The following is a 144,179-nucleotide window of genomic DNA, read 5'->3' on the forward strand; positions in this document are numbered from 1 at the left end:
TGATACCTTAGTCTGCGTAGGCCCATTAGCAACCGAGGTGCTCATATGGGGGCCACTTGAGGAACCATTAAGCCATATCTGGACTTCAGATCAACATGAAGAAGACTGTTCATCAAATTGTGCTATAAGGAGCAGACATTCCCTTCAACTGCTTGGGGATCCCTCTTCGTGATTATCTTATTCTCTGAATGATAAATAGCCTCTTGGGCTGAACATATAGATGCTTGGCAATCAGATTATTATTGGTGCAAAGCATTAGTCAAATGATTGAATTGTAATTAGAGCATCAATTGGTAGGGCCGGCCCCGGGTATCAATCTCCCACGAGAATGGAAAAGATTTCATATTGGTGAACTGAAGATAGAGAAGAAAAAAGCTTCTTTTGGTGAAGCGTAAAAAAGTCTGCTGGCCAAAGAAATCTAGGGTTTGAGATTTTGATTGATGTGATAAAAGAGGTACCTTGCACCTCATTTAAATCTACAAGTAAACTGATTACTAACATGAGAATCTTGGTAATCTCACCCCACCTACGATCTCTGACTAATTGCTACTCAATTTTTAACTTAGCTCATGACTAGTGAGTAGTGAGTCGCTAACATTATCTTGGACTGGCTATTACTATGGTTGATCATTTATATTCTATCTCTAGTTTTTCAATCGCCCCATTGTTCAGTACACATTCTAGTAATGGATTTCCTCACACATGAGAAGTTCAGAACTACAGTGTTGTTCCACCATTTAACTATGTCACTAACTGGCAAACCAGGCTTCTTGATTTTCTGAAGCCTTAAAAATGACCTTTTCAAATCGGGGTCATTCTGGAAATTTCAACATCTGATCATTGAAGAAAGAGGAAGATTATTGCATCTGTAAATCAGAAAATAAAAAAAGGGTGGGTGTTCAGAAGTCAAGGAGCTTCTTGAAATATATACAAAAGATAAATCCAGTGCTACATGAAAGGAGGCATAGTGGCTTAACAACAACAGATCATTCTCAGTAAATTTGATTGAAACCCTTATCAATAAGTTGTGAAACCAGAGTTCGAGGAATCGGGATCAGATCACAATCGTCCAATTCTGGCCGATCCAGCAGTATTTGTAAGGCTTTTTGGCCAATTCAAACCAATTCGGATCGGAATCGGTCGCAGTCACTGATTCTGATTGCTTGAATCTTGTGTGAAACTAGTGCCTGCATGGGTTCTTTTCACTTCTTTGGGGATTTGAAAGTGGCACCACACCTAATGATGAAGACTGCTTCAAGTTGAAATATCTCATGGTAGCTTATAAGTGCCAGTTACTTGTACCTTGATGAAATCTGTAAGTTGTTGAAAGTGATATCTATTGAAAAAACATGAAAACAGTATTGCTTCTGTGATAATTTAATTCCTAGTTATGGGGTTTATGAGTACAAGAGAACAATTAAGTAGTCTCTAAGCTTCTAAATCTCTTAATATAATATACACATGGGAATGGATGTTCTACGCCATAACTTCATTGTCTTTCAAAACTTGTGGAACTGATTGCAGCTATTATAAAGTAAAGAAGCCTTCAGCATCTCCTCTGCCAGTTATAGATGAGAATCCTTAACCACGTAAATGCATTAAGAGTTTTTTATGTTGCTAAGTTCTGTTGAGCCAAGGCAATGTTGTTATCAGATATTGATAGGAGACCTGAAGGGTGGTAAAAACTGGGCCCAAATTGTCTCCATCTCTTGATCTTTCTCTATTGTGAGAATATATGCAACTGAGGCAGGTTCCACTGACTTGAGAGCACAACCTGAGTGTCCCAATGTAGCGAGCGTGACCGATATCGGTAAGTTAATCCTTGGATTCATCTGGTTGGAATGGCAGATCAAGCTGCTCCCACGCTCAATGAAATCAACAAATTTCTGTGGTTACACTTAAAGTGTTGAAGTTGGAATCTTTCTTTTTCACTCATTCTTGACTCTTTTCTCAATACTCAAAAATCCAATTTGGCCACTGCCGGTGCTCACAGCTCTTTTAACAACAGAGCAGAAAGGATGACAATGTGACAAAGATGGAGATGGTCACACAGGTCACAGGCGTGGCTTCTCTTCCTCTTCTCTCTTAATGTTTGAGAGAGAAGATGGCGACGATGATGTTGATGTTGATGGAGACCTAAATGGCTGGTAGTGTGGAATCTATTTCCTTAATACTTTCAACCGTTCAAAATTATCTGATTAAATCCATAATACCCTTGTGTGGTTGTGATACTTGGGTAGATGGTAGATACCTAAATTGCTTCTTACCCTCTTTTGGTTTTTTGTTTCTTTCATATGTCCCCTTTAAATGACAAGTAGTTAGATATTTCAAGAGGTTTCAACCATTTTTTTTTTTGTCACCAAGAGTAAGAGAACTCTAAGGCTGGCTTAACAACCTGAAGAGGCCAGCATGGGCGTGTTCAGATTTTAAGTGTCTTTCCTCACCCAACACCTGTTGTCGGTATCTGCTTTATGTGCTCAACTGATCTGGGTTTTACCCTTCAGTGGAAGTGTGGAACTAAATATGAACAAGTGTTTGACAGTTCATATGAACTGATAGTCTACTCCTGCTTCGTACCATCTGGGTTTGTTGCAGTCACCAGTTTCTCTGTTCCAATCTGGGTTTGTTTCAGTGACCAGTTTCTCTGTTCCCTCAATTAGTAGTTGAGCAATTAAACTTGGAACAGCTCAATATACTATAGAAACTACAAATTTCAGTGATGTTCATTGGACCCTTTTGTTGCCCCCACCCCACAAACACCTCAAGTAGTTTGGACTGAAACTTGCTGAGATTTTTGAGTTGCATTGGGCCCCTTTATTCTCATCCAATTCCAAGTATCTCTCAGTCCCTTCTCTCCATCACATATGAAGTCTTAAATTGTCAAACAGAACAAAACCTTAGGGCCATAGCCATTAGTACTTCCAAATGATTCACAACCGCCTCCAACTTGAAGGACTTTTGGAACCATCTCTCCTCTTATTTATGACATTATTTGTAGGATTCCTCAATTTGTTTATAATGGCAGTTGGTCCCCTCACCCACCCATTTCCATCCATATCCAAGCAACACAAGCTAAAGGCTTACATTTTGCCACGCGTACTCCAACATTCTCAAAAGAAGTCTACTTTTGAAAAATTGTCCCACCCACATACGCACGAGAGAGGCTCAAGAGGAAAACACACCTTTGTTGTCTATGACTATATCCTCATAACAAAGACATTTATTCAAACAGATGGAAGGCACACCGATGGTAAAGAGAACGAAGGCAATATATAGCCATTGAAGTATATATCAAATAGAAAATGAATACCAATATATACCCATTCAAGTATATATCAAATAGAAACTGAATACTAATATATACCCCTATGAAGTCAATGTAACGTAAACACCCCTCAATAAATCTCTCCCCTCTATTCCCAGAAACTGGCCCAACTACATGAAATTGACAAGAGGAAACTGTAACTAAATAGACCTGCCCATATGAATCTAAAAACATATAGAGAAATTACATCCCAATTCAAGTCTTCTTCTTCTAGAGGGTGGTTCTGCCCTCAGCCCTGCTTGCTCTGCTCCGGTGGTGCCGCTTCCCACGGTGATGCCGGTGTCCAAATGTAACCGGGTCAAACCCACGGAGCCGCTCTGCCTCATGTGGGTTGATAACACACTCCAACGGCAGAGTCGGGTATCGGACCCGGTCATAGCAGTATGAGTATTGCAATTGCTTCTTCCTGAAATTAAGCATTTTGGATCTTTCCTCCAATACGATACCAGTTTTGACATTGAAAGCATTAAGAGAATCACCGGCGTCACACTTCTTCGATGAGAATTCGATCGGGTCGACGGCACATCCATGGAGCACCAGATCGGAGAATTCAGCAATGTAAGGGGCATACTTGTAATTCACTTTGAACTTGCCACCATTAGTAGCCCATGTTGAACCATCCCATATGGTAGCATATAAGGACATTGGCTTGGAAGGGAAGTCTCCACCCATTGATTCAGTCCTCTTAATCTCTCTTATTGGAACATCATCCACATAAAATCTGATCCAATTAATAAAAGGAAGATTGAAATAAGCCCAAGAAAAATTGCAATACTACAGTTACCACAAACAGATAAACCAAATATGAAATTACCCAATAATGCAAAAGCATCATTATTAATTTGAACTTCACTGGAGAAAATCAAGCACAAGCAAAACCCCTCAAGAACTGCGGATTAAACAATTCATTCTGATTTTTAATTTGAACTTCACTGGAGAAATTAGTATGTGAACTGTGAAGATTGAGTTCTAAACAAGGAAGAACAGACCCTTAATTTAACTAAATTGTTTATTAGGGAAAAACAAGTAACCCCCCCCCCCCCCCAAGAACTACGGATTAAACAATTCGTTCTAATTTTTAATTTGAACTTCACTGGAGAAATTACAGTGTGTGAACTGTGAAGATTGAGTTCTAAACAAGGGAAAAAGCACAAGTAAAAGAGCTTTTTTTTTTCCCTAATAATTGAGATTAATTTTGAATTTTTACGGAGATACTTTGGAGATTGCAAGCTAAAACAAAGGAAAAATAGACCCATAATTTAACTAAATTCCTTATTAGGGAATAACTAACAAACTTAATTAACGTAGGATACGAATTAAAGGACCCTTTTTCCCAAAAAAAAAAAAGAGAACTTTCTGTAAAAAAATTCCAGAAAGAGAGAATTTTCCCACATAAAAACTCAAAACAGCAAGAGAATCGATACTGATGCATGTTGATTAGAAACAAAATTGATTTGATTTGGAAAAGAAAATATGTTTAAACCAAGAAAGCTGAAATAGCAGAAGAGGAATATCTGGAAATAGAAATTCTAAAGACAATCCAAGAGGAGACTGGAGAGGTTTCAGTATTTTAAATGCTTACATGATGAGATTCTCAGTCCAGAGAATGCTGTACTGATGAAAATCTTCGGAAGGATCGAACCGGAAACCGTATCTCTCTTCCCTTCCGATGTTCGTGCTTCCGTTTCCGTAAATATTCGTTTGAATCCGCCATTCCTTTCCTCGAATATTCCCCAAGAACTCGAAATCCAATTCGTCATGGTTCGTCTCGAACATATCTCCATTTGACATCTAAATCAAACCCACCATTAAAATCAGAAAATTTTAACAAAAAAAACCCGAAAGAAGGACGAATTTATCCGACTAAACACTCACGTAAAACGCGACGACAACGCCGGCTGTGTAATCTGCCGGTAGCTTAATCGAAGCACTGAAGAACCCATGCAAGTAAAGGTCCTGAGAGACAAACCCAGCACCTGTTTTTCCCAGAGAAAATCAGGAAGAAAAAAAACGCTAAAATATGAGGAGTGAGGGGAAAAAAATAGTGAAGAAACAGAGGAACAGAGCAGAACTGTGTCGCAACAAAGAAAGAGAAGAGACCTGATCTTTCATTTAGTGAGATATGAACCGTTTTTCCATCTTTTAATATCATGAGATTATTAACCCCAAACAAATGAGAATACCCTTCGTCGAATGACAAGATGGGTAGATTCTGATTCTTAGTAGTTGCAGAAGCCAAAACCATCACAGACAAAACCATAAAAAATCCCAAACGAAAACCCATCCTTTTTTTTTCCTTTCCTCTTCACTGTTCCATCTTTCTACTCTCTGTTTTCGTATATTATTAACCTCTCCCTCTAACTTTCGTCTTTTTTTCTTTCCTTCTTTTCTTCTTCAGAAGGAGCTCGACCTCTACAGTAATGGCAATCAACCTAGAAATGTCCCCCTGATGAAGAAAGAAAGAGTGTGACACCGTGAGAGACAGAGAAGGTGGGAGAAGTGGTAATTGAAGAAAGGAAAATGGGTTCCTTTTATTGGGGAAAGGAAATGAGGTGTCGGGTTGCGGATTTGAGGAAGAAAGATTATAAAAGGGAGTAACAATAAATTAAGTGGTAATTCCATTGTGTTTAATAAATTAATAGTAATTAATTAATCATGATTATTAATTTAAAAAACGGAACACCAGTGGGTTTATAACTTTATACTTTGTTCTTTTATTGTCTTTTCTCTCTCTTTTATAAGGAATGTTTTAATTATTTTTTAATAAATTTTTTTTTTTTTTTGCTTTTTAATATGAAGAGCGGTAGATTAAGAAAAGGTTTTACTTAATAATTACAAGTGGTACTCTCGTTAATAAGTTGAAAAGGCAGGGGTGGCATTTGAATTCGTCTATGTAATTTTTTTTTTTCTTTTAAAATTCGTGGCGGTGAAGTGACAGCATGTTCCCTCCACGTAAGCAATCAACTAGCCGTTGCCCCCGTTTTCCCAAGAGTGGGTCCCACATAACGTTTTCTTTTCAAGACATGAATCTGTGAGAAAGGAAGAGTTTGGTTTTCACTGCAAGTGGTACACTGTGGCAGTGTCATAGTATCTCGCTTCTCTCTCGGCTCTCGCTCTTCACTTTATTACAAGCGTAATAGCGTCTTTACAGCTAAGTTAACAGCCGTTAATGTCAAATAACGTCAGAAGTTGCAATAAAGCCAAAGGATAACTGTCACCTTACTTCCGTGAAATGTTTCGCCAATAAGTAGGTCCCACTTATAATCTCTATACACTTGTAGGTCATTTCACGCGCAAAAATGTAGAATTTTTTTTTTTTTTTGGGATTAATCTGTGACTTTGTCTTAGCATTTCTTTGGGAATTGCGCTCTGTCTGAAGGCTTGGGGAAACCGGAAACCACTCCCATTAACATGTTACTGTTCTTCCCCCGGCGTAAATTACTGTAAACTAGCTGCATTGGCTAATCTGCACACCAATCCACCAATCTGTGTTCAATACCTTTTAGGGTTTTCACTTTTTTATTTTGTGTTTTTTAACTGTTTTATCTTTTTAAGGACCGTAATAATTAAGAAGTTAATTAATCCCAAGGCATGAAAGCGTCCTCCAACTAATAATGCCCCCACTGCCACCTGAAAAGTGCAAAACCCAAAGTGGAATTGTCCCAGGGATGATGGTATGGCAATACTTATGAACTGGGTAGGTAAAACCGTAAAAGGTAAATTGTTGAAAGGCAAATCCCTTTCTCTTCTCAATTCCAAAATTTGTATTGCGTTCCCTATACGGCTATACCCTCATCTCACAAGGGACTGTGAAATGACTACCCCACCCCTCCCCTTGGATGGATGCCCGTACATTCACTCTGATTGGCCCTGTGTTAGGGCAGGGGCACATGTAGAACCTTATTACAAAATTTAGTTTAAAAAATTGAAAAAGAATTCGATTCCTACATGCTCATGGGAGTACTTTTCTATACACCTAGTACACCATATTTTATCCACCCAATCCTAGGGTGATACCTGAAAGCTTGAAGCCCAAGAAGCACGTTCCATCCAAGATTCACATATCGCGTCCAAGGCGGTTAAACCGGCACGACCACGTCAGCATAGACGGTTAAGGAAAGTCCTAAAGGCATTATGAATGGTAACCGTAATCCACATATGGAAAGATCCCTAACCGAGAACGACTCAATCTCTGGATGAGGAAGGAAACCAACTGGGAAGATCTTTGTAAAGGGGATTGGAGTGAAACTTGTATATATAGAGGCCATTGAGCCCCAATGAGGAGAGATCAATCAATTAAGAAATCAAGACTATTTCAAGAGAGTTCTTCGTTTCCCTTATTAATTTCAGTGTTGCAGAGAGGGAAACCTCATAGCGAAGGCAAGCATCTTTCTTTGCGCAACATTTTTGGTGCCGTCTGTGGGAACGAAGAGCCAGAAATCTGTGGAGATCCCAAGATGACCAACACTCGCAAACCAGTCAAAGATTTCGAAGGCCGCGCTCGCGGCTCATGCCGCTGCTCAAGAAGGGGCACCAAAGGGCCCTCTGGCCCTCATGCCGGATGGAACGATGTGATCATAGAAGAGGATGATTCCCAGAAGGAAGATTCTCAACCAAGACTCCCTGGAGATCCACTGCGGTTTGTGACGGTGGAACAATTCGAAGCGATGCAAAATCAATTGCAGGACCAGATGAACCAGATGATGGAAATGCAGCGTAACATCCTACAAGTAACTCCATCAGCACCCTCGCATCCCTCTCAGGCGAAGGAAAGAACCCATTCCCCAGAACACAGTGAAAATCGCAGCGATGCAAATAATTTTCAGGGAAAGGGTAAAGAAGCTCTGGGAGACAACAGAAGACAAGAATCTCATATGACCAAGGCAGAACAAGCCTTGAATGACAAAGTGATGGAGCTGCAAGAGTAGATCCAAGAAGTTCTGAAGGGAAAGAATCACGCTCCAAGCCACGACTTCCAATTCACCATCGATCTCGCCTTCACAGACAAAATCAAAGCGGAGCGCCTACCTAAGGGTTTCAAGATGCCAACCATTGAGCAGTATGGTGGCACGACGGATCCGGAGGACCATCTTAAAAGCTTCAAATCTTTGGTGTTCTTTCAAGGGAATCAGACGCTATTATGTGCCGAGCATTCCCCTCTACCTTGAAGGGTTCGGCGAGACAGTGGTTCGCTCGCCTGAAGCCACGATCACTCTCTAGCTTCGTGGAGCTCGGATGGGCCTTTCTTGCAAATTTCATGAGTAGGAAAGTCCACAAGAAGACAGCAGCCAATCTTTTGGCCATCAAGCAACGTTCTGGTGAAACGATCAGAGACTTTCTCACAAGGTTTAACAACGAGGCGCTGGAAATACAAAATTTGGACCTAATTATTAAGTTCCAAGCTATGAGCAGCGGCATCAGAGATGTTGAACTGAAGAAGTCTCTGATCATGGACGAGCCAGTTGATATGTACGAACTTTCTCACGTTGCGAAAAGCATATCAATCTTGTGGAAGTTCTTACAGCCAAATAAGAGAAAGAGACAAAGGTCAAGAAGAAAGGTATGGAAAAGAAAGATTCCCAACCTGGAGGAAATGGCTGGAAGGATGGTAAAGACCAGAAAGACGGGAAGAGGAAGAGAGTTGATCGAGCGTAGGTTCCTAGAAGCGATTCGAAGCCAAAGCCCACGTACACTATCCTCGCGCACAATCAGGCATACATCCTTAATGAGATTGAAGACCAGGTAACCCTGCGCTGGCCAACAAAGATGATAAAGCCTGCACATGAGTGCAATAAGAACAAATATTGCAGATTCCACCAGGATCATGGCCATGACACGGAGGAGTGTAGGCAACTGAAGGATGAAATTGAAGCCCTCATCCGGAGGGGCCGCCTGAGCAGATTTATAAAAAAAGAAGGCAGTGGCAGAAGACAGGGGAATCGAACCCGAGAACCTGAGGAGAGAGCAAAGTCCCCTGCTCGGTTGGGCAGCAATGAAGACAGGGTAGATTCGAGCGGGGCATAGGTGTCATACCGAAAATGCGCCCCTCAGAGAGATAGCTGCAATCTTTGGGGGCCCAGGCTTAGGGGGAGAGTCCTCGAATTCCAGAAAACATCATGCTCGGTGCGTGTTCCAGGCTAAAATGCGAAACAAGAAAAGAAGAACTGAGTAGAAAATAACCTTCTCGGATAAAAACCTCTCTGATATCCAATCACCCCATGATGACGCTGTGGTGATCAAGATGACCATCACCAATTGCACGATGGCCAGGATACTTGTTGATAACGGCAGCTCGGTGAATGTACTCTATTACAATGCATTTGAGAAAATGCAACTAAAACCCGAGATGCTGAAAAGGGTAGACTCCCCACTCCACGGATTTAATGGAGCCCTTGTGCATGTAGAGGGCTCTATTGAGCTACTGGTGACTGTAGGGACTGAGCCATTGTTGTCCACAATGATGATGAACTTCCTAGTGGTGAAGGTTAACTCCATCTTCAATAGAATACTCGGCCGACCAGGCATCAATGCTTTGTATGCCGTAGTCTCCACTCCCCACCTCGTAATGAAATTCCCTACTAAGGGAGGAGTAGGGGAGTCTTGTGGAAGCCAAATAACCTTAAGAAAGTGTTATGAGGGCTATCTGAGAGGAAAAGTGAAGGAGCCACAGATGCTCCAAGTTACACTTGAAGATGCTGGTGATGATACCGAGCACGAAAGAACAGAGCCAGCCGAGGACCTGGTTTCGGTGGAGATTGTTGAGGGAGATGATCACCGCATCATGAAAGTAGGCGCAGGTCTGACGGGAGAACGAAAGAAGTGTATGGTGGAGTTCTTGAGGGTCAATGAAGATGTCTTCGCATGGTCAGCCACTGATATGCCTGGGATTAACCGAGAATTAGCCGAGCACAGGCTGAACGTTCATCCAGTGTCGCAGCCAGTCTCCCAAAAGAAGAGGATCTTTGCACCCGAGCGCCAAGGAAAAGTGGTGGAAGAAGTTGTCAAGTTACTGGAAGCAGGATTTATTAAGGAGGCTATTTATCCTGAATGGCTCTCTAATGTAGTCATGGTGCCCAAGCCTAATGGCAAGTGGCGTATGTGTATTGATTTCACTGATTTGAATAAAGCATGCCCTAAAGACTACTACCCTTTGCCTCGTATTGATTTATTGATAGATGCCACGGCAGGCCATGAATTGCTAAGTTTCATGGATGCCTATTTTGGATATAATCAAATCAAAAAGTATGAACCAGACATACTAATAACCTCCTTCATAGCGGGCAGAGACACGTACTGTTGCAAAGTGATGCCTTTTGGGCTAAAAAATGCAGGCGCCACCTATCAGCTGTTGGTAAATAAGATTTTTAAAAAACAGATAGGGCGCAACCTAGAAGTTTATGTGGACGACATGCTCGTGAAGAGTCTGAAGGCATCCGACCGCATAACCGACATCGAAGAAACATTCCAAATTTTGAGAAAAAGCAAAATGAAGCTCAATCCTGCCAAATGTGCTTTCGGGGTAACTTTTGGTAAATTCTTTGGCTTCATGGTGTCACAAAGAGGGATAGAAGCAAATCCAACCAAGATCAAGGCCATCTTAGATATGGTGCCACCTGTACGAATCAAAGAAGTGCAAGAGTTAACAGGAAGAGTAGTTGCGTTAGGAAGATTCATTTCGGCTTCTGGTGATCGATGTCTCCCGTTCTTCAAAGCACTTAAAAACTGAGCAGCTGAAAAAATAGACCAAAGGGGTAGCTAATGTTTGAATGGACGAAGGAATGTCAAAAGGCATTCATAAATCTAAAGAAATACTTAGCCAACCCACCACTGCTGACAAAGACCCTGGGGATGTGCTCCAGCTCTACCTAGCAGTCACCATGGTAGCTGTAAGTGCAGTACTGGTAAAAGGTGATGCACGAGTGCAAAAGCTAATCTACTATGTTAGCAAGGTGCTCCTCGATGCAGAAACAAGATATAGCAACATAAAAAAGCACGCTTATGCTCTGATAATAGCTGCACAAAAGTTAAGGCCCTACTTTCAAGCTTACTCAATAGTGGTGGTGACCAATCAACCGCTAAAGATGATTTTCTCAAAACCCGATCACTCGGGGCATCTGGTGGTGTGGTCGGTTGAGCTTGGAGAATTCAATGTGCAATACAAATCACGCATCGCCATAAAGGTGCAAGCATTGGTAGATTTCATCTTCGAATGCACCCTGCCAGATGAAAAGATAGTAGCAGATTTCGATCATGAAGAACAACTAGAGCCTTGGACGTTATATGTGGACGGATCCTCCAGTAACACTAGATGAGGGGTTGGATTGGTTTTGACCAGCCCAGGGGGATTTGAGGTACAGTATGCGCTACGATTCAAGTTCCAACCTACAAATAATGGAGCCGAGTATGAAGCATTGGTAGTTGGTTTGGGTCTTGCAAAGAGCCTAATGGTAAAAAGTCTCACTGTGCACTGTGATTCTCAACTGGTGGTTAATCAAGTGAACGAAGAGTATGAAGCAAAGGAATAACGCATGGCACAATATTTAGAGAAGGTATGCAAACTAATGGCTGAATTTGATTACCTTCAAATATTACAAGTACCCTGTGCAAAGAACGCATCTGTAGATGCACTATCCAGGTTAGTAACGTTAGATTTTCAAGACCTTGGCCGAACAGTATACATTGATGTCCTCGGAGCACTAACCATTGAAGAAATTGAAAACGTGATGCCAGTTGAGGAAGAACCATGCTGGATGGATCCACTCATCACATATCTCTAGGGGGGTCATACTCCCGACCAACACAGAAGAAGCTAAGAAGATAAGGATGAGAGTAACACGGTTCATCAAGATCGGAATACTCTACAAGAAGGCAAACGCAATGCCATATTTAAAATGCCTCAGACCATCAGAAGCTGATTACGTCCTCAGAGAGATTCACACAGGCATTTGCGCATAACACTTGGGGGGGGCATAGCGTTAGCTCACAAGGTGATCAGACAAGGATATTTTTTGCCATACCTGCGTAAAGATGCAATTAGTTTTGTATGCAAATGCGTTAAGTGCCAAACCTTTGCAACAATCACCCACCAACCAGCAACCGAGCTCACAATCATCTCAAGCCCATTAGCATTTGTACAATGGGGGATGGATATTCTAGGACAGTTCCCAAAGACAATTGGGGGAAGATAGTTCGTGGTGGTAGTAGTAGATTATTTCACCAAGTGGGTGGAAGCAGAAGCATTAGCAACTATCTCTACAGCCAATGTATGGGAGTTTTTCCTTTAGTCTGTCATCTACAGATATGGGATTCTGAAAACCCTAATCACAGATAATGGGAAACAATTTGAATAGAAATTCAAAGAATTCAGTGATCCATATGAAATCCAACTGTGCAAGACTTTAGTAGCACATCTACAATCCAATGGCCTCGCTAAAGCCATGAACAAAATCTTTTTAGATGGATCAAAAAGAAGCTGGAGACAGCTAAGGGATTGTGGGCAGAGGAGCTACCGAACATTTTGTGGGCTTACCGGACAACCATAAGACTTGCAACAGGAGAAACCCCACTCATGTTAACGTAGGTAACTGAAGCAGTGATCCCTGTGGAGATTGGAGAAACTTCACTGAGAGTACAACTTTATAACCCAGAGACCAATGGGGTAGAATTAAGAACAAATTTGGACCTGTTAGAAGAGGTCAGAGAGACAGCGCAGGTGAAAAATGCCGCATATCAACCAAGATCCATGGGAAAGCTAGCACCCAATTGGGAAGGACCATACAGAATCTCCAAATAAGTGGCTTCAGGAGCTTACCATTTGGAGACTTTGGAGGAGGTACCTATACCACGATCATAGAACTCAGAAAACTTGAGGAAATTCTATCAGTAGAGGTCAGTCCCCATGTATTTTAAAATCATTTGTGGTTATTCCAAATATTTTGACTTCTACATTGGATAAAGGCATTTTTATGGAACAATTTCAATATACAAAATAGTTAAGTTATGGTCAACCAACCATAATGGTGATATACACCATAGTGGTGAGTTACACCACAATGAAAGTAATAGTCTACCAACCATAATGGTGATATGCCCCATAGTGGTGAGTTGCACCACAATGAAAGTAATGGTCTACTGACCATAATGGTGATTTGCACCATAGTGGTGAGTTGCACCACAATGAAAGTAATGGTCAACCGACCATAATGGTGATTTGCACCATAGTGGTGAGTTGCACCATAATGAAAGTAATGGTCTATCGACTATAATGGTGATTTGCTTCATAATGGTGAATTGTACCACAATAAAGGTAATGGTCTATTGACCATAATGGTGATTTGCACCATAGTGGTGAGTTGCACTACAAGAAAAATAATGGTTTACCGACCATAATGGTGATTTACACCATAGTGGTGAGTTGTACCACAATTAAAGTAAAGGTACGCAACCAGAAGGGGGATGAATGAAGTTGACAGCAAGAGACGAACAAAAAGAAAAATCATCTACAAATATATGAAAGGGTGAAAATCTTATTATTAAATGTACAATAGTCTACATTGCCAAGATATACAAGAAAATGGTTACAGATGCATAAGTCTTGGATGCCGAGGATTGGAAGGTAGTGGACTTGGAAGGTTCTCGGGAGGAGGAAAGAAGGGCAAAGAAATGGATGAAGGTTCCAATTTTACATATTCTATTGGGATTTTGGGATTGAAACCCAAATCAATATTCCCCCTCTTGAAATAGGGGCAACCTTCTTCACCTTGTTGCACAACCGCTGAGCACCTTCCATGGCCTTGTCTCCACAAAAGCGTTGGAAAACCACCGACTCTAGGAGATGGTCAATAGCTAGATTTGCCACAGAGTATCTCTTAACTCATAGATAGTCAACGATGTCGTCAATAATATCTCCGGCAAAATCAAGTCTCTGCAACAGATCCTCCTCCCACCTCTCGAGTGACTTGTAGTAGTCCAGCTTCTCTTTAAGACGCATTTTTAATTTCCTCAACATAGTGTTAGAGGATTCATATGCCCTTAGCTGAGTATGAAGTTCTTCTCGATTCGTTGCATCAGATTGTACACCGGGCATCGTAAGATAACCTTATATATAGAGTTAAAAGACTATGCTCGGAATTTGCAAATACAAAGAAAAGCACAAAAATCGAGTTCAGTTAAAAGCCAGAAAACTTTTTTATTAAGGTAACTTCTCTTGTCTACAAGGAAAACCATGGCAGCTAAGCCTGACTACAAACATCAAACAAAAATAAAAAGACATGGAACGAGGCTAAACTAGAGCTTGGCCGTTGGTACTCGAATTAGCAGCTTCGGGGGTGGAAGACTTCTCTAGATTTTGAGGTAGAGTAGAGGGTGAAGACTCAATAGGAACTTGCTTGTCTTTTACTACCACATACTTGACACGCTCAGCTTCCTGTGCGGCAGTTTATTTAGCTTCAATTGCAGCAACCTGCTCGTCAGCACCCGAGGACACAACAGCACTTCTAGAGATCATCGGTATCAGAATCCTCACTTCTCCCTTGGAAGGTATGGGAACGTAAGAGTCGTCCTCCAGCTTGGAGAGCATCCTCTCTACTTCCCTTATACCCTTAAAGTTGAAGTCGGGCTGTCTCTCCTTCACTTGCCTCCAGAAGGCTATGCGCACTGTAGAAGAACCTTGGAGGAAGTCTTCAGGTGGTCCCATCTATTCTCCTCCAAGGTAATATAGGTAGCCACAACTTGCTTCCCGGCTTCCTTCGTAGAGCTCTCTACCCTCTCCAATTTGATCTTCAAGTTGGAGATCTCCATCTTCTGAGCCTCCACCAGTTGGACCTTCTTCCTTGTCTCCTCCTCGGCCACCTTCTGTGATCGAGCAAAAATCACCGACACGCTTCTCGACTGCATCCCAGGCTTGCTCGGTAGCCATCCAAGCAGCCTCAGTAGCCATCTTAGCTGACGTCAGTGCCCGAACTTCTTGGCCGAGCATATGGATCTGCTGATCGTGATCCTCGCAGACCTGCTGCAACTCCTTGTACTCCAGGTCCTGCTTACCATACAGGAAAGCATACTCCCTCTTCCACTGGATGACCTTAGAGACATAAGCCAGTGCTTGGGAATTTAAACACGTCAGAGATAATGACGATACTTAAAAAAAGGAGGACACTGGAAGGAAAATTACCTCATAAGCCCAGGCATAGGCATTTCTCTCCAGAGCATCATTAGCCAACCTAGAAAGAGCCTCCCGATCAGCGGGAGGGAAGCAATTCAACGCCATCTACTTGGTGGCAATGGCATCATCCAAAACTTTTTGGTCGCAATGGCATCTTCTTGGTTGAAAACATATGCAAGATACTCTCACAGTCTCACCCTTCTCCAGGCAAGACATGTCTAAGGCATCGATGTCATCTTGCTCCACGGGACTCTTAGAGTCTATTATCAACTGGAGGGTCTCTAGGTCCTCATCACTGAGGACTGGAATCTTGTTTAGAGAAGAAGTGTTGGGTAAACCCCACTTGCTAGGAAATTTGTGCCCCGAGCATTTAACCCAAAAGAATCGTTGTTTCCAAACATGGCTAGAGGAAGTGATTTTACCCATAACCTGGACACTGGATTCTCACTGACAGAAGAAGTACCAGCCAGGGTGAGAGCTGAGTGAATTGAGTAGGAAGCACCTGCTGAACAGTGCAGGGGAAGGATGTCGATTTAACCGAGTACATCTGAGGACGAAGGTGCCCACGCACCTCCAGGAGTTTGGAAGTAACTGGCTGGGAGCAACGCCGTAGTGTCTAAGGAGGCATGAAATGAACTGAGGTATGGAGAGGTAGAAATCGGCCTCGAACGATTCAGAAATAAGGCTGACCTCACCAGGATGCTCGGTATTCAACCTATCCTCAGGGCTAGCAGCCCTAAGATCAACGGACTCCGGAATAGAGTAGATTTCTCAGATTTCCATGACATCCGACACATCTAGTACTGAAGGGATCTCATCTACCCTCTTTCCTATAGTGGGATCGACTTGGGGCTGGCGAGTGTGTTGGGCCTTCCTGCGAGGGGCGACGGATGATTTCTTCGGAGGCTTACTGGAAGAGGTGTCGGCAGAAGCACCAGAGCAAGTGCGATGAACCACAGCAGACTCCCTAGGGGGGACCACGGTGGCATCTCTGACCACTGAACCATGGAACAATCAATTTGATTCCTCAAATAAGGAATCTGTCTCTCTCACAGTCTTAGAGGTTTGGGAATTCTTAGAACTCGACATTTCTAGATAAAAGAAAAGGGAATCAAAGGCAGAAAGGAGAAGAGAAGAAGAACTTACTCGAGTAAGAAGAGTCTGGCTGAAGGAAAAAACACAGAGCGAGAAGACTTCTAAGACTTCAAGGTTTGAAACGAAAGCAGAGAATCAGAGCTCTTGAGCTTAAGAACTTGGAAACGATGAAGAAGAAAGACCCCAGGAGGATAGAACCTTATATACCCTGGGGAAAAAGGTTGGATGCCTCGGATTAATCCAACATGCGCATTTGGACAATCAGGATGCAACCAAAAATTTGAAGTGGGTACATGGTGAACACGTATTAGACCTTCAGAAGACGTTTTGTCAACAAGAAACGTCGGGAGCTTAAAGGTTTCAAATTTAGACTTTATGGCATCCTTTCAAGTCCCCTCAAAAGACTTGAAATCCAGAAGATATTTCAGACCCATGTGCTAGAGACGGTGAATGACGACACGCTTTTCGAAACCCAGGTTTCAACTTTCCATCCAAGGGTATATTCGTCAACAGCCAAGACACATTTCAAAAGTGAAATTTCCTTACCAAGGCGATGCTCGTCCTCTGCTGTAGTCCATTTGAAGCTCCCTCGCTTCATGCAATCTTTGATACAAATTGCCTTCGAATCCGTAGAAATCATCGATAGAAAATAGATGGACCATGAAAAGTATGAACTTCACCAATGGTCTTGGCTCTAGGCCACTCGACTATAGCCTGAACCATGAAAACTGGCCATTAACGAAAGTCTACAACGAAGATAACTGATAACCGAGCATGATGATCGGTACAATGAAGCATGGTGATTGGTACAATGATACTCGAAAGAAATGTGAAGTCCTCCCTATGCCTTATCCAAGACAAAGGGAGTACGGGGAAAATGATACACCATATTTATCCACCCAATCCCAGGGTGACACCTGAAAGCTTGAAGCCTAAGAAGCACGTTTCATCCAAGATTCGTGATGAGCACATTTATGTGTGAAATCTTAGGGCATAAATCATACATTTTACCACATTGGACAGAGTTACTCGGTGCTTTCTTGTGCTTTTCAGGTTTTAGGTGAATTCTTGAGAAAATGGAAGAGATGATGCTAAAGAAATGTTTTTAAGATGTTTAAAGGTGTTAATGGCTTGGATGTGTAGCCCATCGAGTCAGCTTCGTAACGGTTCAAACGGTACTTGATTCCGAGTTGAAACGAAGAAGTTACGGCCGTTTCCGTAACGAAGCGCGAAAATGGTCTGTAGGGGTTTATTTGCAATTATTGATAGTTGGCTGGAGACAAAGTGAAGCGAAAGTTCGGATTCTAGGGGCCTTAACGTAATAACCAGAAATTATATTTCCTGTACCCGAAAGATTCCATTTGGAGGGCTCTGGACAGTCCAACTTCAACTTGAGATATCTTGGGCTCCCGAACTCCAAATTGGACGAAATTTAGGTCTATTTTGGGTGATTTTTCGTAAGGAACACAATGGTGAGGCCTATATAAGCACCCCATGCTCCACGTTTTCTGAAGGACAGAATGAGTATTTTATTTATTCTTGAAGGAATCCTAGTCATCACCCTTACTCTCTCTCTCCTCCAACTTCTCAAGGGCACTTCTGGAATTCTATTTGGGATAGATTTATTTTGAAAGATATTCTCTCACCTATGGAAAGTTGAAAAATCAAAGATGCTTTGATTTTATTGCTTGGAGAAGATATCTACAAAGAAAAGGAAGCCACTTGTTCGAATTGGAAGTTTACTTTTCAGAAATGAAGGTCATGTAAACAATCTTCTCTTCTTCTTTTTCTATTTTTTCTTTTTCTTAGGATTCAAGGCATTGTAAAAGAGGAAGGAGAAGAGAATATTCTCTTTTCTTAGGGAATATTTCTCCTACACTTCCCTCTTCTCTCTTCTCCTCTCTTCCTCTTATAAATACCCCTTACCCTCTGGATTGTGAGGAGTAAGTAGTTTTTTAGTTCAGTTTTTAGTTAGTTTCTAGTTCAATTTTAATTCAGTTTTTTAGTGTAATTTTTATTTCATTCACTTAGTGAAATTTTCTCTTCTTTTCCTATTTTTGGCTTAAGTTCTTAGTTTTGATTTCAAGTTCTTAGTTTTGATTTCATAAGTCTAGTTTAATGGTTGTAATAGTTTTAGTTTAAAGCTTCCTAGTCTAAGTTCCTATGTTGATGACAAGACATGGAGATTTAGAAGAGGAAGCCATGGTGAGTTTATTCAAGCACATCAAGGTATCTCATTCTCTAAACCCTTAATCTCATTCTCCTTCTCCTATATCTCTCTCTATCTTCTTCTTCTTCTCCCTCTCTTTCTTTTATTTTTTTTTATATGGTTGTGGTTAGTGGATGCACTTTTATTCCCTTATTCCTTTTTATGTGGTTATTATGCGTGACTGCATTATTATTCCTTGTAATTTGCGTTAGTCTGATAGGTTAGATGCTCATGTGTTAGGACGCCAATTTAATCCCTTAATTTTGTTAGATGCTTATGAGTTAGGATGCATTAATTTTCATTAATTTAATTAGTTTAATTTAACACTTTAATTTGGTTCACTTTGCATTACTTTTAAGTTGGTTAAATAGAGTGGCGTATATCTCCTCGTGTTCGACCCGTAGCTACGATTGATCCGTACGCTTGCGGTATTATTTTAACTCAAACAATTTGCATATCGCGTCCAGGGCTGTTAAACCGACACGGCCACATCAGCATAGATGATTAAGGAAAGTCCTAAAAGCATTTTGAATGGTAACCATATTCCACGAATGGAAAGATTCTTAACTGAGAACAACTCAATCTCTGGACAAGGAAGGAAACCAACTGGGAAGATCTTTGTAAAGGGGATTGGGGTGAAACTTGTATAAATAGAGGCCATTGAGCCCTAATTAGGAGAGATCAATCAATTAAGAAATCAAGACTGTTTCAAGAGAGTTCTTCATTTCCCTTATTAATTTTAGTGTTGTAGAGAGGGAAACCTCACAGCGAAGGCATCTTTCTTTGTGCAACAACACCCATTTTAGGATTAAGTTTTCTACCAAAAAAAGCTTAGGATTAAGATTGTGTTTGATATGCATTCTTGGAATGAATTCTAGGTCGATTTCGAATTCTCGGATAATAAAAATAACTTATTCTATCATCTAAGAATGCAAAATTGACTTGGAATACATTCCAAGAATGCATACCAAACACTACCTAAGTTTTCCTTCATCCAGTGTGAATAAAGAATCTCTTCACCAATAATGATGTGAATCTCTTCACCATGGTTGGAGAGAAACTAGATCCCCATGAAATGGGGATGTTATCAAGTGCCAAGTTTTAACCCAAAAGAAGTTTGCTACTCGAAAAACCAAAATTTTTAAAATCTAAAACTATGAACCATATACAATAATGGTTGGGATGCAGGTATTAGGAATCGGTATCATATCAATTGTATTAGTATTGATATCGGTCAACACCGATATCGATACTTGGCCAATACTAGATCGATGATACGATACAAGTAGAGGGTAAAATGGTCAAAATCCATGTTAGTGATATATTAGTGGTAAAAACGTCCAATATAGCCAATACGGATCGATACGTATTAATATCAATACGGGTGAGTCAATTCCTTAGTCCGTTGGGTTATAATGCTCTAAAAGTAGGGAAAGGAACTATGAACAGAGGCACGTTGGTGGTTCCGTTCATTAGTCCATTCGTAGCAGAACACGAGTTTTAACCCAAAACTCCTCCAAACTGATTTCCAAGGCCATTAATGGCTTCAAGGGCTTGTAGGGATGGTTCCTAAAGTTCATTAGGGTCCTAATAACCCTAATGGCACAATGAATCAAGGCATCTATGGTCCATACCCAATTACTCAACCCAAACTTGGGTTTTTGGGTGAAAACCCTAGGTTTTCATGGCTTGGGTTGTATAGTACATCATTAGGAGGATTAAGGGTGTGCAATGGCACCCAAAGGGACTAAGACCTTGCCCCAACACAAGAGCATTGAGTCCCAAGTGGAACCTAAGCAATTCCCAATCCCAAAAACCAAAACCCTAAACTACCAAATAGAGAAATGGAGGGAGAAAATTCAGAAGATTACTTACCACCATTGGAGGCAGTAAGAACAAGGCTAGGTGAGCCTTCTTTACTCTTTCCTTCTCCTCCTTCCCTTCCTTCTTTTCCTTCCTTTTCTTCTTCTCCTTCTTCCTTCTTTCCTTCCTTTTCTTCTTTCCTTGTCTGGACAGCAAGAGGGGAGAGAGAGTGTGTGGGTGAGTGAGTTGTTTTTCCCTTCCCCCTCTCTCTTTCTTATCCTCTTCCTCCTCCTTCTTCTTCTTCTTCTTCCTTCCCCTCCTCACAATTTGACTTTTGGAGAAAGGAGGAAGGGCTTAAGAGCTCCCTCCTTTTATAATTAAAATGGACCTTCAGGTCCGTTTGCCTAAGTCCTTAAATCCCAAAATCCATTTTAAATCAAGTTGGGCCTTAGGGCCTGTTTGGCTAAGGTTATTCCCAAATGTCCAAAATGCTTAAAACTTTAATTTAAACATGGTTTGGGCCTTGGTTCATTTAAAGATCAGGCGGGCCTTGTGGGCTATGGCCTTTAAGTCATAAAACACATTTTAACTAGTTAAGCTTTGTGGATCCATTAACATGGCCCACATCATACAAGGAGGTTAGGGGTGAGGGCCACCATGTCCGAGGACATAGCCATGGTGTCCGAAACCCGGTTATGTGGGTCCCACGCAAGAAAACATACAAAAGGCATAAAACAGCACTAAAGGATTATCGAACGGATTCACCAATAGTGGATTAGTTCGTGAATCCGTTCCGGTTGAACTGGCTGAAAACAGCAACAAAGGTTGTCGGGCTTTGGTTCGCACTTCAAGGACTTTGAGGAGGGTATGTATATCTAACATCTAGGGTTAAAAGCTTACCCATTGTATGGTCCAATCTTCCATCAAGGTGTGAACCCCATCCTAGTGTTCGAGCTTTCCCTTTGATTGTTACAGTTCAAGGTCATAGGTGTTGACCGTTGGCAGCGTTGCGATACTCGTCAGTAAAAATTTCAATTTGACCTAGGAAATTAGGGTGTATTTTGGGCGCGAATGTAACAGCTTGGGCAGGTAGTATTTCCTTAACCATATAAGGGCCGCTCCAATCGTTCCTCCTGAAGCACCAGATCACCAACGGATAGTTGGCGTGGTACCACCTTCTTGTTAATTGCTTGTATCATCATTTGTTGGTACTTCCTCATGTTGTCGATGGCACGCATCCTTGGCTGCCGTTAGTTTGGCATAAGACTATGCTTCCACCCATTTGGTGAAGTAATTGATGGCTACCAGAATTTACTCATGACCATTACAGGATTTAGGGACCACTTGGCCAATGACGTCAATGCCCCCAGTGATGAATGGCCAGGGAGAACTCAGCGTGTGCAACTCTGAGGGCAGTGTATGTATGAGGTTGCCGAATATATGACACTTGTGACACTTCTTCATGTATTATGCGCAGTCAGCTTCCATGGTGTTCCAACAATACCCTAGTCTAAGGATCTTCTTGGCCATCATCCTTGCATTCATGTGAGGCCCACATATGTCTTGATGAATTCAATCCATGACTAGTCTTGATTGTTTTTCATCAATACATAATAGTTATACCCTATCATACGACCTCTTGTTAAGAATGTCTTCAAGTAGAATGAACTATGTACCATATCTTCTCAAGAAACACTTTCTTTGGTCATAGCATCCTTAGGGTATCGTCCTTCCCAGATGAAACCCACTATCTTTGCATGTCTTCCATGGGACGACCCGGCCCGACTCCGACTTCTTTGGGTATCCTTGCCTCTGGGGGTTCTTTCTGTCTCCCGAACTCGAGCCGGTAGACTTGGAGGCGAAGGTGGAAGGGTAGGAGTAAGAGCAACGGCTAGCATGAGGTTGAGTGCTCTTCTAGCCTGCATTTCTCTAATCACGTCCCTAAAAAGGGCATTCTGCTGGAACACCTATTGCTGTAGGTCGTTGATTTGACTGACAATGAGGTGCGTTTAGGTCTAAGTCCGCCGAGGACTCCTCTGGAAGAGGTGGCGGTGGGGGGAGGGATCCTTTGTTGATTTGATTCTCTCCCTGGGTTACGTGCGGTAGCCACGGTGGTTGGTAGTGCCCCTATTGTGATGGCCGCTGCTTGCCATTCTATCAACCGTACTCCCTACGCTCTGCCACGAGCGTTCTTTGCCACTCATCGGGTTGCTTGGTTCCCCTCCTGCTGGGATACATCAGGGTTAGCAGGGACGACTTCTCGATTATCAGCCATGAGAGCTTTCGTAGGTATGCAAGTGTCATTCCCACAGATGGCGCCAATCTATTGGGTCAAGAATTGGGGTGGATCGTGCCGTTCCTGCAAAGAAGCAAACAATAATAGAGGACCAGGCCGAGTCGGTTTAGTCACTCCGATGCCTAAGTTAGAACTCTTTAGCAACAGATAATTGTCATGGATTTAGATGATCATAGAAGGAGATTACCCAGTTATTTATAGGCGCTTGGGGGAGTACTGCAGGTAATGGCGTGACTTATTAGGAAAGGAAGTTCCCTCGGCGTGAGTTTATGTGATTAGGAGTCCTTTTAGCATTGGGGATAAGTCCCCCAATCCATTACGCTTCGTCAGGCTAGATTGGCGCATTAATTTAGGACCGTTAGGACCACTTTGCTTCATTTTCGGGATGTGACTCTGCCGCCTTGTCAGGATTAGTCATTGTGACATGGTCGGGCCGCTGCTTAGATCGGGTCGTTGTCTATTCTAGATCGGTCCTTCTCCAACCTCGTCCCTTGGGGGGAGTTTTGGTTGACCGCTCGTACCTTGTTCTCTTCGTCCTCTCCTCGAGGGGAAACACATGTCTCCTTTCTATTGGGTGCCAATTTTATGATGTATTAGGGTGGAAAGTGATAATTAGGATGTCATTTCAGCTCTCCAGAATCTAGCAGAGGCTTAATTGTAGAAGACATATTGTACCTCATTTCTTATCTGGATGATTCTCAATTTGAGTATGTTTCAAGGATTACAAATATTGTTACAGATATCCTTGCTAGGGGGGGCCGATTGTTTGGCCTAATTCCAATCCCTCCAGAGTTGCTCCTTCGGTGGCTAATGGTAGGAGTGTAATCCGTATTACTCTATAGCCTTTCTTTCAACCAAAAAAATAAAGTTGAGACTGTTCAGTTTCGTGTTTTTTTTTCCGTCCGGAACTCCGATTCCGACAGAGCGCATTGTTTCTGTTTTTTAGTGAAGGATGGCCGCCGACGCTGAACATCCTCGCCTTATTCTCCATAATTTCCTCTCTCTCGACCTTTGCAGGGTTAGTTTCCTAATTCTTATTATTTGTAATTCTTTCCTTTATTTTTCTTCTTAAAACGCATAATACTGGAATCAAGTATCTTTTTAACTTTTTTACTTTCATCTCTGTTCTAGCAGGAGCTGGGGTTCATACACAAGAGCTGCTGCACCGTCGGCTACAGACCAAACGTCTTCTCCACCACACTCTCTCATCTCATCGCTACTAACTCTGCTCACCTCATCCTCCCTTTCATCTCTATCAGAGGTAGGTAATCCACGTTCTCTTTTACCTTTCTTTCATTTTTACTTCAATTTATTTTAGTTTGTTAGCCCTCTTACTTGATGTGAGGATCGATCGCTCTATTTCAGAGAGTCTGAAAGAGAAGGCAGAGGAATTCTTTGGCTGCGAATACCAGCTCTTTATTGAGTTCACTGGTTTGATCAGGTTGGCTTCTTTTTCTTCTTCACCTCATCTTATTATGCCTTCACACTGTTTTCTCTTGCTTTTGTTTCATTCCTAACTACAAAACCCTGACTAACAGCCCTAGATTATTAGGGCTTCCAGACAAACACCAGAATCACAACTTGGTAATTTCATAATGCAGAGGACTGGTTGTTATTACTACTTATTAATTAGGAACAGTGGAAACCAAACCACAAAATCTGGAAACATTTGTTAATGATATGAATCTCAAAGAGTTGAACCCTCAACCCAGACCGATAATAATGTAAGACGAGATTACAATTAACCTAACCCCAATATTACCCACAACAGTGCCTAACAATCCTTGCAATAGGACACAACAATCAGTCGCTAAACAGGGCTGCCGCAGGCTCCAGTCATTCAAAAAATTAACAATCTTAGAGTTAATGGATATGACCAATGGATGGGCCTAACCTTGTAAAAGAGAGGTCCAATAGGAAGGATAAATCTCTAAAATTTCTAGACCAAACTAATGGTCGGATGTGGAGATATCAACAGGTCACCAAATTAGAAAGTAAACTCAGAATTAGAAGTTTAGTGGGTAAATACCAAATCAGCCAGCAGTTCCTCAGAATTGGATCTAGGGTCCTCAAGGTGCTGAATTACTCCTCCAAATACTAGCGTCAAGAGAATGGAAGGTTGCTGAGATCTGATGAGACGAAGTTGCAGCAGAGTTATTGGTTGATTAGGACAACCACAGGGCTGACTGGAGATTTCTGAGATCCCAATCAGTAGGCTTCAGATCAGGCCTTCCTTGTGATCGAGTGAAGGACTTGGCCAGGGAAATAGATCCCCAGAATAGCAGCACTATAGGGCCTCAGGTCGTAGAGATCAGCAAGCTTGTTTCAGAAATTCGAAAATAGAAACTAGTCTGCTTGCTGGTGAGACTGATCTCACAAACCAGTAGTCTATCTCCAGCAAGTCTCTAGCTATAAGGAGAGCTTCAAAAGTGGTTAACAAATCCAAGGGGCTCAGATTCTCAGTTGCAGGTTAGGGAATCAAAATAGAAGGTAAGAGAAGAGAGGGTAGATCAAGTGGAAGGAGGAGGGATGGGGATAGATGGTTACCTCAGCCTGGGCATCTCGCCCTTCTCAGCCTCTCTCAGGATAATGGTGTGCAAACAGCATCAATAAGCTTCATTCATAAATCGTGGGGAATGGGGATACCTCTAAGGACTATTACTGTATATATAGACTCAAGGATTGAATCTAAATTAGAAACAATGAAAATAGGAAGTCTCTAGGCGAGTTAAGACTTGTGTTACAAGAAATTAACTTGCTAAGCCTAGAATAAACAAAAAAAAAAACAAAAAGGAATAAGACATTGGAGAAGATTACCGAACTATTATACGCGAACTCGGCAATGTCAGGAACTGAAGCCATGTCTTCTCGTGATCACGAGCAAGACATCGGAGAAGATTACCGAACTATTATACGCGAACTCGGCAATGTCAGGCATTGAAGGCCATGCCTTCTCGTGATCACGAACAAGACATCGGAGAAGATTACCGAGGCTTCGATTCACCATTTTCGTCCGTCCATCTGTTTGAGGATGGAATGCCGTTTAGAATTTTAGCTATGTGTTCATCTTCATCCATAGTGTCTTCCAAAAGTAACTCATGAACTTCAAATCATGTTCGCTACCATTTCATCTAAAAGCTCGAATTGTTAGGGAAGGGCAGTGTCATTGTAATACACCAACACTCCCCCGTGCGTGCAGGCCAAGATCCCATGGTCCTTGCACATGGAAGTCACGCAACACCGAGGGAGAAGAAATATCGGGAAAATTTTTCCGATGCACTTCTCAGGAGTCGAACACTTGACCTTCCTGCTCTTCCTGCTCTAATTCCATGTTCACTATCATTTCACCTAAAAGCTCGAACTGTTAGGGAAGGGTAGCGTCAATGTATACATCAACACTTCATGGTCAGAAACTATGAATTCCGACAATCCATGACTACGCACCACCTCTTTGAAGAGAAGATCTTGGCTACGTGGCTTGGATCAACAGTCTTTCGACATGGTATAAAATGAGCCATCTGCGATAACCTGCCCACCACCACGAATATGGAGTTGTGCTGCTCATGTGTTAGTGGTAAACCGAGGACAAACTAAATGCTAATATGCATCCAAGGTGCATGTGGTACGGGTAGAGGTGTGTAGAGACCCATATTTTGCTTATCTCCTTTGGCAAGTTGGCTAACACGTCATCTTTGAATCACATGCTGAATGTCCTTCTGTAGGCGTGGCCAATAGAGTACAAAACAGCAACAAGAGATTGTATTTTATTTTTGCCAAAGTGTCCTCCCAGTCCACCTCTATGTAGTTCTCGAATGAGGTACTGCCTCAAGGATGTATTTGGAATGCAAAGACACGTTCCTAGGAAAAGATAACCATCATGTAATGAGTATTTGGCATCAGAACCTCCTTCCTGTAAAATTTTAAACACGTTAGAAAAATCAGCATCTAATAAATACTCATCTTTTATGTGTTCAAGGCTGGTGCTGTGAGCGGTGAATGTATTCATCATTAGCACTTTCCGATTTAATGCATCAGCCACTTGATTTTCTTTTTCAGCTTTGTACATGAGAGCAAATATAAAATCTTGGAGGTATGCAATCCATTTGGCATGTCAATTGTTAATAGACCTCTGAGAATGTAAGTACTTGAGGGCTTCATGGTCCAAATAAAGAATAGACTCCTTGCAGATGAGGTAATGCCTCCAATGCTTTAATATTTTTATCATAGCATAGAGTTCCAATCATAGGTGAAATACCTTCTTTTTGCATCATTGAGCTTCTCAATATAGAATGCAATGGGATGTCCCGCTTGCATCAAAACTCCTCCAATACCAACATGGGATGCATCTGTAGCCCCTTTGAACATGAGATCAAAATTGGGGAGACGAAGTACTAGAGCTTCCGTCATCTTTTTCTTGGTCAAAGTGAAGGCTTCAATGGCTGCCGGTGTCCATTGGAGCTGTCCTTTACTTCCCTTCATGCACTCAATAATAGGTGCCTTGATAGTGCTGAAAATCCTAATGAACTGTTGGTAGAACGAGGTTAGACCATGGAAACTTTGAACCTCTGTCCAAGTTTGTGGGCCAATCTACCATGCTCTTAATCTTCTTAGGATCAGCTTTTACTCCTTGTGACAACAATAAACCCAAGGAAGACCACTTTAGGTAACATAAACGAGCTCTTTTTGAGATTGATGTAGAGTCTTTCATCATACAACACTCTCATCACTCGTCTCAATTGATCAAGGTGCTCCTCTTGTGCATTGCTGTATATGAGTATATCGTCGAAGTAGACTACAAGGAACTTCTCGATGAAGGGTGCACTTGAGTCATAACTCTCATAAAGGTGCTTGGGGCATTTGTAAGTTTGAAAGGCATGACTTTCCGCTCGTACAGTTCATCTTTGGTCTTGAAAGATGTCTTCCACTCATCACCGGGAAGGATCCGAATCTGATGATAGCCACTCTTCAAATCAATCTTGGAGAAGATAGTGGCTCCGGTCAACATATCCCATGTCATCAATGCATGGAATTGGAAACCTGTACTTGACCGTAATTTTATTGATAGCTTTGCTGTCAATGCACATCCTCCAAGATCTGTCCTTCTTTGGCATCAATAGTGCTGGTACAGCACATGGGCTCATGTTCTCTACAATAAATCCCTTCCGAAGTAACTCCTCTACTTGTCTCATGAGCTCGGTATGCTCGGTAGGGTTCAGACGGTACACTAGGTCAATGGCGTGCTGAATATCTCTCATCGGAGGTAAACCAGTTTCTTCACTTGTGATTCTGAATTCCCGGTGAGGAAAGATTAAAAGCCTCTTTCCTGAAGGCTGCCCCTTAATTGTGTTTACACCATCTCGACGTGTCTTCACTTGAGGAACCTCCTTTGACTGTGGTTTCTTGACAATAGACTTCAATATTTGTTGTCTTCTTGCTTGGGCGGCTCTGAGCTTCGGTTTCATCAAGGGTACATTGAGTGGGTTCAATATTAGTGGTTTTCCCTTAAAGTTGAAGAAGCATTGGTTCTATCTACCAAGACATTGTTGTTGGACATCCAAGGCCCTCAAAGTAGCACATACGTCAATACCATTGCGATAACGTCACACCACACGTCTTCCTCATAGCCTAAAATTATCAGTGGAACAGAACAACGTTGGTTAACTTGTAAAGTGTCATTATTGAGCAAAGATAGTTATCTGGTTAAGGGTGTGGTTCTAGCTTTAGTTGTCTGTTTATGACGAATGCTTGAGATATCACATTGACACAACTCCCTCTGTCCACTATCATTTGTGCCGTAGATGGACTGCTGGTCATCAAGGTGTAGAAGATACAATGGCGTCACCAATCTCCCCCTTTTTTGCTCAGAAACCAAAATTCTTGGCACAATGTTTACCTCATAGATATTATCATCATACTCATCATCTAGGGTATCGTGGACATCCGCGCCCTCAAGGACAACATTTACAGCCCAATCATCATCAGTTTGGGCCTCACATACAAGCATCTCAGGGTTGGATTCAATGGCTGCAATGACAGAATTAGACTTGCCTTGTTGCAGACAGAGTTTAGCAAAATATCCATACCCATTACAGTGAAAACACTTGGTCTCTCTCCTTTCCCTATTAACCATAGGGGCCTTATCCTTATCCTGTGTAGCTTGTGGAGCTCGGGTAGGGAATCCACTAGGTCTATTAGAGGTAAAGGTCTTCTTACCATCACAGGTTTGAGGATTCAAATGTCGAAGGTCTGCTTTAAGTAAGTCTTTTGAATCAAGAGCCATCTCAAAACAATCATTCAAGCTGTGTATCTCGACCACTCCCATCTTTTCCCCTATATCAGCCCTTAATCCCAGTTTGAAACAAAATAAAAGCTGGTCATCATCGTCGTCGACTCCGGTGTGTGACAATAAGTTGTTGGACTTGTCCATGTACTCTTCAACGGTCATGGAGTTGGAAATAAAGCAAGGATCGATTCAAGAGAAGAAGCAAGAAGGTAAAAGCTGAGAAGAGGAGGAGGAGAAGAGAAGAAGAGAGAAGAAGAAGGAAAGAAGAAGAAAAAGAGAAAGTGCAACCGTATGGGAGAGAGAATCGACTTCTCTCCCCTATATTCTTTACTAATCATAAAGCTGGAATGACACACACTTCCCTAGGGAGGTAAAAGGTAAAAAAGGGAAAAATACAACTTAAGGTGACGATACAATACACCAGTGACCAACGTACTCCTATTATATAAATTCTAACACTCCCCCTCAAGCTGGAGAATAAATGTCATGCATTCCCAGCTTGCACAGAAGGGTACTGAACTGGCGAGGGATGAGTCCTTCGGTGAAGATGTCTGCTAATTGATCACATGTTTTCACAAAGGGAGTACAAATGTATCCGGAGTCAATCTTTTCTTTGATGAGGTGTCGGTCTACTTCAATGTGCTTTGTTCGGTCATGTTGCACAAGAATATGAGCAATACTTATAGCAGCCTTGTTATCACAATAGAGCCGCATAGGTCCCTCAGTGTCAAATCCTAACTCTTGGATCAACCATTTCAATCATATGAGTTCACATACTCCGTGAGCCATTGTTCTAAATTCTGCCTGTGCACTAGACCTAGCCATAATAGGTTGTTTTTGGCTCCTCCATCACCATTTAACCAGGATAACACCTACAAGTGTACAATAACCTGATGTAGACTGCCTGTCAGAAATTGAATCAGCCCAATCGGCATCAGTGTAGTCCTCTATCCTCAAATTGTTGTGCCTGGCATATAAAAGTCCTTTCCTTGGAGAAGACTTCAAGTACTTGATGATGCAATATACAACATCCAAGTGCCCACTCCTGGGGGCATGCATAAACTGGTTTACTACCCCAATTCCATAGGTGATGTTTGGGCGAGTCAAAGAGAGGTAGATCAGCTTCCTCACTAATCTCTGGTACTTTCTTATATCAATAAGGGATGGAACACAATCTTCACCAAGCTTGTGATTTTGATCAATTGGAGAGTTTGTTGGTTTATAACCCAACATCCATGTTTCTTTCAACATGTCCTGTACAAATTTCCTTTGGCGAATATTTATTCCCTCCTTTGATCTTGACACTTCAATCCCCAAGAAGTACTTCAAGGGGCCAAGATCTTTAATCTCAAACTGTTGGGCCAAGTAGGATTTTAGTCTACTCATCTCAACCCTGGCATTCCCAGTCAAAACAATGTCATCAACGTAGACGGTAAGTGCTGTGATAGTACCATTACCTCACCGGGTAAATAAAGTGTGGTCGGCCTGAATCTAGGTATATACATTCCTTAGAATGGCTTGTCTAAACCTCTTAAAGCAAGCCTTAGGAGACTGTTTGAGACCATAAAGAGACTTTTTAAGGAGACATGCTTTCCCTTCATCTGAAGGAAACTTGAAGCTGGGTGGAGGTTGCATGTGTACTTCCTCTTCTAGGTCACCATGGAGAAAAACATTCTTCAAGTTCAACTAATATAATGGACAGTCTCTATTGGCATCCACTAATAAGAGGACTCTTATGGAGTTGTGTTTAGTCACAGGAGAGAATGTATCCTGATATCCCATATACCTGACTGTATCGTTTAGCCACCAACCTTGCCTTATATCTCTCTACAATATTCGATCAGTACTTAATTGTGTAGACCTTATTATGACCAGATAAAGGGGAATATTTGAAAAAAAGAGAAGAACCACCTGTCATATGGTCGGTTGCCCCTAAGTCAAGGTGGAGAATCGGGTATGACTGAGGTGTAGTTCCCACCAAATGAAATACCTGTGGAAGAAGTGGTATTGGGATTGGAAGGCAGAGAAATAGCCGAAGCAGCCATTAAAGGAGATACAGATGTCGAAGAAGATGTGTCCAAGCGAGTCGCCATATCCCGTAGATTTTGTAGTTTAGCCACAACTTGGGAAAGAGATTGGTCAGGCTGCTCTTCAGTAAATGCCTGATTAGCACGGGTGTTACTGGGCTGATTGGAACTACCCTTCCCACGCCCACGAGTATCTGCAGGGCGACCATGGAGCTTCCAACATCGATCCTTGGCGTGCCATTCCTTCCCACAGTGATCACATTTAATAGGGGGCAATCACCAGATGTCCGATCACTAGCATAGTTGTCATGGCGTCGCCATGGCGTCCTGGCGGTGGAGAGGGCTGCATGGCGACCTACGCCATGGCGACCCTCTTTGATTTCTTCTTCCCGACTCTCTTTCCCTCTTCGATTTCTTCTTCCTGTCTTCGATTTCTTCTTCCCTCTTCGATTTCTTCTTTCCCTCTTCAATTTCTTTCGATTTCTTCTTCGATTTCTTCTTCCCGTCTTCTTTCCCTCTTCGATTTCTTCTTCCTGTCTTCTTTCCCTCTTCGATTTCTTTCGATTTCTTCTTTCCCTCTTCGATTTCTTCTTCGATTTCTGAATTTTCTTCTTAAAACTTGAGAAACAATAGAGAAAAAATAAAACATGGCTTGAGTATACATCTATTAACACATTAAAAATAGAGAAAATAAAAAATAAAACATGGTCGACATGCTTGCCATGGCAACGCCATGGCGGGCGACATGTCGATATATCGACGTGACACCCCTCCACCGACTTGGATCGCCGTGACGCCGTGACAACTATGATCACTAGTAACATTACGGGAAGATTGGGAACCTGAAATAAGGGCCGATCGTTCCTGAGTAACAGGATGAACCATGGCTGTACGCCGACTGTCTTCAGCTGAAAGAATCGCATAGGCCTGCTCAAGAGTTGGTAGAGGGTCCCGATTCAGAATGTTGGCCCGGATCTGATCAAACTCAATATTCAGGCCAGCCAAGAAATCAAAAACACACAAACCATCCTCGCACTTTCGGAAGGTCTTTGCATCAACATCACAGGTTGCAGTGAAGGTGCCCAGAAAATCCAACTGCTGCCAAGTAGTACACATGGTATTGTAATATTGAGAAAGGGACAATTCCAATTGCTTGGTAGAGTGGATCTTGTGATGTAGCTCATAGCACTGGGCGGCATTCCCAACCTCAGAATAAGTGTCCTTTGCTGTCTACCATGTCTTGGCAGCCGTATCAAGGAGAAGGTAACACCCGACAATTTCCTGGTCCATGGAATTAACCAGATAGGACATGACCAAGAAATTAAAATTCATCCATCGATCCAATGCAAAACCAGCCTCGGTAGGCCTGACAGTAGTGTCCGTGATGTAGGAGAGACCACGAGAACCAATGGCGAACAAGCAAGAACGAGACCATATGAGATAGTTGCTGCCATTCAATTTAATAAGGTTCACCGAAAACGGAATAAAGTCACGTTGCGACGAACCATCAAGACCAGAGGAAGCAGAACTGATCTCCAAAGCGTCAGGCATGGTGGCTGGTATATAAAGACAAATCCTCCATAAAAAATCAGATCATAAGGAGGGGAAAAAAAGGCCCTTGGTGGGAGTCAACTCACATCCAAGGGGGGAAAAAATTGATGGAAAAAGAGAGGAGACCGCTAGCGAGAAAGAGAGGAGGCGAGAGGCCATTGGGAAAGGGGGAAGGGGCTGGCGGAGGTGGCGGAAGGGTGGGCAGAAGATCGTGGGAGGTTTGTCGGTGGTGGTGGAGGGCTGGCGGTGGCTGGTGGTGGTGTTCTTAGAGCAGAATCACGAAGGAGAGAAAGAAAGAAAAAAAGGAAAAAAAATTTATATCCCATATTCCCGGAATATTTTTGGCTTTGATGCCATGTTTAATTCCGTGAATACTGGCTTGAGTCAGAGTGACTACAACCATCTTTATTTATAATGTAAAGAAGAACATTCTGGAATTGGTACAACTGTACAAGGACAAAATTACCCTAGGACAATTCTACCCTTGAACCCATATTACAACACAGAAATACTACTAGTTTTTGATCTAGTTTTGGTCGAAACCTATGAAATCTTAGTTTGCAGCCAGGATTGAAACCGGCCTTGAAACCGAGATTTAGAACCTTGCCCTAAAGAACTCATCCCTGTTGCTGTGAAGGCTGAGTTTCTACTTCTCTCCTTGTAGTCTCTTAGACATAGTGAGATCTGGTCAGTATTCTCTATTAAGCCTTTAGTTTCTTGCTTATTTCTGCCTTTCTTTCTTGTCCTTTCTGTAGCTTTTGTTTGTGGTTGTTTTGCTTTGTGTTGGGGCTGGACTGGGATCAGGAACACATCTATTATTACAGAAACTTGACTGAAAATTCACTAGTATAAATGTTCTTGTAACATTATGTACTTCAATAACGTAGTATTAATTAATTTGGTCTCCGTTGCATGATTATGCTTTTCTTAGCACTTTATGATGAAGCCTTTGGAAGTATTGTTACCTTTCTTAGATCGTTTACTAAATGACTAAATGACAGTCTTGTGCTCTACTTTCTTTTGTAAATTAGCTGGAGCAAAGGGGCAAGCATTGGATGGCATAGTGATGATAATAGGCCTTATCTCAAACAACGTGACTTTGCGGTACGTAAGCAACTTGCTGAATATATTTCACTTGCTGGAGTTGCTCTGTATTATATTTTGGAGACATAATTCTGGTGGAAACGAATTACATCTCCATTCCAATATGAGCACATTCTGATGAAATGCCGTTATGATTTGAAATTTTATGTTCGAGAATAAGGATGGTATGGAGTATTAGGGTTTGTATCAAAGGCTAGGAAATCAGTGTTTAGAGACGAAAGGGAATATAATCTTGTCAACATATAGAAATACGTAAATTGAATTTTAATAGTGGTGAATTATGGTGGTTTTTTAAGCTGGTCCATGTTATAGAGCTCTAGTAATCACATCTAAGCGCATAGAGCAAAGAAGAGGGAGAAGGACAAGGTATATGTTGATATGCACTTGATGTAAATAAGTCACTTAGAGGGCTTATTTTATTGAAAATAAGCTTTGGGTTGGGTTATGTAGGTGTTGGGCTTTTGATCCCATGGGTTTATTTTGTAATTGGCCAATTTAATGGGCCTAAAATATGGGTAGAAAATAGGAGAACGGGATTTAATTTCTTAGTTTAGTTAGAGTCCTATTTTGAGTTTGTTTTCTTTATTATTTCACTTTCTTAGTCAATTTAGGTTACCTTATTAATTAAGGATAGGGTTAGGCCTTTCCTTTGTAGTGTCTTAAGTTTATTTTTGAGTTTTCTATATACGTTTGTAAGGGAGGCCAGCATTGAACACGAATTTGATTAATGAAATATCGTCTTTAGCCTTTATTAAAAATCCTGAGATAGGTTGGGTGAGATGCCCAGGGTGAGCTGAGATAGCCATCCCCTTCCCCAACCCCCTCCATCGATCTCCAATCAGGTTCCATTCATGTTTCAATTCTGCCATAGCCGATCTCTTGAAGAAACATGTTCAGTTTCTGGAATTTCTCTGCAAGGTTCAAGATATTTTCAAACAAGAAGTAAGTCTGAAATTGAAATTCTGCAATTATTCTTCTTCCCTTCTAGAAGATCACATGCAAGGTGATTTTCGCTGCCAAGCCAAATCTAGCCCTTAGAATCTGCTGAAATTTTGATTGGATCTTCCTCAAACCCTAAGAGAGACCTTATCCAAATTTCATTACCATCCACCCAGCCGATTGTCTGAAATTACCCTTTTACCCCTTAATCCTATATCTACTAGGATTCCTCAATAATTTCAAATTTAATCATCTGATTTAACTATAACTTTCAGCATCTCTTCTCTCCCATATAATCCGCACTCTCCTAACTTAACCCTAACATCTAATCCTAGGTCCCATCAAACCCTAACCCTAATTTTACAATTTCACATAATTTGACCTAGACGATTTTCCCCAATCCATAGCAGATCCTGGTTATTGGTTCAAGTGGGTCTCCTACCAATTTAGAATTACATTAGCACTTGTCACTGTGAAGAGGGGGTGAATAAGTGTATTTCGAAAAACCAGTTCTCAAAACTCAAATTCTTTGACTTTTGTTACATAGATGGTGATGGTGCAAGCTGAAATTGTTCTTATGCAGGACTAGCTGGGTGGGGCAATCCCTGTTTACTAGTCAACACACAATTCATGTGCTCTCCTCATAGTTGTCAAGGCGTCGCCCAGGCGTCGCTTAGGCGCGTCTAGGCGGATTTTAGTAGTGTTGAATGTCTTGGCCCTTATTTATGCCATAGATCATTTAAGAAAATGATTTACTTAAGATATTATTCATAAATAAGCAAATGCCCCCTATTTGAATCCAATAAAAATAGTTAAAAAATTCCAAAAGGATAAAAAATCGACCCCCTAGTTCAAGAACAAAAATTGGATTGTCGACAGTAGTCGGTAGGTGAAAATTTTAAACTTTCTAATTCTGGGGTTTTTCTCAAATCAAAAAATTCTATAAATCTTAATATGGTAAAACATTGATAAAAACCAAAAAGAGCGGTAAAATATCTATTTGTTTTGATTTCTAAAAATTATTTTCATTCAGGTGTTTTTGACAGCATTCCTGCACACTAAATAAGGTTTGACTGGAACATAACTACTTCAATATAAATGAGATTTAATCAATCTTGGATTTGTTAGAAAGATGGTTTTGTGCTCTACCTAATACAAAAGTCTCATGTAAAGATAAAATCATTTGACCAGTCAAACTTCTTAGAGAACAAAAACATTTCTCTAAAGTGAGAGCAGTTTAATTACTTGTAGGTAAGATCATATTTTTCTAAGAACAGTATAAACCGAATGCAAGACTAGGCATACTAGGACAATGACCAATTCCAAGAGCAATATAAACCAAATGTATGTTTTGATTGTTTCAAACTTCCAATAGCTTGCCTCTTCAGTTCTGCTGTCTTCTAGTTCTTTGTTGATTTTTGATGACTTGATGTGGCTTAATGTTGATTTTTGATGACTAGATGTGGCTTAATGTTGATTTTTGATGATATAAGGTATATATTGTACCATACTAATTAATGTTAGAAAAGAGGGGAAATAAAAAATAACACTTGGTCGCGTAGGCAACGCCTAGGCAGGCGCCTTTTTGCCTAAGCGCTTAGGCACCCCTCCACTTGGGTCGCCTTGCCGCCTTGACAACTATGGCTCACCTACATCGCTACCGCTGTGTGGCCATGCCTACTAGGTGATACACATCCTCTCTGCAGAAGAAGCACTTCAATATGTCTATGCAAACAATAAACAACAACAACAACAACAACAACAAACTCAGCCTTATCCTAACCACACAAACACCAAGATTTTACGTGGTTCAGCAGTGTGCCTACATCCACGGTCATAGCTGTCAAGGCGGTTAGGCAACCCAAGGCGGTAGAGGGTAGGAAAAACCAAACCGACACACACAACCCAAGGGCGGTGGCGGGTAGCTTTGGATTCTCAGGGTTAAGGAACTCTCTGATTTCCTACTTGAGCCAACCACAACACACACAATCTGTGTTTCCAAGAGCCAAAGAAGAACCTAGGGATGAGATGTTTCTTGAGTCATTGCTATGCTAAGAGGGAAGAAAAAAAAATTAGTCAGGTTATCCAAACAATAAGATGCTGATTTGTTTGATTATATTAATTTGTTTACTGTATATTCCATAGGAACCTGGGTGTTGTAAATTTATATATAGAGATACAGAGAGTCTGTGTCATTTGTTCATTTGTTTTGAATAAGAGGATGGAAAAGAAAATTTGGCTTCCAATGGTGAAAGCATTACAAATACACATTGCACACAACAAAAGGGAGTTCAAAACAGAATCTAATCCAGAGCATGTTCTTTTGAAGCTTTGTGGATTTCTACCATTTTTGTTGGAAAATCTGGTAATGGTGGCTATGTGGATTCTAGAATCCAGGTGTTCTTAACAATAGCAATAAAATATTTCATGGTGTAAAAGGTTACTGGGCTACAACCCAACTATGACCTCTATATAATGCACAATACAATATTGATTGCTACAGCTACCCAGGAGCACCCACTAATGTAGTCCTAGATTGGTAGGAGACCGACTAGGAGCCAATCAACCAGGATCTGTTATGAACAAGTGAATCGGCTAGGTCAAAATTAGGGGTTTTTGGTAAAATTAGAGTGAGGGTTTGATGTGTGGATTATGTCAAGTTGAGGTAGGGGAGTCTATCAGTGAAGGTCCTGAGATGTTTTGATGGATGGAGGTGTGTAAACTTGAATAGGCAGCAAGTTAAGGTTAGGGTTTCAGGTTTTGGAAAAGAGAAAAAGATAGATTTCTAGGGTTTGGCTGGACAGAAATTAACCAAACTTGAATGTTTTTCTTAGGAGGGTATGAGGGATAATCGGTCAGATTTGTTGACTGTTCTGAAGGTTGGTTTGGGCTGGGCAGAAATTAGGGTTTTGGGTTTTGATTTGAGAAAGTGGGATGTTAGGGTTTTAATAGGAGATGGTGGCTGGGCTTAGGATTGAGTGGAGCTTGATGGCGGAGGAGTATATGGTCTGAATTTGGGGTTTCGTGGATGAGTAGATAGGTCTGGTTCGATGGTTGGTGTAGTAAAAGTGAAAATTAAAAAGGGGGATAGCTAGGGTTGGGATGTGAGAGGATTAGAAGTATAATAATGGGGATGGGGAATGTTTCAAACTCACTGGAGTTGCAGAATCATCCTGGCAGCAGCTTGTTTGAAGGTAGAACTTGAATAAAAATTGAGTCTTGAACTTGAACTTGAACTTGAAGAAGAACTTCATTAGAAGCACCCGGGCTTCCCACCACAAGGTGTTGATTGGATCAAACAGTAATCCCACCAGCCTTGATCATACACAAGGCAATCTTCAGCAATGAAACAAGTTGCAAAGCAGCAACTCAAAAGAGAGATTTTTCAAAATTCAGAGGTGAGAATAACCCCCCACCAATCTATTTTATTTATAGTGGCCATAGGCCATATTCCTAATCAGTCTAGGAGTGTAAAAGCTCCTAGCCGACTCTAATTACACATCACAACCTCCCTCAAATTCGTGGAGAGGTGTGGGCCCAAGTTATAATGAAAGCAAATAAAAGTAAGGTGACTCAAGTCACTTAAATTGAACCACTGGTTCAAACTCGTTTTGGACCAGCTCAATTTAAAACACTAAAACATGAAAATGTCACTTAAATTGAACCACTGGTTCAAACTAGTTTTGGACCAGTTCAATTTAAAACACTAAAACATGAAAATAAACTAAGTATAGAAGCGTTCACCCAAAAAAAAAAAAAAAAAAAACTAAGTATAGAAGCTAATCCCGTATGCAACCTAATTACCCCTACTTTAGGTCCATAAAAGTGACCTATTACATTGAAAACCCATGGAACCAACGGCCCAACATGTATATAACCTAACCCTAGACTTATTCCCATCAAAATAAGCCTCTTTTGGAGATGTATTTGCAATGCATTAGCAGTTAGTTTTTATAAATGAAGAGATTCAAGCACTAGAACAAGATTCACAGCAAGGAGAAGAAGAAGAAGAGAGAGAAGAGAAGAGAAGAGAAGAGAAGAGAAGAAGAGGGAGAGAGTTTAGGGAGAATCGAATGTGTGTGTTGAGTGATTCTCAACACGCATATTCACTTCATTAATCACTTCTAAGACTTACATAGTCCTCCCTAGGGAGGTAAATAGAAATAAAGAAGAAATGAAAAATACAACTTAGTCATGTCTTATAATAAGACAATGACAGAAGTACCCTTATACAAAATATTCTAATAACACACTCCCCCTCAAGCTGTAGAATAAATGTCATACATTTCCAACTTGCACAATAAGGTACTAAATAGACCAGGAATGAGACCTTTGGTGAAGATATTTGCTACTTCATCACCTGTCTTTTCATAAAGGGAGTACAAATGTAACCAGAATCCAGCTTCTCTTTGATGAAGTGTCGATCAACCTCAATGTGTTTGGTTCGATCATGTTGAACCGGATTATGAGCAATGCTTATAGCAACTTTGTTGTCACCATAAAGTCTCATCGGCCCTTCAATGTCAAAACTCAAGTCTTGAAGTAGTCTCTTCAGCCATATAAGCTCACACACTTCATGAGCCATGGCTCTAAACTCTGTCTCTGCATTGGATCTAGCTGCAACTGGTTGTTTCTTGTTCCTCCAGGTAATTAGATTACCACCCACAAAAGTACAATACCCAGAAGTAGATCTCCTGTCAGAGTCTGAACCAGCCCAATCAGCATCTGTGCAGCCTTCGATCTGCAAATGGTCATGCCTGGCAAATAGAAGACCTTTTCCTGGACAGGATTTCAAGTATCTAATGATGCGATACACTGCATCCAGATATCCACTCTTGGGGGCATGCATGAACTGACTCACCACTCCAACTGCATAAGAGATATCTGGTCGAGTCAAGGAGAGATAGATTAGTTTCCCAACTAATCTTTGATACTTGCTTGCATCTATGAGAGAAGAACCACATTGATCACCAAGCTTATGATTTGGATCAATTGGAGAGGTTGCTGGTTTACACCCCAACATTCCTGTCTCTTTCAGAAGGTCCAAGACAAATTTCCTCTGGCATATGTTGATTCCTTTCCTTGATCTAGATACTTCAATGCCCAAGAAGTATTTCAAGAGTCCAAGGTCTTTGATCTCAAACTGTTTAGCCAGATAAGACTTCAATCTATTTATCTCAGCCACATCATTTCTAGTTACTTCAATGTCATCAACATAGACAATGAGAATTGTGATTGTGCCATTTCCTCTCCTGATAAACAGAGTGTGGTCAGCTTGACTCTGGTAGTACCCATTCTTCAGGATGGCTTGTCTAAATCTCTTAAACCATGTCTTAGGAGACGGCTTGAGGTCATAGAGAGCTTTCTTCAAGAGACATACTTACCCTTCAGCTGAGGGACACTTAAAATCAGGTGGGGGCTACATGTACACTTCTTTTGCTAAATCTCCATGAAGAAATGCATACTTCACATCTAATTGGTACATTGGCCAATCTTTATTGGCTGCTACTGACAGAAGAACCCTGATTGAGTTACGCTTGGCTACAGGGGCAAAGGTCTTTTGGTAGTCAATACCATACACTTAACTGTACCCTTTTGCAACTAGCCGAGCGTTATATCTTTCTACTGTACCATCGGATCTATATTTCATGGTATAAACTCATCTGCATCCAACTGGAATTCTCCCCCTGGGAAGATCAACCAGTGTCCAAGTATTGTTCTTCTCTAGGGCTACCATTTCCTCAAACATTGCTTGCATCCATTTTGGATTGGATAAGGCCTCTATGACATTTTTGGGAATGGAAAAGGACTCCAGGGTAGTGGAGGCAATACCTGTAGGAGATATAGAATCATAGGAGACAAACTGGGCTATGGGATTAGTACGGGATTTCTTCCCCATTCTCATAGCAATGGGAAGATCTAATTCAGGAGGAGAAGTGTTGCTTGACTGGGGAGGATGAGACCGAGGATGTGGATCCAAAGAGGGGTTTTGGCAGGGCTACTTTCCTTGTCCCTTAAAGCATTCACCTCTTTTGAATACAACATCTTTGAATCTTCCCTTGTGTTCTTTTTTCCTACTAGCATTACCACCACTACTAGCATCAATATCAATAACACCATCAGCATCAACATCAACATCATCAACAACATCCACTTCTTTGTATTTTCCAATATCAAATAGGAATGGGGAAGTGGAGGTAGACAAGGAAGATGGAAAAGGAATGACATCAGCATCCTATTCACTTCTAGTGCTACTCTCCCCCTGAAGAGGATGCTGAGGGGAAGAAAATAAGGATTAGACTCAAAGGTGACATCTTTTGAGAGAAGTCGCCTTCAGGAAGGAGCGTGGTAGCACTTATACCCTTTGGTTGAATCAGAGTAGCCTAAGAAGATGCACTTAAGAGCTTTGGGATCAAGCTTGGTACGGGCTGATTTGTTGACATGAACATAACAAACACAACCAATGATTTTTTGAGGCACTGAGAAGACTGAGGATTGAGGAGAAAGAAGAGCCAGGGTAGATTTGGAGCCAAGGAGTAGAGATGGCATCCGGTTAATAAGGAACGCAGCAGCAAGAAGTGCATCAGACCAAAAAGTCTTAGGCACATGCATACCAAAGAGAAGACTCCTGGTGATATCCAACAAGTGACGGTTTTTTTTTTATCTCAACTACCCCATTTTGTTGAGGGGTCTTAACACATGCAAGTTGATGGATAGTTCCATTATCTATAAAGATTTGTTGGAGCCCCCCATACATGTACCCACCCCCCTTATCAAACCTAACAATTTGAAATCTAATACGATATTGAGTACTGATAAATTGATAAAAATTCTTGAAAGCATCACAAACATCACTTTTTTGTTTCAACAAAATAGGCCAAGTGGACCTAAATAGTCATCAACAAACGAAACAAAGTAACGAAATCCAAACAAAGAAGTAGTGGAAGAAGGCCCCCAAACATTAGAATGAACAAGAGAAAAAGGAATAGTGGATCTATTACCATGATAAAGATAAGATGTGCGACAATGTTTAGCAAAAATACATGATTCACATTGAAAAACATAAGAAGAAGGAAAAGAAGTAAACAAATGAGGTAACTGTCTCCTTATAACAACAAAAGAGGGATGATCCAAACGTTGATGCCAAAGCATTACGACTCTAAAGTACTACGGTCACTCCGACCACAAACATAAGCTGCAGCAGTAGATGGATCCGGTAGTCGTGGTTCAAGAAGGTAGAGTCCTCCTTTCTCAGTCCCACTGCCAATAACCCTCTTTGTCTCCAAATCCTGAAAAAGACAATAGGAAGGAAAGAAAGTGACAACAATTTAAGGACTTGGTTAGGTGACTCACTGATAATAGGTTAGTAGCAAAATCAGGGACATGAAGGACAGACTCAAGAGAAATAGAAGGAGTAACTCTCACATTACTCTTACCAGAGATTGAAGAAATGAAACCATCAGCAACCCTTACCTTGTCCCGACTAGAGCAAATGGAATAGGAATCATAATATTGTGACATACCAGTCATGTGGTCAGAGGCTCCAGAGTTAATAATCCAAGTGGGAGCAGTAGAAGGGGTAGATGAGACCTACAGAGCTGAGGCAGAAGTGGCTGACCCTCTAGAGGTAGAACCAGTAGCTGGCCCTCCAAGGTGTGACATCAACCGGCAGAAGGCTATAATATCATCCTGTAAAAGGAAATCAAGAGCAGGTTGGGGTCCAGATGTCTCAGTCTCAGATGTCACAGAGTGAGCCCTAGCTCCCCCTCGCTTGCCACCGCAGGCACTAGATGAACCACCACGCATACCAGGGGGCTGTCCATGAAGATCCCAACATCTGTCCGTAGTGTGTCCCAGTTTTCCATAGTGATCACACTTAAACCTCTCATAGTGATCTCTCCGAGTTGGCCCTTGGCCTTTCTCCCCACTTTTCCAGTCTCTGTGGGAACTAGAAACAAGAACAGATCTCTCCATCGATGGTGCAGTATCCATGGTTGTTCTCCTGGTTTCCTCACTTTGTAAGTAACTACATACTTCATCCAAGGATGGAAAGGGAGACCTCACTAGGATCTGTAGACGAATGGGCTCATACTCTGGATTGAGCCCACCAAGTAGAGAGAAGATCCTTTCAACTTCCTGATTCTTGTAAACCTTGACTTCATCTTCAGAGTTGGACAGTTGAAGATACCTGTAGTGATCATATTCCTGCCCCAGGCTGATAACAGTGTTGTAGTAATCGGAGATGCTTCTATTACCCTGTTTCATAATGATGACCTTTTGGTGGACTTGTTATACCTTTGCATAGTCACCAACTCGATCAAAGGTCCTAGTGATACTATCCCACATCTCCTTTGCAGTCTCCTTGTCCATAAATCTCCTACTAATCTTAGGTTTCATGGAGAAAACCAACCAAGTCATAACTGTGGAGTTCTCAGTCTCCCACTTCAGGTATCTTGGATCAGTAGTGGCAGGCTCCTTAATAGAGCCAGTAATATACCCCAACTTTCCCCTACTTCGTAGGGACATCTTCACCAAACGGGACCAATCCAAGTAGTTGGTAGTGTCCAACTTCACAACAGAGATTTGAGTGTTGGGGTTATCAAAAGAAGCCATAGTAGGTAAACCACCACTTAAACTGCTAGCTGGAGATGGTCCACTGACCTCAGTACTACTCCCAGATATGGTAGACATAGTCCCCAAAACTGAATCAATCAGAATAGAGCCTTGCAACACAGCAGGGATTAAATCCAGCAAACAGAGAGCAAATACTCTGCCCCAAACAGTTGCAGCAACACACAACAGGGATTAAATCCTTGATAAATACCTTGTACACAAATTTAGCCAACAAGAAAGACTTGCACATCAACTCAGCCAACAAAAGAAGCCAAATCGACAAGCAGCAGCCCAGCTAACAAGTAACCCGAGGGCACATCCTTGATGAAAAATTGCAACTAACACTCAACATTAACCTTGATTCCATTCCACAATAACCAAAGCACTCAAATAGTTGATAAAAGAGACTATTCCACTCATTACAGCCAACAAAGCATTCAGAAGAAAGAAGAACCAGAATCTACCGATACCTGGAGTGCACCACTGATTGGGGTTATGCTCCTCGATCAGCTCCTCTTAGGAACTGAGTTGTTGGGGGTCTAAAAAGGGACCCTCAGGCGATTCAAAGGCTTCAGTCCTCATCCCAATAGGTGGAGAGATGAGAGAGAGATGGGCAGAAGACTCTACAGGCTGGCGGTAATGCTCTGTCCAGCTTCTAGGGCTTCAAATGCTCTTCGTAAGCTGAGAATCTTCCTCCATCGCTGTAGGTTTGAAAGAAATAACTCCAAGGAATGAGGTATGTGAGGTATTTCACATAGTACAGCCTCTTATGGAACCCTCTACCTTTCTAGGGTTCCAAGAAGAGGTGAAGAAGACAGCCAAGTCTTAGTCGTCTCTCAAACCAGTGAAAGAACTGCTCTGATACCAAGTTAGTTTTTATAAATGGAGAGATTCAAGCACTAGAACAAGATTCACAGCAAGGAGAAGAAGTAGAGAAGAGAAGAGAAGAAGAAGGAGAGAGTTTAAGGAGAATCAAATGTGTGTGTTGAGTGATTCTCAACACACATATTCACTTCGTTAATCACTTCTAAGAATTACATAGACCTCCCTAGGGAGGTAAATAGAAAAAAAGAAGAAATGAAAAATACAACTTAGTCATGTCTTATAATAAGATAATGACAGAAGTACCCTTATACAAAATATTCTAATAACTCTAACATCACCCACCCCTAATTTATGCAGCTCCAACTGCAAGGGAGCACCTACCCCAACTATCAAGCAACCACTTAACAGTCAATACAATGATAAAACAGTATGCGGGCTTATAACAAATGCCCCAATATAAGCATAAATATGGGAATAGACTTTTTACAGGAATAAAATCAGATTAACAGAAGGTAAGAAACCTTACAAGGTACAACCCTTGTGCAGCCAATCAATTCCTACATCTTCAACTTTCTGCACTTCCTTCTATAGTAGCCAAAGACATCTTCTTCCTTCTACAGTTTTCTGCAGCTCTTTCAAAAGATTTCAGAAGAGTAGATACAGCAGTAGTCAGTATAAAATCTCATTCCATCTTCTCCTTCAAATCATCATCAATGCACAAAGGAATGGCTCAAAGAGAAGACACAGCAGCATATTTTTCTGCACTTCTTTTGTTTTTTTTGCTCACTTAACTTGTCCTCACCATATCTTCAAAAATAAAAATCCCATATATATATATTTTCAGGCTTTCCTTTTGAAATTCAAAATGCTTAAAACTTTGGCAGCAAGACAAACATATTTGGCAGGGAAGTTCACAAGAAGCCATATTTTGGAGGGAAGCTTATGAATTGCTACCCAGAAATTTCCACAAGGTATGGCACTTGGAAGCTGAGATTTCCAACTCTTTGCCACATCACCCTGCTGCCCAAAACTTCAACTTGCTCCACTTGCAAAGCTTCAAAACTTCCACCATCTTGCCAACTCATCAAGGCTGCAGAACCTCCATCTCATTCTTCATTTGAAATTTCTCAATTTCCGACATCTTTTCCGCTGGCCACCTACTGTTTTGCACACATGATAAAATGGACGTATTTTCCTCGTCCAACGTCGGAATGACCTGAAATTGTGCCATCAGAAAGAGGACTCAAAGCTCTAGAAATTTCATGTTTTTAGCTCCTCCAGAATATGCCATTAAGGCACCTCGAAATGCCTTTAAAGAGCGCCATCTGCAAAACAGGAATTCTGAGCATTCGGCACAATGCATGAAGCATATGTCACAGCCTCCTACTCCGATATCAGATTACTCATAGATATACATTTCTCCTGTTTTGAGCTTCCACAGATTCAAACTAAATGATCGCTCAAATCCCTGAAGCTGTTGCTATAACATACACATACAGTCTTCAGCATATAGCAGCAACCTTCACCTTATCACACATGATCTTTGTGAGTGTGTGATGGCTCTCACAAGGACTAGATGTTGCCAACAATGACAACCCTTTAATCATGCCTGATGACACACACTGGCTACTGCTGCTGCCGTCACATTACCTTATAGCCTCTGCATCTGCCACTCAATTGGCTGCCTGCATATGTGCAGATACACTGCCCATGACATTGCATGCTCTACTAGATCAATGTTGACAACAATTACAACAACACTGGCGTGCTCAACAGTATGTTGTACTGGAATCATAACAATAGAGCTGAAATAGTAAGCCAGAAGAGGAGTAAATATATTTTATTAAGTTATGCAACACGAAATCAGTGAATTTAATTTTTTTAACTACGGGGAGAATTTATCTTATTTCCTACTTCAGAGCGAACCTAGGACAACTCAATTCTATAATGAGACAAACGTATGTGACCCAAGACAATAATGAAACTGATGAATGAAAATTGGATGCTGGGCAAATTTTTTGCCAAAAGATTTCATTAACATGTTTTGGACCCTTGTGCCAGTCCTACTTCTACTCAACCCCAACCCAAGATAATGTTTCGGGCCTAGATGCAAGGCGAAACCAACAAGGCGACCAAGGTGTCCAGGCTGTCCTAGGTGCCCCTAAGCGACCAACCCGTCCAAGGTGTTTGGACACCCTAGGCGTTGCCTTGACAACTATGAATGTAGTTAACTATAACTCAGTTGCACCCTTAATTTATTATCTTGTTTACATTGGTGGGGCCATTGGATCCTTGAGGCCCTTTGAGCTCTAGCCAAGTAGTTAACTTGATACAAGGCATAATTCAAGGTTTCACTGAAATTTCTCGAAATATTTAGCTTTCAACAGATGTCGAAACGAAACCTTCAACAATACACAAAGATTGCAGTTTTATGGTTGAAATTTCGATGAAATTTGTTGTTTCGGTATCTTTTCAGTAACAATTCCTTTAGTATAAAATGGAAGGTTTTCAATAAAATGGTTCAAAATTTCAACCCATTTCATTCACTTTGCTGGTTTCGTCTCTAACAACCCCGCAAATCTGTTTTTTGTGATTTTAGCCAAATCACTCCAATACAAGCATGGAACGAGTTGTTGGGAAGTATAATTGAATTATGTGAGAGTACTAATTTTGTGCGGAATAGGCTATTTTAGAGAACGTAAACAGCATATGCTATCAACCTAGGGTCCGAAGTCAAACTACCATTTTGAGTGTGTGTTTTTTTTTATTTTAAAACTAAAGGTTCCACCATGTTTAGAAGGCCTAAAATTAGGTTTCCTAGAAATTTCGGGACCTAATTTGGCCATTTGGGCCTAAAAATCCTCACTCAAAACTAACCAACGTCGTGAACGACCTGGAACTATGCTACAAGGGCATGTTTATTGTAAGTTAGTAATTTTACTAGTTTTAGTAATTATGAACTATTTTAAGTAAGTCAATATATACTTTTTGTAGTAAGATCAAATTTACTACTTAAGTGATCTTTACCATTATTAGTAATTTCTCTTTTTGTATTGGAACTTTAGTAATTGTTAATTTCTTTTTCTGATCATCAGTTCAAGGGTATTTTGTGTAGAGTTGCAACTATCATGCTGGACTGATCTCCAATAGCATGCTATGCTTCTTACACTGAAACAGTTTTCTTGTGTCTGAGGGTAAAGGCAGTCTGCTATTTGAATAGTCATGGGGAGGATTTCAATGGTGGACTATTCTGCTTCCAGGATGGGGAACCTACGACTGTTGTTCCTGTTTCTGGAGTAAGTGCAATTTAGTAAATAATATTTTTTATGACCATTTTTAAGAGGTGAACTATGTTTGAAATTTGAATACATTGGTTAGAACCTGTATGCTATACTACATAGTTATGCCAGTTTATATGTTTATTGCTTCTTTGGGCCAATACTGACCACTATGAATTTACATGGAATAGGTTTATGCTAAGAAATTGATGTAACCAAGGGAAATATGGTTGGTAGTAATCATTATTTTTGTTTTTGGATATCTGATCAGGATGTTATTATGTACACAGCTGACAGTCGGAATATTCATTCTGTTGATGAGGTAGATTTCCCATTTCTTTCCCCATCTCATGCATGTAGAATATGATGCATCTTCTATATTTGGCACATTCTTCTTGCTCCAGTTGCGTCATTGGCATTCTTTCACATGTTGGTAAAACTTTATCACTCTGCAGCTGATGCTAGGTCAGAGCATAAAATTGGTAGTATTCTTGAGTCTTGTGGTAATGGAAATATGGTTTATGCCATACACACTCAAAGCCTGCAGCCTATTAATATTGTCATCGTAGTAGCTGTTGCTGGTATCTGAAACCATGTGACTATTTGTAATCAAAGTTGTCATGCCATCTAGGTGACCCAAGCTGTTGAGTGGGGGGCCTGGACGCAAGGCAACAGCAACAAGGCACATACCTAGCGACCAAGGCGACCTGGATGCCTGCATGCCTATATATATGATCTGATGAAGATTAAAAGTATATTCCCAATGCACAGTGATGCAGGCATATTCCTATGATCTGAGAAAAAGGATTAGGATTGGATCCAAAGGACTGAAGGCTGTGCTAGTTGCTTACGTGCTAGGATACTCGCAATGCACAGTGATGCAGGCTGAGGCTGCAAATTTAATTGATTGGGTTGATCCAGTCTAATTTCAAAGCTCCAATGAATTACATGGGGCATGGGCTAGGTAATTTCATGTTTTCTGTTGTAACGTGCCAATTTTATAAGCCCAAGTATGAATGAAGAGTTTGAGTTTTATATGGAATTAGGTGTTAATTTACTTTCTATTTTTGGGTTTCTAGAAGATTTGGGTCAATATTTAGTTTTTATTTTCCTTCTTAGGATTTAGTCTATAAGTACCTACAAATTCCATTGAAGGTGATGTGTTAGTGTGAATGGTAAGGAGAATGGGTCTCTTGTCTCTAGGGTTTGATGGGCAACCTAGACATTAGTTCATGGGGATCTGATCTACTCCTTTTTTCTTCTTCCATCTTTCAGTTTGAATTTTTTTAGTTGTTGAACTGATACCCAGCTCTGGCATCACTTTGGGTCTGCATGTGAAGAATTTAATCTCCCCTGATTTCATCGGATCAGCTCAAATTTCAAGAGAGTCCCTGTTTTAGAAATGACTCAGCCTGCGAAGTTTGTGGTTGTTTGCTTGCATGGATTGTCAATTCTACAGTAAAGTTCAGATCTGGTCGAGCCATCTGCCAAATAAAGTTTCATTAATTTAATATTATTTCCTCAATTTTCTGGGTTCAAGAGGATAGGGGCTTGTGATTGTTCACCAAAAATCTTAAGTGATATGGATGAGTATAGTAGTAGATGTCACCATCGAGAGGTTGAAGGAGCTATTCTTTTTGTATTTCCAAATAAAGCCAGATTCTTCTGGTAATTGTTTAACGCCCTCCTATTTCTGGGTTTGTATTTCACCTCACTTCTAAGATTTAACTACAGAAAGGTCCGTCTTTGAAGAATTAATTGCCTCTTCATATCAGATTCCACTTTGCCTTTCCAAATGGTCCGGTATTGTTCTAGGTGTTATAAAATTGCCACTATTCTATTTTGTTAACAAAACAGAATTTAGGAAATGGCTAGAATGATCAATGTGATCACTCAGCCTCTTAATTTATAACTTTCAATAAGAGGGCAGAATTAAAATAATTTCCCTGTAGACTATGATAGCTATAGGGAAATAAAAGGAGAAAAATACCAGAAATACCCTTATATTATCGGGTTACATAACTCAACACTCCCCCTCAAGTTGGGGCATAGCTATCCCACATACCTAACTTGACTACTAGGATGAAACAACTTTCCACTTAACCCTTTGGTGAAGACATCAGCAAGTTGATCTCCGGACTTCACCAAAGGTATACAAATCTGCCCACTCTCTAACTTCTCCTTGATCAAGTGTCTGTCAATCTCCACATGCTTGGTACAGGCATGCTGCTCTGGATTGTGGGCGATGCTGATTGCTGCTTTGTTGTCACAGTAAAACATCATTGGACAATGAATAGAATCATTAATATCTTGGAGCAAACTACGAAGCCACAATAACTCACATATGCCCTGGGCCATAGCATAGAATTTGGCTTCAGCACTGGATCTTGCCACAACATTTTGTTGCTTACTCCGTCATGTGACAAGATTTCCTCCAACAAAAGTACAATAGCCTGAAGTGGATTTCCTGTCAGGATTACCACCCCAGTCAGCATCAGTGTAAGCCTCAATGCGAAGATGATCACGCGGAGGTAGAAGGATCCCTTTTCCTGGAGCTGACTTCAAGTAATGGAGAATACAAAGGACAACAGCTATGTGAGTGGAGTAGGGATCATGCATGAATTGGCTGACTAAGCTTACTGCAACAGCAATATCTGGTCTGGTGTGGGAGAGAGAAATCAATTTTTCCACCAATCGTTGATATCTACCCTTATCAACCGGATCACCTTCCTTCTCTTGCAGACGATTAGTAGCTTTCAAAGGAGTGTCACAAGGATGACAACCTAACAAACCAGTCTCTGAAAGTAAGTCTAGAACATACTTCCTTTGGGAGAACAGGCAACTTCAATCCCAAGAAAGTACCTAAGCTGTCCTAGATCTTTTATGTCAAATTCTTGTCCCAAGAAAGTCTTCAAGTGAGAAGCTTCATCTGCATCATTACCAGTCAAAACTATGTCATCAACATAGACTATAAGAAGAGTGACCTTATCTCCATTTCGTTTGATGAACAAGGTGTGATCAACATTATTCTGTTTGTATCCTACAGAGATCATGGCTTTATGAAACTTGCCAAACTAAGCGCAAGGAGATTGCTTCAGCCCATATAATGCCCGCTTCTGCCTGCAAACCTTCCCATGAGTCTTGTCAGAAGAAAAACCTGGAGGAATTTCTATATAAGCCTCCTCTTCTAGCTCTCCATGAAGGAATGCATTTTTTACATCCAATTGCTACAAGTCCCAACCAAGGTTGACAGCACATGACAGTAAAACCCGAACAGTGTTCAACTTTGCAACTGGGGCAAATGTCTCCTGGTAGTTGATCCTATAGGTCTGAGTAAAGCCCTTGGCCACAAGCCTAGCCTTATATCTGTCCACTATTCCATTGGTTTCTGCTTGACAACAAACACCCATTTACACCCAACTGGTTTCTTGCCCGAAGGAAGAACTACCAGCTCCCACGTCTCATTTTTGGATAAGGCCTTCATTTTTTCCATCATGGCTGCTTTCCACTTTGGATCTGCAATCGCCTCCTGCCATTTCTGAGGAATAGAAACAGAGGAAAGAGATGATACAAATTCACGATAGGAAGGAGACAAAGCATCATATGAAACAACATTGGAGATGGGAAGTACAAGACCTAACGCCTTTACAAACAGCAATAGGTAAGTCAATAGAAGTATCCTTACCAGATGATGTAGTAGGGTCTGAATTTGGATCAAGTGCAGACGATTGTAGAGGTGGTAGTAGTCTCAACTTACTCTTTGTGCTTCCGGGTATAGACTTGATCAACAGGAATCTAACTCACAGGTCTACGCTCCCCCTGACTAGGAACCACGGTAGGGACTGAAGTTGGAGGCTCTGGAGCAGAAGGCTCCTCTCGAATAGGAGCCGAAAGGATAGCAGACACATCTTTAAAACTTGGATCATGCTCCCCTTGAAGAGGTGGCAGAGAATAATACGCCAAGTACTCATGGAAGACAATATCCATGGAAACAAAAGTACGCCGAGTGGGGGGATGATAACACATGTATCTTTTCTGGGTCGCAGAGTAGCCCAAAAAAATATACCTAATGTTCCTTGGATGATGGTTGCGAGCATAACAGACACAACCAAAAATTTTTGGGGGAACCACAAAAGAAGAGGAACCCTGGAGGATGTCAATTGGGGCACGACCATCAAGTACACGTGTAGGGACTCGGTTGATGAGATAGGCAGCGGTAAGAATGGCATCACTCCAGTATTGAGAGGGAACCTGCCGTGCAAACATAATGGTCTGGGCTACTTCCAGGAGATGCCAATTTTTTCTTTCAGCCACCCCATTCTGAGCCGGAGTGTCGACACAGCTGGTTTGATGAACAATACCATTTTCAGCCAAATAAGTTTGGAACTGACCCTCCTTTTATTCTCTGCCATTATCACTCTGCAGAATTTTCAAGGTGGCATGGAATTGAGTTTGAACCATACGATGAAAGAGCCGAAAACAGTGGAAAACCTCACTTTTGTGTTGCATCATGTACACCCAGGTAGTACGAGTATAACAATCTATAAAGGAGACAAACCATTTATGACCATAAATAGAAGTACGACAGGCAGGGCCCCACATATCAGAATGAACTAAAGCAAATGGAGAAACACTTCTTTTATTTAATGAAGAATAATTGGAATGAGTCTGTTTGGCCAAAACACAGGCCTCACATAAAAACTCATCCGTTTTACAATCCTTGACCAAGTTGGGAAACAAAAAAGCTAAAGTACTAAGGCAAGGGTGACCAAGCCGACAATGCTAGAGATGGAGATCAAGTGAAGTGGCTGAATGTAATTGATGAACCGAAGAGGAAGCCGAATGCAACTGAGAAGGCTGACCCGTGTCAAGTAAGTAGAGACCACCATGTACCTTACCACCCCCAATCGTGTGCCCTTTCTCCAGATCCTGTATGATACAATGAGAAGGGAAAAAGGTTATTTTGCAGTTCAAATCTTTGGTAAGACTAGTAATAGAAAGAAGGTTAGTAGAAAAGGAGGGAACATGCAAAACAGAATTTAATGTAAGGGTAGGAGAGCAGCGAATGGAACCGTTTCCATTAATAGGAGAAAGGGAGCCATTAGCTACTCGAACACTATCTTTTTCAGAAGAAGGGGAATAATGGTTAAACACATGGGGGGAACCAGTCATGTGGTCAGTAGCACCGGAGTCCATAATCCAAGGACTTGAGACAGCCAATGCACAATGACTACTGACTGGAATACCTGAGGCAAAGTGAGAATCAGGAAGGGCAGCGGGTGCAGCAGAAGAGGACTGTAGCATGCGACGGAAAGCCAAGAGTTCATCATGAGTAAGCCCAATGTCAGATGTAGGGGCAGCAGCAACAGTGGTAGGAGAATCAGTAAGATTGGCCTTGGGTTTAGACTTCCCACGGCCCTTTTTTGCCTCAAAGTCAGCAGGCTTCCCATGGAGCTTCCAGCATTGAGCTTTAGAGTGATAAAGTTTGTGGCAGTGTTTATACTTCACAGGCTCTTTAGAGGCAGCAGTACGACCATCAGTAGTGAAAATAGAAGTAGCGCTGGAAGTAGCTTGTAAGGCGGAGCGATCAACAGTAGAGGAATGTAACACAGCAGCCCGACGAGTCTCCTTTGTATGAACCAAAGCAAAGGACTGCTCTAGTGTGGGAAAGGGAGAGTGGCTAAGCACTTGCACTCGAATAGGGTCATACTCCACATTCAGAGCTGCCAAAAAATCATATGCACGTATTTTGTCGGAGTAATGATCCAATTGCTGCCACAAGCTTTTGAGGGCAGCATAGTATTTAGATACGGACAGCTCCTGTTGAGTGGTTTTATGAGCCTTCTTACGAATCTCATACACCTGTGCATCATTCCCAACGCGTCCATAAGTCTCTTTGGCAGCACTCCATATTTGATGGGCTGTTTCCATAAGTAAAAAATTGTCGGAGAGATCTGGTTGCATAGAATGGATCAAGTAGGACATCACCATAGCATCATTAGACATCCACTTATCTTGTAGAGGACCAGAATCAGCCGGCATTATGTTAGTCCCAAGAATATGGCCAGTAAGTCCACGCCCAGCTATGGTCAAATAGGTAGACCTAGTCCACTTGAGATAGTTTGTACCATCGAGTTTGATAGGAGCAGCAAGGGGAAGAAATTCTGTCCGGGGCTGTCCATCAAGCCCAGATGAAGCTGAAGAAGAATCTGAGCCTGTCATTGGAGCAGTCAATCAAGTTGTTGAAGAAGCAAGTAACAGATGTAACCAGCCAGGAAGAACCAAAAACCCTAAAATCGATATTGGGAGAAATCGATCTCAAGAGAAGGTGGTCTGAATTTTGACAAAAAAACTCAGAGGGGAGGGCTAGTGATGAAGTCGAGTGTCTCCCTTGATGGTAGAAAGGTCTCCAAAAAAGTACAGCAGCAGCAAGCAACCCTAACCCAGAAATCGATGTGTCAGGTTTTTGGAAAACCCTGAGAAGAGAGATCGATTAGGGTTAGGGGTCTTCAAAAGGCTGGAGAAATTGGATAGATGCTGGGAATGGTTGCCGAGGAAGCTCCAACAATGGAAGAACAGCCTACAATTGGTAGAGTGGCCTGATCTTCAAAAAAACTGGAGAACTTCAAATCGCAGAGAAGGTTCCAGCAGCTATTGATCTGAAATTGAGGGCATGAAAAAGTGGTAGGGTGGAGGGCAGCAACTAGATCATTATGATCACCTCATTAGTGCTGCCCTTAGGTGAGGATGAGAACCAAGGAAAAAGAGGAGAAGAAACTCGAGGGAATGAAAGAGGGAAGAAAAATCGATGGGAGGGTGGTGGGTTTTGAAAACCTAGATCAGAGAAGAGTTTGGCTCTGATGCCATGTTAACAAAACAGAATTTAGGGAATGGCTAGAATGATCAATGTGATCACTCAGCCTTTCAATTTATAACTTTCAATAAGAGGGCAGAATTACAATAATATCCCTGTATAGCCAACTATGATAGCTATAGGGAAATAAAAGGAGAAAAATACCAGAAATACCCTTATATTATCAGGTTACATAATTCAACGTATTTGTTTTTATCAGTTGTGGTGGGCCCTATGTGATCTATTAAGGTTTTGATTCTTTTGAAACCGTAGGTTGCACCTACACAACCATATGAGGCATGATGAGAACTTAGTTTGTTAAGTTGCTAGGGTATTCACTTGCATAGGCATCAAATGAACTTACTTTTTTTAATGGTGAATGCTGGAGAACACACCTCCTGGAGATGATCGACTCTAATTATCAGAGAGAGATGATCATGGAGAAAGGCAAGAAGTTGATGAGATGAGATGCCTTAGAATGGGGCTAGGCTCTGCATATAAAATAGTTGAAAAATGGAAAAATACAGTTATTTTCATAGGCTCACTGCATGTAGTCATCATGATTGAGTCAGTAAAGGGAATTGGGAGAACCATAGTTGTCAAGGAGACGCCTTGGCGAAAAGGCAGTTCTGAAACCACAAGGTGACTGGTCGCAAGGCACCCAAACCGTAGTTGTCAAGGCGTCCAGGCGCCTTTGTCGCCTTAGTCACCTAGGCGGACGCCTTGTACACCTACTTGGTGTTGCCTTGATTTTGGAACCTCTCCAACGCCTTTCATCGCCTAGACGCCGTGACAACTATGACCCAAACAGAAAATAGGGGGAAAGAAAGGAAAAAAAATGAAGAAAAGAGGAGAAATGGGGAGAAGAACCGGAGAATGACTGGAAAAATAAGAGGAAAAATGGCGAGAAGAAGCTGCCACTGCTGCCGGAAAGTTTGCTAATGTAGTACTGAATTGGAATAATCAACAAGAAGCAACAACAAACTCAGCCTTATCCTAAGTTAATGGGGTTGGCTACAAAACAGAATCTTTTTTAAGAGAATAAAATTCAGAATAGGGAGAGGATAATGATATGACAAAAACAGGTAGTCAAATTGGATCAGAACTCCGGTTCTAAGGGTAAGGAAACCTTGCTGAAAATTTCAGATCAATCCTATGGGTGGATCTGAAATTGTTCAAGATTGGGAAATTTATGACTTGTGACTAATGTGACACAGGCCCACTTTATTTATAAGGGTGCGTCTGTTTGTAATCAAGCAGGTTACAAACAGATTTGGCAACCGTACTTTTTTGCCCTTAATGCAAGGGTGTGTTAATACAATAAATAGGGCCAATGATGTAATTTTGACCATCTTCACCCCCTTCTCCTAAATCCCCTCTTGTTCGTATTCTCCCCTCCCCTCCGCAGGTGCAACCATTCTGCGATGCCTCCTTCCCCCTCTGCCACTCACGGCTCTGCCCCATTCCTTCCCTCTATAATTTCCCAGCCCCGCCCCTACTCGTGGGGAGCAAGATCCCTCTTCCATTCTCTCACCGACATACCAGAATATGAAGGCAAGCCCCTGTTTACCAATTTGAAAATCCATGTTCAGTCCTAAAAGAAAAATTGGTTGAAGGGATGAAAGTCCTGCCCACTTCATCCCAGATCAGATGCCGTTCCAACTGATGAAAGTCTCACCGTTTTACCTTCACTTGCCCAATTCATGTCTATGTCCATCTCTTCAGACTCTGTTATTTTTATGGAAGTGGGGAGTGGGGACTGATAACTCCTTTAGTGGAAGGAGATAGTATTATTGACCATTGAGAAGCTGTTCATGATGGAACAATTGCGACGATACCCAATCCCTGCGAAAAAACACCGTACCCAGGGAAATCCCCAACGATGTTTCAGACGTGATCCCACCGAAATCCATCAGGATTCGGATGAAATCACCAATTCTTCCCATCAGATCCATTGGTAGAGCAGTTTCACTCTAGTCTCCAATGATGATGGTAGGACTTGAAGGCATTGTTAGAACAGTTTCATCGTCTGGATTGGGGGAACTTGAGCTGCAGGGGGTTGACAAAATAAGTTGCAGCGGCAGGGGCAGCTTGGGGTTTTCACAGGGACAATATCAGTGGTGTACAGTAATTGCAACACGAACCAGTCCCTGATTCGCCAAGGCCTCATTGATACAAGATGGCCTTGTAAATAAAGAAGCCCTCAAGCAATAATCTCAAGCAATAAAAACCTAGACATCGATCTCTGAGATAAAACAACTTTGTTCGTTCCCAACCCAGGATTCAATGATTTAAGAGAAATACAACTACAGTGAAGGAACAAGAGGTAGTTGTGAAATGGGATATTCCGGCATCAAATATGCATGAATTGAAACTGCCGGAGGTGGAGATGGATGTGAAGGTGGAAGAGAGTGGCGGTGGAGTGGAGTCTTAATTCTGAACCAAGCTAACGAAGAGAAGGGATGGGTGGGAACATTGGTATTACTAAAATAACCTCATTTATAAAGGGATAAATGATGTGGCAAGGGATTAAAAGGAGAGGTTACAAAAATAGATGAACCCTGTTTATAATGGAGGAGAATATTCTAGAATGAATACAAGACCAAATTACCCCTATAGGCCCACTTTATTTATAATATGGAGGAGAATATTCTAGAATGAAATACAAGACCAAATTACCCCTATATGATAATAAGACAATTCTACCCTTGTACCCATTTACAACACTCCCCCTCAAGTTGGTGCATAGATATCACACATGCTCAACTTGAAAACAATAGAATGAAAAATCCTACCACCAAGTCCCTTAGTAAATACATTAGCCAACTGATCATGACAATGGACAAAGGGTACACAAACAAGACCAGACTGCAACTTCTCATTGATTAAGTGACGGTCAATCTCCACATGTTTAGTTCTATCATGCTGAACTGGATTATGGGCAATGCTGATAGCGGATTTGCTATCACAATAGAGCATCATAGGAAGAGTAACAGGAACAACCAAATCATGTAGAAGCCCACAGAGCCATAAAGGCTCACAAATGCCATGTGCCATAGCACGAAACTCTACTTCAGCACTAGAACGAGCCACAACAGCCTGCTTCTTACTTCTCCAAGTAACCAGATTAACCACCCACAAAGGTGCCATAGCCTGTGGTAGACCGACGATCATCAGGAGAGCCAGCCCAATCAGCATCAGTAATAGCCTCAACTCGAAGTTGATGATGAGGGGATAAAAGAATCCCATGGCCTGGAGTAGACTTCAGGTAACGGAGAATACGATGAATTGCTTCCATATGTGTGGAATATGAGTCATGCATATATTGACTGACTAAGCTGATCGCATAAGCAATGTTTGGAAAGGTATGAGCAAGATAAATCAACTAGCCAACCAAGCACTTGTATCTTCCCTTATCCACAGGCTCACCTTCTTTACTCGGGAGATGAACATTTGCATCGATAGGAGTATCAGCCGGTTTGCAGCGTACAAGTCCTGTCTCAGATAGGAGATCAAGAGTGTACTTCCTCTGAGACAAGAAGATACCACGGGCAGACCTTGCCCCCTCAATGCCAAGAAAATAATGAAGCTGTCCCAAGTCTTCGATTTCAAATTCAGGACCCAAGTAACTCTTGAGGTGAGCAATCTCATCAACATCATCACTGGTGACAACAATATCATCGACATAAACAATCAAAATAGCAATCTTACCAGCAGATTGCTTGATGAACAGTGTGTGGTCAGCATTACTTTGAGTGTAACCAACAGACACTTAGCCCTATCAAACCTCCCAAACCAGGCCCGAGGTGACTGCTTAAATCCATATAAGGCACGTTTTAGCTTGCACACCTTTCCCTGAGTCTTAGGAGAATCAAAACTTGGGGAGACATCCATATATACGTCTTCTTCAATTTCCCCATGAAGAACAGCTATGGATAGAAGAACATGGATAGTATTAAGCTTAGCCATTGGAGCAAATGTCTCCTGGTAATCTATCCCATATGTCTGTGTGAAGCCCTTGGCAACAAGTTTTGCTTTATACCGGTCAACCATACCATCAACCTTCTACTTCACTGTGAAAACCCACTTACAACCAACAGTCTTCTTATGAGTAGGAAGACTAACAAGATCCCACGTATCATTTTTCTTCAGAGCCTGCATCTCTTCCACCATAGCTGCCTTCCACTGGAATGCCTTAAAAGCATCCTGCCAGTTCTTGGGAATAGAAACAGATGAAAGGGAAGACACAAAAGTGAAGTAGGAAGGAGAAAGGGAATTATAAGCAACAACTTGGGCAATGGGATGAATAGTGCAAGACCGAGTACCTTTGTGGACAGCAATAGGTAAATCAAGTGTCAGATCAACCAAAGAGTCAATAACAGGAGAGGGTGAACAATTACCTTCCAAAGTAAGACTGGGATCAAGATCGAGGGTTGGCAGTTGACTAGGTAAGGTTGGTGCAATGGGCTGTTTCTGCTGCTTTCGAACATAGACACACATCTCTGGTCTAGGCCAAGTAGTGTCTTGAGTAATCTCCCCTTGGGTGGAATGATCTGGAGGATCTGGAACTAACAATGGCAGCAGAGGCGACTCATCTTCCAGAGAAATAGAAGGCTCCCATTGAAGAGGAGTCGCAGAGTAGTAGGCCACGGTCTCATGAAATATCACATCCATGATCATAAATGACGAGTAGGAGAATGGTAACATTTGTAGCCCTTCTGGGTGGCAGAGTACCCCTAAAAAAGGAAGTGGAGACCATGAGGATCAAGTTTCCCATGGGAATGATGATTACGAGGATAGCAGACGCAGCTGAATACCTTAGCAAGTACAAGAAATGCAGAAGACCCTTGTAGGACATCTAGAGGAGAACGAAAATCAATCACACGAGATGGCATGCGATTAATGAGCAAGGCCGCTGTCATTACTGCATCACTCCAAAATTGAGGAGGGACAAGCATTTCGAACATAAGAGAGCGAGCAACCTCTCAAAGATCCCGATTTTTTCTTTCTGCAAGCCCATTCTGAGCAGGAGTGTCAACACAACTGGCTTGATGTAGGATCCCATGGGCAACAAGGTAAGACTGAAAAGAACTCTCCATGTATTCCCGGCCATTGTCACTGCGAAGTATCTTAACTGTGGTAGTGAATGGGTCTGAACCATACGATGGAAGTGTTGGAAGCAGGGAAAAACTTCGCCCCTGGTCCGTATTAAATAAATCCAAGTAGTTCTAGAGTGACAATCAATAAAAGTGACAAACCAATGGAAGCTAGTAATAGGAGTACAATGAGAAATGGCCTCAAATATTAGAGTGTATTGAAGAAAAAGGAGTTGCACTTTTATTCTTTGAACTAGAAAAAATTGATCAAGTTTGTTTGGCCAAAACACAAGCCTCACAGAAAAAATCACTCGATTGACAATGCTTGGAAGAAGGGAAAATACAAGCTAATGTTCCTAAGGGGGGATGACCCAAACGCCTATGCCACTGAAGTAGGTCCGAATGGGCAGGAGACACCGTCTGAAGAGCCTGACCAGAGATGATGCAAAGTCGACCTCGAACCAGGGAAACCAGTGGGAGATCGATTGCAGCAGGATCGATACAATTAAAAGAACAAAAATAAAAACTGCGACTCTTTTTTTTTATTGGTACTTTTTTGTTACATATGAAGAGGAAGAAGAAGAAGATGTAGAGAAGATAGAAGAGAAGGGAGTAGGGGAATGGCTTTCTTAGCCTAGGTCTCTCACCCACAGCTATCCTAGCTGTTGAAACATGGAATTTCTCCCATAACCGATGGCAACATAGCCTGAAAATTCTATTCTCCAAAATCTGATCCTTCCTTACAATAAGGGTGCCTATTAATAGCTTAGGCAAGCTTACAAAATAGAAGGTAGAAAATAGAAACTTCCTATAACCAAAATAGAAGGTAGGAAAATAGCAACTAATGAAAAATAGAAACTATTGAGGCTTTATAGATCCAGCCTTCTAAACAAGAAAGGAAACAAAAATAGAAACAAATTGGAATTAGAAGCTACCTAATATACTTTCTAAAACTGAATAGAAACTGAACTATGGCAGAATTAGGAGAGAATCTTTCTCTACTTGATGGGCCCACAAGATCTTCTAAAAAGCATCCTCACACAAGGGAGATATAGGCTGTGACGTTGTTCACGTGAACAGTGCCATGAATAGTGTTTTGGTGTTTTCACTTCATGCTTTACTTTGGGCTGAGGCTGCCTTAGGTGATGCTCCATCGAACCAAAAAAAACTTGCCACATCATCAGACCAGGCTGCTTCTCACAGTAGTCGAATCCCACAACCTTGCTGGGCTAATATTGGGGCTTGTTCGTGCGGGTACATATGGGCTTGTGATTTACATCAAGAGACCGGAGAAGAGTCTTCATCAAGCAGTTACAGACCATTATTCACCCTACCAGAGCCAATCGTTGCCCCTGTCACCAGATCTTGAAAAACACAATGAGAAGGAAAAAAGGTGAGTTTGCAATTAATGGAAGTAAGACTACTAATGGACAAAAGGTTAGTAGAAAAATTGGGAACATGTAAAACAAAGGAAATAGATAAGGAGGGAGAGCACTTGATGGAACCCTTTCTAGATCAGCCACTCGAACCCTGTCTTTACCAGAACATGGAGAATATTGGAAAAATAGGTTAGGCGAACCAGTCATGGGATGCGCCGAAGTCAATGATCCAAGGAGAGTACAATGGATGTACCAAGACCGGCAAATGAATACCTAAACTGGCACTATGAGATGCAACAAGGGCAGCAATGGAAGCAGATGCTGGCTGATCTATACGAGAGAGAAGACGCCTGAAGGTAGTAAGCTGATCTGGAGACAAAGAGGAACCGGGTGTAGCATGAACAGGTGTGAGGAGAGCAGGTTCGGCTGTCTCGGTATGATTGGCCTGGGTCGGGTTAAAGCGACAACGACCACAACCAGAACCATCTGCAGGCTGACCATGTAATTTCCAGCAATATTCCTTGGTGTGATGCTCCTTGCCACAATATTCACACTTCACAGGGGCCTTCTCAGATGAGGAACCACTAGTCTGTGGGGCTCACCATGGGGCTGATTACTTGAAAAAGAGCTGATTGCTTTGGAGTTACCGATGTAGGCTGTGGAAGCATAACAGAATGGCGACTGTCCTCCAGTTGGATCATAGAATAAGCTTGTTCTACAGTAGGAAAAGGATCACGGCTAAGAACCTATGCATGAAGCTAATCATACTCAATATTAAGACCTGCGAAGAAGTCATAAACTCGAAGTTTATCCTCACATTTCTTGAAATTGGTTGCGTCAACCGTTGTGGTAGCCTGAAGCTCTTCATAAAAATCCAACTCCTGCCACAGGCTTCGTAACTCAGCATAGTACTGTGACAGAGTAAGTTCTTTTTGTTTCAATTCATGGACTTTCTTGCGGAGTTCACAGACCTGGGCATCGTTCTCAACTTGGGAGTCTGTGTCTTGGGCAGCTTTCCAAATCTTGCCAGCAAAATAAGAAGATAGCCAGGGCAATTTGTGGTTGCATGGAGTTGATAAGAAAAGCCATAATAGAGGAATTTTCACATTCCCATTTATCAAGGGTTTCACCAGCAGAAACAGGCTTCGTGGCATCTCCAGTAAAGTACCCATAAAATCCACGAGAGCAAATAGAAATACAGCATGAACGTGACCACATCAAATAATTCGTGCCATTCAATTTAACAGAATACGCTGGGAAGGAAAAATAATTTTCTTGAGGAGAAACGTCCATCCCAGTAGATGCAGAAGAGATCTCAGATGTCCCTGGCATAATAGAGCGTGTGGCTTTTAATCACAAGGGAGACAAAAAAAATTTGTAGGAGTCTCCATAAAAAAATCGAACAAGCAGGGATTGGCCCTAAAAAGTTGATGAAGCTTCGGTGAAGAAAAGCAGGGTTCATCCCTGAGAAATCGCCATAAGAGGATGAAGAATCAATTCACGAACCAATCCCAAGAAGAAGAACCAAAAAATTATCGGAGCAGCTCGTTTAATGCATCGTGGCAGAGCTTATTGAACCAAGGAGGGAATAGAGGAGGGGCCCTTGGTGGTTTAAAAGATAGCCACTGAGGATGGTGGTGATGGCCGCGCTACCTCCCGCCGACTCTCGGTGACACTAGAAGAGGAGAGAGAGCCGCCGGGAGAACTCGAGAGGGAAGGAGGCGGTGATTGGTGGCGGAAAGGCTAGGTGGAGTGGTGCTTGGTGGTGGCGGTAGGAAAAAACGAGAGAGAGAGAGAGAGAGAGAGACTTGTGGATCCCTAGGAAGATCCCACTCTGACACCATGTTCAAGATTAGGAAAATTATGACTTGTGTCTAATGTGACACAAGCCCACTTTATTTATAATATGGAGGAGAATATTCTAGAATGAATACTAGACCAAATTGCCCCTATAAGATAATAAGACAATTCTACCCTTGTACCCATTTACAACAGAAATTATGGATCAATTTTAATTGTACTAGGAGAAGGGTATATCAGCCAATTCACAGTTTGGATTAGAGATCAAACAGCAGAATTATAAATCCAGACAAACACGCTATTATGAATTGACTCTCAGAATTAATGACCTAACAGAATAGGGAAATCGATTCAGCAATTAGACAAATAGGGATTCAAATCTGAACACAAGGGTAGAATGGGAAATATGAAATATCTCCAGATCAGCAGGTCTGATCAATGAGAATTTCTGGTCGAAGATCTTTTCTATGGTGATGAATAACTCTTCAAAATTTGAGAATAATCTGATGGCCAGATTTCCTCAACCCTGTAATTCATGTAAAACAAGACTTGCATATGAATTCTAGACCAGATTATGAATTGCAGAAAAACCAAAAGAAAAACTTACTTGATTAATGGAGGGAGAAGGAGGAAGAAGAATAAGAGTAAGGAAGAAAACAAGGGCTTCTCACCGCAATGTGGTTGGAAGGATCAAACACCAATCGACCTTGATCGCACACAAAGTCCCATGATCAAATACAATGTTCCTCAACAGAAAGAGAGCAGCCTGAGCTTTTCATTAATCAAAATTCGTGTACTATGCTAGGCTCCCTTACAAACTTATATAGATGATTTAGAAACAGACTCTGACACTAAATAGGAAGGCCTAACCCAATCCTTGACTAATAAGGTAACCTAAACTTACTAGGAAACTGAAATAATAAAGGAAATTGACTCAAAACAGGACTAGGCTTATAGAATCCTAACCCAGCCTAATCCAAACACTTAAAAACAATTAAATTAATGAAATAAAGACACTTAACTAACTAATCCGTATACCTAGCCTCTACTTATATTATAGGCCCATTAAAGTGGCCCGTTATTATGAAAACACATTGGATCAATGGTTTAACACATATATAACCTAACCTAAAGCTTATTTGCAATAAAATAAGCCATGTAGGTGTAGAGACAACAGGGGTCTCTCGGGTCCGGGATGGTTGGACCGGGATCGAACCGCATGGTCATACGCGGTGTATAAATGGGATGGCCTAGGTAATGAGTCGTATTGATGCCACAAGAGGACTCATCGAATGAAAAAGGGAAGTCGCCACCTAGGTGAAGGGCCTAGGACCCAAAGTATTTCTCCTCTTTTAGAGGAGAAAATATCTAAACTTCAATCATTGGACAAGGCATCGGACTATTTCCAAAATCTTGAGTGGGTGTCAACTTACAGATCAAGAAGGTGTTAGGCACCTGATCTGCTCAATCAAAGAGATCGGTCTCCCTGTTATACTAAACCCTAAACAACTCTATACAATGGTCACTTTCCTATGCTAGGCATACACTACGGCATGTGTTATCTCAAGCCAGATTTCTATGTTTGCTGTTTTGATGACAATGATGTGTTCAAATAGAATTGAATAGATAAACCAATGAATCATATGATAATAGATAAAAAAAAATCAAAGACACATAATGGGAATAATCAAATAATGGTGAGTAATTAAATATAAAATATACGAGAATATAGGCCAGACATATCGATCGCAAGATCCAATTTAATTGATTCGGAAGGATTGATCGAAGATTGTCCTATGCCTACTATGATTCTCGATATTGGATCATAGATTAATGCTTAGGGTCCCAAGGGAGATGGCCACTTTGATCTTTTGATTTATTTTAGATGCACACTTAAGAAGGATGAATGAGACTAAAGAATAGATATTAGATAAGATAAAATATATTCGAAGATAGAAATCCCAACTTATATTGATAAATTGGGGATGTACGGCCCTAGGGATACCCATATACCGGACTAGCCAATATAAAGTGTTTCGGTGTGCAAGAGAAAATGACTCAATCGTTATATAGCTCGTCACATAGACCACCACCAAATGATATGCTTTAGGGAGGAGGCTTATAAAAAATAAAGACCTAATTGAGTTTGGATTCGAACCCATTTATTTGATAGGCTTTGTTTGAAAGCCAAATGATTGGGTAGGGACTCGGATGATTTAATGACGATGGGTTTTGATTGAAACCCGTATGCATGTCTTAGGGATATGGAATCCCAAGGTCCAACGAGCTTGACTCAAGATGCAGTCGATTAAAAATGATTTCCTAGGGCCGGTTGATGTATGCCAAGTGTGATCATGATTGGATCTAAACCACTCGTCCATGGCAATAGAAAAATCATTTTTTGAAATCGAAAGGAAAAAAATAGTTTTAGAAAATCAAATGTGAAAGAAAAATAAAAGGTAAAAGACAAAACCCACAAGTTTTATTTTTTTTTTAAAGTGGGCCGGACTAGGCCTAGACTAGAATGAGAACGGATCTAGGGAGTGATCCCTAAGTGAATCCAACATGGGCCTAACTGGGCTTTAAGTGGACAAGATGAAATGATAAGAGGATTATTCTTCTTCATCGGCTGTAGGGAATTATTAATGGGCCTAATCAGATTAAACTAGGAGATTATGGGGAATTTATTGGGATCAATTTTGTCTAGCTATCTGAATGATATTCACTATCAAATCATCCCAATCAATTTTCAGTTCTCGGAATTCTAATTCTTTGTTGTCATGATATTCGATTCTTGTCATCTTTAGCCGTTCTTTTTTTTTTTTTATCCTATCATGATCGGTCACATTGTGTTCTTTGACATTATCTCTGTAGAGATTATTTCTTTTTAGGTGAATATTGTAGATTGATTTTCATTCATATCCTTCCCAATCTCCTTTATGATGCTATACCTATGTGATGGTCTTCAGTATGAAATCTTATGTGGTTACCTTAGATGAAAGTTTTCTTAATCCTATATGATTTGAAGGCATTAATGTGATAGATATCTTTCTGGGTCATTTTATATTGTCAATAATCGATCACATCAAGATCCATGATCTATGTTACACCCAATTACCCAAAAATCAATGGCCATTACCTCATCTAGATATTAGGATCATAGTGAAATAAAAAAAACGAAATTCACATTTTAGAAATGATTAATTCTATGTACTTTCTTGGTAAAATCATATAAGCCCACATACGTTTTTTACATTTTAGTCTATTTTGGTCAGACTCATGACAATTAGGTATGCCCATCAATATTTGTACAGCTAGACCCATTCCCACTTAAACCAAATGGATTCCATGTGATCAGACTCATGGTGACTAGGCAGACCCATAAACAGATCCTGATATATTTGTATAGTCAGGCCCATTTCATTTGAATTAAATGGCTAAGGCCCATTGTATAAATGGATCTCATCGTCAAATGCTAATCTCCTAGTTTAATCTGATTAGGCCCATTAATAATTCCTTACAGCCCATGAAGTAGAATAATCCTCTTATCATTTCATCTTGTCCACTTAAAGCCCAGTTAGGCCCATGTTGGATTCACTTAGGGATCACTCCCTAGATCCGTTCTCATTCTAGTCTAGGCCTAGTCTGACCCACTTTAAAAAAAATAAAACTTGTGGGTTTTGTCTTTTACCTTTTATTTTTCTTTCACATTTGATTTTCTAAAACTATTTTTTTCCTTTTGATTTCAAAAAATGATTTTTCTATTGCCATGGACGAGTGGTTTAGATTAGGGATGTAAGCGGATTGGATTCGGCTCGGATAGTCGCGTATCCGCATCCGCATCGATTAGCTTTCGGACGGATTCGAATAGTGCTACGGTCTGAACACGGATCACAGACGGATATTTTATCCGTTTACATGTAAATATAGCTTTCGGATAGCTATTGCCTATCCATATCCGTATCCGTTTAGCTTTCGGACGGATTCGGATAGTGCTAAACGTGATACGGACACGGATACGAAAGCGGATTTGGCTATTCATTTACATCCTAGTTTAGATCCAATCATGATCTTTTGACCCAAGTCACTTGGCATACATCAACCGGCCCTAGGAAATCATTTTTAATCGACTGCATCTTAAGTCAAGCTCGTTAGACCTTGAGATTCCATATCCCTAAGACATGCATACGGGTAGGGCTGCAACAGGGTTGGGTTGGGCCGGGCTTTTTAAAACCCTAGCGAAACCCTGAATCCCCTTAGCTCGGCCCAGACCCGCCCTGACCCTGACTTAGGGCCTAAAAACCCTGACCCTAACCCTAACCCTAGGGGTGCAAGTTTGGCCTTGTTGGCCCGAACCCGCCCTGAGCCCGAACAGGGCCTGGGCTAAAGATTTTTGGCCCTGAGGGCGGGTTAAGGCCAGAAATGCGTGGCCCTGAGTCAGGGTCGGGTTGGGTTCGGGTTGAGGCCTCGGGTCAACCCGACCCTGATTGATACAGGTTTCAATCAAAACCCATCGTCATTAAATCATCCAAGTCCCTACCCAATCATTTGGCTTTCAAACAAAGCCTATCAAATAAATGGGTTCGAATCCGAACTCAATTAGGTCTTTATTTTTTATAAGCCTCCTCCCAAAGCATATCATTTGGTGGCGGTCTATGTGATGAGTTATATAACGATTGAGTCATTTTCTCTTGCACACCGAAACACTCTATATTGGCTAGTCATGGGTATCCCTAGGGCCGTACATCTCCAATTTACCAATGTAAGTTGGGATTTCTATCTTCGAATATATTTTATCTTATCTAATATCTATTCTTTAGTCTCATTCATCCTTCTTAAGTGTGCATCTAAAATAAATCAAAAGATCAAAGTGACCATATCCCATGGGACCCTAAGCATTAATCTATGATCCAATATCGAGAATCATAGTAGGCATAGGACAATCTTCGATTAATCCTTCCGAATCAATTAAACTGGATCTTGCGACCGATATGTCTGGCCTATATTCTCGTATCTTGAATATTTAATTATTCACCATTATTTGATTATTCCCATTATGTGTCTTTGATTTTTTTATCTATTGTCATATGATTCATTCGTTTATCTATTCATTTCTATTTGAACACATCATTGTCTTCAAAACAGCAGACATAATCTGGCTTAGGATAACACATGCCGTAGTATATGCCTACCATAGGAAAGTGACCATTGTAGAGAGTTGTTTAGGGTGTAGTATAACAGTGAGACCGATCGCTTTGATTGGGCAGATCAGGTGCCTAACACCTTCCTGATCTATGAATTGACACCCACTCAGGATTTTGGGAATAGTCTGATGCCTTGTCTAATGATTGAAGTTTAGATATTTTTTCCTCTGAAAGAGGAGAAATACTTTTGGGTCCTAGGCCTTTCACCTTGGTGGCGACTTCCCTTTTTGGTTCGATGAGTCCTCTTATGGCATCAGTACGACTCATTACCTAGGCCATCCCATTTATACACCGCGTATGATTATGCGGTTAGATCCCGGTCCAACCATCCCGGACCCTAAAGACCCCTGTTGTGTCTACAGTGGTGATCTGTAGAGACATTGGGGCCTCTCGGGTCCGGAATGATTAGACCGGGATCGAACCGCATGGTCATACGCGGTGTATAAATGGGATGGCCTAGGTAATGAGTCACACTGATGCCATAAGAGGACTCATTAAACCAAAAGGGAAGTCGCCACCTAGGTGAAGGGCCTAAGACCCAAAAGTATTTCTCCTCTTTTAGTGGAGAAATATCTTAACTTCAATCTTTGGACAAGGCATCAAAATTCTGGGTTGGTGTCAATTTACAGATCAGGAAGGTGTGCACCTGATCTGCCCAACCAAAGAGATCGGTCTCCCTGTTATACTAAACCCTAAACAACTCTCTATAATGGTCAATTTCCTATGCTAGGCATACACTACAGCATGTGTTATCCTAAGCCAAATTTCTATGTTTGCTGTTTTGATGACAATGATTTGTTCAAATAGAAATGAATAGATAAACAAATGAATCATATGATAATAGATAAAAAAAATCAAAGACACATAATGGGAATAATCAAATAATGGTGAATAATTAAATGTTCAAGATACGAGAATATATGCCAGACATATCGATCGCAAGATCCAATTTAATTGATTCGGAAGGATTGATCGAAGATTGTCCTATGTCTACTATGATTCTCGATATTGGATCATAGATTAATGCTTAGGGTCCCATGGGATATGGCCACTATGATCTTTTGATTTATTTTGGATGCATACTTAAGAAGGATGAATGAGACTAAAGAATAGATATTAGATAAGATAAAATATATTCGAAGATAGAAATCCCAACTTATATTGATAAATTGGGGATGTACGGCCCTAGGGATACTCATATACCGGACTAGCCAATATAGAGTGTTTCGGTATGCAAGAGAAAATGACTCGATTGTTACATAGCTCGTCACATAGACCGCCACCAAATGATATGCTTTAGGGAGGAGGCTTATAAAAAATAAAGACCTAATCGAATTCGGATTCGAACCCATTTATTTGATAGGCTTTGTTAGAAAGCCAAGTGATTGGGTAGGGACTCGGATGATTTACTGATGATGGGTTTTGATTGAAACCCGTATGCATGTCTTAGGGATATGGAATCCCAAGATCCGACGAGCTTGACTCAAGATGCAGTCGATTAAAAGTGATTTCCTTGGGCCGGTTGATGTATGCCGAATGATTTAGGCCAAAGATCATGATTAGATCCAAGCCGTCCCGTCTATGGCAATGAAGAAAATCATTTCGAAATCAATAATAGAAAATGGTTTTGGAAAACAAAAAAAAGAAAAGACAAAAGAAAAGAAAAAAGGAAAACCAAAACAAAGTTTCATTTTTTGAAATGGGCCGGACTCCTAGACTAAAATGAAAGTGGATTTGAGGGATAATCCCTAAATGGTGGGCCGGACTGGGCCTAGACTAAAATGAAAGTGGACTTAGGGGATAATCTCTAAATGGATCCACCATGAGCCTGACTGGTCTTTAAGTGGACAAGATGAAATGATAAGAGGATTATTCTTCTTCATGGGTTATAGGGAATTATTAATGGGCCCAATCAGATTAAACTAGGAGATTAGCATTTGATGATGAGATCCATTTATACAATGGGCCTTAGCCATTTAATTCAAATGAAATACGCATGACTATACAAATATAGCAGGATCTGTTGATGGGTCTGCCTAGTCACCATGAGCCTGATCATATGGAATCTATTTGGTTTAAGTAGGAATGGGTCTAGCTGCAAAAATATTGATGGGCATACCTTATTTGTCGTGGGCCTAACCGATTATTACATGAAGTCCATTTGGTTTAATTGGGAATGGGTCTAGCTATACAAATATTGATGGGCATACCTAATTGTCATGAGTATGACCAAAATAGACTAAAATGTAAAAACCGAATGTGGGCTTATATGATTTCACCAAGACAGTCCATAGAATTAATCATTTCCAAAATGTGAATTTCGTTTTTTGATTTGACTATGATTCTATTAACTAGATGAGATGATGGCCATTGATTTTTGGGTAATTGGGTGTAACATAGATCATGGATCTTGATGTGATCGATTATTGACAATATAAAATGACCCAAAAAGATATCTATCATCAAATTATATAGGATTAAGAAAACTTTCATCTAAGGTAACCACATAAGATTTCATACCAAAGACCATCACATAGGTATAGCATCGTAAAGGAGATTGGGAAAGATATGAATGAAAATCAATCTACAATAATCAGCTAAAAAGAGATAATCTCCACAGAGATAATGTCAAAGAACACAATGAGACCGATCATGACAAGATATAAAAAGAAAGGTTAAAGATGACAGGAATCAAACATCATGACAACAAAGAATTAGAATTCTGAGAACTGAAAATTGATTGGGATGATTTGATGGTGAATATCATTCAGATAGCTAGACAAAATTGACCTCAAGAAAGAAATATTTTGCAGATTATGGGAAATTTATTGGGGGTAGGGATCATTCAACATGGAGAGATGATGGCAGCTCAAAGGATTCAGATTTGGAAGATAAACAATCCATAAGAAAATCCACAACAAGAAGGGGGATAGGGATCATGTTCATTATTCACAAAGATATAAGACCAGGAGATTAAGAATGGACATTCATAGAGGTTATGAGAAACAGACAGCAATCATACATTTCTTTTTAGATCTAAAGAATTAACCAAGGATACCACTGATATATGTATTCCCTAGTTTAAAGTTAATCAAGACATGGATCATAGAGAACCTGCTTTCAAAGACTTAAAAAAATAGAAGCCGATCAAGAAATATATTTCTAAATCTGAGATTACTCAGAAACCGAACTGAAGTGCAATCTTGCATTTGACATCGTTCACAGAGACTAATAGTGACATGTCTAGGGCATTCACTGAGAATGATCATAACAGAAAATTAGAGGTAAGCATTCTTGAATCTAAAACCCAGAGATCAAACATCACTATTGATAGTAAAGAAATAGGATTCCAAAAAGAATATTACTAAAAAAATTATCAATGGCAATCGATAGAAATCGGTTCAAGAACAGTAGCAGAAATCATTCAAAAAAAAAAAAAAAGAAACTAGATCTGGAAATGAACTCAGATCTACCAGATTTAGAGAAAGAAAAGTAGAGCCAGACCTATCAAGAAATGATTTAAAAGAAAATGAGGGAGGATCGACTGCCAGTAAACATTTTTCGGCAAATCAGGGAGCACAAATAGCTATAATCCGTCGACATAAACAATCACCACAGCCATTCAAGATGAATATCCGAGCATATTACAAATGACAACAAGCATCGATTCAAAAAATGTTCATACGCAAGAAATCAGAAAAGGATGTTCGACAGAACCAAGCTCAACATAGCTGTTCACAAGATATGGAAATAGAACGGAATGGAAGACTAGGTAATAGAAACTACATTTTCAACATAGATCTGTAATGAAATCGAAATAAAGAAAGCATCCATCCGATTAAAATGAGAATCAGAGATAGAAGTTTACCTGAGATCGATCGAGACTTGTGGAGATCCAGACACCTCTGTTGATCGTTGCTTTCGGTTTCCAGTTGCAAGAATATCGAACTCAGCCACAACAGGGGGTGGGGGATTTATTATTACAGATGCAATAAAATACAGAAAAAATGCAAGAACAAAATGATTAAGAAGATGAATCTCGCGATTCTTGATCGAAGCCTGCAACGATCTTCTCTGGCTCAAAAGCTTTGATCTCCAGTGATGTTCGAATTCGGCAGAAGGATGAGTGAACCACCAATCGGACTAAACTGAGGTAAAACTTCGAAAAGAACTGTGAGACTCGTCTGAGGATCTCCGAAAATCCAGAACCAAGAAGAATCCCAAAACCTAGAATCCCTCTTTCTTCTCTCCTGAAATCTCTGCTTTTTTCTCTCCCCAAGAACGAAGAATAAGAGTTTCTAAAAATGAAAATCCCCTCTTCGTTTTTTAGGTTTTGCTTTTTATATTTTTTTGTCTTTTTTGTCTTTCTTGCTTCATTGGTTTTTTCTATTTCCCCAAATTACCCTTCTAAACACTTAAAATCTCCTTTCTTGCTTTTTGCTTTTTATTTCTCCAAACTACCCTTCTAAGTATCTAAAATCTCCTTTTTGCTTTTTATCTGAATTACCCTTATGATTGTTTTTCTCTTTTTGATTCCTAAGATACCCTTCTAATTGGTCTCAAATGGTTTGGGCATCGGACCGGTTTGAGTATGGGCTGACTTGGCCTAGACTAGTTAGGCTTTGGATTGGTTCCATATACTGGACTAGGTTAAAGATGACTCAAATACCCCCTAGACCTTTTATGGCTTTCGAACTATTTTGTGAGCAAATTTTGGGTGTCTACAGAATGCCCCTCTTTGCTCACGGATCATGAACTTCTGTAGACACCCAAAATTTGCTCGCAAAATAATCCAAAAGCCACAAGAGGCCTAGGGGGTATTTGAGTCATCTTTAACATAGTAAGGTAACCCAGACCACATCCATTAGTCACATAACCCACGAAATAAAAAATTAACACAAAATAGAACCGGTCCAAAGCCTAACCAGCCTAGGCTGAGTCAGCCCATACCCAAACCGGTTTGATGCCCAAACCATTTTTTTTTATAAAAAGAGAACCAATTATAAGGGTAATTCGGTTAAATAGCAAAAAAAGCAAAAAGAGATTTTAGATACTTAGGGGGTTAGTTTGGGAAGATAAATAGCAAAAAAGACAAAAAAGAGATTTTAGATACTTAGACGGGTAATTTCGAGAAATCAAAAAAAAAAAAAAGCAAAAAAGACAAAAAAGAGATTTTAGATACTTAGAGGGGATTCAATTTTTTTAAGGATTTTTAGTTTTCCTTCTTCATTCTTGGGGAGAGAAAAAGGCAGAGATTTCAAGAGAGAAGAAAGAGGGATTCTAGGTTTTGGGATTTTTCTTGGTTCTGGATTTTCGGAGATTCTCAGACGATTTTCATGGTTCTTTTCGAAGTTTTACCTCAGATTAGCTCGATTGGTGATTCTCTCATTCTTCTGCCAAACTCGAACGTCACTGGAGATCAAAGCTTTTGAACCGGAGAAGATCGTTGTAGGCGTTTCGATCAAGAATCGCGAGATTTATCTTCTTATCATTTTGTTCTTGTATTTTTCCCCTGTAATTTCTTGGATCTGTAATAATAAATTGCCCATCCCTTGCTGTGGTTGAGTTTGGTATTCTTGCAATTGGAAACCGAGAGCAACGATCAACGATCAATGGAGGCTCTTGGACCTCCGCAAGTCTCGATCGATCTCCGGTAAACCTCTATCTTTGATTCTCATTTTAATCGATTACATGCTTTCTTTATTTCGATTTCATTACAAATCTATGTGAAGCAGAGTTCTTGTAATCTCTATCACCTAGTCTTCTATTTCATTCTACTTCCATATCTTGCAAATTGTTGTGTTGGGCTTGGTTCTGTCGAACATTCTTTTCTGATTTCTTGCTATGAACTACCATATTTCTGGAACTGATGCTTGCTGCCATTTGTAATGTGCTCGGATATTCATCTTGAATGGTTGTGGTGATTGGTCGTGTCGACGGATTCTACTTATTTGTGCCTCCATTAAACTCCTGACTTGCTGAAGAATGTTTACTGGTAGTCGATCCTCCTTAATTCTCTTTTTAAATCGTTCCTTGATAGGCCTAGCTCTGCTTTTCTTTTTCTAAATCCGGTTGGTCTGAGTGTATTTCCAGATCTAATTTCTTCTCTTTTCTATTGAATGATTCCTGCTACTGTTCTTGAACTGATTTCTGTTCAATATGGCGATTGATCCCTCACAGTTTATAAAATGTCTTTTTCTTCAAATCAGTTTTGTTTGGCTGCCTAAGTGATGTTCTCTATCGATTACCTTCGATAATTTTTTTAGTAACATTCTTTTTGGAATCTTATTTCTTTACTGTCGATAGTGATGTCTAATCTCTGTGTTTAACCTTAGATTCAAGAATGCCTACCTCTAATTTTCTGTTATGATCACTCTCGGTGAATGATCTAGACATGTCATTGTTAGTTTCTGTGAATGATGTCAAATGCAAGATTGCACTTCAGTTCGGTTTCTGAGAAATCTCAGATCCGAAAATGTATCTCTTGATTAGCTTCTGTGTTTGGTGTTTTTCTTTAAGCCTTTGAAAGCATGTTCTCTGTGATCCATGTCTTGATTAACTTTAAACTAGGGATTACATATATCAGTGGTATCCTTGACTAATTCTTTAGATGTAAAAAGAAATGTATGATTGCTGTCTATTTCTCATAACCTCTGTGAATGTCCATTCTTAATCTCTTGGTTTTATATCTTTGCGAATAATGAACATGATCCCTATCCCCCTTCTTGTTGTGGATTTTCTTATGGATTGTTTATCTTCCAAATCTGAATCCTTTGAGCTGCCATCATCTCTCCATGTTGAATGATCCCTACCCCAATAAATTCCCCATAATCTGCAAAATATTTCTTTCTTGAGGTCAATTTTGTCTAGCTACCTGAATGATATTCACCATCAAATCATCCCAATCAATTTTCAGTTCTCAGAATTCTAATTCTTTGTTGTCATGATGTTCGATTCTTGTCATCTTTAACCTTTCTTTTTATATCCTGTCATGATCGGTCACATTGTGTTCTTTGACATTATCTCTGTGGAGTTTTTAGCTGATTATTGTAGATTGATTTTCATTCATATCTTTCCCAATCTCCTTTACGATGCTCTACCTATGTGATGGTCTTTGGTATGAAATCTAATGTGGTTACCGTAGATGAAAGTTTTCTTAATCCTATATAATTTGATGATAGATATCTTTTTGGGTCATTTTATATTGTCAATAATCGATCACATCAAGATCCAAGATCTATGTCACACCCAATTACCCAAAAATCAATGGTTATCATCTCATCTAGATATTAGGATCATAGTCAAAAATAAAAAAACGAAATTCACATTTTGGAAATGATTAATTCTATGGACTTTCTTGGTGAAATCATATAAGCCCACATACGGTTTTTACATTTTAGTCTATTTTGATCAGACTCATGACAATTAGGTATGCCCATCAATATTTGTATAGCTAGACCCATTCCCAATTAAACCAAATGGACTGTATGTAATGACCAGTCAGGCCCATGACAATAAGGCAGGCCCATCAATATTTATACAGCTAGGCCCATTCCCACTTAAACCAAATGGATTCCATATGATCAGGCCCATAGTGACTAGGCAGACCCTTCAACAGATCCTGATATATTTGTATAGTCAGGCCCATTTCATTTGAATTAAATGGCTAAGGCCCATTGCATAAATGGATCTCATCGTCAAATGCTAATCTCCTAGTTTAATCTGATTAGGCTCATTAATAATTCCCTACAGTCTATGAAGAAGAATAATCCTCTTATCATTTCATCTTGTCTACTTAAAGCCCAATCAAGCCCATGGTGGATCCATTTAGAGATTATCCCCTAAGTCCATTTTCATTTTAGTTAGGCCCAGTCCGGCCCATTTCAAAAATAAAACTTTGTTTTGGCTTTTCTTTTTTCTATTCTCTTGTCTTCCTTTTGTTTTCTAAAACCATTTTTTGCCTTTGATTTCAAAAATGATTTTCCATTGCCATAGATGGACGGCTTGGATTTTATCATGATCTTTGGCCTAAGTCATTCGGCATATATCAACCGGCTCTATGAAATCACTTTTAATCGATTGCATCTTGAGTCAAACTCGTTGGACCTTGGGATTCCATATCCCTAAGACATGCATACGGGTTTCAATCAAAATCCATCGTCAGTAAATCATCCGAGTCCCTACCCAATCATTTGGCTTTCAAACAAAGCCTATCAAATAAATGGGTTTGAATCCGAACTCAATTAGGTCTTTATTTTTTATAAGTCTCCTCCCTAAAGCATATCATTCGGTGGCGGTCTATGTGACGAGCTATGTAACGATTGAGTCATTTTCTCTTGCATACCGAAACACTCTATATTGGCTAGTCCGGTATATGGGTATCTCTAGGGCCGTACATCCCCAATTTATCAATATAAATTGGGATTGCTATCTTCGAATATATTTTATCTTATCTAATATTTATTCTTTAGTCTCATTCATCCTTCTTAAGTGTGCATCCAAAATAAATTACAAGATCAAAGTGGCCATGGTACCCTAAGCATTAATCTATGATCCAATATCGAGAATCATAGTAGGCATAGGACAATCTTCGATCAATCCTTCCGAATCAATTAAATTGGATCTTGCGACCGATATGTTTGGCCTATATTCTCGTATCTTGAATATTGATTATTCCCATTATGTGTCTTTGATTTTTTTATCTATTGTCATATGATTCATTTGTTTATCTATTCATTTCTATTTGAACACATCATTCTCATCAGAATAGCAAACATAGAAATCTGGCTTAGGATAACACATGCCGTAGTGTATGCCTAGCATAGGAAAGTGACCATTGTAGAGAGTTATTTAGGGTTTAGTATAACAGGGAGACCGATCTCTTTGATTGGGCAGATCAGGTGCCTAACACCTTCCTGATCTGTAAATTGACACCCACTCAGAATTTTGGGAATAGTCCGATGCCTTGTCCAATGATTGAAGTTTAGATATTTTCTCCTCTAAAAGAGGAGAAATACTTTTGGGTCCTAGGCCCTTCACCTAGGTGACGACTTTCCATTTTGGTTTAATGAGTCATCTTATGGCATCAGTGTGACTCATTACCTAGGCCATCCCATTTATACACTGCGTATGACCATGCGAAAGTCGCCACTGTAGAGACATTGGGGTCTCTCGGGTTCGGGATGGTTGGACCGGGATCGAACCGCATGGTCATACGCAGTGTATAAATGGGATGGCCTAGGTAATGAGTCGTACTGATGCCATAAGAGGACTCATCGAACGAAAAAGGGAAGTCGCCACCTAGGTGAAGGGCCTAGGACTCAAAAGTATCTCCTCTTTTAGAGGAGAAAATATCTAAACTTCAATCATTGGACAAGGCATCAGACTATTCCCGAAATCCTGAGTGGGTGTCAATTTACAGATCAGGAAGGTGTTAGGCACCTGATCTGCCCAATCAAAGAGCTCGGTCTCCCTGTTATACTAAACCCTAAACAACTCTCTACAATGGTCACTTTCCTATGCTAGGCATACAGTACGGCATGTGTTATCCTAAGCCAAATTTCTATGTTTGCTGTTTTGATGACAATGATGTGTTCAAATAGAAATGAATAGATAAACGAATGAATCATATGAAAATAGATAAAAACATCAAAGACACATAATGGGAATAATCAAATAATGGTGAATAATTAAATGTTCAAGATATGAGAATATAGGCCAGAGATATCGGTCGCAAGATCCAGTTTAATTGATTCGGAAGGATTGATCGAAGATTGTCCTATGCCTACTATGATTCTTGATATTGGATCATAGATTAATGCTTAGGGTCCCATGGGATATGGCCACTTTAATCTTTTGATTTATTTTAGATGCACACTTAAGAAGGATGAATGAGACTATAGAATAGATATTAGATAAGATAAAATATATTCGAAGATCGAAATCCCAACTTATATTGATAAATTGGGGATGTACGGCCCTAGGGATACCCATGACTACCCAATATAGAGTGTTTCGGTGTGCAAGAGAAAATGACTCAATCGTTATATAGTTGGTCACATAGACCGCCACCAAATGATATTCTTTGGGAGGAGGCTTATAAAAAATAAAGACCTAATTGAGTTCGGATTCGAACCCATTTATTTGATAGGCTTTGTTTGAAAGCCAAATGATTGGGTAGGGACTCGGATTATTTAATGACGATGGGTTTTGATTGAAACCCGTATGCATGTCTTAGGGATATGGAATCCCAAGGTCCAATGAGCTTGACTCAAGATGCAGTAGATTAAAAATGATTTCCTAGGGCTGGTTGATGTATGCCAAGTGACTTGGGTCAAAAGATCATGATTGGATCTAAACCACTCGTCCATGGCAATAGAAAAATCATTTTTTGAAATCAAAAGGAAAAAAATAGTTTTAGAAAATCAAATGTGAAAGAAAAGTAAAAGACAAAACCCACCAGTTTTATGTTTTTTTAAAGTGGGCCGGACTAGGCCTAGACTAGAATGAGAACGGATCTAGGGCGTGATCCCTAAGTGAATCCAACATGGGCCTAACTGGGCTTTAAGTGGACAAGATGAAATGATAAGAGGATTATTCTTCTTCATGGGCTGTAGGGAATTATTAATGGGCCTCTAATTAGATTAAACTAGGAGATTAGCATTTGACGATGAGATCCATTTATAAAATAGGCCTTAGCTATTTAATTCAAATGAAATGGGCCTGACTGTACAAATAGATCAGGATCTGTTTATGGGTCTGCCTAGTCACCATGAGTCTGATCATATGGAATCCATTTGGTTTAAGTGGGAATGGGTCTAGCTGTACAAATATTGATGGGCATACCTAATTGTCATGAGTCTGACCAAAATAGACTAAAATGTAAAAAACGTATGTGGGCTTATATGATTTTACCAAGAAAGCCCATAGAATTAATCATTTCTAAAATATGAATTTCCTTTTTTTGAGTTGACTATGATCCTAATATCTAGATGAGGTGATGACCATTGATGTTTGGGTAATTGGGTGTAACATAGATCATGGATCTTGATGTGATCGATTATTGACAATGTAAAATGACCCAGAAAGATATCTATCACATTAATGTCTTCAAATCATATAGGATTATGAAAACTTTCATCTAAAGTAACCACATAAGCAAGGATTTAAGTCTCGGTCCGTATCGTATCGTCTCGGTATCGGTCGTGGTCGATACGATACAGGCCGAGAGGTATCTTTTTTTTTAAAAATGCAAATGTCTCGACTGTACCGAGACGTATCGACTGAGACGTACCGATACGATACGATACGATCGATACGTATCGATACAGTCGAGAGTTTTTAAAAAAGATTATTTTATAATATTTAAAAAACGATATGTATCGAGACGTATCGTTAACTTAGAAAACATATGGCCATTTCATTCTTTTCACCTAAAACTCGATTTCTAGCAGTCCTGGCGGAAAAAAGCTCTTCCCAGCTTTGAGAAACCCTTCCAAAAACACATTTAAACTTGCTTTTTGGGTAAGATTTCTTGAGGGCTTTCAATTCTTTGCCAAAAACGAACTTAGAGGAGCTGAAATCACATCATTTGGTGGATTTAACAGCTCACATTCGAATTCAAAAGCTGTTCTTGAAGGGTTAGGTAAGTTTTTTGAAAAAAACTTGAATCTTTTGCTTTAATCTTTGATTATTGGTATGGTTTTTTTATGAATCAAAGAGAATATGTTAAACAAACATAGAAATTGCATTCTTTGTATGCATTTACAAAGATTTGGTTTCAAATTCATGTTCCTTTGACCATTTTTACCCAAAACCGAAAATTCCTTCTTTAAAATGAAATTTTTTTTTTTTTTCTTCTTAACTTTAAAACAAATGGTAATGTTTAAAAGATATGGAGTACATTATGTATAGATGTATGACATACTAAGAAGATTATACATTTACCCTAAAATTTGTATTTTTTTTTTTTGGGGGTATTTTCTGAATTTATAAAATACTTAAAAAAATGTAAAAAATCTGATTTTTCCATCTATACTCTTTCATTATAGTTTGATAAAATGTATAATTGGCTGAAATAGAATCAAAGACTTAGATTCATATATGTAGTACATTATGTACTTTTTTTTCATTATTTAAAAAATTAAATAATGTGTAACTAGTTGTAGAAAATATAAAAATGTTTAAATATTGTTTAGGGCAACTTTGCTAGGTAGTAAATAAAAGAAGATGATGAAATGCATGACATGCATCATAATGTCTGTTTATACTTGTATAAATAATAAATTATTGATGTGTGGATTTGAATATTGTTTAATATATATCTTATATAGTTATCTACTTTTGTTTGATATTTAGGACGATGCCGCGACAACAAGACATTGGGTGGTCTTATTGTACCAAAATAAACAATAATAGATTGCATACACAGTGCAACTTCTATGACACCCAACATCTTGGAGGTGGGGTAACTCGACAAAAAGAGCACATGGCAGGAGGATATGGAAATGTTTCCAAGTGTACACAGTGCCCTGTAGAGTTAAGCAGGGCAATGCAATAACACCTTAGAGATTCCAAAAAAAAATCCAAGCAAGCACATGATGATGTTGATGCATTGGTGAAAAATTTGATGGAAGATTTTGAAGATTATGAAGGATCGGATATGGAAGCAGAGGAGGACCCAGAGTTGGCATTGGCGATGAAACAATCAAGACATGAAGCAAAAGAGCAACAATGGAGAGCTGAGCAATTGAATTAGAAGTCAATCAGCTCGACCCACCAGGCCCCTGAGATATTGGTGTTGGCTCCTCTTGTCGTCCATCTCTAAGTAAGGGTAAGCACTGTTGGCCTTAGTAGAGCAACCAGTGTGAAGGGGATGTTTGACCGGTTTACAAAGAGTAGTAAGGGTAAGAGAAAGAAGAGCCCGGATATCGAGACATGGATCCTAATGTCTATAGAGCAAGGGATGCTAGCTAACGAGGATTGAAGAAAGCTTTCAACCCAAAACACTTAGTAAAAGGATAGGCGAGCAATCTCCAGATGGTTCCACAGTTCTATGATTCCACCACATAAGGCCAAAGATCCCCACTTCAAGGCCATGGTAAAGGAGATTCAGCGGTGTGGGAAAAATGTTAAGCCACCCACACCTCATGAGATTGTTGGGCCTTACTTGGATGATATTGTCCAAGAGGTGCATGAGTATGTAGAGAGGTTCAAGGAGAAGTGGCCACTATATAGAGTGACCATCATGTGTAATGGATGGAGTGGACCAACAAGATTATCCATCATCAATTTTTTTATCTACTGTGATGGAAGGACGATCTTCCACAAGTCGGTCAATGCATCTAGTGAAATCAAAGATGCCAACTACTTGTACAAGTTAATGGATGAAGTTGTGGAGGACATAGGAGAAGAAAATGTTGTCCAAGTAGTAACTGACAATGCAGCAAATTTCAAGAAAGCTGGTCAGTTGCTTATGTTAAAGAGGCAACATTTATTTTGGACACCATGTGCAGCTCATTGCATAGATTTGATGTTTAGGGACATAGGAGAATTGCCCAAGGTCCAAAAGTTGGTTGGTAATGCAAGGAAAATCACCAACTTTATTTACAACCATAGTTGGGTTTTGGCATTGATGAGGAGTTATACACAAGGGGATTTAGTGAGGCCTGCAACAACAAGATTTGCAACAAATTACATTGCAATTGATAGCCTCATTTCTCGAAAGCATGGGCTGCTACAGATGTTCACCTCTACTGAGTGGTTGACTAGCAATTATGCAAGGTCTGAAATTGGGAGATTTGTTCAAGATCTTGTCACCTCCTCAAAGTTTTGGGCTGCAATGGGCCGACTTTATAATGTTATGATGCCACTCTTTTGTCTGCTTCAAGAGGTTGATGGGGATAAAGAGCAGACCATGGGTAAGATGGTAGAGGCCATGGGATGTGTGAAGAGAAAAATACATGAGAATAACCCAACATCAAACAAGAAGTATTTGAAGATTATATCCGATCGATGGGAAAATATGTTGGTTCAAGATATTCATTGGGCAGGTAATCTTATTAGTATATGACTTTGGTTTCCTTTTAAACACTTAGTAGTTAGTAAGTTACTATTTATTTATTTATTATTAGAATTTCTAGGTTTCTAACCATCCATTACAAACCATGTACAGCATATTATTTGAATCCGGATATCCAATACTCCAATGATATAGGGTGTAGACCGGATCTATTGCGTGCCCTAAGGAATGTTGTGAACAGAATGGAGCCAGATGTAGCGAAGGCCACACTTGCCATAGATGATGTTAGAACTAAATTAGTTGTATAAATGATTGAAACCAAGAATAGAGTGATTGGTGGAAGTGGAACTAATATATATATTTTTTTAATACCTCTCTAGGCTAAGTATTTTCGGGAGGCCACTCGTGGTTTTGCTGATAGAATGGCTATCCATGCTAGGAGCACACAACGCCCAGGTAAGTTAGGTTTACCTAATTTATTATATCATTTAAAATTTGTTTTAAGGTTTTGTCTTTTAATATTTCATTTATTATTGTGCAGCTGATTGGTGGCTCAATTATGGGGGTACTAGTGCTCCACACTTAACCCGAATTGCAATTCGAGTATTATCCCTGACGGCATCCTCTAGTGGCTGCGAACGTAATTGGAGTACATTCGGGTTGATACACACCAAACCCTGGAATCGTCTCAGTTATTCAAAGTTGGAGAAGCTAATGTATGTCCATTACAACCATAGTTCAAAATCTCGCGATATTTCGTATATCTCGAGCTTACCGAGATGCGAAATCAGGTCGAAATGAAAAAATACCATATTTCGTCGATATCTCGTGAGATATCGTGAGATATCGACGATATCTCGATATCTCACGAGATATCGACGAAATATGGTATTTTGGCTTAAAGTGTCACGTGAAGGGGGGCTTTAATACAATATTTCGCAGATTTTGGTCCATATTTCGACCGAGAACTGCATTAGCTAAGGAATTTCAGTCTTTTGCCTATTCTTCCACTCTTCCAAGCTCTCATCCAACACTCTAGCCATTGTTCAAGCACATTGTTGTCGGATTTTCGCCGGTAAACTCATCGGAGGGTCATCTAAGCTCATTATCCAAGCCTTTTTCCACTATTTAAGGTAAATTCTATTCCTCTAAAACTATTTTTTTGAAAAGACTATGTACAAATTTTGTTGGATGGTGATGATATTAATATATGTTAGACACCGGAGGCCGATCTATAGCCTCACGGTGTCGAAATTTTTTTTCCATATGTATTTTTTTTATTTTATTTTCTAGTTTTAAAAATTCATTTTCCTACAATTAAAATAGGAAATAATTAGGGGTAATATGACTTAGATGGTAATGAATTAAATATATGTTAGACACCAATGGCCGATCTACGGCTTCACGGTGTCGGATTTATTTTTCTACTCTTAAATAATTATTTTAATTTTCGCACATACCACTCCATTGGCATCGGATTATGGTGCATCACAACCTTACGGTGGATATGGATATGGATCATCATCATATGGGCGGTTTAGTGGGGTAGGGGACTATGACTACGCCCAGTCCCGAGGGACATCTTGGATAATCTTTTGTAGATAACATCTTTGCATACCCTAGCGGACCTAGCTACCAACCTCACCACCATACATGCAGCCAATGCCATCGCCTCTTGCGCGGCGCCAACATCATATCACAGTGGATCATCTTCTTCACGGATTAGATCGATTGGTAACCCTAGTTTATATCCTAGGATAGGTTACCTACAGTATGTTGATGATTCCATTTACGTGACACTTGTGGATGACTACACTCGTTTCTTCTCCGATTCTATACCGTGGTCCACATACGTCTTTCAAAGAGAGCAATGGACGTCGACTCCGGCGAGGCATGAGTGGGATTGATCCAAGGAGGCACAACAACTACTATTAGCAGTTTAGCACTTGTAATTTGTAACTTAAGTTGTGATTTCATTGATCTATGAACTTGTGAGTTGTGACTTGCGAGTTGCGAGTCTTGTGACTTACTAACTTTGACACTTAGTGTATTGCCTTTAAGGCTTTAAGCGAGTTATTGAATATTATGGAGTTTATGAGAATCATGGCACTCATCAATGCGTATTGGCTTTAACTTGATATGTGATGAAGTTAAATACTATTATTAAATATTAACTGCCTAATCTATGTGTATTTAACTATTTATACATTAGGGTCGGCGACCGTATGTCAATCAAGGGTGCAAGCCCAAAACACCAATTTGAATTCACATTTTTACAATTTTATGGTTTAAATGTGTTTATTAAGCTTAAATAAAGCTGTCCATGAAGTTTCAGGCCTAGATATAGCCAAATACCCCCCTAGATGGACCCCCGAAATATTGCAGAAAAAATACAATATTTCGGTCATATTTCGCGATATCTCGGATATTTCGGATATCTCGGTAGGCCCGAGATACCGATATATCGCGAGATATAGTACTATGATTACAACATGAAGCTGAAGCTTAAATATTTAGAGCTGGAAAGAGAAGGAGATGATGTAGATGTCAACCCAATCGACATCAACCACCTACTTGACGATGAAGATCCAGTTAGAGCATGGATAGAAGATACCGATAAGGTATTGGTGATGGATCAATTAAGTGAGGATTGCCAGACAACCAAACCTGATCCAGTGATAGAGAGCATCATTCAACAGATGGATGAGGATGCAACACAGCCACCATCACAAGATCCTTGTCCTAATGTTGAAGAAAATGAAAGTAGCTCTGAAGAAGGTTTAGTCAGGAGGACGAGGTCAGGTCATCCGTATGGAGGAACTCAACAACATGTTGATGATGAGGATGAAGACGACGATGGTGATGGTGATGGTGATTGTGATGGTGATGGTGATGGTGATGGTGGTGGTGGTGGTGGTGGTGGTTCTGTTGCTGCTGCTGCTGTTGATGATGATGATGATGATGACGATGATGATGATGGTAGTGGTGGTGGTGGTGGTGGCCATGGTGCTGGAGGTAGTGGTGGTGGCCATGAGGCTTCACAACATCATGCTGGGGTTCAGTTCACATGTGAGGCAGGATACATACATACTACCCAAGATATGGATCATGGTCTTGAGCCTGCTGGCCATAAGACTTACTCGCGGAAGCGGCATAAGGGCAAGTCTGCCAAGCGCTCCCACAATCCATATGATAGTGATGTGCTAATGAGTGGCATGGAGTCACTTAGCATTAGTTTTGATTATGCTGGTGCTTCATCAGGCCATGGGCATTATGCATCAGGTTCTTCTTCAGGCTATGGACATGGGGCTTCTGTAGGGTATGGAAGTTATGGATACGGAGAGAATCAAGCACAAGCACAACCTAGTGCTGTCGTGACATTAGCCACTCCAGAGCAGTACACACGATTCTACTATGAGTGGGAGAGTCACTACCATCAGTATTTTGACTGGGCTCAGTATTGTGCTTATGTTCGGACAGTACACAACATCATCCTAGTCGCTCCTATTGTTAAAGACCCTTACAGACATGACTTTGATCCACCCCGACATTCTTCATGGCAATAGAGTGACTCTACATGTAAGGAATTTCATCTTTTAATCTTTTATAACAATTTCAAAGTGCCGCACTTGTCTGGTTATTGATTATTCACAATTCATAGTATATATGCATGATATATGACACAAAGTGCTTGTTTATATTGTTTTTTGTGTCCAAAAGTGTATTTTCATGTGTATTTTGATCATTTTCATGCGTTTCTGCACCGATCGATACGTATCTTCGATACGATACGTCTCTTAAAATCGCCTGACCGATACGATACCCGATACCGATGCTTAAATCCTTGCACATAAGATTTCATACTGAAGACCATCACATAGGTATAGCATCATAAAGGAGATTGGGAAGGATATGAATGAAAATCAATCTACAATATTCAGATAAAAAGAAATAATCTCTACAGAGATAATGTCAAAGAACACAATGTGACCGATCATGAGAGGATAAAAAAAAAAAAAGAAAGGTTAAAGATGACAAGAATCGAATATCATGACAACAAAGAATTAGAATTCTGAGAACTGAAAATTGATTGGGATGATTTGATAGTGAATATCATTCAGATAGCTAGAAAAATTGACCTCAAGAAAGAAATATTTTACAGATTATGGGGAATTTATTGGGGTAGGGATCATTCAACATGGAGATATGATGGCAGCTCAAATGATTCAGATTTGAAAGATAAACAATCCATAAGAAAATCCACAACAAGAAGGGGGATAGGGATCATGTATTTCTTTAACTCTTTGGGAACAGTGACAAAAGGCATACACTTCTAGATGCTAAACAGAAATGGAATAGAGACCATGATAATGTGAAGTGGAAATTATAGGGATTATGATGGGGACCAATTCATGTTCACTACGGAATGCAAATAAAAATTACCATTTATAGAAATGATAAGGGAAATTAAGTCATGGTCATGGCGTCCTGGCGCTGGAGAGGGCTGCATGGCGACCCTCTTTGATTTCTTCCTCCCGACTCTCTTTCCCTCTTCGATTTCTTCTTCCTGTCTTCGATTTCTTCTTCCCTCTTCGATTTCTTCTTTCCCTCTTCAATTTCTTTCGATTTCTTCTTCGATTTCTTCTTCCTGTCTTCTTTCCCTCTTCGATTTCTTTCGATTTCTTCTTCGATTTCTGAATTTTCTTCTTAAAACTTGAGAAACAATAGAGAAAAAATAAAACATGGCTTGAGTATACATCTATTAACACATTAAAAATAGAGAAAATAAAAATAAAACATGGTCGACATGTCGCCAATATGCCATGGGGGCGACATTCGATATATCGCGTGACACCTCCACCGACTTGGATCGCGTGCGCCGTGACAACTATGCTCATTACAGAATATGCATTAAAAACCAGGAATCATGGGAGCATGTATCTAAAGATCATATCACACAACAAAGACAAGATGCACAGATTGAGAGATGTAACCTCAGGATCATGAAGAGTATAAATGTTCTAAGGGATTAATCATTAGATGTAGTCTCGAATTTCAAGGATATGAAGAAAAATAGATCAAGACAGGTACAATTTCAGATTTAGAGAGATCAAGATTTAGAGATATACAAAATGCAGGTTACATTGCATTCTTGCATTTGTCACATTTAGGTCATTCACAGAGGCTAGTTACAACATTATGTCTACCATTAATTCACAGAAAAGGGTTTAAAATATGAGAATATGCATTTGATCCAATGTTAACCACAAAGATCACAGGGACAGTATATCTATCTTAGATTCAAGATCAATCACAGAAAAAATAGAACAATAGAAATAGGACCATGAATCTACATTAGATCTAGGGGTTTGAAAGATAAACAAAAGAGAACAATAATCGATCATCAAGAACTTGGAGAAACAGAGAACCACAGCTCGCTTTATGCCTATTCAAGAAAAATAATTTGAGAAAATAGGAGAGATATGATTTACTTGAATCGAGCAATAGGATCTCTTTGATGGAAGATCGCAGGAGGAATCCACACTTCCCAAAACCGAGTAGCTGAACTGGTTCGACGATCTCAGCAACGATTGGATCAAGATTACAGTAATGAGGTAGGGATTTATTACAGATCCAGTACCAAAAAAATTACAAAAGGAATATAAAAAGAATGAAACAGATCATGATCTCTGACTGGTGCGCTTGCGACGAACATCCTCACTTCAACAGCCTTGATCTCCGGCGAAGATATTGTCGATGATTTGAGATAGATCTTCAAAGAACCACCATGGAAATCGCCTGGAACATCTCCAGAAATCCAGAATCGGAAGATTGGTAACCAAAATCTAAGCCTAATCCCTGATTTTTACCCGCTCTCCTCTCTTGCGAAACCCTAAAATCTCGGTTTTCTCCTTCTTTCTCTTTTCTCTCCTTTCGCTCTCTCTCCCTCTTTTTTCAAAACGAAAGAAAAGAATCTCCCCAAAATGAAAGTCCCTTTTTCGTTTTTTAGGTTTTTCTTTTTATATATTTTGTCTTCTTTTTTTTTTTTTTTTTTTTGTCTTTCTTGCTTTTTTTGGTTTTTTCTATTCCCCAAATTACCCCTCTAAACACTTAAAATCTCCTTTCTTGCTTTTTGCTTTTTATTTCTCCAAACTACCCTTCTAAGTATCTAAAATCTCCTTTTTGCTTTTTATCCGAATTACCCTTATGATTGGTTTTCTCTTTTTGATTCCTAAGATACCCTTCTAATTGGTCTCAATTGGTTTGGGCATCGGACCGGTTTGGGTATGGGCTGACTTGGCCTAGACTGGTTAGGCTTTGGACTGGTTCCATATACTGGACTAGGTTAAAGATGACTCAAATACCCCCTAGACCTTTTATGGCTTTCGAACTATTTTGTGAGCAAATTTTGGGTGTCTACAGTAGGTTATTTAACTGCATCAATTCTCCTCAGTTTGAAAAAACTCGATCTCGATTTTTTTTGTAGTGACAAGGGGAAACAACATGTGAGTAGCAGCTTTGACCATTCCCAAACAAAACTCTGGTGATGTAGGGATGTTAGGAATAAAATCTTCAACCCTGGGAGTTTTATCTTCAAAGTAGTGAGGTGGAATCACAAATTCAATAAATTTTCCGATGGTAAGAATAGCATCTGGGGTGGTGACAGCTTCATGTGGAGTGTACTTGAAGGCTTCCTTAATCATGACCTTAGCTGGTTCTAATTCTTTAACCATGTCTTCATCAACCTCTGTAATACAATCCTCCACATCAGCAACCTCTGGTTATTGGTCGTCTGGTTCTAATTCTTTAACCATATCTTCATCAACCTCTGTAATGCAATCCTCCACATCAGCAACCTCTGGTTATTGGTCGTCCTTCTTAAAGTCTTCAAGTATTACCTCTTTGTTGTCATTGCCGGCTTATTTGATTTCTTCTTCTTGATCTTCAAAAGCTCTAGTTCTTGAAGTAAAGGAAAATCTTCTACCTTGCAAAGAACTTGATTTTCACCTTGAATTATTGATTCCTCTACGATTGTTCACTTTAACTATTTCCTTCATTTCTTCCTTTGACGGTGCAAAGTGGAGCTCAACCTGTGCTTTAACATAATTGGTGTCAGACTTCAAACAAACAATCATCAACTTGTGAACTGAAATTCATTGATGGATGCTTCAAGTTGTCTTTAGATTTAAATGCATGTTGGTGATAGTCTTGTTGAAGGATGAACTTTTTTTGTATATGCTCCGGTAGGTACTTGTTCTTCAACTCGTGCTTTATCTCCTCCCACTTAATGGATGCTCCGCCACTGTTTTCAAGGTTCCTTTAATAAGTTCTCCACCATTCACGTGCTGCGCCAATCAATTTCATTTGGGCCAACCTCATCTTCATTGTTTTTATAGAGATCGAACCAGTCAAAGTAATCATCCAAGCTTGTAAACCAGTCATAAAATATCTGTAAATCATATTTCCCACTATACTCCTTTAGTTCGAGCTTGACCTTTTATGTATCGTCAGAGTGTCGATTGGGTGCACCATCATCAGCATTAAAATAAATATCCGCACGTGTTCTTCAAAAGTCGGCTGGACTGTAGGAACCCTTTATGGACATCTTCTTGGAAACCTCTGATTGTGGTCTTTTGCTGTAGAATGTGTCGGATATCTTGCCTCACCTTCAGGCGGTGCATAACTGCCTTGTATAGGTTTAGGGTTTCGATTCTCTATTGCTAACAACCTCTCATTTTTAATTCTCTATTTAGTATTGATATGCTGAAACATCTCCAATATCCTACTCATAGGATCAGGCAGGTTTGGAGTTCTTGAGCTCTCTACCATAGCTCTGATATCGCTTAATGTAGTACTGAGTTTGAATAATCAAAACAATATCAAAACAGAATCTTTTCTCTGGGAATAAAATCCAAAAAAGAGAGAATAATGATATGACTAAATCAGGTGTCAGATTGGCCAGAACTGCAATCGAGTTTTGTTCTACGGTTAAGGAAACCTTGCCAAAAATTTCAGATCAATCCGATGGGTGGATCTGAAATGGATCAATCCTAATTGTACTAGGAGAAAGGTATATCAGTTAATTCACAGTTCGGATTAAAGATCAAACAACAGAATATTTAAGTCAGACAAACACTACTATTATGAAAGTAAATCTCAGAATTAATGACCTAACAGAATAGGGAAATCAATTCAGCTATTAGACAAATAGGGATTAAAATCTGAATGCAAGGGCAGAATGAGAAATATGAAATATCTCCAGATCAGCAGGACTGATCAGTGAATTTCTGGTTGAAGGTCCTTTCTATGGGGATGATCAATTCTTAAAAAATTGAGAATAATCCGATGGCCAGATTTCTTGAACTGTAAATCTGTAGTTCATGTAAAAAAAAGACTTGCATATGAATTCTAGATCAGATTATGAATTGCAGAAAAAAACAGGGGAAAAATTACTTGATTAATGGAGGGAGGAGGAACAAGAATAAGAGTAAGGAAGAACACCCGAGCTTCTCACTTCAAGCTGGGCTGGAAAGATCAAACACCAACCAGCCTTGATCACACACAAGGTTCTTCACACAGGAAGAGAGCAGCCCAAAAAAAAAGAGCATCCTAGTGCACGAGGGTACTGCTACTGCAGGGTGTGGGAGGGCTATATGTATGCAACCTTACCCCCACTTTGTGGAGAGGCTGTTTCCATGTTTTGAACCACAACCTGATGGTTGCAATAGTGCAACTTAACCGTTGTGTCAAGGCTCGCCCACTAGAAAGACTCAAAAATAGACTCTTGACACTAAAAAGAAAAAGGCTAACCCAGTCCTTAACTAATAAGGTAACCTAAACTGGCTAGGAAACTGACTCAAATCAGGACTGGACTTTAGAATGCTAATCCAGCCTACTAAAACACTTAATAACAATTAAAAAAAAAAAAATGACGACACTTAACTAACTAATCCCGTATGCCTTGACTTTACCCATATTATAGGTCCCATTAAAGTGGTCCATCACAATGAAAACACATGGATGAAAGGCCCAAGACATACATAACCCAACCCAAAGTTTATTTCCAATAAATTAGCCCATTTAGGTGATTTAACTGCATCAGTTGTAGTGGCAGCAATTGCCACTACTGCCACCACCATCATAGTAGCATTTGCTACAGGCCACCACAATCACTGAAAGGTGAAGAATACTAGGAGGAAGAAGATGGATCTGCACTCTTCTTTTTATTGTTGTATCTATTTTTTTTAAGGGTAAGTATTTTTGTAATGTACATATAAGACCTCTCATATTTATAAGTAAAAGGGATCACATTTCATATTTTACACAAGAGGCCCTTTTTGAAATTAAAACTAAAAAAAATAAATTCTAATATATTTTCATTTAAACTCCCAATGTTTTATGTAATTCATAGGTACCCTCCAACTGCTTAGCGTTGCCTTGTTGCCGTGACAACAATGGGAACAAAACATCTGAATACAATTACAGAATAAAATGATGTCTAAACGATATCTGACACGTACATTGTATTCTATATGCTCGAGCAAAAGTAAAACCAATTTGTTAATTTCTGTTGTTAATTTATGTTTTTTAATATTTGTGGTTAGCCTATTATCCATTTTATTTTTTTTCCTACTTCCCAGAAATTCATGATTTTCTGAGTTCTTATTCTCTCACTCTTGGACAGATAATAGATGGTGAAAGACTGACTTTAACATTATGGTTCAGCCGTGACAGTTCACATGATGAGGATGGCAAACTTATTTCTCTTCTCTCTCAGATTCTCTTCAATAGTTCTATTGACGAGCCTATTTCACACCTGCCTTTACCAGCACCCAATAACATGTACTGGTTTTCTCCAGATCAAGGTTCTCTGTACCAATCTGGATTTGATATACGCTGGGCAAGAGCACATGTTCTTGGATATACTTTTTATTCTTTTGATGATCAACTATTAGATTCATCACATAATCTTTCAGAGGGGCTAATGAGTCCATTACGATTAGCTACGGAAGATGAGTTATTTTACAAGGAATTTCTCAACAGTTTGCATGCCCTGCAGGTATCCTTCTTGTTGCACATAAATAATTAATTTTTCTTTTGCTGCTAAGAGATCAGACTTTTTCCTTTCCCTAAACTCAATTTAAAATGTGCATAATTATATCTCAACTTGGACTTCCGTATTACCATTTTTCAAAAGTTTTCTTCATAATTAGTAAGACTGACAATGACAGGCCACAGATGATGTTTCACATTAGGTATGGGCTGAACTTGGAAAAGTGTGTTTAAGTGCCCAATCTATACCAGAGGGACAACCTTGGTTGTCTAGTTGATCTTGGATGTGGCAATCCCTTTTACAGATTGGGGAACTGCTAGAGCAACAGTTGATGAAACCTTTTGCCTGCTGTAATATTTGGGAATGTATTCTCAGAGGATTATTAGTGCGTGTCCTTTTTTTTTTTTTTTTTTTTTTGATGAATAAAAAAATTCATTACCAAAGGAAAGGAAAAGTGGGGGGGGGGGGGGACAAAAAACCACAAAACTAATTTCTAATTTCAAGACCCTGCCTTTATAAAGGAGGAGGCAAGGGACTGAAAGAGGGAAGGGAGGAACCCCAAACAATCACAATAGACTTAGCTTAGGGTGTCGACGCACCAACAGGAGGCTGAAGCAAGCAAAGGCCGAACCAAATCTCGACGAACATACAGGACTTATCGCAGAAAGGGTTTTGTGGATAATGCCCTTGTTGCTTTTGTGTGCTTCTCAAGTCATGATTCTATGGTTGACAACGAGATAATATTCCACTGTCACTGGAGGTGGATAGATAAGAATGGGTCAGCTTAGAATGGCTCCGTTTGTATCCTCCAAACATTTGCCTTGTTAGGTGTTTTTTCCCCCCCTCGTTCTTCCTGATGTGCAGTGGGGGTGGGTGGGTTGGGTTAGAGTTTAAATGGCACGCCGATATCATAAACGTCGTGCATTTTTATCTAATGTTTGGAAAATAAAGAATATTATGTCATCCTTCTAAGACAAATGCAGGGCTTCCCTTCACCCTTCCCCCCCCCCTCCCCTCCTCTCCCTGGAGGCAGTTGCAGAACATTAACAATTAGTGCTTCACATTGAACAGGTCTTGCAGTTTTGCTTTTGGAAAGCCTTTGAGTTGCGAGAAACTGAAGTTGGAAGAGCAATCAGCAATGTGGTGCCATTATCCCAATCACTACAAGAGAAAAGCAGTGGCCGGAAGCTTACGATGGGTGATCATCAACTTGCAGAGATGGTTTTCCACTGTATCTCTAATCATGATGATAGCAAACCTGCCTTTGGTTGGGCTGACTTACATGCCGCTGTTGTTGCATGGGGAGATTATACCTGTAAGTTAAGGAAGGAACTGTTAATCAGATTTCCATACTGGAGAACCTATCATTCTATATTCTTTGTTCCCCTGGTTGACCTTGAGAAAGAAGCTTAATATATAAATGTGTTCAAGAATGTGAAGAGCCAAGGATTATATTTATTATAATTCCGAAACCTAAACCTTGGTAGCTAGGATAAGCAGTCCAACTAAACTTTCAGAGATGGCAAATATGTTTTTACAGGGATGGTCTTCAGTTCTCATATGGTTTTCCAAAGAGGATTCATCAGACTTTGCAATTTTTTTTCCCTGAACTTGGCTTTTGTTTGGGGTTGTTCCTTTGTATGCCTGCTTACAGCAAGGTTAGTGAGACTAGATAACAAATTTGTGTACGTACTGGACTAGACTGCTTTGTCAATATTCTCTAATGGAAGGTGGTGGTTGTGCTCATGTATGGTTGTCTACAACTATGTTAGTGCTGTTGGGAAACAACCGGGTTAAATGCAGTGGAATCGGATTGGGTATTAATCTTTGCATTCAAGTTTGAGATCTCTTCCCATAACAAAAATTAAACGAGAAACATAGGTTATCTTAAAACAGTAAGTGTAGTTCTTCCAGATAATAGTTTTTCCACAGTTGAGCAATGATGGAGATTGTCAGTCTCAACTCTTAAACCTTCAATCCAAAGCAAAGCCAACATGAATGTTCATCAACGATCTAGGGTTTTAAAAACGCTAACCACACCACCACTCACAATGAGAGAGAGCGCCAAGGTGGGGAGGGCGCAAGCTCAACTAGCAAGGCTGGCCGACCCCGTTGTGGTGTGCTTTTATAATCATAACCACAAGTATTCCTTTATTCACTTACCTAGAGTGAAAAGGAAACTTGGTGGTGGAGAAAACTTGATTTGTAATTCAACTTGCTTCTAAAGAGAAAAGAGGTGAAAACTAAAAGGGATTTTGTGGTCATCTTAATTATAGTCAATATTTTATCAGATAAAATACTATAATTAAAAGATCAATTTATTTTATTTTTCAATTAAATGTCGTGCATAATTAAACTCGGTAATTTGAATGTAGGACCTTCTACTAAACAATAACTCATTCGTTGTTAAGCATATCTTTGCAAAGACCGGGAGATATCTTATGCTTCAAAGCTTTTGCAGCTCGAGCTTTAAGACAATGATCCAAAATATGGCGAAAAACGAAATTAATTCGATTGCCAAGAGTATCCATGCTTTTCGAATCATTAAGGAAAGCTGGATAAGTTGAATGACAAAGTTCGTCCCAAGGTGGGGGTAACTTAGGGAAGAATTGGTCTAACCAATATGCCGATTTGGAACTTTCAAGCATTTGATATAGAGTCATATATTTTTTAGAAAAAGCTTCAAATTCAAGTAAATTGTTAAGCTTAATCTTTGTTAAATTAAAACTGACATCTTTTGCAAGCTTGTCAGGGTGATGAAAACCACAAAATTCAGATTTTATGATTTTCGTAAATTCAACCAAAATTTTTTCAAAATTTTTCTGATAGGTGAGAAGCGTAGTTTTAGCTACCTTACCGTCTTCAGTTTGGTCAAATTTTTTGATGAATTATAGAACATCTCCTTGAAGGGAACCACTGAGGTATTCGAGGAATTTGTCTACTTCCCATGTTGTCTTATTGTTAGCAATAAGAAGGGCAAAGGTTTGGGCCCATTCATTAATCGTTTTATCATAATCTTTAATGGCAATATGGGTGAGGTCCAAATAGGTGCCGTCGGTGGCGAGACCATATTTGTGAAGGTCATCCTTCCGGACTGCAAAATTGTCGTCGGTGGTGAAAACAGTATCATGACCAAAAGTGGTGCGTGAACCGGTTTGAGGGTGAAAATCCTCATCGGTTTCAAGATGGTCGTTTTCGTCCATCTTACGCTTAGAAGATTCGCCAACAGTTGGGGTACTGTGGGGAATAGGGTTTTCTGGTTCAGGTTCTGTGTTTGAATCAGAAGAAGAAGAAGAATGAGAAGACTCTGAGGATTCTTGGTGAACCTCGTCTTCATCGTCAAAGAAAAGCACAAAATTATGTGCGACAAAACTCTGTTGGTTGTCAACATAGAATTGTTGCATCATACGGAGAAGTCGGTCTTGATCCGGTGGATCAGTAGATTGTTTATACCGAGTTTTCCAATGGTCCATAATTTCTTTTAAATAAATGAAATCATCCGTGGGAGGAGGACTTTCAGTTACGGTGCTAATAACAAGAAACGTATCCCGGGGAGGGCGTACAGGGGGTGTGATCGATCGAGATTCAACCAGATCAAACAGGAGAGTGAGAGATGTATCTATTTTTTTGTTGATTTTTTCTTGATGGTCTAACGTAAGATCTATTAGAAAATTAATGGCACCGCTAACACTGTTGCGATCAGTAAGGGCAAGAGTACAATGATCATATGGAATTAACGGATCATCACAAAAACAGGGGGGAAGGGATGCCATAATTAAAGTTTTGCAAATATAAAGATAATTTCCTGGGGGCTAAACCCGTTCTCCGGTATTGGTAGGACAAAAGGTCCAAAACACTCTCGGTTCTTCAAACCAGTGTTCTGCTGGACATCATTACCACAAGAGAATATATGGCCGTGGAAATCACAAGATAAAAGCAAAGAGACTAAAACATAAACAGACCAACCAGTGTTTGTGTGAGAGCCGGTACTAGAGATCTGTGAAAAGATCCGTCGCAGTACTCAAAGGGGGTAACCCTTATTGATCTACCGTTGTTGCAGGTAGTCTTTGGCATGAATAGTCGCAGATCTTACAGAGAAAAGACAGAAAAAGAACTGAAATTCATAATAGTGCATATACCGTACAATAAGTCGGAGATGAGTTCTCCTCTTTCACTCTGCTGCAGATCGAAAGATAGAAAAGACGATCGGTGGTCGATCCTCGATGCTATCTAGCGGTCATTAGCAAATTCTATACCCTGGGGGTAGGGTGCAATTACAAAAGAAAAGAGCGTACTAAGGCTTTGATACCAATTTACAGACAGAGATCGAACCTTAGGAGAAGGTATCGAAATGGAGATAGAAGGAGAAGAAGAAGAGAAGAGAGAGAGAGCCTTGGAGAGCGGAGCTTGCTTTCTTACAGAGAAGAGCTCTCTTTAAATAGAGGGAGGTCGAGGTCGGATTCCAAATTTTGTTTTAAAATCCGCACAGTAACTGCTGACGTAAGCAATGACGTAGGGCGGCAGCCACTGTTTGTCACTGTTCATGGGTCCATGATGACGTAAGCACACGTAGGTGTTACTGTTCATGATGATGTCAATCGTCACTGAGGCTGATGTCTGAGCCATGACCGGCAAGAGCTGGAGAAAGGTTTTCAGCGGCGGCTTGTTCGACGGCTTCGTGAGCGTTGATTGTTTCGACTGCTTTAGCCACATCAGCAAGGAGATAGCCCGGAATGTCCAACAGAGGGGAGAGTGTCTGTAGTTGTTCGATGAGCTGGAAGGTTTCTCTAGCGATTTCTGTTGGAATTTCATAATCCATGAGGAACTGGGTGATGAAGATTCGTCTGCCGTCAGAGACAAGGTAACGGTAGCGAGAGCAGCCGTTGTCGAGGATAAGTCCCAGAGCTTCTTTGTGATGAGCGATGAGAGACTGTTTGTAGAGGTCCTCGGCTTGGATATGGTGGTTTGCGATATCCAGAGCTTTGTCTTCATCTGTGACGAGGGAAGGTTCCTATATTGTGTAACAGGCAGTAGGCTGAAGGTGCCAGATTTGATAGGGCTGGAAGAACCTTTCTCGTTGACGCCAGCCTAAGGTGCTGAAGATGGTGAATTCAAGTCCACTAGAGAATTTCCAATTTGCCGTAGAGTGGACAATCATAGTTCTGATCATCATGGGCAATTGGTCGAGGACGGAGGTACAGTTACTAGAAAAGACTAGTTGACCAACGAGTCCCCATTCAACAGCAGCAATACTCCAGGGTTCGTGTCCGAGGTAAAAGATCAGTCTGTACTGTTGATGGTTAGCAGTCCTGAGTATATTTTTAGGGAATTCCAGCAAAAAGCTTTTGTAGCGCTGGTATTGTTCTTCCTCACAATGACGTTGTATCATCGGGAAAATTTCGCAGGGAAGGATTTCTTTAGCTTTTAAATATAAACAGATTCTGTAAATTTTATGGAAGAGAGCATCTTTTAAATGTTCTTCAATACAGTCTGCAATCTGAAGAAAGCTGTGTACTTTCTCAGGGGAAGTGACATCGTCCCAATCAATTTGTTTAATTGAGTCAAGCATAACATTTTGAAGGGTGAGCTGTTTTGTGTAAAAAGCTCCAAGGGTTTTTGAGAAGGTGGTAAGAGAGGTTCGGAATGGTTTTTACTGTCCGGAAACCTGTGTCTTCCACAAAGTGTTTATCTGATGATACCATTTGGTAAGTATACCATCATGATGAAAGAAATCAGTAGTGTTTGTCACTGACAGACCAAAAGAAGATGGAGCAATTGTCGCTGGTAGTTGTTGTACTACATGGGAGTAGCTGGCAGGGGTCATGTTCCATAAATAGTAAGGATCCTGACTGTCCTGATTTTGACTATTTTCGGGGAAGAAATAGGGACTAAAAGGTTGGTAGGGAGAAGGGGTGAATTCCGCTGTTGTGGCAGGAATCCGGGTATAGGCAGGGGGAGACCATTGGGTAGGAGTTGCTGCTACTATCTGGGGTTCTCGGATGAGAATACCGCCACGAGGGGTAGGGAATAAGGCTGGTGTGGCCTTTTTGCTCTTGCGATGTGGTGTCGCAGGGGCTTTACCTTTACCTTTATCTTTACCTTTGTCCGGAGGACGGCGAGGATTCATCTCTGCTAAGATAATCAGCAAGAAAATTATCAGTGCCTTTAATATGGACAATTTCATATTGGTATTGATTAATAGTATTGGCCCAATTAATTCGACGAGAATTCGTCTCTTTAGATTTGGTCTTAAGAAAATCACGAACAACCTGATTATCTGTGCGTATAAGGAATTTCTCAGGGAGTAGGTAAATCCGAAATCGTTGGATTGCATTAACAATGGCTAGGATTTCCTTTTCATAAATAAGATAATTAATTTGAGCAGGGGTAAATTTTCCGGAGTTGTAGCCGCAAATTTGCTCATCAGAGGGGTTTTTAAGAGGGCGTGCTTTTAACACACATCCCCAATGTTCATTGCTAGCATCGGTTTCAAGAATGAGGAGATCGCCAGCAAGAGGGAAATAAACTGTAGGACAAGATTTTGTAATCTCAGCCTGCATGGATTGAACGGTCTGTGTGTCAGACTTAGTCCAAGTAAAAATAGTATCTTTGCGTAATTTGAGTAGAAGACTCTGTTCTTTGGAGGAAAGGTCTTTAATGTAATTACGCCCATAATTAAGGATTCCAAGAAACTGTTGTAGGTGTTGTTTATCACGAAGAACAGTAGGAAAATCCTTGATTTTAATAAGAATATGATCTTGGAGTTGGAGTCCGTGATCAGTTAAAATAAGTCCTAAAAATTCGATTTGGGGTTTTTCCAATTCAATTTTTGTGGGAGAGAGAATGATACCATGTTTCAGGAACAAGTTATCTATGATACGAAGATGTTTCGTATGCTCGGCAGGGGAGTTGGAGAAGACAAGAATGTCGTCTATATACGCCACACAAAAAGGGAGGTCACTGAAGATAGAATCAATCCATCGTTGGAAAACCTGTGGGGTAGTGCAAAGATCGAAGGGCATAACCGTCCATTGGTAATGACGATTAAAAGGGGTGGAGAAAGCTGTGAGAGGCTTGGATTCCTCAGTGAGCTTAATTTGCCAGACTTACAGTCGAATTTACTGTAAATAGAGGCGTGTTTGGCACGGTGGATGAGAACATCTTTTCGAGGGATAAAGTATCTGTCAAAAATAATGTTTTGGTTTAAACGTTTATAGTTTATAACCATACGAGCTTTGCCACGTTTTAGTTCGGCATGATTGCGAACCATAAAAGCGGGACAGGAATGAGGACTAGTTGAGGGTTCAATAAGTCCAAGAGCAAGTAATTCAGGGATTTGTTTGTCAAATTCCTCAATATCGGCTTTGAGATAAAGAATGGGTTTTACCCGAATGATCTTGTGTGGATCATCAAGTTGAATGGTACAAAAGCGAGGGCTTTTATCCCACCATAAGAGTGGTTCATCACTGAAGTTGGGCGCAAGGAGATCAAGCAACTAGTGAGTGATGACGAGCTTTAGACTTAGAGGTTTGATAACCGGTGGAGTCAGTCGCTCAGGAGTAAAATTCTTATCACATACCGATTGATGTGACGTAAGAAGGGGAAGATCAATAGTGCCTGTTGGGTGATTGATCTGAAGAGTTTTAGAGAGCAAGGTGAAAGGCAAATATTTGTGGAGAAAATTAGTGCCTAAGATGAAATCACCATGCATAGAGGGAAAACACGTGAGTTTAGGAATCATAAACTCTTTGTTTCCAAGAAAAAGTGGGACGTTTAGAGCTTTGTACTCTAAGGTCGTTGTGGGACCGGAAACGCCACTAACAAAAGTAGGCAGATCCATTTTTTCCCAAAAATAACCAGGGATTGCATTGTGTTTGCAAATACAGCCGGTAGCACCGGTATCCATTAGGATATCGAGAGAGTAAGGTTTAAAACCAGGGAAAGAGAAATGTCCTTTGACATAGGTATAATTTTTTGGGTTTTGGTTAGACTGAAAAATAATATCGGTGTCATTAGTGACATATCTGTGAAAGAAATTAATGACTGCGGTAGAGTCAGTATCTCTTTCGGAAGGGCTATGATCCGAGGAGGTTGGTCCTTTAAAAAACCGGGGGTTTAACCAATGAGGTTGCGGTTTGGTTGAACCGGGAATGTTCCGAGGAACATAGCGAGCAGAGCCAAAGGATTGAGAAGAGGATGAGCCGAGAGAAGATGTACTGGGCGTTTTTGTCAATTGGCTGGGAGCAGGTGTTCGTCTTTTAAAGTAAAGATTATTACCTGAAGATTGGATTTCAAAAGTAGCGGGTTGCATCTCGGGGATATTTTGAGGGGTGTCTAAAATATCGAAAAGCAGCCATTCGCTAGGAAGCTGGATATCGTGCCAGTTCAGCATTCGAGGTTGTATCTCATGCTCATAAGGTCCAGGTTCGAAAAGTTCAACGAACCGTTTATCCGGAAAAGGCAGGAGTTTAGTAGAGGTCACATTTGTGAGCTCATGTAAACATTTCCAACTAACAACAAGGTTGTGACTGTTAGCTTTCATGCCAGTCCATTGAGTCTTAATTTTAAGAACCACAGAATCACAGAGATTGGGATCCTGGACAGAAATAAAGAAGTTGGGTTTGAGTTTGAACCAAACAGAACCATTGATGAGGTTTGATTCAATTCCACCAATTAAAGCATTAATGGGTTCAGAAAGGAATCTTTTATCGAAAACGGCAACAACGACGGGTGTGTCGATGCCTTGTCGAAAAAGAGCAGTGAGTTCAATCTGTATGAGACCAATGTGTATGTATCTCAGTTTTGGATGCTTCGCTGTTAAGCGTTGTATCTGGGCAGGATTGAACAGAGAAATTTCAAGACATGCGTCATCTGTAGATTGGGCCGTAGTATTTCCACTAGCCTGGTCAAAATAACACCGGTTCCAGAGATTACTAAGCGTAGAGAGCTTATAAACCTCGGCATGATTAATCTCTTTAATTTTGGTAAAGAGGTTAGGGTCAAAAGAAAGATCCTCTCAAAGGAGGTGAGTAAGAGAGACCGAGTTGAGTTCAGGAGAAGGAATCGGTTGGATCTCAATTGGAGGAGACGTCAGAGGTGTTTCCTTTGTCTCATTTTCCATGAAATAGAAATCAGAATCGTCGTCTGATTGTGAATCGTCGGACTCAGAGACGAGTTCATACAGAAGTTCAGTGAGGTCTGAAACTTCAGAGAAGAAAAGAACCTCGTAATTACATTTGTCAAGATAACGAATCATTTTGCGAGCATTCTTAGTTTTGTTGGGACATTCATTGGCAAAATGGCCCTTTTCATGACACAAGTAACAGGAACAATTAGCTTTGTCCCGTTTTGGTGTGTATGGAGGTTTTTTACGAATAAATCGTTTGTTTGAAAACGACTTCTTAGGTTTAGAGGGAAAGTCTTTTGGAGTGAATTTCTTCCAGCGAAAACGTCTGGAAATTTTAGACTTAAGGGGTTTGGGCGAACGATGAAAGATGGGTTTGGTCCCAAATTCAAATTCGTCATCGGACATGCTTTTAATCAAAGATTCTATGATCATTACAATGTAATGACCATATGAACAAGATGCCCGGTCTTATCCCTACTCAAGAACTGTTTTGGGTGAAAATCTATGGAACAAACTTATAAGTCCGTAAATAAATTCATGCAATAATCAAAATTAAAATATTTAATACAAAAATTTTCGGGTTTGATGGACATACTCCAACAAGTGTGATTTCATATCAAATTTGTCCGGGGATTGATTTTTTGCCCAAATGTAAGTTTTCTTCTGATTTTTGGGGAGTTTATAACATGCTTGTATTCAAAATTAAATTGTTGCCATTCAGAAATCCAGCATGCTTCAGGCCCATTCTTAGAAAGCTCTTGCCTTGAGCACTATGTGGGTGGCCATAAGCTTTAGATTACATTGGCCACAACATGGAAATCCCTCACTTGAGTGGTTTAGATGTCATTGCTGGTCTGTACATGAAATCTCTTTGGGTACACAAATTCTTTATGAAGAGTTTTTCTTAACAAACATAGATTGATCTGAAATTTGATACGTGAGTAGAAGACATTCGGATTTAATTGTTCGAAAAATTTTAACCCCATTTAAAAGGATGTTTTTTGAGATGACAATTATTTTACTTTTTCCATGTGGTTTTTACCCGGAAGCAAATGGAGATTTAGTAGGAAAATTTTCGGTTAAAATTAATACGCAATAGGAATGTGAGAATTGTGACACCCCTCTTTTTATAACATTTCCTTGAAAATTTTCTTTTCATATGGCTTTTACTTAAAAACAAACAAAGTCTTGATAAATTCCCTTGGAAGCAACTGCTAAGGCCTCTTTTCTTTTTTCATTTTTCCAAAAGAAATAGAGAACTTCCATTAAAAACTTCGAAGGAGAAAATTTGTCTCTAGGGTGAGATAATCATGGCCACAAACAAAGGGTAAAAAAATTTGAGAAAGAAGAAGTAAAATACCTCTGATCGTTGAACTGTTTTGAATTAAAACCATTGTATGGTGGAGCAATGGACAAGAAGGTCTCAATCTTATTGCCAAAATATGTGACACCATAAAAGGACACTGTTCAATGATCTATTCCTATTCCACCTGAAAAAGCAAAATAGATTAGGCAAATTGTCAAACGACCTGTTTCTCTGAGCTTCTAGAGTTGCACAACCTTTTTTAATCTTCAATTTAAAGAAGTTAACCAAATTTAAACTCATAATGAGAGCCATATGGATCTCTATGTTGAACCAAGGAATTGCTGGATACATTGATGTGCCCATCAAATTCCATTTCAATAGAGATTGAATTTATTAATTTACATTGAAAATTTATGTGCAATAGTTACCGTAAGTCGACCTTAGAGTATTCACAACTAGGGACAAATTTGAGCATTCTGTTTTTACGATTGTCACACACTCACACTTCTATATTCTCACAATGTGATTGCACAATATAAGTGTACGTGACTATTCGTATTGTTTTGTCCCTATAACTGAGAGGTCATTACCGTTGTAGTTGCACATTGTTAATCTGTGGTGTGCTAAAGGTTGATGCCTACACTAGCTGCATATTGGTGCACTTGGCGTACATTGTTTCGTTGTAGATCAAAGATATGCTCAACAAGGTATCCACTTTCCCAAAAGGGTCGACATCTTGAGAAAGTTATTTTATTGTGATTGGACCGATATTCTGATACAAGTGGCAGTGTTTTAAATTTTTTTTATAAAGTGTTTTTAAAATATATTATAACTATATAATTATATTCCAATCACTAGTTAAGACTCTCTGATATTAGTTGTTCGACAAATTAGTGTTTTTCACAGTGTCTATTTTCATACCCATGAGTCTGTTTGTGAAGTTGATAAATGGAGGGACTAAAATGTAATGAAAATTTCTATCACTTAGGAGTTAAGTGGTTACATTTTGCACAGATTGTCCTTATGTGTGATAATGGAAAAATTATGAAATCATCCTATTGGATCACACCACTTGACACGATCACAACCATTGGTTTTATAGAAGCTCTGTTATAAATGTGATGGCAATGAAAAACTCTAATCACTCTTACGAATTGAGAATTAAGTAAAAGTTGCAGAGAGCTGAAGAGAAAGTCTCTTCACCACTAGGTTTTCACCATTGGAGGACCTCTCTTCACAACTAGGTTTTCACCATTGAAGGAACTTCTTCCATTGGGCGGTGACCGGTTCAAGTAATGTATTCCATTGGAGGATTTGTCTTTATAAATCAAAAGATAACCCTAACCAAGGTTCAAAATCTCGTCTTGTCTCGCCATTTTGGGCAAGTCGAGATTTCCAAAATATTCGAAATTTACCGAAATTTTGCCGAAATATGGTATTTTTTCTGGCATATTTTGGTAGTCCATCTCGGTGGGTTTTTTGCCATATTAAGGTCTGGACTTCATGTACATCCTTATTTAAGCTAAATAAACACATTTAAACCTTCATATTACAAAAAAGTGAACTCAAAGTGGTGTTTTGGGTTTGCACCCTTGATTGACAGTATACGATCGGACCCTGATGTATAAATAGTTAAATACACATTGTATAAGTACTAAAAGACATAATAACAAATTTTAACAAAGTAATAAAACAAAAATAAAGTCAAATGTAGCCTTTAGTTTAAACTATAAACTCATAAAATCATAAGTAGGGATGTAAATGGATAACCAAAATCCGAATCCAAATCTGCATCCATATCCGTTTAGGGACATTTGTATTCGTTTAGAGATATCTAGAAAATAATCCAAATATTTCGATTAAAACCCATCCAAAAAAAATCCGAATACTTAATAATAAAAATTAAGTAAATAATGATTTTGAGGGTTTTTGAAGATTCAACAATTTCTAGAATATGATGAAAAGAGAATCATGATCTAAGAGATATAGATTGAGAGTGAATTGTATCCGCTAGGGGGAGGAAGGTCCGGGTTACACAAGGCAGAGAAGTAAACGGATGGTCGAAAATCCGAATCCGAATCCGATCCGCATCCGAATCCATTTAGAGGTATCCATATTCGACTAGGGAATATCCAACTCCGATCACATCCGATCCGTATCCGATCCGAATCCGATCTGTTTACATCCCTAGTCATAAGTGCATCAGTTCATAAGTCATGACTCATAAACTCCATAAAAGAAACTCCTTAAAAGTCATTAGTTCAATACTCAATGGTCAATACACAAAGTCACAACTCACAACTCACAAGACTCACAACTGTCATAAAACAAATCCTAGTAATAATTGTTTTGCCTTCCTAGATCGACCCCACTCATGCTTCGCTGGAGTCGACGTCCTTTGTCTGAAGGACATACGTGATCCACGGTATAATTTCGGAGAAGAAACGAGTGTAGTCATCCTTAATTTCCATGTAAATCTCGAAATATCACAAATTTCCCAAATATCCTGAAATATCATGAAATTTTACCGAAATGTATATTTTTCATTTCGTATGGCCATTTCATCTCGGTAGTGTTAAGATTTCTGAAATATGCCGATATATCAGCAATATTTCATGAAATCTTGAACCATGACCCTAACCCCTCTTTGTTGTTTGATTGGCAAATACCCTAACACATTCGAGGAGGCGTTCTCAACGACCAAATTTTGATTTGGTATTCCGTATCCCCAACAATGACTCTTAGATTTCCTAATTTGCTTTCTTTATTGTGTGGGCAAAGTGTCTACAACCTATTTTGATTTGGTTGGAAGTGGCTGCATAATATATCTACTGATGACAAGATACGTAAGAAAGGCATTCCGTTGACCTTGAGGTGGTCTATGTTCATGAATTCTGATGAGAGTTTTACCCATCCTTTTTTCGATTGTCCCGTCTCCAAGAAAATGTGGGATCATTTCCTTTCTCTTTTTAATATACTTTGGCAAGATGTCTCTTCTATGCAAGATTTATGTACTTTCTGGAAATGTAAATCCTCTCTAGTTCCTCTAAAATGTGTCTAGATGGCGGGTTTTGTGTTAATTCCTCGGCACATTTGGTACGAGAGAAATTGAAGGTAAGGGCAGATTTTCGAAGGACATTGTTGAGATTTTTGATAGGTGATATCAGAGAGGCAACATAATTTAAGTTATGCAAGATTAGTGTGGTGAATGACCTTGTTTTTTGTAGCTTGAATCTTGTCTTTACTCCTTCCACTCCCTCTAATATTATGTAGATCATTTGTATCAACCAAGTGTTTCTCTCATACATTTTCTCACCAATGACTAGCCCATGTTGGTCGATCTTTTCTTATTTTTGCACACCTTATCTCTCACATTGCCTAACTGAGTATGACTCTATCATGATGAGCTGATGTGGTTTATAGAGAATCAAACTCTATCACCAAAAGATGTTGATCACATGCGATAACACTAGGACTCTATCACCAAGAGACGCCGATCACATGTGATAACACTAGGACTCTATCCTAATGTTTCTATTTTTTGTAACTCTATCCTCGATATATATTTTGATGTAATCGTGTGATAATGATCAATAAATTAGTTTTCAATCTTAATATGGTATCAAAGTGGACGAGCTGCCAACGCCTCTATGACTATGTGACTGGCGATAAACGATGCCCCCTAGAGCCTGCGCAAGTTTATACTTGGCGTGAACATGATGCCTCTGTGATGACCCTTCTCATTGCCTCACTTTCTGCATATGCCATTTCCTTGGCCGTTGGCCACATATTAAGCAAAGACCTTTGAGATGCTCTCCACGCTGTCATCAGCTTTGCCTCCACCACGTGCCTCCTCTCTCTTCTCTTAATATCGCGCTTCAAAATCTCATGCATAAGCCAAAGGAGAATATAACCCAATTTCTTCAACGCACTAAGGGCCCTTCTGATGAACTCACTACTGCTAAGAAGACTTCAACATACAGATATTTCATTCTCTTCGCTCGGAGTACCTACTATGATGACCTGATCAGATTCGATCCCCTATACATAATGTTAGATTTAACGACATTAACATGATCTCTATGCTTCACATGACTAGAATACAATCAATAAAATAATAATAATAAGAGATGGGACAAGTAGCTCATTCCTTTCCTTACATTTGAAGTAGATCTAAGCTTTAAGATCAATAGATCTCCAAGATCTATCGTTACCTCTAATCCGCCCTAATACTTTGCCCTAAGTCTTCTCCTGTCTTCCCTAATAATTATTTCCCTCAGTAGCTCCGTGAGCAAGTTACGATTAATTGAATTAGGAGACGGCAGGGACCTAGGGCTACTATATAATAGTAATCCCTAACCCTAGTCTATCCCCACAATAGACTGGGTTAGTCAATCCCATATTAGTGGGCCCGGTTCAATGTTGGCCCAATAAATCAATCCACATTAATCGGGCCCAAAATTCAACAATCTCCCACTTGGGCCAGATTAATGTAAATGTCTTTCTATTGGTATTGGCCATATAAATCCAACATTATACCACCACCACAAGCTTTGATTCAATTAGTGCATTCTTCATGTCGGACTGTAGTGAAAAATATGCCTCACTAAATGGCACACAACCAGCTATAATCACAAATACAAACAATCCACCAAACTAAACCACTCTGGGATATAAACAAGGAAAATCAACATAATTATGATCACATGCAATATTATTCTTTCCTTATAGGTCCATTTCTGATCAGAGATCAGACTATCTTAAATATCCTCACAGATAGTATACTTTGATATTAACCAGTCATTTTGGCAAACCGCCATATACTTGGGTTAATACCTAACTTTGGCTGAATACCACCCATTGCTAACCGCTATAACTTTGGCATAGATATTGCCACTTTGGCTAAATACCGCCATAAACTATGACATGTCAGAAATAAACAATTCACTTATAAATCAGTAATTATACAAATAATCAATATAGAGTGAAAATAAAATAACTCACACTGAGTCATAAATAAAACTCAAACCATGAGTATAAACTCTCACGGAGGAAGCATATGGGTATAAAACTCCCACTAAGAAAGCATATCAAAAGAGTCCAGAACACCCATACAAAATACATACACTCTGAAGATTCTTATAGCAAGAGCCTTAGAGAGTGGATCAACAATCAATTTTTCTGTCGAGACATGCTCAACCTCAACCTCAACCTCAACCTCTTGATCGATTGCAAACCTTCTCCCTGACGAGAAGATACATGCTCTCAAAAAGCTTTGAGCTACATGACTTCTTGATGTTTTTGGAGAATAAAACCCCCAAGATGTTACCACACCATAATCTTAAAGTCCTAGAGATCAAATTAACGACCTTCAATTTAGAAATAAAATTCCTTAACCAAAGATCTTGTTTCGTTGCTTCAAAGCGTCACAAACTCAGCCTACAAGATGGACGAAGCAAGGAAAACTATTTGACATTATTCTAAGAAAATAACTCCATCTCCCACCAAAGATGTATCCAGAGATGAACTAACTATCATTAGCACAACCACTGAAATCAGAGTCGGAATAGTTAACCACATTAAGCCTGTTACTCCTACTAAAAACTACCTTGAAGTCCTTAATCCTTTATAAATAATGCATGACCTTCTTGGCAACAGTCCAATATGCCAATCTAGCATCTGTCTGAAAACTTTCCAAGTACATTAACTATGAAAATAATATCCGGCTGGTGCAAACCTGTGCATACATCGAGTTCTTTATTACAGAAGCATAAGGTTATCCCTAAAGGAATCCCTCTCAACATCATTCCTTGGACATTGTTCTATATTTAACATGTCCCCTTTACAGATGAATACATCACTCTCCGAACACTAAGACATGTTGAATCTCTTCAGAACTCTATCAATGTATGCACACTAGAATAGACCAAGAAGCCCTCGTTGTCTATCACATCTAATCCTAATCCCAAAATATAAGCACTTTCTCTTATATCCTTTAACTCAAATTTTAGAGAAAAAACATTACTACTCGTCCTCAGAGAGAAAACATCAATGCTCATCCGTAGAATGTCATCAACAAAATAATACTAGGAAAATAAACCCCTGCTCCCACTGAACTTCAGATAAATACAATTGACTATGACATTCTTAGTAAAGCCAAAAGATGATCTAACCTGATCAAACTTCAAGTACAACTGCCTGAGAGCCTGTTTCAACCCATAGAGAGACTTCTTCAACCTACATATCAGGTGTTCCTTCCGCTCTTCTTCAAAGCCTTTTAGCTATCTCATATAAACTTCCTTAGTCAGATCCCTATTTTACATACATATGATGTAGCTCAGGGTCAAAATAAGCTACAAAGGCCATGAGGATCCTGAATGAATCCTTCGAAGAAATTGGAAAAATGTTTCCTTGTAGTTAATGTCTTCTCTATGAGTAAAACCTTTTGCTACTAGTTTATCCTTATAGCGTTCTACCTTCCCCCGAGAGTCAATCTTGGTCTTAAAAATTCACTTTGATGCAATATCCTTGCATCCCTAAGAAATCTCAACCAATTCCCAAACACCATTTCTCTACATGGACAATAACTCATCCTTCATAGCTTCCAACCATTTGTTAGAGTATCTATGGTTGGTTGCCTGAAGAAAAGTGACTGGGTTTTTCTCCTGTCCAGTATCAAACTCGCACACATACAGATAACTAACATAATCTGAATGCAAGGTAGACTTGCAAGCTCTGGTAGATTTCCTCAAAGGCTCAATATTAGAAGCAGAATCAATAGGACTATGTGCCTTAGCTTCTGAATCTACAATAGTCTCCCCAATGGGCAAAATATCTACTGCAGGAATGGTGTCATCCTCAATCACCTTAGGTAGTGCTTCAACAGGTAAAATAGCGCCAACAGATCTAGGAATAGAAGTCCCAGCCTCTTGAAGTAGATGTGATCAGGGAAAAGATCAGAGCGGCTCAATCCAGACAAAAGAGTTACGCCAACAACCGGAGGAAAGACATTGAATTGGGGGTTGGTGAGAAGGTGTTTCTCCGAGTTTCTCCAACAAAAGGACTGCTGCGATTTAGCAAAAAGGGTAAACTAAGCCCGAGATACATCAGCCCATATGAAATCTTGAAGAGGGTTGGACCAATAGTGTATCGATTGGCCCTACCGCCATACTTAGAAGGCGTCCATGATGTATCCCATGTGTTGATGTTAAGAAAATATATCAATAACCCGGCACGTACTCTTGGCCGAACCAGAGCAGCTGGATGCTAATATGACCTATGAGGAACAGCCGATGGAGATACTAGATAGAAAGAAGCATAACCTCTGTAACCGCACAGTCGCATTCGTTAAGATTCGATGGGGAAACTGCCCACTAGGGAAAGCTTCATGGGATCGTGAGGAAGAAATGCATACTGAATATCCTCAGCTTTTGAACCACAAGGTATGACAATTTTGAGGACGAAATTTCTGTTAGGTGGGGAGAAATGTCAAACTTGCCCCAATCCGACTTAGATTTTTGCTTAAAGGGTAGGGATCAGCAACCACCCACACCAATGACCTGTGGTGTATCACCCCAATGGTTACAATCAACAGGGAACCCCCACTAGTAATATCCTCCATGCCTGTGAGAAGAAGGGTTGGAACACCATGCAGCTGCTCGGCCCACTGCCTGATGTACAGCCCCAACTCCAGGTAATCTCTCTCTCTGATATGTACATGGGGGCCATGCTCATACAGATGTTTATTTTTCCTTGGGTATAGGAGAGGTACCCTAGTGGAGGCCTCAACCCATGTGAAAGGCCACAACAAAAAATAGTAGAGATTCCTTCTTTGGGCGATTGACCCAAATGCCCAATGAAACGCCCAGAGTGTCTGAGACTGCATTTTTATATTTCAAATATATAAGGACCTTGGGCATTTCCACCAAACACCCCCAAAACACCTCTTAGGAATTATAGGAACCTTTCCCATCACCCCAACCATGTGGGTCCCACCTATGTGGCTAAAATGAGGGAGAATTAGCCAAAAAATGCATTTTTGGGCTTGGGACAGCAGGGCCAAACAGGCCTTAGTGCTATGAGGCTTATAAATAGGAGGGCCCAACCCTTTTAATTCGTTTTCCCTACTGTTTCCAACGGTTGAGAGAAGAAAGAAAGAAAAAGGAAGGAGGAGAGAAGGAAAGAGAAGAAAGAGGAAGAGGAAGTGAGGGATCTGAATTGGAGTTGGATTTGCACATCTCCACTAACGGAATATAACCTATGTTAGTATAGAATACCTGCTGTCCATTAAGAATAAGTTAAGTTGTATCTTTAACTAAAAATGTTAGAAATAACACCTAGGAGCTTAAAGAAGCATTAGATCATGCATGAAATGTACAGTAAAAGAAACAAGGTACAACCATGGAGATAAGCCAAACTATGACATTAACACTTAAATTGTGCAATTTAAGCTTAGATCCTAGCTTGCATGTGGTTTTCTATCTGTTTTAGCTTAGAACCAATTCTGTTCTAGGTCTACATAGGTGATCTATATACTGATATGAAGTGATTCTATGATTTTAAAGCTGATCGTTGTTAATTAAGTTCAATTTTGTTAATTTAATACCCAGTCTACCACCTACGTGTGTGTATAGGTTTAGAAACCCTTAAACCTATTCTATTCCTTGTGAAATGTATGATAGATACCCTTATGAATTCCCCTTGCACTACAAGAAATCAATGTTTTTGCGACGGAAATTTTCCGTGGCAAAAGGTTTTTTTGATCACAAAAACAGCTTACAAATCCGTTGCACAACCGTCGAATGGACTACCGTCGTAAGCTTTTACAATGGAAATTAGCTATGTGTCGGTTCAGCATGTATATACCACGACATACGTGTACTATCGTATGAAGTTACCTATATATGACGGATAATATTCCGTCGTGTAAAAAATATTATATATGACAGACTCTCCTTTCCGTGGGATAAAAAAACATTAGATAAGATGGATTACGAAATCCGTGGTATAAGAGCAACTTATATACGACGAAAATGATTTCTGTAGTATATAATAAATTAAATGGGACCTGCTACGCTTGCTATCATTTTAGAATTGCTTTATATACGACAGACATTCATATTATATACCACGGAAAGGTAGCATCTTTTGGCATGGAAAGAAAATCCCATCGTAAAAGGTGTGATATTTAAAAAAAAAAAAAAAAAATTTACAATATATAAATATTCCTACAAATATACATCCAAATTTCAAAATGAAAGAAAAACATCATTATTAATTTGAAGATCAAGAGGCGTTCAACAAGAAACACATCTCCACTAGAGAATTCCTCTCGAACCTTGATTGGATTTCTAGCAAACCCCGAGTATTCTCTGCCAGCTCCTCTACAGGACCTACTGTGCTGTGGTTCTCAAGGCGAGGAAATAGATCCCTGGAAGGCTTCATGAACCATTGTCTGCCAAAGAGCTCACCTGCTGCAAGGTATATGCGGGTGGAATTGTTGAAGATCAAGAAGTATCCAACAAGAAACACATCTACACTAGAAAGTTCCTCTCCTTGTAACATTCTTGTGACAACCATAGAGTTCAGTATCTCAGCATCAATGGATTCATTTTGTAAGTCGAAAACAACCATCTTTTGTCTAATATACCCATGAGTGTCCTTTGCTATTCATCAAGCACAAAATATCATTCAGCAAAACATAGTTCTACCAAGCTACAGTCCCGAAGTTTTGACACATGAAAATTCTCTACATGACCAAGGTTAAGATATGTTGCAACAAAATGAGATTGCAAAAGTAATAGAGATGACCACCCAACCCTTCCCTCTGAGTGTAAAGAGCTTCCATTGCATATAATCAAGAATGATTCCCCTGCTAGCAGCTTCTGGTACTCTTCAAGAGACAAAACTGGTTAGTCAACAGTGTCAAGACGAACCAAACTTCTCAAATGAACAAAATTTAAATCAGCAACCCATTTTTCAATAACCTTACTGATTGCAGACAGTGTCTGGTAATGGTCCATAAGGCAGAGAGATTACAGAAAGGCAAGCTGGGTCATGTTAGCCAGAGACATAGGCAATGGTCCATAAAGACTTTGTTGTTAAACCTCCTGGTCCATTTCAAAACTCATGATTAGATTCAAACAAAAATATCTCAAAATGCAATTTCCCAATCTGATAGAAACAAAAAGTTTATGGTGTTTCAGCTCACCAATTTTCCTACCTAGAGGTATTGAAGCTTTTGCAGGAGGCTCAATGAAGATATATAGAATTTAACCAGTGAAAATATTATTTGAAAGACCAAGTGTTTGAAGTTGTAAGAGCCTCCCTAGCTCTGTTGGAATTGGTCCCGATACGTTATTGTTTTGTAAAAGCCTGCAAAATAACCCACAATTAAAAACATTGAATAAACACAACACAATTTGTGTAAGAACTTTCAAAACCTTCACTATTGATTTCTTAAACTTTCTAGAGATTAGTCAAGTTTCCTATACTTGGAGAAAGAGTCCCAGATAAGTTCTGACTTGGAGTTCCTCTCAAACACGACCATACATTGCTTCAATAAGTCTTCTACATCTATTTTTTTTTTTCTCATGCAGAGACTCTTCCTGATTCTCCTATTACTTCTGAAACTCACAAATCAAACACAGCTGGTTTTCTGTAATAGTACTTACAATGCAATGACCATTCCGTAAGAATAGGTGACCATAGTCCAACTACATGCGTCAACAAAATCTCCATCCCAATCATCTACAACACCATGAGGATCCTCCAAGGAAGCTTTTATAGCCATCAAAGCTTGAACTACAATGGTCGAAAAACAAAGATGCCTTGTCAAAAGACTATTCATTTCCCAATTTTCTGAAAAATATGAGAAGACAAGAATGTTGTAGGAACCAAGAAAACCAGGGAAGAATTACCTTCAAAGTTGACACCTTCGGGAGAAACCAAACAACTTACAGAGAGAGGGGAAACTTGCTGACCACTGGTTCAGTTGATTAAAGAAAAGAATATATAAAGGTGAAGAAAATTTAAACCCAAACGAGAACAGAAGCAGTCCAAATCTGGATAAGTTCAAAAGAGGAGAAAGCAATGGAAAATCCCAGTTTGCTAATCATGCATATCCTAGACAAAGCTGGGTGGCATTTTGCTCTACTATTACAAGGATTTAAAATCCAAAACAAGGTCAGGATTAACAAATTTAAAATCGCAAAAAGAAAGGAGAGAGAGAGAGAGGTTAATAGGATTAAGTGTGTGATTTTGGTTTTGGTTTGCCATGGGGAATCCAACATTCCCTGAGTGTTGCCATTCATTAAAGTTTCTAATACTATAACTTTTTAGGAATTAGTTAAAAAAATATATATATGATATCCACCTTCAGCAAGAACATGGATGGAACACCATCCACACCCACAGGACAAGCCTAGATGTATGCACAACCAGCAACAATATATCCACCTCCCATTTGCTGATGCAGCTTTCCCAGCTCTCAAACATCAAATGAACTAAAATCATGTTGAGAATTATGAAAAGAAACATACCAATAGTACAGGATACTGTAGCAACTCAATAGTCTCCACATCCTTTATTTGTAATATGATTTGTATTAGTTTCATAAATAAATATATGGAGGGGGTAGAGTAAGGTAGAACATAGAATCCTATGCATTTGGAGGATGTTGACATTAATTGAAACCGTTGATCCCAAGTACTGTGCCTAGACTCATTTTAAGACAAATAGCATATAGAAATAGATCTGATGGCCCCAGCTGAGGATGGAAGCATTATTAATGAGTGAAAAAACTGTAATAGATACCTGAGAGACAGAAGCTCTCTTTGACAAGTGTCCTTTCTATCTTCCCCAAGCTGGACATAGAACCCATAGAGACCATTCTTTAGAAAAACCTGAAAGAGGAATGACTTCAATGTGGATCCATAGATGAAAAGATGAACAACTAAACATCCATAAAGAATGGTCATGTGGTTTAATTAGTATTGTTAGTAGAGACTGTTTAGTGTCTCGGTTCTAGTCAAGGATAGTTTGGGTATTATGTCTTATTTGCTTCTTTCTTATTTCTCTATTGTGTCTTTTAAGTGAATATGTATACCTACCTCCCTGATTCGATCAAATGTTCCAATGCTGTTTGCCTTTTCTGTTTTCATGGATTGCTTTTAACCTTTTCCATAACCTTAGCATAGATAAAGTTAGTGATATTTCAGACAATCAATGATGATAGATTGAAGCTGAAGAGGATTAAAATGTGAAAAATAGGTACTGTACAGAATCTGCCACAAAAAGACTTGGATTAGTCTAATCATTTCTATTAGAGACCAATGGAAATGATTAGCAAAAGAAACCCAATGGATTCTTTTTTTTTTTTGTGTGGTGGGTAAGAAAGGTTCTTGAGACTTACAAAACTTAAAAAAAAAAAAAAACACTCTGTAAAATAATACAGATTAGGTTTTCTTGTAAAAATTACAAGGTTGCATATGTTATGGAAATAATATTCTTTGGTTGAACATAGTATGGTTTATAATTATATTTAGTAATAAATATATGTAATATTCAGAAAAACCCATATCAGCCCGATACAGTCTGATATGGTCAAAATATATCAGTATCCCTATCGATATGAACTAAATCCGAGGATAGACAAAGAGTGGCTACAGTCCTTCTACATCTCTTCCAAATATAGGAGTCAAAGACATATGGGAGAACAGGTTTTTCTACAAAATATTGCCAATGGAACTAATAAGGCACTAACACACACCTACCATTACACTAACACAACAACAGATAAGAATATTTTTATATGTTAAAAGAGCACAAAGATAAAGACTCACTCTCCTTCTCTCTTTAGAAAGTCTCACACTCTTTTGAAGGTAGGCCATGTCCATGTGAGCAGCTGCTTTAACTTTAGTTTTGCTATTAAAGCTGCTCATAGAAAACTTGCTACAAATGCAGCTTGTCCTGATCAGCTACTACAGTTTATGTTACTAACAGGTAAGGAGGCCAAAAAAGAAGAAAATGTGATACTAACTAAAAAATACAGCAAGAAGAAAATGAGGTTGGTTTCCTTAATGTTTTCTTTCAGATTATGATCATAGACTTTAAACTGATCTATCCAAGTGGTACTGCAACTGCACATCTTATCAGCAGCTTCCACACTCCACAAGGATCAAAATTAGCCAAGTAAGACTCTGCTTCTTGCAGACATGTTAAAATAAGCCATGGGAAGTTTATTTTCATATTAATTTTCAGTTCAACTCTTTTCCATTTCCAGGAAGCAAGTCAAGGCATTAGGCAAGTTCTTCTCATTCAGTTCTTGTGGGCATTCTTCCAATGGTTCTTCACTGCAGGGGATAATTGTGGATTCATTGACTTCCCTACATTCGGTCTCAAAGCATTTGATAACAAGTAATATAATGTTCTACAGTTCAAACAGGATGATATGTTTTGTTTCAAGTTAAGACAGATATGACACTCTTGAGGGGATTAGTGATTTCTTGGTACAGGAAAAGAGTAAACTCTCTAGAGTATCATATATTCAACTTTTTAATAGTTCTTTATAAGGGAGCCCCACTTCAGCCACATGGACTGGTGAGATGGTCATTTAGACTACCTGACCTGTTGGACAAACTATTGAACAGCAAAGACACAGGACAGAATCACAGTGAGTAAAAGTAAAGTAGAAACAAACCAGAATATGATTCAATCAAAACTGAACATCTAACACTTGGAAACTGACCAGTTTGATCCAATGGTTGGATTAGTCAAACTTGATGATGAACATAATTAGTGACTAGAAAAAACAGAATTTGGAAACTGAAATGAAACAGGGATAACTCACAAACCAGAGGTCAGATGGAACTCAAGTTCTGGTTCAAGAAAGATCCTATAGAGTAGAATAACTTCTCAAAGTTTGGGCTATATCTGATGGTTGGATTGAAAGAAACAATATAACAAAATTTCAGTTAGAAAACGTTATGAATCAGAAATCATAGGAAGGAAAACAGAGTAGAGTCCTGCAGAAAAAATGATTTAACAAATATATTGAACTCTAACATCAATTTGCAGAACTAGAGGCAATCAGAAATGGCAGCTTCGATTTCTTTGAATGTCTTAGATAGCCTGTGCCAAGTGATTGTGAAAGAAGCAGATTTGTTTCTTGTAGTGGAAGATCAGGTCAAGACCCTTGGAGATCAGCTCAAACTTATGGGTTCTTCCCTCAGAGATGCAGAGAGAGCAGAGGATCAAGAACATGTTGCAATAGAGGAATTGGTTATCCAAATTAGGGATTTAACCTATGAAGCTGAGGACATCATTGAGAAATACTTGGTGGTTGCAAGGCAAAGTGCATTTGGCTTTGATCGTTTGAATTCCAAATTCAATATATTATTCACTAAGAATGATTTTGGAAGAAAGTTTGAAGCCATCAGAAAACAAATTGAGGAAATTTATGCAAACAAGTCTGGTGGAACTGAAGAAACAACAGAAGTTGCTTTCCATAAATCTTATCTTGATGGGTCACCATTGCCCAAGTACAGGAAAGGTTCCTATGTTGCAGACAATGCTGATGTGGTAGGATTCCACAATGACATTGAAATGCTGGTTCCACGATTGATTGAAGGAGGAACACGGCGTGCTGTTGTACCAATTGTCGGAGTTGGTGGCTTAGGTAAGACTACTTTGGCCAAGAAAGTCTTTAACCTTGTAAAGAGTAAGTTCAGATGCCATGCTTGGGTTTCTATCTCTCAAGATTGCACATCCATGAATGTTTTGCAGAAGATTGTAAAATCTTTTACAGGGATCATAGAAGTGAAGGAAATAGAAAAGAAGCTTTCAGACTTCCTCAAGTACAAGAAGTACTTAATAGTCTTGGATGATATATGGAGAACTGCTGTCTTGGAGGATTTGGCTCCACACTTTCCTGACGATAACAATGGAAGTAGAATAATGTTCAGCCAAAAGAGAAACTGGAGTTGAACTTGGTGCCAAGAACCATCTACATTCCTTAATATATTGTCTTTGGTAATATCGTAGTGTAGCTACTATCCCATATTCTATTCTTCCAATATTCTATATTAGCACTTTCTTTCCAATCACATGATCAAAATCAATGTATCCTAATGAAAATTTAGAAATAAGACCACTGAGGAATGAAAGGATAAATAAGGCTCTAAGTATTGATTCAGAAAGCCAGAGCTTGAGACAACCTAAATGTGCTAAAGCAGGGGAAGTGAGGGCAGAAATTAAAACATAATCATTATTGTCATAGGAAAACAACTAAAAAGGACAAAGCTCACAAAATATTTCCATAAATCAATTTTGTACCAAGTAATAACCCAAAGTAACTAATAATAAGACCTCTTCCTCTGATAAAAGGTCCCATAAAGTAATTTGACAACTAGAATATCTTATTTTCCATCAATTATTTCTCAGTATAATAGTTACAATACATTTAGTAGCTAATATTCTCTTACAATTTCAAATCTCCAAACGTACTAAAGTGCTTTGTGCAAAATTCTTTGAAACCTCAACTATTAAATCTTCTTAGTATTCTGTTTTAGTAGTACTCCAGCTAGGAAGAAACCCTCAAAAGAAGCACGGGAAAAAAACATTGATTTGGCTTCAGTTAAAGGTGCTATTTGGACCTATATCCACTGTTGTGCCATCGTGCGGCGCAGCAGTGGCCATGTCTATACAGTGGGGCCTGCTGTGCACACATGGCCACTGCTGCTCCGCAAGATGGCACAGCAGCGCTGCAGTACACAGCAGCAGATAAAAATTATTGCTATTTCCTATTGTGTCCAGTGACCGGCCAACCAAATATAAACTGCATGAAAACTTCTGACCTCCTAATCATGGAACCCAAATGCCTCGACTATTTTTCGATCGAAGTAATGCACACTCTCATGCACACTCTTTTAGTATAATTATGCTCAAGACATAGATGAGCTTGTATATCTAGAACAGAGAAGTTAACAAGGACGCTTCATCAAATCAATCACATTGCATATTTTACTCGCTTCATCAATATTTTAGGAATATTGATGCAACCAGGTTATCCTCAATATACAATTAGAAACAATTTGCACATTTGTCAACAAAAAACGATAATGATCATTTGATGATTTTGTGAGCATGACATGGTAAAATTTGAAGAGCTCTACCTGGGTCCGGACAATCTTAGAATGCCAAAGTTCCCAGTTTGCATAAATCGAACTTTGCCCAAAACTTCAGCTGTGAAAAAATGTGACTTGCGATAACCAATCATCCACCACAATAAATCTAAAATAGATATCAGAGTTCTTTGCGAAACATTCCCCAAATTGAAAGAATCGAGAGAGAGAGAGAGAGAGAGAGAGAGAGGTAACCTGGATTAGGGTTTTAAGCGTCTAGAGGATGACTCCCAATCAAAGAGATGAACAAGAGAAAACTGTGAGATAAAAAGGATAAGGGCGAGAGAGATGAGAAGGGAATTCGTAATCGATTGGGATTAGTGAGAGATTGAGGGCAAGAGAGATTAAACAGTGGGCAACAGATATGAGAGGATCAGTGAGAGATTGAGGGCGAGAGGGATTAGATTGAGGGCGAGAGAGAGGAGCAGTTTGTATATGGCGAGAGTGAGAGAGATTCATGAGTCGATATACGCGAGAACTGAAAAAAAAAAAAAAACACAGCGGGAAAACAAAATAAAAAAATGGAAAAATTGTTTAGGGGTGGAAAACTAATACGATGGATCGAGTAATTAATCCGTGCCATTTATAAACTTAATACGATGGCCTAATTATTCCGTTGTTTTATGAAAAATGTACATGACTGTTTACCATGAAATTAGTTTACCGTCTTAAACTATAAATTCTTACTATCGTGAATGCTACTTTTAACCATGGAATTTAATTTTAGTGGTAATAATATAAATATTCAACACGGTACCATGAATTCTGTCACTACGAAATTTGTAACTATGGAAATATAATAGTGTCAGGAAAGATGGGACATGTAACCATGGAATTATATTTCTGTTGTAAATAACACTTATTAGGGCGGAAAAAAAAATTCCGCAGTAAAATTTTTGTCGTAAATGACCCTTTTTCTTATAGTGTTGATCGATTTGCGGCTAGTTAGAAAGAAGAAATCCAGATTTAAACGTGAAAATTCATGTTTAACAGTGACTGGGTGATTCACTCGGAGATTGGCCCAAATGCCCAGTGATACCATCTGACCTCTGATTTGATTCCTGTCTTTTGGAACAATACCTTTGGGTCTAGAGCAATGTGTGGAACTTACAAATGACCTAAAAACCCTTCCCCATCCATCCTTGCTGATATCCACACCTTGGATGCACAAGTGGAGCCCACAGAGCTAGGAACCCACACATAAGCTAAGCCAAACCTGAACTTGAAACCTTGGAACTATTTTATATGAATGATAGGTCTATAAGTAGGCAAATCTTGCTATTAAAATTCATGAGAGGTGACCTCTGCATCTCTGGGTGATGCACTAGGAGTTTGACCCAAAGGCCCAGTGCAAAGTCGTAGAGAATTATAATTAATGATTGTGTATTCAAAACTGGATCCAATCAAACCTAGACCAACCCTAGGACATTAACCCGCTTTTAAACCATGTTTGACATATTTTAATGGTCCGGTTGACTTAGGGTTATAACCCCGAGGTCGAGGTGCAGTGTCAGATACCGGCTGGGACCGAGCTGACTGAAGAGCAAGCATGACTAGTACAAGGTGAGTGGAATTACACCATGTGTGTAGGTGTAACATGACTAATGAGTCATGGCAACAACAACAATATTATTTACTGTTTTACTTATTAAATTTCTTTATATTCTTATTGACTCTAATACGTATCAGATGGTTATTGAAATTGAATGTTGATGTTATACTTGTGAAAATGCTAGATTAGATGCCATAGTCGGCTTGAAAATGAGGCTTGTGGTAGCCCGTAGAATGGGATGCGATTGACACAACCCGACTCATACTATGCCATATAGAATGCATTGGGCTAGAGTATCATCACCCGTGCTACGAACCCTTGCCAACAGGGGTTAAGGTGTTGGATGTCTATGGGAGAACCAATATCAAGAGAAAAAGGAAAAGAATTATGTTACACCGAACAGGTGATTACTTGGCTGAACGCCAGAGAAAGAAAAATGTTATACCGGATTGCTGAAGAATGATTTCACAGACCAATCCCAGAGGACTGGTCGGGCTGACCTTGGTGAATGATGCGGGAGCTGACTGATCCTCTCCTACAACTCAATTGGTGTATCGCGGGAAGGGGTTAGAACCCGCATCAAGGATACATGTATTGGGGATTGTAGTAGCACTTTTACCTGCCTTAGTTGTGATGCTAGGTGGCTAAATTATAAAATGGATTGCATTGCATGTAGGAGTCATTTGGTTGTGCTTGCATGTGCATGCATGGTTATATTTCATTCATGGGCTCGGTGGAGCTTACACTCTTGTATATTTATTTTTGTTAGATGATATTGCAGGTGGATGTTATGATGGTGGGGAGGCTCATTTCGAGCAGGATAGTCATGCTGATTATGACGGTGTGGGTTTGGACCCGGTTGGAGGTTGTCCCTCTGGAGTGGGTGATTACAGTGACTGTTGAAGATGGCCTTTGAAGGGCGGATAGCTGATTTCTTCTAACCTAGGGATTCTTTTAATGTAGATAAGAATCTATTGACTTTTTCCCTTTTTGTGTAGCTTTATTTGGGGCATTTGTTGTCTTGCCCTTTTTTATTCTTTTGTAAAGCTATTGGTTGGAAGTATTGGGACTTCCAGTTGTGTGATGTGAGAGAACAAGAACAAAAATAATGTCTATATATATTTGGCCTTGATGGCTTAGCATAATTAATAGCCTCCGCTGCACTTTGATGGTTCTATTTTTTCCGTTGTTATGGGTGTGTGGGTTTGTGAATGTTAGCAACTGCTTCTGGATCCTTGGAGTTTAGCGGATTGCTACCGTGCAATTCGGGTCACCTACCTAATCCTCCTAGGGGGTGGTTTGGGGTGTGACAAACTGAGTTTGTATAAGTGAAATACAAGTTGAGGAACTCATCAAATTACTTTCCATTTTCATGGTAAAGCTTTAACCTATGAGATTCCTTCCTTCCACATCATTTTCCTATACTTAACTTAGGACTAAGATTTATTTGAGATTTAAAGACATGAAATTACTGTCTAACATGCCAGTATGTGATTTAACTTATAATCTATAGGATTGGGACTCAATTCCTTTGCATGCATGCTTAGACCCAACGATAGGACCTAATCCTAATTCTAGGTTAAACTAATGTTGACCTTTATCACCTTGAATGCTTGAATTAAAGCCTTTTCAGACCAAACATTAGCTTGGATGTTGATTTGATGATGAGAACTCAATTCCATACATGTATGTTAAATCCCAACTCGAATGTCAAATTCTACTACTCTGGCAGATTGACCCCTGTTTAATTAAAATGATATAACTTTACCATCTGAGCCTCATTTTCTTTGATTCCAATTGTGTTAGAAACTAGATTCATAGAGATCCATTTTAATAGAAGGAACTACTGTCCAATTCTATCTCTAAGAGATCCAGAATTCCACTTCAAGTTGCTGTCATGGATTGAATTCTTCTATTCTGGCATATTGACCCATGTTCAGTTAAAATGACATAACTCAACCATGTGAATCTTGACTGCCTTGCTTCTTGATTTGTTAGACACTAGACTCATAGGGCTTCATTTGGTTAGAAGAAACCATTTTCCAATTCTCCCTCCAAGTGAGCTGAAATTCAACTTCAAACCCAAACTTTCCTATTGTTGCTCTGTGGTTGATCCACACTGGTCAATCCGGATCAACCAGTCTGATCAACCAGTACTGCTGTTGATACATGTAATTGCCATTTCTATCGAGTGGGCCCAGTGTCTCGCACCCCGGATCATCTCCCCGCACTCCAACTAGCTCGTGGAAATAATGCCTCGATAATGTGACCATGTGGGGCCCACTTATAGGCCTATATGCTATAAAATAAGCTATAGAATGTGCTTTTCATAAAATCTACACTAGCCAAACAGACCCTAAGCCTAATCCCTATATAAGCTAACTTAAACCTTAGAAATTAGCCCTATTCATTTCATTGGAGAAGAAGGAGAGAAAGAGGAGAGGAAGAAGGAGAGAAAGAGAAGAGAAAGAAGAAGGAGCTTGGATCCATCCTTGAGCTTAGCATACTTGAGGTAACACTCCTAGGCTCGATTTTCCTTAACCTTAGTGCTATCCTTAGGTTCTATTTACAGCCAACTTCATGGCCTTGGTATGCACTCATGATCCATCATGCTTATATATGAAATTCCATGGATTTCTTGCTAGATGCTAGAAATTCTTGCATGCATGTGAAGATCTAGCCCCTTTGCACCCCATCTCTGTTTTTCTTTGAACTCAGATTACCATGGTAATTGTTCTAGCTTAGGAATAGTAAGTTGCCATGCCATATGATAGGTCTAGAGTCTAGACTATAGCTAATGGAGTAGGACATGCCTTTCCTTGATTGCATGACAATTCCATGACCACATGTACATAACAGTACAGTTTATGAGTTAATCAAACTCCTGTAACTGATTTCTGCAGATTCATGTGTTTAACCCCATGCATGTTGGCCATGTGGGCCATAGATCCCAAAACCCCCCATGCATGTTTGATTTTTTGTTTGAAGTATGATGTTTGCCATAGAAGTAACCTATATGTGCTCCCTGATCATCCTTATTAGCCATAGATCAGTAGAACTAAGCCTATATAGTGAAAACTTTCAGATTTCTCTAGCTGTACAGTCATTAGTCAATTGCCACTGGTCGATTGGATGGACCAGTACCAATCGACCACTACCAGAAACTTGAACCAGATCTGAACCTGATCAACCCCATGGCCAGAAACATCATATGGGAGGCCATTTATGTAAACCAAATAGGAAACCATGCCCTGTTGCTACCTTTGAGTGACGGGTTGATTCCCTAATGTTGATTGGATCAACCAGTCGAATCAACCAGTACTGATCCTTGATTAAAAACTTGACCAAACTACGAGGAATACTTAGAACCTCACCTGAAAGCCCTATGGTGGGAAGCCATGTTCAAATCCATAAACCCTTTTCAGTTTTGCTGCTACAAGCACTACTGGTCGATCCCCACAGATCGATTGGATCGACCACTCCAATTGACCATTGTTGTTGTCTTTCCAGAATTGAGTCTGGCCTTGTTTTAAAACCTAAACCAAGGGTACCCTTGGACTCCTTGACTATTTTAAACACTGATTGATAATTGCTTTGATTTAATTAACCTTAGGGTATAACAACTTGCCCGACGACGTGTATCGGAGTGCTTTTGAGAATCAGCAATCTTTCGAACAAGTAGATCTTAGCCAAAGTAAATGGATATGAATCATTCTTGTAGGTGTAATGCTGCTAAACACTGTAAAGATAATTCAATGTTTTTTCTTTTTTTTAAATTGCTTGAAAATTATGAAATCAATTGTATAAATATAGAAATGATTATGCCATGACTGAAATGCTGCATTATAATGAAATGCATGATATTGAACAACTAGACTAGATGTCATAGTTGGCGGCTTGGAAATGAATGGTATGGTGAGCCGTAGTATGGGCTATAGGAGCACTACACACTTCATACTTGGAAATGGGGAGTGTGGTAGCCCGTAGAATGGGATACAGTTGACACCACTCAACTCATACTCACCATGCAGATCATATGGTTAGATTGAACATACCCTTATGCTACAACCTTTACCAATGGAGATGCATGTGTTGGGTGATCATGGCCTCTTGAAAGCCGAGGGGGGTAGAATCTGGGATAGGTTGTCATGGTTATCTTAGGGTCTGCCAAGGGAGGGAATCGGTGCTCCTAGCCCAGCACGGGTTCCATTCGCAATGATTGAGGTTGCAACCAAAGTGATGAAAGGAAGAAGTGGAGGTTGTTGCCCGAGTCATTGTAAGTAGCATCAACCTAGTGACTTAGTTGTGTTGCTAGGTGGACTAGAGTAATAAAATTGAATCCAAGCATATAGATTCATGATGATGTGTTGCATCTGCATGCATGATTTATTATTCATTTGTTGGGCTTAGTGGAGCTCATCCCTCGTGGATTATTTTTTTGAAATGATTTTGCAGGTACTGGTTTACTTTCGACGATGGAACTGTAGATCTCCATCATCTTGTTATTCTACGACGTTTTGTGATTATTTAAGTTTCTTTCTTTCAAGAAATGTAACTATCAAGATAATGTACTTTTTTATTATAAATGGATATGTATATGGTATAGCATAGGTATTTGGGATTTTACTGTAATTATTATAATCCATCTTTTGGGTAGCTCAAGTCTTCTGTTGCCTTTTGATATACTTTCTTTATATATCTACCCTTGTTGGTGGTTTGTGACATATAAGTATTGCTTCTGGATCTTGGAGGATTGGTGGTTATCGTGGGATATTCGGGTCGTTCGCTCAAACCTCCTAGGGAGTGGTTTGCGGTGTGACAATAATCCTTCAAATTTCCATTTCCTTGCACTTATACTCTGACAATACTAAACCTTATTCATTCCATGAAACTAACACTGAATTATATTCAGTAAGTCAACCTCCAAAGGTTAGTGGAATCCTATTCTATTTCAAAAAGTTCAGCTGGATTCTTTGATACCCATATCTACGATAAGAACATAATCTTGTCTGTCTTGAGTATACATGCATCTAACACATATCTTAAATTAATGGCTATAACATAAGTGTTTCAGTACAGCGAGCCAGCTATATGGTCGTGTAGGCCTTGGACACACTCCATTTGTAGAGAACATTACCAAAAACATCATAGAAGATCAGCTCTGATCCGCATCGGTTTCGGTAATCTCTACAGTCATGAATCCTTGCCCATCATAGAAGAATTTCAGTCCCTCTTTCTTCAGATCATAGTGACCTCTCCATGCCTGTGAACCACCCCCACTGGTGAAGTTTTGAAGTTTACTGCATTCCCAAATCCAATTTCATCAGGTACTTCAGTTCAATTGCCCCAAGAGTACTTACAGTTTTTAACATTGTTAGGGTTTGTGACAGATTTACCTGTCTCGGCTACTGATGTGTTGCACCAAATGGTCATGTCCATTAATGTAAAGATCAACATCATCGGCCTGAGAAATTCAAAGAGAAGTATAATACAGTTACAAACTTAAGGGCATATATAGCTGTATTAACCTTCTGTTTTAGTTAGAATTAACTTCGATCAATCACCATAAGGATTGGGAGAAGCTCCTTCACAAGCTCAATGGTGTCACGATGTTGGCCAGCACTTCTCAATGTATGATGACCAACGACGATCTTCCACTTTGCCGTCGACTCTTTCAATGCTGAATCAAGATCCTATTGATATAACCATTACCAGATGTTTAGATTGTGATCTTCTAGTGGAATTAAGCTCTCAAAGTTTAAGCCTTTTTAGGCTAACAAAACAGATATAATGGGGAAGTAAATGAATGGGTTACCTTCTTAAGGTCACTTAGATATATATTCTTCTCTACTAGGAGTAATACCTCTCCAGTCATAGGTATCACCCCCTGGATGAGTGAAGTACTTGTCTACGAATGGAGTAGTGTCAACAAAGAAGAACTCTGCGATTTCTGTCAAATAACAAAGAAAAGAATAACAAGAATTGATAATCAGGTTTCTTCAATTGGATCAACAAAGGATGAAATGGAGGATGGTAGAGAGGGAGATCATGAAGCATATATAATACCTGTAGTAACAATGAAAGATCTCATGCACAGCCATTTTTTATCAATCAAGGTAAGAATTGGACTCAATTGAGCCTCTACATCACCCCTGTAGTCGTGGTTGCCCAAAACTGTGCAAATTTAGCTTCAAAATTAATCAATTAAGAAAAAAAAAAAAATTTTCGATTGATTGGTTTATTAGTTAATGTGTGAACATACCATTGTACCATTGTTTTTGCAGGCTTTTAGCAGTGTAGATTTTGGAAAATGACTCCTCAAATTGCGGGTCATCGGTGCCAGTCAGACCGTTATGGTAGAAGTTGTCGCCGGTGGAGATAATAAAAGCTGGGTCAAGCACTTCTGCTACCTTTCCCATCTAAAAAATTAACACATAAAAGATTGTTCAGATTAGCACATAAGAGCAAAGAAAGAAGCCCAAACTATAGTTCAAACTCCAAACCTTGTGAGAATGAGGTTCCTTGCGCCAGTGTAGGGGCCAATAAAAGTGTATGCAGGTGCATCAACATGAATGGTTTTTTTTTTTTTTTTTAATTTCTCAGGGGGCAGGGTGGTAATTTGGCGTACTCCTGTATTTGGGTGCAAGAATAACCACGCGACCGCAACCAAGTAGGATGCTTTTTACAATATTTTTCTTAAATCTATTATTGTATTAAATAAAGGTAAAGGGTTCTCCATTACCCGTGTGAAGAGAAATCTTCCATGCCAAACCAATAATAGTACAAAGAATGATATAATCCACGTGAGAACCACATGCTCATGTTAAAAGAAATAAAACTATATAAAAAACACATGTAAGAGTGCGATAATGTTACTAAAGGAATCAATTTCACTGCAAGGTGTAAAGGGTAATATTTGATGACAACAAAATTGTACCATCTATATATATGGGTAATATCAATTAACTAATCAACATATATATGTGTTATATTGAAAATAATTTCTATAGAATGGCATCAAAATTATTTTAAATGGCATAGAAAGTGAATGTGGTCTTATATAGTAATACATTTGTGGAACCTATTTATCAAAATATTTTTTCTCAGGTATACCTTCCCCGGTAAGAATTCATGACAAACAATTTTTTGGCAAAAATATTTTTTGAGGGTGGCAAATTCATTGTATAGGAAAATATAATGCCTGAACTGCAACTTGAGTCTGGTTGAACTGGCCTTTCCTTCCCCAATCTCCGACAACGAAAATCCAGAGTGAATCAGAGTTCACTGGATGATCGATCCGATGAAGCTTTCCCAACGAAGAAACTAAACACAAGGCAAGGGTGGCTGACCATAGAAGGCACAGAGCCATGGACCTGTTGAAGGAACAAGCAGCCATGACTCTTGCGTACAGGAAAAGGATCAGATCAAAGAAAGATGGAATCAGAAAGAAAAAGCGAGAAAGAGAGAACTTTCTTCACAATTTCCAAATGGGTTCTGTGTTGGTCAAACAACGGTCCAGGGATCAAACCATGGTTCCCTAGGAAAACCAATTATAAACCAATTAGGGTATTGCACACCTTGGGTTATCCCATGGTGTCCCATGGGTGCCCCATTTTAATTTTTAGGGTTTCCTATGGTTGCCCATGGGAACCCTGGTGCATCCCTGTTAGGGTTTCTCCTTCCCTCATGTGTCCCACGCAAATTATAGAACACATTAGGGACAAAGAAAATACATCTCTAGTCATCACATGCCAAGAGGGATCCATCCCATACTCGAATGCGCAGCGGAAATAAATCGATTCGAGTTTCTTTCGCATCCCTTAAATATTAATAATCAATAAACTGAAAGAATTAATAAAGAACTGCTAACCTGGTGAGCCTCAAGTGTTGTTCCTCCAATAGACAGTGGTTCTTCCTCCAGTGAGCGCTCCAAGCAAACAAATCTGAACCCCCAATGGTGCTACCAAGGTTCTTCAAGCCAATCCCAGATGCTCTCGAACTCTTCAGCATATATCTAGGGTCTCTCAAACCTAACTCTCAAACACAGATGAGAGAAGCAAGAAGAAGAGAGATCACAAGAGGGAGAGAGAGAGTGTCTGCCAAAAACATGGAGAGCTTGCTCTCCCTTCTGCGTTTTGGTCCCCTATATATAAGACTAGGGTTTAATTAAAAAACCCTGATGGATTAATTAATCCCAGTGAGAGTCATACTCTCTCTCTCTCTCTCTCTCTCTCTCTTTTTGGCAGTTCTGTTTAAACTCAGAGTGCTACACAGGTGAAGAAGCAGAATCTAATAGGGAAAGTATTAATTAATTACTTTATTTCATTATTAATGGATAATTACAATTAGCACCATATCCATTAATTAAATAAAGTACTAATTAAAATAGCAAATTCTAAATAACTCCCTATATGATAACTATTTATCATATACAACCCCCCACTAATCAACACCATCATTATGGAATCTAGGGCATGTACTGCCAAACCCCAATCCATAGTATATGTCTATATACGAGCGTCTGTGCATCTGATCGGATCCCGCAAAACTCGATAAAACACTTTGTTCAAATAATTATAATTAATCTATCGTTTTATGTAAAATAGATTTTTGCAAAATCATTTCCAATAAGGCACTGGATCCAGATTCTGATCCGACCATACACAGACAGTCTCAATCTTGGTGTTCCCCAATCGGGCGGTGGTGACCATGTTGGATAACTCCTTCACTCACAAAGTGTTCACGCATTCCCAGAACACCGGCTTTGACTCGCTTGAGTCTCAATCATTGATGAACCAAAGAATGCGATCACACTTTGCAGTGACAGGGTTCCCTCAGGCTCAGGGTGTCGGTGACACATGTCTATCCCTTCCTACATCTGGCAGTAATACATGAGGGAATCGACAAAGTAGATTCTTCACCAATGCACACATCAAACATGTGAGCACTCGCATTCATACCCTGATATCACATGTCTAGGCATACCCAATGCGACAACCATATGATAAGGGTGCCCAACCCAAACCCTAGTCGTGACTACCATTTTAAGTAAAACTTAGGGACACATAATGCTCAAAAAGTTTATATCGCATGTGATAATATTAAACTAAAATGTATAAATGTTCAATACAAAGGTGAATCGGGTTGAACCGGACCGAATCGGGTTTGATGGACACACACTTGTCCAACAATCTCCCACTTGTACATCAAAGCCAATTCCCCATACATTTTAAACCCATGCCCTCCATGTGTTTCTCAAACACTCCTGAGACAAACCCTTTGTCATGACATCAGACACATTTGCAGTTGTGTCCACTTTGGAGATACTCACGTCGTCCTACTAGATAATCTCTCTGATGAGGTGAGACTTTCGCTGCACGTGTTTGTTCCTCTGATGAGCCCTAGGCTCCTTAGCTTATGCAATGACCCCTCTGTTGTCACATAACAGGGGAATAGGGCCCTTGACAAGGTCATGGGCTACCTCCAAATTTGATAGGAATTTTCTTAGCCAAACACCTTCTTTTGCTACATCACAAGCTTCAAGGTATTCTGCTTCGGTAGTAGAATCGGCTATAGACTTTTGTTTCGCACTCCGCCATACAAGGACAACCCCACCCATTAGATATACCATCCCGGACGTGGATTTTTTGCCATCCTTGTCAGTTTGAAAATCCAAATCTATGTAACCCACTACTGACAACTGATCAGATCCAAAAACCAAGAAATATTCGTTAGTCCTTCTCAGGTACTTAAGGATATTCTTGACTTCACTCCAATGCTTGCGTCCAGGGTTAGATTGATAACGACTTACCATACCTACTGCATAGCAAATGTCTAGCCTCATACACAACATAGCGTACATAAGACTCCCTACTGCTGAGGCATAGAGAATCCTCTTCATCTCTTCAATGTCTGTCTGAGACTAAGGACATTGAGATCTGGAAAGACTGACTCCATGTCTGAAGGGAACACTTTCCCTCTTGGAGTTCTCCATGCTAAATCTGGCCAGGACTTTGTCTATATAGGTAGCCTGTAACAAGCCTAGCATCCTTTTCTGGCGATCTCTTACGAGTTTGATCACAAGGATATAGCTAGCTTCACCAAGGTCTTTCATCGAAAACGTTGTGGATAACCACTGTTTTACTGATGAAAGAAAATCTATATCGTTACCAATCAGCAATATGCCATCTACGTACAAAACAAGAAAACATACTGCTCTCCCACTGATCTTCTTGTAAACAAATGGTTCATCCATGTTTTGATCAAAACCAAAATGATGTGATTGATTGATCAAACCTGATGTTCCAGCTCCTGGAAGCTTGCTTCAGCCCATAAATGGACCTTTGTAATTTGCATACCTTTCTTTCTTCCTCCAAGGAAGAGAACCCCTCTGGCTGTTCCATGTAGATTTCCTCTTAAAGGAATCCATTCAGAAATGCAGTCTGCGCATCCATCTGCCAGATTTCATAATCAAAGTATGCAGCGATAGCCAACAAAATCCTGATGGATTTTATCATCGCCACTGGTGAAAAGGTTTCCTCATAGTCTATACCCTCTTTCTGGTTATAGCCCTTTGCCACCAGTCTCGCTTTGAATCTTTCGACCTTTCCATCTGCGCCCTTCTTCCTCTTGAAGATCCATTTACATCCAATTGGCTTGACGCCAAGTGGTGGATCGACTAGAGTCCAGACCTTGTTGGAATGCATCGAATCGATTTCAGAGCGCATTGTCTCCAGCCACCTAGTGGCATCAACATCCTTTAGAGCCTCAGAGTATGTTATCGGATCATCATCCGATTCAACAGATGACATGTGGAAATCTTCCACAGTTTCCTCTTCGGTTAGAAGAGTAAGCCTGGTGGGTGGTCTAATAGTCCTCCCACTGCGTCGAGGTTCTTCAGGTGTTGGTATTTCAGTGGGTATGTTAATTGGTTTCACTTCAGGAAGTGACGTTTCTGAGCTATCTGATAGCTCTTTAATGACTACTAGTTCGGACCTCTGGGTCATCATTTCTTCCTTCAGAAATGTGATGTGTTTACTTACAATGACCTTCTGGTTAACAGGGTCATAGAAATAATAGCCTATCGTGCCTTTGAGGTAGCCTATGAAATAGCATCTTGAAGTCCTGGATTCCAACTTATCTGTCTGTTGCTTTCGCACATGTGCTATGCAACCCCATATCCTAAGGTGTTGAATAATGGGCTTACGCCCTTTCCACAACTCAAAGGGTGTCTTGGCTACAAACTTGGATGGAACCCTATTCAAGATGTAAATTGTCGTTTCTAAAGCATACCCTCCGAAAGAGAGAGGCAACTCACTATAAGTGAGCATCATCCGGACCATATCCAATAGGGTCCTATTGCGTCGTTCAGATACATCATTTTATTGTGGTGTGCCTGGATTAGTTAGCTGACTAACTATCCCTTGGGATATGAGATGATCGTTAAACTCATCCGATAGATACTCCCCTCCATGATCTGATCATAAGGACTTGACGTGTTTATCGAGCTATCTTTTGACCTCGGCTTGGAATTCTTTGAATTTATCATAAGCTTTCGATATCCTACGCATCAAGTATATGTAACCATATCTAGAGTAATCATCGGTGAATGTGATAAAGTACTCATACCCATATCTCGCTTGTATATTTATGGGTCCACACACGTCAGTGTGTATTAACTCTAATAGATCTGTGGCTCTAGTACCTTTATTGCTAAAGGGTTTCTTGGTCATTTTACCTTAAAGGCATGACTCACAGGTTGGGAATGGTTCCACCCTCAGACTCTCTAAGGGTCCATCTCTCACCAATCTACTGATTCGATCCACATTAATGTGACCTAATTTTAGATGCCATAGATATGTTGAGTTCATTGGAGCTGCTTTCTGTTTCAAATCAACATTTGAAACAACATTCATTCTAATAGGGCAATCTAGAAAATACAAACCACTTTGCATATATCCGGATGCCACAAAGAAATTATTAAAACGAATAATAAACTTAGAATTAAAGGAAAAACTATATCCGTCCAAAATAAGTTTTGAAACTGAAATTATCTTCCTCTTGAAAGAGGGTACATAATAGCAATCCTTTAAAACTAAACAAGCAGAACTAAAATTTAAAATAAAAGTTCCCACAGTCATCGCCATGGTCTCAGCTCCAGTGCCCATCCGAAGACGCACCTCATTTCTTTTCAGGTTCCTTGTCTCCTTAAACCCTTGTAAATCATTGCAAATGTGAATAGTGAAATCACTATCCACCAACCAACAATTGGTCGGTTCAAAAGACAAATTAGACTCATAAAGAACATGAACATCACATGTACCTTCTTTAGCAGCCTTTGTTTCATCCGGCTTCTTGACTTTCTTAGTAGCCAGGTAAGTACGACAATTTTTTTTCCAGTGACCCTCCTTCTTGTAATAGAAGCACTTGCCTTTGCCTTTATTGCCAGACTTCCCACCCTTGGGTTTCAGGGTCTTACCCTTACTTTCTTTTTTCTTCTTCTTCCCATTTGAAGAAGGCTTTGCCTCAGTTGCATTGACCTTAGCCTTGTCCTTTTTCAAGGACGCTTCAGCCTCTACCAATGCATTAGCAAGCTCCGTGAGCTCCATCTCCTTATCGGACATTTTGTAGGACATCTTAAAGGGTGCATAGGCAGAAGTGAGTGACGCTAAGATCACATCGATCTTGTATCGCAGCCTGAAATCAGCTCCCATGGATTCCAGTTTTTTAAACAGATTGATCATTTTCATTACATGATCCATCACTAGAGTCCCCTGGGACATCTTGGTGTTATGGATTTGACTCACCACATCAGAATGGACGTGTGTCAACTGCTTGTTGAACAATTCAGCAAGTTTATCCATCTTACCCCCAACAATGCGTATATCCTTGACCGAGTCTAGGACTGACTTTTCCAATGATCCTAGGATATAAAGTGACGCCTTGGAATCCCTCATGAGGAACTCCTGCATCTCTTCATTTGCCTCAAAATCGTTTGGGTCGGGTTGAGGAGGAACTTATTCATCAAGAACTGTGTATAGTCCTTCAGCAATCAGGAGCAATTTAATGCTCTGGAACCAATCGACATAGTTTGTACCATTAAATTTGTATTCGCTAATGAGTGTCAAAAGATTAGAATTAACGGCAGCCATCGTATAATTATCTACACATGTACAAGCAAAAACCACATGCTAATTAACAACCATTGAAATTAAAAATGAGCACACACACATCAATGGTCTTTCATGATTTGGGTTTCCCTCATAACCCAAAAGATGAATTGGATACCTACAACCCTTGTATGCATAACTTACCCTGTCGGGAGTCATTATACACACCATGGTAGTGTGGACTAAGCTGTCCGCCTCATGAGCTTCCAATATTTTCGGCCACCTGGGTGCTATGTCCAGATCCTGTCAGCTGACATACACCCAAGTCATATATTTACCTATTGCATTAGTTAGAATCATGGAATCATGAAAAATGGTCCACTGTCGTAGTGCCCTCTCACTATCCATACCCTAACGTATCTAGATAGAGGTAAATATAGATAAGTATGTGATAGTGGTCCTGGCAATGTCTTGTCGGCATATGCGGGGCATATCACACAATCTCTACATTTATCTTCAATAGGAGGCCATGGACATGTCTACCGATTAAGACTAGTCCATATCATACATGTATTATGATTAAAAAATGATTAAACAACTCTCACATACATGGATAGATTTAAACAACATAATTAATCAATATTAATTAAAAATGATTATGGGATGGCGGCATTTTTATCAGAAGCAATTAAAGAACCCTCCCAATAAAAATAAAACTAATAACTTTGGGTGCATTTATCATGCTATGGATGTCACGCCTCGATCATCTCCTCCGCCCGATCACGTCTTCAAAGTAGGTGACTTGCATCTCCATAAGCTTTGAGCGCCACATGTGGATCACCATCAACATGCCCTAGGAGTCCTAACTCCTCTAAAATTACAATGGAAACCTAGGAAAAATTCTATACACTTTCCTTTCCATAATAATAAAGAAACCCCGCATGGAGAAACCAACCCACCATTTGGGCTGCCCATGGGGTGGAGTACATTTGTTTATAAAAAAGATAGAGGGAGAGAGAGAAAGAAAGAGAAGCATCACATCCACCCATAACCTCATGTATCACATACATAAATAATCCATCCATTTATTAGAATGCCATTCCCATAATCACATCATAATATAATTTCATGCATGGGCATTAAAGCAAGTAAACTAATAAAAATTACGTGGATTCCTTCAATCATTGAGCCACCACATCACATGTGATAACATGTATCCAAGCCCATAAAATTAAAATCATAATTTTAATTGCAAGTGGGTGGAGGAAAGGATCTCTTCACCCATCTTCTTCCTCCAAAAAACAAAATAAATTAATAAAAATTCTGTTTTTTTTTTTATATTTTTTTTAATGTTAAACTGGAGGGAAAACAAGGGGGGTGCATGCAGCCCACATGCGCAGGCTGCAGGCACTCCTTGCGCAGCCTTTAGGCCCAAGGCCCACGGGCAGCAGCCGACGGACAACAGCTTACAAGGCGCAGCCCACAAGCAGTAGCCCCTATATAGGCCACGCACATGGGCAAGAATAAGGGGGAGGGCGTGCGCAGAGGGTTGGTAGCATGCGCTCTCCCCCCCCCCCCCCCCAAAAAAAATGATTAAAAATTTAAATTAATAAAATTAATAATCACTCCCTAATTGGATACATGCTTCAATAATTGGAATAATCAAAACAAACCAAATCCATCATCACATGGGTAGGTTGTTACACTAACAACCTTGTAACTACCCATGTGCACATGGGAAGGTTGTTATAACAACCATAATTTTAACCACCCATGTGCCAACTTACATCCCACTCATGATAATCATATTAACCATTAATTATTCAATATTCATGGGTGAGAAAGGTGACTTTCATATCACACTGTTGGTCAAACAGCGGTCCAGGGATCAAACCATGGTTCTCTAGGGAAACCAATTAGGGTATTGCACACCCTGGGTTATCCCATGGTGTCCCATGGGTGCCCCATTTTAATTTTTAGGGTTTTCCATGGTTGCCCATGGGAACCCTGGTGCATCCCTATTAGAGTTTTTCCTTCCCTCATGTGTCCCATGCAAATTATAGAACACATTAGGGACAAAGAAAATACATCTCTAGTCATCACATGTCAAGAGGGATCCATCCCATACTCGAATGCGCAGTGAAAATAAATTGATTCGAGTTTCTTTCGCATCCCATAAATATTAATAATCAATAAACTGAAGGAATTAATAAAGAACTGCTAACCTAGTGAGCTTCAAGTGTTGCTCCTCCAATAGACAGTGGTTCTTCCTCCAGTGAGCGCTCCAAGCAAACAGATCTGAACCTCCAATGGTACTACCAAGGTTCTTCAAGCCAATCACAGATGCTCTCGAACTCTTCAGCACAGATCTAGGGTTTCTCAAATCCTAACTCTCAAACACAGATGAGAGAAGCAAGCAAGAAGAAGAGAGATCACAAGAGGGAGAGAGAGAGACCAAAAATGTAAGAGAGGGAGTGTCTGCCAAAAACGTGGAGAGCTTGCTCTCCCTTCTGCGTTTTGGTCCCCTATATATAAGCCTAGGGTTTAATTAAAAAACCTTGATGGATTAATTAATCCTAGTGAGAGTCATACTCTCTCTCTCTCTCTGTCTCTTTTTGGCAGTTCTGTTTAAACTCAGAGTGCTACACAGGTGAAGAAGCAGAATCTAATAGGGAAAGTATTAATTAATTATTTTATTTAATTATTAATGGATAATTACAATTAGCATCATATCCATTAATTAAATAAAGTACTAATTAAAATAGCAAATTCTAAATAACTCCCTATATGATAACTATTTATCATATACAACCCCCCACTAATCAACACCATCATTATGGAATCTAGGGCATGTACTGCCAAACCCCAATCCATAGTACATGTCCATATACGAGCGTCTATGCATCTGATCGGATCCCACAAAACTCGATAAAACACTTTGTTCAAATAATTATAAATATTCTATCGTTTTATGTAAAATAGATTTTTGCAAAGCCATTTCCAAAATGGCACTGGGTCCAGATTCTGATCCGATCATACACAGACAGTCTCAATCTTGGTGTTCCCCAATCGGGCAGTGGTGACCATGTTGGATAACTCCTTCACTCACAAAGTGTTCACGCATTCCCAAAACACCGGCTTTGACTCGCTTGAGTCTCAGTCATTGATGAATCAAAGAATGCGATCACACTTTGCAGTGACAGGGTTCCCTCAGGCTCAGAGTGTCGGTGACACATGTCTATCCCTTCCTACATCTGGCAGTAATACATGAGGGAATTGACAAAGTAGATTCTTCACCAATGCACACATCACCCTGACATTACATGTCTAGGCATACCTAATGCGACGACCATATGATAAGGGTGCCCAACCCAAACCCTAGTTGTGACTACAATTTTAAGTAAAACTTAGGGACACATAATGCTCAAAAAGTTTATATCGCATGTGATAATATTAAACTAAAATGTATAAATGTTCAATACAAAGGTGAACTGGGTTGAACCGGACCGAACCGGGTTTGATGGACACACACGTGTCCAACATTCTATAGTACCCCTTTTATAAGTCACAGTAACTAACGTGAAGTGCTTAAAGTGTTTATATCTTTCTCAGGTATACCTTCCCTGGTCAATCCCCACATTCATGGCCTTATATGATTATTGAATTTGATTAGATAAGATAATTAGGGTTCATTATAAGATTGATTATCTAATGGAGAGACGAATGAGGTTGAGGAAGGGGGGGTTTGGAGCAGGGGAATGGTTGAGTAGGTTGTCAAAATGTGAACCGGTCCGATTCGAACTAGCCCAAATCGAATTGAGGCTTATTGAATTGGATTTGGATTGAGATATCATGAAATCAGTTGGCAAAATAATCTAACCTGATATCAAACCGAATCTTCACTTATTGGTTTGGTTTGGAACTCTTCTATTCTCTCAAACCGAAACCGGTGAAATTGAATCGAAACCAAATCAAAGTGACCCACCCGATTGTGGTGTGGGCCAGGTCTGGTGGGCCCAATAGTGAAGAGGAGGAGTCCTGTGGAAGACAAGAAAAGCTAAATAGCTATATGGACCTTTATCTGCTCCATTTCCTGGGCAGGTCCATTTCCCCAAGTTCCTCTAATAGAGGGGTGAAAATGACCATCCTATCCTTGGCCAAACATACTGTTTGGATGGGGTTCCCCTCTCTATTAGAGGGACTTAGGGAAATGGAGTGGGAAGGAAATGGAGCAGATAAAAATACGTAGCTATGCCTTATTTTCGTACGGTGGTGTATGATGCATGACTGTGCCTGCAATCCTGCAACTGTTGGATGGGGAAAAGGAGTCGTGTACTGTTGGATGGAGAAAAGGAGTTGTGTACCGCATACAATAACGTTCATCCAACAGTTGAAAACACAACCGTGCACCACGACCATGTACAAAACCTCTCCCCCTTACCCTAAGGGGTCAGCTCACTTGGCAAAAGACCAACTCCTCAAATAAGAGATCATGAGTTCAAAAAAAACCTCTCCCCTTATGCAACAGTGGAAATTTGTTGGATGAGTCAGGGAGGGAAGGAAGAACATATGAATATACAGGGGATCAAAACTGCCTTTTCTTTTTATGGGAGAAAACTATTGTGGTCAGTAACTCTCAAGAAATGGTTTAAATAATAGATCATGTGTTACTAGCCTTAAATAATTGAATTTAAGGCTAACACATGATCTATCTTTGTTTATTTCTTTTCTTGATGAGACCTTTGATCCGAATAAGATTCCACAATTATTCCGGGAATAGTTCCAAAGATGGATATTGTTTATTGGGAATCCAATTCACACAAAGTTTGTTTTTTAACAGTTAATTCTTTCTTCTTTTCTGGTGCCAAACTCTCCCCAGCTTCTACCTGCCTCAGTGCTCAATGGGAACCAGACCAGAACGTTATATACAATCCATCCATCAGGAGTGATGATTTTCGATCCTATGGATAGTCACTACAGTGGCATATGTGTAGGGGTGTAAATGAATAGCCGAAATCCATTTCTGTATCCATGTCCGTATCCGTTTAGCACTATCCGAATCCGTCCGAAAGCTAAATGGATGTGGATACGGATAGGCTATAGCTATCCGAAAAGCTACATTTACATGTAAACGGATAATATCTCTGATCAGTATCCGTGTTCGTATCCGTTTAGCACTATCCGAATCCGTCCGAAAGCTAATCAGATGTGGATGCGGATATAGCACTATCCGAGCCGAATCCGATCCGTTTACATCCCTCCATATGTGTACTTTAATCAGATATATATATATATATATATATTTTTTGGTAAAAGGCTTTAATCAGATAATTACATCCCTGTCCATATTGGGTTTTTATACCTTTTAAATGCTATGGACAGCCACCACGGAGTAGAGATCTTTTTCCCCTTTTTTTTTTATTGTTTTCTTTGTAGTCGATAAAGCTCCACGCTTTGGAGTAGTAAAAGTAAAAATTAAAAGGGGAATAGCTAGGGTTGAGATGTGGGAGGATTACAAGAAGAGTAATGGGGATGGGGATCACTTCTAACTTACTGTTGTTGTAGAAATTCTTTGACAGCAGCTTGTTGGAAGTTAAAACTTGAATAAAAATCAGATCTTGGACAGAAAACTTGAATGGAGCTTCAATAGAACCACCCGGGTTTCACACCGCAAGCTATCAATTGGATCAAACACCAATCCCACTAACAAACCACCCGGACTTCACACTGCAAGGTGTCGATCAGGTCAAACACCGATCCCACCAGCCTTGATCAAACACAAGACAATTCTTCAAAGGAGAAGAGAAGTTGCAGCAGTTTTACAAGAGAAAAACTTTAAAATCTATGAGGTAATGAGCACCCCCATGATTTGTATTATTTATATTGGCCAAAAGGCCTGCTGGCCTAATCAGCCTAGGAGTCTAAAAGCTCCTAGCCAACTCTAATTACACATAGTTGATGCAGATTTATCACCAAATTGGGCTTCTTTCCTTAGGAATAAGTCTAGGGTTGGGTTATATCATGTTGGGCCTTTGGTCCCATGGATTTTTAATGTAATAGGTCACTTTTATGGACCTAAAGTACGGGTAATTAGATTGCATACATGATTAATTAGGTTCTATACTTAGTTTATTTTCAGGTTTTATTGTGTTAAATTGTACTGGTCCAAATTGGTTTGAACCAGTGGTTCAATTTAAGTGACTTCAGTCACCTTTCTTTTATTTGTTTTAATTATAAGTTGGGTCCATACCTCTCCATGAATTTGAGAGAGATTGTGATGTGTAATTAGAGTCGGCTAAGAGCTTTTAGACTCCTAGGCAAATTAGGACAGCAATCCTTTTGGCCAATATAAATAATAGAAATCATGGGGGTGCTCATTACCTCACAGCTTTGAAAATTTTGCTCCTTCAAGCTGTTGCAACTTCTCTTCTCCTTTGAAAAATTGTCTTGTGTTTGATCAAAGTTGGTGGGATCGGTGTTTGATCCGATAGGCATCTTGCGGTGTGAAGCCTGGGTGGTTCGTTAGTGGAATTGGTGTTTGATCCAATCGACACCTTGCGGTGTGAAACCCGGTTGGCTTTATTGAAGCTCCATTGAAGTTTTTTGTCCAAGATATGGAGGAACACCATCCATTTCTTCCCGAAGTCCGGTCACGGTACCCACAACACTCATAATAAAGGTTTTTTTTTTCAAATTATTACATGTTATAGATACACCTATACTGTAATTTTCAGTTTTAGAGAGACCCTTAATGGGTTTCTTTAATACTTTTTTTTCTGGTTGAAAGATTCTATTGCATCATTGATAGGGATGTTAATGGATTGGATTCAACTCAAATTTACTATTATCCAAATTTGAATCCGTTTACCAAATGACACATCCGTATTCAATCCAATATCCAATAGAATTTTAAAAACTAGTATCATATTTGAATTCAGGAGTTTATCGGCTATCCGTATATTATTCGATCCGATTAGTAGACGAATTTGACCTATATCGATTACGGATTTCTGACTTAAGTAGGATTAAGTATATTACCAAAATATCCTTATATAAGTGTTTACAATCGGATAGTAAATTAACCAATTATTATCCTGTCTGAAATGGAAATATCCGAATCTAATTATCTTTCGAACGGATTTAGATATTTTTTGAAAACCAAAATTCTGGAATGGAAAACCCCTAAGGCCCCCACAATGTAGTACGTTGGTGAACAAGGGTGAGATTTTTACTTTCCCCTTGAACAATAATCAAAGCCCTTTGTTTTTTGTGGGACTTTGGATAATATAGGGGTGAGATTTTCAAATGTCATGCAACAAACAAAATATTTAATAGTGTTCCCTAAGCTTGTGTAAGTTCACCACCCCAACCCCAGACTAAACAAACAAGATTGAGGTGGGATTTTAGAGTGCCACATCAGCACTTTCCCATCCCAATTCTTCCGCCCCACCTAAGTCCCTATTCAAACAAATTGGCCCTAAACAGGGATTTTCGACTATCCATTTACAATTTACATCCCTAAAATATTCACCGACTATTTTGAGACCGACAGCGGAAGAAAAGTTTTCACCATGCACATAAGGAATCATGTTCAAATTGTTCAAATGTTTGCTTAAAAAAAAAATTGTTCAAATGTCGCCAATACTGCTTCCCTAAACTTATAAACCTTTTTTTGTATTTTTTGATGAAAATTAAACTTATAAAGCTATACTTCAAAGGCGGGGGATTCTAATATTCTATTTCTTGAATTTCCAATCCCTGGTCAATTTGGCGACGACAGATTGTCAAAAGTCGTTAAAAATTTCTGTTCACTTTCACTTCCTGAATGCTGCAATCAAACACCCGTCGGGCTTGTTCTTCGTACTAGTTTCAGTGTTTTCTCTGTTTCTATCCATCAAATCCCTAATCTCTTCAGAATTTTTACCCTTCCCTCTACCCTCTGTTTTTCATTTTAAAGCCAACGAGTTTCCTTCAAAGTAAGGTTTTGACCTTTTTCTTTTGATTATGCCTACTCATCTGAGTAATTTTTTTTTTTTTATTTGGGGCGGAGGGGGGGGGGGTGTTGCAAAGAATGTTTTCAATATAGTATTTTGATACTTTGTGTTTGCAGGATTTATATTTGTTGGAGGAGGACGTAGATACTCACCTGCGCTTGTGGGTCAGTGCAACTTTATTTCTTCGCTTTTATGTTGTCATTTTCTTGTCGCCCTGTGTTTGTCCTTCCTTGCTTTTTTCCTTTTAATGAGTATCAGATTTATGTCAGAACTACTGTTCAATATATGCCCTGTAAACTTCACTGTCTATGTGGCCGGATTATTTTGAGGAATCCCCTTCAACCCCCTTTAGGTAAGCAATGTGCTGCGCAGGGGGCTGTTGAGGCAACCTGTTGGAGAGTAATTTCCCCCTGAGCAGGTTGCCATATGTGTCCTATGTATTGCACCCATAGTTTGTTAATATAGAGTCAGGAATAAATAGAAATGCAAATACTTTGATTTGCTAATTTGAAAAAAGCATCCAAAATTCATTCAAAATAGCAGACTATGGTGAAAAGTCTGGGAACAAATTAATTCAGTTATAGCGTTTACATTTCAGAGCTTTGGGGAAAAAAATGGTGTCCCTTCCCCCCCCCCCCCCAACTCTCTTTCTTATTCAGGTCTTGTAGAGATTCCAATTTTTTAGCTTAATGAATTATCTTACATCTAATAAGAGTCCAATTTTTTGGGCCAGATTATTCACTTCCCCAATCATTTAGAAGTGAATTTATGTGCACCTGAATCTTTCAAACTGTTTTGTATTCAAACCAAAATTAGTTGCATCCCCAATTTTCTAAGTTGGGCTCTGCCACAAGAGGTGCTGGGTGTGCCGCAAACAAAGATGGTGCACTTATAATGACTACAGGTAATATGATCTGCATACTAGTTAAGTTGGACCAGATATTAGTGGGAAACAGAACTGTGAAGGTAGAAAATGAAATTTGGGGCTCAATCATATTTTTCAGATGATATCGAATGCGAAAAATTATTGATGAGTTAGAAAGTAGTTCTATAATTCGTTGACTTTTTTGCAATTTTATATTGAAATCGTGCACAAGTTGTGTCTTCTGTTATAACTTATTTTTTCTTGACAAGAGCTAAATTAATGCTATTTTAGCTCATCCCCCCCTCCCCCACCCCAATTTTCTTGGTTTCAGATTGAAAGCAAGGGCAGTTGATGACTAACAAAACCTGTTACAGATATTTTTTTTTTTTGGGACTAGGCAGCTCAGATCAATATATAGCAAAGTAACAGGCTGCATTTAAAGTGAGATGAGCAATGATGATGACTTCACCTTTTGTCAGGTAAGCTTATTAATTTTCCAGAATTTCTTTAGAGTCTTATATATACATGAACAAACTCAATACGATTACGTTTTTCTATTTCCAATTTTCCTTTAGGTTGGTTCATCTGCCAACGCAGACAGTTTGGGACCTCAGGAAACTGTGCCTCACATTTCTGGTATCACTATCAAGGAGGATTTTCCAAATGGAGCAAGTATTGATGACAAAGATGGGTTTTTGAGGAGAGATAAGACATTAGACGGTGCCACCTCTAACAAGCATGGAACAGTTGGTTCTTTGTCTTTTAATGTTATTGATATGTCACGTCCAAACCAGCTGGGTGAATCATCAAAACAAAAGGCATCAGAGCATGCTGGAGATTTGGGTAAAGGTTCACAGGGACTGAAGACTTCTGTCAAAAAGCCTGCAGCTCGCGCCAAGGTTCCTTTTGAGAAAGGATATAGTCAAATGGACTGGTTAAAGCTTACACGGACACATCCTGATCTTGCAGGTTTTTCATGAAATATTCACTTTGCAAAAGATGTCAATAGTATTCATCATTAGGCAGTCGCTTTCTATATGCCCCTGAATGAATGGTTGCTTTATGTTTGGATTCATTTTTGTGTTTTAATAAGAGTAATGGGTGGAGTTCAGATGGTCCTATTGGCCTACCAAGTGTTGGCAATAGCTTTCTTGTGAAGGCAAAAAGTGGAATCGATAATTCCCTCTTCTCTGGGAATGCTACATTCCTTTATCTATTCTGTATCCCAGTTGTTGATGCTCTGAGGAAAGATTCCCTTCTTCGCACTTTACTCTCTATATGATTCTGATCTTCAACTCTTGCTTTTATTGCACTCATCCCTCTATTTTTTTTCTTTTATGCCGAATTATTGCAGGTGTTTTAAAGTTTTTTTTAACTGGAAAGAACCCTGCACAACTCCTTCCTTTAAAAGTACAGTTTGATAGTTGTGATATTTTAAAGTTCTTTATCTCTTTTCTAAAACCATCCTATGGAGATATTGTTTGGCAGCAGCCAAGTAGTTAGTTTACAAAAATTGGCTCCTTAAAATTATTGATCAGCTCATGAATGTTGAGTAATACAGCTAATGAGCCTGTGGCTAGTGCAGGGTTTAATTTATTGATGATTGGTATACAAAATATTTAATAAAATTTAAGCATCTTTTTTTTAAGAAGAAGGTAAAATGTTTGACATTGGTTAAACTACCACTTAAGCATTCAAGTAACTGAGAAAAACACTAATTATTGTTTGAATATACATTGCAAAATTCCTGCTTACTGTTTTCTGACTATTATACATGCCGATAAGGTTTATACTACCCAAAACATAAGATAACAACAAATGCTAAATTTTTGAATTGCAGAAACAATGCAAAATTGTCTCTCAATTTTGGATTAGAGACTAGATGTAGCAAATCATACCAACTTAGCAAGAGAATGTTTGTGACCCTAATAGCGGTATCAGCTCCATTCGATATCCTAAATCAATAAAAATTGGCAAATTAATAGAAGAATGTAGAAGCATTGGAATGTGATCAGTATACATGGGTTCTTTGAATTAAATTCAGTCCTCAATTAAATATCCTGTATCCACAAATTGTTTTTTTGGGGGGGGGGGGGGGTTCAAATTTGGCAAATATAAATGGAAAGATAAA

At 39.7% G+C, this 144,179-nt stretch overlaps 4 protein-coding genes, 1 long non-coding RNA gene and 1 pseudogene across 7 annotated transcripts in view; 3 read left to right on the forward strand and 3 right to left on the reverse strand.

Moving 5' to 3' along the window:
- Positions 1-3,395: 3,395 nt before the first annotated feature.
- Positions 3,396-5,691, reverse strand: LOC122669520 (probable xyloglucan endotransglucosylase/hydrolase protein 28). The gene is made up of 4 exons (XM_043866296.1): positions 5,426-5,691; positions 5,201-5,301; positions 4,908-5,116; positions 3,396-4,046 (listed from the first exon to the last, which is right to left on the reverse strand). The coding sequence occupies exons 1-4, from the start codon at positions 5,607-5,609 to the stop codon at positions 3,536-3,538; spliced, it is 1,005 nt and encodes a 334-aa protein (XP_043722231.1). The 5' UTR covers positions 5,610-5,691; the 3' UTR covers positions 3,396-3,535.
- Positions 5,692-13,147: 7,456 nt separating this feature from the next.
- On the forward strand, positions 13,148-93,336 carry LOC122669759. Of its 3 annotated transcripts, XM_043866605.1 has the most exons (9): positions 13,148-13,157; positions 23,814-23,906; positions 24,023-24,149; positions 24,254-24,329; positions 33,781-33,853; positions 47,431-47,526; positions 47,780-47,830; positions 91,546-91,920; positions 92,986-93,336. In XM_043866605.1, the coding sequence occupies exons 2-9, from the start codon at positions 23,841-23,843 to the stop codon at positions 93,325-93,327; spliced, it is 1,206 nt and encodes a 401-aa protein (XP_043722540.1). In that variant the 5' UTR covers positions 13,148-13,157; positions 23,814-23,840; the 3' UTR covers positions 93,328-93,336. The 3 variants fall into 3 exon arrangements, with proteins under 3 accessions (XP_043722540.1, XP_043722542.1, XP_043722541.1); XM_043866607.1 differs by lacking the exons at positions 13,148-13,157; positions 91,546-91,920; XM_043866606.1 differs by lacking the exons at positions 13,148-13,157; positions 47,780-47,830.
- Positions 57,033-62,101, reverse strand: LOC122669760. Its single transcript, XR_006334075.1, has 3 exons — positions 62,089-62,101; positions 57,256-57,262; positions 57,033-57,187 (listed from the first exon to the last, which is right to left on the reverse strand). It is a non-coding gene; the product is annotated as an uncharacterized LOC122669760 (long non-coding RNA).
- Positions 93,337-116,441: 23,105 nt separating the features above from the next.
- LOC122668642 (putative disease resistance protein At1g50180) lies at positions 116,442-117,332 on the forward strand. Its single transcript, XM_043865180.1, has one exon. It carries the CDS (start codon positions 116,442-116,444, stop codon positions 117,330-117,332), a length of 891 nt encoding a protein of 296 aa, XP_043721115.1.
- A 7,678-nt stretch (positions 117,333-125,010) lies between these two features.
- LOC122669168 overlaps positions 125,011-144,179 on the reverse strand; it is a 29,646-nt pseudogene continuing 10,477 nt past the window's right edge.
- Positions 142,359-144,179, forward strand: part of LOC122669166 (cytochrome b5 domain-containing protein RLF-like) — a 16,594-nt gene continuing 14,773 nt past the window's right edge. The window contains exons 1-2 of the mRNA XM_043865853.1: positions 142,359-142,527; positions 142,624-143,017. Coding sequence (XP_043721788.1) covers positions 142,495-142,527; positions 142,624-143,017 — 427 coding nt within the window. The 5' untranslated portion in view covers positions 142,359-142,494. The remainder of the gene's footprint in view (positions 142,528-142,623; positions 143,018-144,179) is intronic.

The sequence above is a fragment of the Telopea speciosissima genome, chromosome 7 (assembly GCF_018873765.1).
Source record: "Telopea speciosissima isolate NSW1024214 ecotype Mountain lineage chromosome 7, Tspe_v1, whole genome shotgun sequence".
Classification (NCBI taxonomy): domain Eukaryota; kingdom Viridiplantae; phylum Streptophyta; class Magnoliopsida; order Proteales; family Proteaceae; genus Telopea; species Telopea speciosissima.

Bases quoted from the DNA above. Each gene is read 5' to 3' on its own strand.
- LOC122668642 (XM_043865180.1), top strand. From the start codon at position 116,442: ATGGCAGCTTCGATTTCTTTGAATGTCTTAGATAGCCTGTGCCAAGTG.
- LOC122669759 (XM_043866605.1), top strand. From the start codon at position 23,841: ATGGCCGCCGACGCTGAACATCCTCGCCTTATTCTCCATAATTTCCTC. The intron at 24,330-33,780 runs GTTGGCTTCTTT...TTTGTAAATTAG, and splicing joins GAGTTCACTGGTTTGATCAG to CTGGAGCAAAGGGGCAAGCA. The intron at 91,921-92,985 runs GTATCCTTCTTG...CACATTGAACAG, and splicing joins ACAGTTTGCATGCCCTGCAG to GTCTTGCAGTTTTGCTTTTG.
- LOC122669520 (XM_043866296.1), bottom strand. From the start codon at position 5,609: ATGGGTTTTCGTTTGGGATTTTTTATGGTTTTGTCTGTGATGGTTTTG. The intron at 5,302-5,425 runs GTCTCTTCTCTT...TGGGAAAAACAG, and splicing joins CTCACTAAATGAAAGATCAG to GTGCTGGGTTTGTCTCTCAG. The intron at 4,047-4,907 runs GTAAGCATTTAA...TAATTGGATCAG, and splicing joins TGGACTGAGAATCTCATCAT to ATTTTATGTGGATGATGTTC.